This window comes from Chlorocebus sabaeus, chromosome 2, assembly GCF_047675955.1.
Source record: "Chlorocebus sabaeus isolate Y175 chromosome 2, mChlSab1.0.hap1, whole genome shotgun sequence".
NCBI lineage: Eukaryota > Metazoa > Chordata > Mammalia > Primates > Cercopithecidae > Chlorocebus > Chlorocebus sabaeus.
Window position 1 is genome coordinate 6,881,751 of NC_132905.1, and position 142,702 is coordinate 7,024,452.

The window sequence follows — 142,702 nt, forward strand, 5'->3', positions numbered from 1 at the left end:
CCCCACGCAGTCACCGAGTATCTCGGAGATGTCGGCATGGGGCTAAGTTGGTCCGTAGTGTGGACCTGCTTAATCCCTGTAGCAACCCCAAAAATGGATGTGGCTGTTTCCGCATGTTGTAGATGAGGCAGCTGAGGCTCAAACAGCCCAAATCTCATGCCTCAGGACGTTCTACTAGAATGTGAAGCAGCTGGGATTTGAACCCAGGTAGTCTGGCTTCAGAGTCTGGGCTCTTCACTATTAATTAGTCAACCATCAATTAATTAAATCAATACAGTCATTTGTTCGGGAAATATTTATGGAGTTTTCTTTTAATGAACCATGCACTGTTCTAGGCATTAGAAATGCAATGATGAGGAAGAAAGAGACTCTTCCATGGAGAAAGGTAACATGCGGCAGACAAATAAAAGGTATTAAAGACAATGCTTGCCCCCAGGGGGAGAGATTTTGCTAGGGTGGTCTGGGTGGTGATATAGAAGGAAGAGGCATGGTAGCTGGAACATCTGGAATGGGACAAAGTGATACTGGCAGGCAGCAAGGTGGGGGGCCATTGTGGGCTGTGGCGTGTACTTCCAGGGCCACAGTCCAGGAAGACGTAGCCTGGATCCAAGGCAGGAGAAGTGGGTAGGGTCAGACTCTACCTTGAAGGTAGAAGCAGCAGGACCTGCTGATGACTTAGATGCACAGGAGAGAAGAAGGCTATTGTTTTTGTTACCCCAGGTCCACAGCTAGTAAGTTGCAGAGCAAGGACTTGAAGCCAGGTTCTTCACATGGGGCAAATATTCACTTTGCCATTCATTTCACAAGCATTTATTGAGTTTTGTGCCAGGTGCTAAGACAGCCCTGTTGTGCCCTCCCAGAGCTTCTATTCTCCAGGGGAAGGCAGACTCCAAGCCACAAAAGTCACTGGGACCCATATAATTATGTAGGTGCAAAGAACCGGGGTGCCCAACACGTTGCAAGGGGATGGACCCCATCACTCCAGGCTTCCTGGAGTCTGCAGAGGGGCAAGGTTGGACTATAAAGATAGCTGGTTGGGCGTGGTGGCTCATGCCTGTAATCCCAGCACCTTGGGAGGCCAAGGCGGGTGGATGACAAGGTCAGGAGTTCGAGACCAGCCTGGCCAACATAGTGAAACACTGTCTCTACTGAAAATACAAAAATTAGCCGGTGTGGTGGCATGCGCCTGTAGTCCCAGCTGCCAGGGAGGGTGAGGCAGGAGAAGCGCTTGAGCCCGGGAAGCGGAGGTTGCAGTGAGCCAAGACCGCGCCATTGCACTCCAGCCTGGGCCACAGAGTGAAACTCTGTCTCAAAAAAAAAAAAAAAAGCCAACACCTTCTGATGCTTCCCAGAGGCCAGGGAGTATGCTGAGAAATTTACAGCCATTATCTTATGTCAATCTTTATAAGAACCCTGGGAGGCTGGGTGCGGTGGCTCACACTTGTAATCCCAGCACTTTGGGAAGCTGAGGAAGGTGGATCACTTGAGTGCAGGAGCTCGAGAACAGCCTGGGCAACATGGTGAAACTCCATCTCTACAAAAAATTAGCTGGGCATGGTGGCACACACCTGTAGTCCCAGCTACTTGTGGGGCCGAGGCACAAGTATTGCTTGAGCCCAGGAGGTCAAAGCTGCAGTGAACCGTGATTGCACCACTGCACTCTAGCCTGGGTAACAGAACAAGACCCTGTCTCAAAACAACAGCAGCAAGAAAAACAACCCCCAAAACAAAAAAGGCCTAGGAGGAGGAAACTATTTTTACTCCCTCTTTACAGATAAGAAAATTCAGGTTTTGGGGGGGTGGGGGCAGGTTGCCCAAGGTCACACCACTGGCAGAGCTGGGACTCAAACCTTGGGACTCAGATGCTAAACTTCACCCCTTCCCTCTCTGCTCAAAGTTCTCTGATATCAGCCCCTTCTCATCACTTCTTAGAGACAAAGAGATGTGATTAACAAATCAATATGTCAAATACTAAGCATGTTCTACCTCCAGACAGTCTCTGGTGATGGGAGCAGGGGTGTTTGGGGCAGGGTAGGAGGTTTGAGCTGAGCAAAATTTCATGGAAGTCCAGAAATTTGCATGGTTTTTAATTACTTTCAGATTTAATAGAATATCATTCGGTGTGATTTATTCTACTCAAAGATTGGTTAGTAATACAACTTGAATTGTATTCCATTTCCCCACACAATTTAAGATGATTTAGTGCCAAATAAAGACTAACCCTAAAAGCTGTTTCTTTAAAGAGCCCTAGTCACCCTTGTTCTAATGCACTTGGAAAGGAGAAATTGTGCCTCCACCAGTCAAACAGCAATTTGATCCTTCCTGAACCTCAAACAAATGAGGGTCCTTCCCATCTCCGTGGCAGTAGGTGCTCTAATGGGGTCTGAGTCACCTCTTCCTAGCCCAGGGTTTGTCAGCCTCTGCACTGTTCTCTTCTGGGCTGGATCCTCCACTGTTGGGGGGCCCGTCCTGTACATCGGAGGGTGTTAAGCAACATCCTTGACCTTCACCCACTAAATGCTAGTAGCATCCCCTTTCCCCAGTTGTGACAGCAAAAATGTCCCTAGACATTGCTCCATGTTCTCTGTGGGGGCAAAATTGCCCCCTGCCGAGAACCACTGATTGCTTTTGTGGGGAACCAGAGCATGTTCTTCAGAGGCAAACTTAAAATCTCACTCAAAAGTGGGGAAACTCCCTCTGAGGGGTAAATCACAGCTTTTGTTTCATTTTTCTTTTTTTAGAGACAGGGTCTCGCTCTGTTGCCCAGGCTGGAATGCAATGGCCTGATCATAGCTCTCTGCAGCCTCAAACTCCTGGGCTCAAGGGATCCTCCCACCTCAGCCCAAGTAGCTGGGACTACAAACATGTGCCTCCATGCCCGGTTTTTTTGTTTTTTCTAATTTGCTTTGTAGAGAGAGGAGGTTTCACTACATTGCCCAGGCTGACCTCAAACTGCTGGGATCAAGCTATCCTCCCACCTCGGCCTCCCAAACTGTTGGAATTACAGGCATGAGCCACCGTGCCCGGCTTGTTTCCTTGTTTCTTTTGTCCCGCTTGCTACGTGGACAGCATCCTTCAGGTGCCACTGGGGGACCCTCGGAGGACTGACACCTGCAGATGTCGGGGCTTAAGAGGGGTGCGGAGCAGGCAGCTACTTGTGCCCTGGCAGTGGTTGGTATGTTCCCATCTGTTTCTTCCCTTCTGTATCCTGGATTCTGCATGAACCAAAGGGCCCCCTGAGGCCTCAAGATGAAAAGTAAAGTGGTCAGAAACGTGCCTCCCTTAATGCAGTTGGAGTTCTTGGGCCGGGGAACACATGTTGTTCCATTTAGTGGATTTGCTCTACCAGCTTCTGGGTGTTCAGCTTTTGGGAACCCCTGTCCCTCCAGGGGATGATGTTACTGTGTGTGTGTCCCTAACACTCTGCAGGCAGTAATTATAGAAATTTGCGGGACGGTCCTCGTCTCGCCGCCCCCCTCCCCCTTTTCCATCTCAGACAACAAATAAAACAACCCAGCTCTCCTTTGCGGCAGGACCACCAGGGCTGAGCAAAGGGCCGCCAGCCCCTCCCCAGGGTCCCTCGCACTCCCCACTTGGCTCTTTCAAGGGCGTTTCAATGAGCAGCCTTGTTGAGACTTCCACTAGGGCCCGGCCTAGAAGGGACCATTAAAAACAGTTTCATCAGAACAAAAGAGGTTCTGTTCTTATTGTCCCCCTGGCTGCAGTTTGGATGCAGCAGTTGAAAATCTATCTGGACCGAGCAACAAATCTGGACCCAACCAGGCTGTGGAGTTCACCCTCAGTAGGGATTTCTGGATGGATCCTTGGAGCAGATAATTTACAGCTAAAGCAAAACACAAGGAGAAGCTTTTTATTTGGCACAAATGTTTTCTATTAAAAGCCTTCGGAAGCCCCAGTAACTGGAGCTCTCTTCTTACACGAGCTCGAGGTGATTGTATTCCTGCACACAGAGCCCCTTAAAAGAATTCCTGGTTTGAATGCCAGTGTTGTCTGCAAGGAAGAGTGTGGAGCTGCACTAGGAAAGATCGCACGGAGCCCAAAGGATGTGGAAGGGGAGTGTCTTTGGGTTGATTTTAAATGCCTGCCCTGGAAGCTTTGTGGTTGGTGATTTTCTGCTGCTGAGACGCACCAAACAGGCAGGGGCATTTGTGGTGTGGACACTGGGAGAATTGCCCCAGAGAGGAACTGTTCGTCTGTCATGGGGGATGGAAACTTTTGTGGCTAACTTTCTGGGACATCAGATGAGGTCAGTGCCACCAATTCCACGGAATGGACTGCCTAAAAGAAGTTATTTTAAAATTTTTGTTTGTTTTAAAAAAGTTATTTTTAGGCAGGGTGTGGTGGCTCACACTTGTAATCCCAGCACTTGGGGAGACCGAGGCCGATGGATCACCTGAGGTCAGGAATTCGAAACCAGCTTGGCCAATGTGGCAAAACCCCGTTTCTACTAAAAATACAAAAAAATTAGCCGGGTGTGGTGGTGGGCGCCTGTAATCCCAGCTACTTGGAAGGCTGAGGCAGGAGAATCGCTTGAACTCAGGAGATAGAGGTTGCAGTGAGCCGAGATCACGCCACTGCACTCCAGTCTGGGTGACTTAGGGAGGCTCTGTCTCAAAAAAAAAAAAAAAAAAGTTATTGAAAACATGTTTTTCTGTACTGCCAAAGATGAAATTTCGAGAGATGACTAGTTTCAGCAGCTTATTTAGTTTGAACTCTGGAATCCTCATGCAGATTTCCAGAATGGTCATTTTCAAAACTGCCAGTTAGTGTCTATGTGCAGGGCCTAGCGCAGCTCAGAGCCACTTTCATTCAGGTCATGAATTTGTCGAAATAGAAGAGTCGCAGGAGCCAGTTTTGCTGTTTTGGATTCTCAACTCCAGAAAAAAATGTCCCTGCAAGGCCCTGATGACGACCCCCAAGTGCAAACAAGAACCAACCAGAAAGCTACAGGCCAACAGGTGTATCACAGCATTTCTGAGAATTCTGTATCAGATGGACATCAGCAATGTTGCTTTCCCTGTGCCCAAGAACCGGGACATTCCTGGAGACGGCTTTTCTTTCTCCCTTGAGGAATTCAGAAGTGCCCTCCTGAGGAAATGTCAACTGTGAGGCCGACATGAAGAGTGGTACTGGCTGCCAGTCTCTCTCTCTCTCTCTTTCTTTCTCTCTTCTCTTTCACATAGTCTCACTCTGTTGCCCAGGCCGGAGTGCAGTGGGAGTGATCTCAGCTCATTACAACCTCTGCCTCCTGGGTTCAAGCGATTCTTCTGCCTCAGCCTCCCGAGTGGCTGGGATTACAGCTGCCCACTACCACACCTGGCTGATTTTTGTATTTTTAGTAGAGACAGGATTTCACCATGTTGACCAGGCTGGTCTTGAACTCCCTACTTTAAGTGATCCACCCGTCTTGGCCTCCCCAAGTGTTGGGATTATAGGCGTGAGCCACCGTGCCTGGCCAGTTGACATTTCTTTTCTCTTTTTTTTTGAGACAGAGTCTCACTCTGTCGCCTGGAGTGCAGTGGCAGCAATCTCGGCTCACTGCAAGTTCTGCCTCCCGGGTTCACGCCATTCTCCTGCCTCAGCCTCCCGAGTAGCTGGGACTACAGGTGCCCGCCACCATGCCTGGCTAATTTTTTTTTGTACTTTTAGTAGAGATGGGATTTCACCATGTTAGCCAGGATGGTCTCAATCTCCTGACCTCGTGATCTGCCCGCCTCGGCCTCCCAAAGTGCTGGGATTACAGGCGTGAGCCACCGCACCTGGCTGACATTTCTTAAGTTGATTTTGTGTTAGACACTTTCCATGGATTATCTCATTGGTTCTTCCCAGCAATCTGAGGGAGACAGATGAGAGAAATAATTTTGCCCATTTTACAGATGAGAAAACAGAGACCCAGAAAGGTTTGGCAAATTGTCCAGGGTCACATGGTGAGCGAGTGGCAGATTCTGATTCAGGAGTCCTGGGTGGGCTGAGGTCCTGCTCCTGGTGGTGCTGAAACCCTGTCTCTACTAAATAGACAAAAATTAGCCAGGCGTGGTGGTGGGCGCCTGTAGTCCCAGCTACTTGGGAGGCTGAGGCAGGAGAATTGCTTGAACTGGGAGGTGGAGGTGGCAGTGAGCCAGGATCACACCACTGCACTCCAGCCTTTTTTTTTCTAAAAAAAAAAAACTAGAATGCTCCTCCCCAGTGATGTGAGCAGCTCCTTCGCCCTCTGTCCTCAGGGGTCCCTGCTCAGATCCGGGGCTTTTCCTGATCACTATAGCTAAAGTGGCATCCTTGTCCCTCTCTGCACCCCTGCCCTGTGTTACTGGGCCCTGTCTAACAGCCCTATTAGGGTGAAAGCCTCGTGTGGAGAAGTTTGGTCCGTGTTGTTCACTGCTGTATGCACCACGCTCAGAACAAGGTCTGGCACCTGGTAATACTCATTAAATAATTAATGCAAGAGGTTAGAATGAACCCCTAGAAGAATCTATTCCAAAAGCAGACAAAAGGAGTTTAAAATTCAAAGTAGGAACAAAGACAGGGGCACAAAAACCAACATACAAGCAAAACCCAGCGGCAAGCGACAGCCGCTCCCTGATTGAGCAGCTGTGTCTTGAGTCCCTGCTACCTGCCAAGTGCTGAACCAGGAGGCAGGAGCCTGCGGCAGATGGTCTCATGATGGAGGTGGATAAGAAGTCAGGAACCACACTGGACTGAGTTAGGGCCGCAGCTGAAAGGGGCAGGGGCTCTGTGAACTCCTCTATCGATCAAGTGTTCATTGAGCACTGACTGTATGCAGAGTCCCATGTTAGATACAGAAAATATAAAACAGTGTATGTGGCATGTCCTCTGGGAGCTCACAAACCAACGGGCACATGGCACCCAGTGCTAACGACCTGCAAACCCATGCCAGTGCAGAAATTCAGAGCTGGAAAGGCCATTGTCAGGGGTAAGTGCCTGCTCCCCAGGGCCTCATCTGTCTGCAGAGCCCCTGTTCAGCTGGGTGCTTGGCCATCAAGGGGGTTTTTTAATCAAATTTTCTTTTCTTTTCTCTTCCTCTTTCTTTTCTTTCCTTTCCTTCCTTTCCTTTTCTTTCATCTTTTCGTTCTTTCTTTTTTTGAGATTGTGTTTTGCTCTTGTTGTCCAGGCTGGAGTGCAATGGCATGATTTCAGCTCACTGCAATCACTGCCTCCAGAGTTCAAGTGATTCTCCTGCTTCAGCCTCCTGAGTAGCTGGGACTACAGGCACCCACCATCATGCCCAGCTAATTTTTCTATTTTCAGTGGAGATGGGGTTTCACCATGTTGGGCAGGCTGGTCTCAAACTCCTGACCTCAGGTGATTCGCCCATCTCTGCCTCCCAAAGTGCTGGGATTCCAGGCGTGAGCCACCGCGCCTAGGCAAATTTGGTTTTCTTTTTACTGACCCAGTGTCCCTTCCTGGATTCAGATGACAGCATCCTCTTGCTTTGGGGAAATGGTGCCTGCCCTACGATATGGTCTCTGGTGGGGCTGACCCAGTGCCCTGGCCTCCACCCTGACTCATAGGTGAGCAGGTGAGGCTGGGAAATCCAGGTGCTCCCTTCCCCGTTTGCCATTACTGGTGTGCGAGGTGAGCCAAGACCTGGATATCCTCTCCTGGGAGCAAGAGGCTCTCTCTCTCTCTTCCCAGGGTCACTTGCTGGCCTTGACATGTGGCAATGCAGAGGAAAACCTCTCTGTGGTAGGAAATAATGAAGCCAGCATTCAGATAGATGCCAAATTGAAAGATGGAGACAGAGAGAAACAGAGCCACGGAGACAGAGGTCACTCCATGAGCTCTTGGGCACACTGTTGATAGGACTTCCCTGTTAGGGACTCCACTCTGAGTTGGGCATTGAGCCATTTTGAGGTAGGTTTCTGACACTTGCACATGATAGATCTCTGACTTAATATAACAGCTTGCGAAACACTCTACCCTCTCCTCCCTAATTAAAGACTGAGAATGTAATCCCAGCACTTTGGGAGGCTGAGGTGGGTGGATCACAAGGTCAAGAAATCGAGACCATCCTGGCCAACATGGTGAAAACCCATCTCTACTAAAAATACAAAAATCAGCTGGGCGTAGTGGCACACGCCTGTAGTCCCAGCTACTTGGGAGGCTGAGGCAGGAGAATCTCTTGAACTCAGGAGGAGGAGGTTGCAGTGAACCGAGATCACGCCACTGCACTCCAGCCTGGCGACAGAGCAAGACTCCGTCTCAAAAAAAGAAAAAAAAAAAAAAAAATTTGAGAAGTCCCGCAGTGAAGAAACATGTTTCCCTGTCTGGAGCCCATCGTTTCTTAAACTTACTTGACAGAAAGCCATTTTCCCTCACAACACGTGCAAACATTCTGATGAACAGGAGAAAGAGAGAGGGTCCTCCATGCAGTGAGACATTGAAGGGGTAGAGGTGATATTTGCAACACAAAACTCCTCTGGAAAACGGGGCTTCAAAGTGGCTCCTTGAAGCCAGACATAGAGAATTATCTAGATCAAATGTTCCTGTGCTGTTGGAGAACTTAGCTCCTGAGTAAGGAATTTTGGATCTACACGGGGCCATTTTCACAACATGACTCTTTTGAGTCACATTCTGTTGTTTTATCTATAAAATTTCTGCCTCAGAGACAGGCCTGCTTTTTAAACACAGGGTGGTTTTATCTGCTCAGCCTGTTTATTGCTTCATGCCAAGAAGGCTTTCTGAAGTCACAGATGCCTTGAACCTCTAAGCAAGGGACTCAAAATGTCCACACTAGATTGATTTCTTTTCTCTCCTTAAAAAAATGGAAATAAAAGAACCAAATGTCTGTAAATTGAATTTTCTGGTTATAATGAGGTGGTTCCCACCCCCAACCCCCAGCAAATTCCTACATGGCATTTGGGGATGAAAGAATATTACCCCATAAAAACAAAATCAGGGCTCCAGTGCCAGAGATGTGGAGGGTTGTAAGGAGCCATGGTTTATGGTGGGGTCCAGGGAAGGGAGGTGGTGGTGGCTTGAGGTGTAGGGTAGCTTCTACCCTTCACTGGAGCCCTAAAGAAAAAACCCTGGACTTGGTATCTAAACAGCAGCCTTAGGAAATGGTCTGGGTCTCAGGTGACCACGATCTTTTGCAAACTCTTTGATGTCTGGGAACATCATGTTTCCTGGTTTTGCAGATGCAGGCAGCTCACTGGGAGTTTGTTGGGAGCAGAGATGGGTGGAGCAGAAGTCTGGCTGAGGAGGGACACTGAGCCTTGGAAGAGGAGAACAGACCAGGGCCAGCAATGCCCATGTGTGGAGACTCTGTTCAGGGACAGGGGCCCCACCTGGAAGTTGGGTTGCAGTTCTTTGGGCTGTGAGAATTGGGCACCAACTCGAGTCACCCCAAGGAATGTGGTGGGATCATAAAGACCCCTGTGGGGAACCATCAGCTCCAGGAAAAGCCGGAGTTAGGAGGGTCTTCTGGAGCCAAGCATCCCAGATGCTCTTGTGGTCACTGCAGGGCCTTTGTACCCACCGTTGCCTCTGCCCACAGTCCCCTCCCCCTACTCCTCCTAGGCCTGGCTTTGGAGACCTCCCCTCCTCAGAGAGGCCTTCCCACCCTCTGCTCTCAGCCTCTCACTGGGCTTTCTTTTTCTCCATGGCACTTGTCAGTCACTCCTGCTTCTCGTCCATCTCCCCTAACTAAAATACCTGTGTGAGACGTCTTGAATATCTTTCCACTGCTACTGTCTCATGGTCTGAAAGAGACTATCACATGGTGGGGATAAATTAATATATATGTGAATGAATCAATGAATGAATAAAATTTCAGGGCTGCCAGGTGCAGTTGCTGAGAGTGTGTACTGAGAGTGTCAAAGGCAAGAATAGGAATGTTGATCCCAGAGTGCACAGTGTACAACCTACACTACTGGACCCCAGTGGCCTGAGCTCCTTTGTAAGGCAAGCTTGCTCACCACCCATCATGGCCACACTTTCTACCTCTTGACCTGGCCTTACTCCTGTAACCTCATTTTCTCTGGATTTCCTATTTCAAATACCCAAGGAAGTGAATCTGATAACTCTGGATAGTTGTCTTGCCTCAAGCCATGTCATCGGTCACTCTGGGCAGCTTGGAATAATGGCCTTCACATGACATCCTCTATCCTGATTATTTCAGGCTGGGGAGGGGGCAAGGTTGCCTGTGGTGGTCACCTGTGTGTGCTGCCTGCCTGGACCCATGCAAATATTTCACACACAATGTCTCATTTTATCCCCACAACATCCCCACAATGAGGCAGCATGTTTATTTATTTATTTATTTGTATCTGAGATGGAGCTTTGCTCTTGTTGCCTAGGCTAGACTGCAATGGCACGCTCTCAGCTCACTGCAACCTCCTCCTCCAGGATTCAAGTGATTCTTCTGCCTCAGCCTCCCAAGTAGCTGGGATTACAGGCATGCACCACCGCACCCAGCTAATTTTGTATTTTTTATTAGTGAGTTTCACCATGTTGGTCAGGGTGGTCTTGAACTTCTGACCTCAGGTGATCCACCCACCTTGGCCTCCCAAAGTGCTGGGATTATAGGCGTGAGCCATTGTGACCGGCCAGGCAGCACTATAATTATACCTACTTTACAGGTAAGGAAATGGGCTCAGAGACCACTATCAGGCTGGCTGAATTAAAACATGGTTCCATTGCTTTCTGGCAGTGGAATTGATTAATCTGAGCCTCAGTTTCCTCATCTGTAAATTGGGCACAAAAATATCTATTTCAAAAGAGTTGTGAGGATGAAATGAGGTGATGCAGATAACTGGACCGGGCGTCTAGACTATTAGCCGTCATTGGTACTGATGTCTGTTGGTGTGCTGTCCTCTCCGACTCGGAAGTACTTGATGCCACTGTCTGCAGTGATGCTGCGGGTGGGAGGAGCTTGCATGTGCTCTGAACACTTGACGAAAATGAAAAAATTTGTTTTTTAGGGTTTGTGTTCTGAGGCTCAGTTGTCTAGGGCATGAGTGCTTGAAGAAGAGAAAAGCTCCCCGGGACGCTTGCACATGTGCTCCGGCAAGTCTGCATCTGACTCTCAAGGCTGTTTTGTCACCTGATCTCCCAGTGACTCTGAGATGGTTGATGAGTCCGGCTCAAGGAGTGGAGAGCTCAGGGGCATGCCCACTGCCACTCAGCAGGTGAGTGACAATCCCGAGTTACGCAGTATTCCAGACAGAAACCAAGACGTGCTCACAGAGAGGTCATTCACTCATTCAGCAAATATTCACCGAGTATCAACTACATATGGGACACTGTTGTGGGCTCTACTCATGGTAGTGAACAAATCAGACCAAAACACATGCCCACATTTCCATGGCAGGAGAGAGACAATGAACAAATGAACATGTAACTGTTGTATTTCAGGTGGCGATGTTAAGAGAAAAAGAAAACATGGGTTGCTTCTGATAGACGGGCAAGGGAAAACGTGAATGGTGAAATATTTGAGCAGAGACCCAGAGGAGGTGAAGGAGGTGAATATCAGCATGAGCCTTCCAGGCAAATGGCCCAGCAAGTGCAAAGGCCCTGAGGCTTTTGCAGAATCAAGGACACAGCTGATGCTTCTTGCTTTATGCATAAAAGCCCTTAGTGTAGAATTGCCAGATAGAATACACGGTGAGAAGTTAAGTTTGCATTTCAGATAAACAAAGGCTCATTGTTAGTATAAGTATGTCCTGTGCAACTTGGGACATATTTATTCAAAAAAAATGAGTCATTGTTTATCTGAAATTCAAATTTAACTGGATCTCCTATATTTTTTATTTGCCAAATCTGGCAACTCAACTCAGTGGTTTGTTATCATGTGAGCTATAGAAATAAAAATCTCAGGCTGGCTTTCCAGGGGCAACTGGCTGGGTGAAATAGGGGATCAGAATTGGGTCATCCAGTTTGAATGCTGGCTTTGTCATTTGTTAGTCATGTTTCTTGGCCAAGTCCTTTGACCCCTGGGCCTCCATATCTTCATCTGTGAAATGGGAGATACTGCATCCAATTTCAGGGTGATTAGAAGACAAGAGCTAATCAGCAAAACTTGGACATCAGATAGCTGTGTCATTCACGCTCACTCTTATTAGTTGTTGCATCATATGTAAGATGAGCTCAAATCTGTTCATCTTCCCAAAAGATCTTTTCACATGAGTTGGGACTAACCTGTTATATTTAGAGTAATGGTTTACCAACAGGGAGGCAATAAAGATAAAACTCGAAGTAAAAGAAAGAACACAATTTTTTTAAATGAGCAGAAACACAGTGAAGGAGGTGAGAGAAGGAAGAAAACAACAGAGATGGAGAGAAGCACGACGTGGGGTGGTGAGGAGTTCCCAGGACTCTGGGAGCCAGGAGCCCAGCCTAATCCTAGCTCTGCCCTGATTCACTGTAAGACTTTGGGTTCAACAGTTTCTCTTTGGGTGTCAATTTCTCTGTCTTCAAGATGAAGGAATTGAACTACATGTCTGCAGGACTTTTGTTGTAATGGACTGGAAACTCAGTACACAATGGCTTAAGCTGAACAGTCCTGGGTGGGGCTGGCTTCAGGGACAGTGGGCTCCAGGGACTCATTGATGCGGTCAGTCTCCTGCCTCCTCTTGTTTTACTGTCCTGTGGCTTCTCTCACAGGGCAGGCTCTCCCTGAAGGGAGGGAAGATGACTGCCAGCAGCAGCCCCTGACCTAGCAACCCCAGTGGGAAGAAAGATTCCTTTTCCTGGTAGTTCCAGCAAAAGTTCTAAAGTTGAATCTCACTGACTTAGATTAGGTCACATGACTTACTGAACCTATCGCATGTGCGTCTCTGATGGACCAGGCTGGGTCACGTACCCACCTGAATTTTAGAGAAGAGGATAGTTCAACCTGAAATACAGGGACTGACAGTGAAGAAGGGACATTTCCACTGAAGAAAGCAGAGGAAATCTTGGCCAGGCACAGTGGCTTATGCCTGTAATCCCAGCACTTTGAGAGGCCAAGACAGATGGATTGTTTGAGGCCAGGAGTTCAAGATCAGTCTGGCCAATGTAGTGTAACCCTGTCTCTACTAAAAATATAAAAATTAGCCAGGTGTGGTAGTGCATGTTGTAGCTGTAATTCCAGCTACTCAGGGGGCTGAGGAGGGAGAATTGCTTGAACCCAGGAGGCAGAGGTTATAGTGAGCTGAGATTGTGCCACTGCACTCCAGCCTGGGGACAGAGGGAGAGTCTGTCTCAAAAAAAAAAAAAAAAAAAAAAAAAGAAAACAGAAGAAATCTTCGCAGAAGAAGGAGAAAAGGCAGGGGTCTCAAATTAGGTGGGCTTCCAAAGTGTTTTCTATGAAACCGTGGGAACAGAGAAAATGGTAGTGAAAAGAAACCAAGCCTGGGGGCTCTGGGCCCCTGCTGGAATCACCTGACAAAAGGCAGGGTGTCCAGTCCGATTTGAACTTCAGATAAACGACGAGTGAATTTCAGTATGAGTATATTTAATACATATACTCCAATATCATGGGATATACGCATACTAAAATTCATTCACTGTTTATCTGAAATTCAAATTGAACTGCACACCCCATATTTTTTTGCTGAATGTGGCAACCCTAGTCCCTCCCCTGCTCTATTTAACCAAAGAAGCTCTGTTTCTATTTTCTGTGCCGAGCCTGTGTGAAAAACTTCCTTGACCAAAAGTTTTAGCTGCTGAACAAAAGAGAAGGCCTGTATCCTTTTAACTGACATGGTTGCCATGCTGTCTCCAGCTCCCCAGTGCTGTATCCAGCAGGGCTCCTGGCTGCAGGCAACAGAAACCAGCTTGGGCGGGCTGGTGCAGAAAAGGAGTCCACTAGAGGATCTTGGAGGCTCACAGAACCCCTGGGAAGGCCAGAGAACCAGGCTTGGGGGCTCCGTAGTTGGGACACGGCCCCACATCACTCTGCAGAATGGTCTGGGCCTGCGCTGATAGCTTCTGGGGTCGGTGACTCTGACTGACTGAAACTTGGTCACCTGTCAGGGCTCTGGCTGCAAAGGAGGCGAGACAGTGCTTTTCTGGATATTCACCAGATGGGGCATCCTCAACCATAAGAGATGGCTCAGATCTAGCTGGGAGGAGGGAGATGCTGAAAAGCAGGAGCAGTGAACCCTCACTCCTGCTCTTGCAGATGGAATTCTGGTTTTTGATGTTTCTGGGGAGACGGGGAGTTTATCAGATCAGTCACCAGGGGCCAAACAGCAGAGTTTTGCTGGGAAGGGACTCTGGGGAAGGTTAGGGTCAGAGTTTGCCTAAAGGGGCTGACAGTTCCAGCTTTTTCAGCCACTGGCTCAGTAGCCCTCAAATCATGAATTCAATGGAGCTGTTTTGAAATGCATCATCCTTAGTGGTCCTTTGGTTTGGGTGATGGGTTGGGGGAGTCTGGGCACATCCTCCAGACACAGCAGAGCCCTTTATGAGGCCAGGGGCAAACCAGATTCATCGAATCTGACTGGTAGATGTGTCTTCTTTGGTCTAATGACCAAAACGAGTTCAATTAGTTGCCAATAGATAAACATTGAGAGATGTCACCATTCAAACTCAAGTTTCTAGCTTCTCTGGAAAATTAGAACTATCTGGTGATGTTGGAATCAAATTTCTGGATGGCATCACCCATGGGCATGTGGTTTCCAGTTCACCCCAGTCTGCACCCCTCCTTACTTATCCAGGCCAGTGTCTCCTGCCACCTGTCACTGTGTCTGTGCTCATGATTGCCTTTCATTAAATTAAGAGGAAGGGAAATATTCCTTGGGCCTCACATTGCATCTCTGTATTTATGTTACCTGGCAGGTGCCCACTGGCTTTTGAGTGCATGACTTCTGCAATAAAGGAGGAATTGAAGAGGGGCTCAGAGGTATGTTCCTCAAATACTGATAGGGCATCTACTGTGTGCAAGGCCTCCATGGGCACTGGGAGATCCATCCAGGACTAAGACAAACCCTGTGTTTTGGTGTACCTCAATGTTTAAGGACTTAGGTCCTGGAACAAGATAGCCGGTGTCAGAATTCTGATTTTACCATTCATTCACCATTGGTGTGGCTTTGGGCGGGTTCTCTCAAGTATTTGAGCCTCAATTTCCTCATCTGTAAAATGGGGATAATACTAATAAAAATAATACAAGGTAGTTGGGAGAAGTAATGAGTTAATTTAAAAAGACAGCCAGAATCACAGATAATGAAGTTTTAATTTGAAGCACCAGTTGGTCAGCTGTAACTTCAGAAATGTGGAGCCTCGATCATCAACATACAGTCTGAAGACCACAGCCTCTGAGGCCCCAGGAGCTGATGAGGAGTGCAGAATCTCAGCCCACTCACACTGGCTGGGTGGGAATCTGTGTTCTAGCAGACTCCCAGGGCATTCATATGCACAATTGGGTTGGAGAAGTGTTGCTTTACGTTAAAACAAGGAAGGAAGGGGCTGCTCCCAGGTCACTGAACATTCACTGATGCTTAAAGGCCTGTGCTGAGTAGACAGATGTGGCTTTGGATCCTGGCTTCATTACAGATTGGCTGTCTGACTTTGGACAAGGTGCTCTCTGGACGTTGGTCCTCCTTCTCTGCCATCTGAGGAGCAGAACTAGCCTCTCCATGCAGTGAGGGGTTGCAGGTGACGTGGGCTTGGGCAGTGCAGGCTTAGCAGGTGTCCAGCAGAAGCAAGTGCTCCCAACAGGTGACAGGTCGGCCGCTCCCTGTCACGTTTTGGAAGGAGGAAAAGGCTACCTCTAATGCTGAACCAAGGATAGTGCTCAAAACCATACCAGACTTCCTCCAATCAAGGAAGAAATACAGCCCTGATAATAATAAACACTGCTTCCCCCTAGCTGGCTTCCAGATCCTAGAAATCCTGCATGGTATCAGCTTTCTCTAGAGTGTGTGCATCGTCTGTGTTTTCCATTTGGAACTGTAGCCACTGCCATGTGTACTTAAGACTGATGGAAGACGTTTAGTCTCTCATTCTGCTGCTTTTAAAGTTGTGCAAAGAAAATCTCAGAGTGGGCAAACGTGAGGAGTCCAAGCCTCCCGTGCAATGAGAGATCTCATGGGAGAGGGAGACAAAATTTCACCACAGGTGTGCTCTAATAACTTCCTCTGCAGGGTCCACCTCTCTGCACACAAGGATTTTCAAGCCTGTGCACGAGGCGGCTCTTGGCCTTCTATTCCTTGTTGGGGTTGGAGGTCCAGGTCATCTGGCCTTAGCCAGGTGGTGTGGACAGAGAGAGCGGCCCACTGGCTTCCTTGACTGTGCTCCCCAGGTAGCCCCAGGGCCAGCCGAACCTCCTCTAGGGCAGATGGATGAAGATGAGGTCCCCACCTCTCTGAACAGTGTGTGTGTCAGCAGAATTCTTTTCTTCTTTTTACTGCCTTAGAGAGACATGCTGACTTGGTCAAAATCGCTTCGGCAAGATGTGACTGATGATGGAGGAAATGAAAACTCCTGGCCCAGCACTGGGAGGCCAGCAGGCGAGGGGCACGGACCCTGGGCCGGGGCCGCCTGACACAATAACACCCCTCACAATTCCAGGCCATCTTTCATCCAGGCAAAGGCGGCCCCAGGTGTGGAGCAGACTGGGGCAGATCGGATTACGGTCCTGGAGCCTAGTGCTGGGTGCCCTGGCCAGGGGAGCCACAACTGGGAGTGTGTGGGTGGGGGACTAGCTGCTGGGGAAATGAGATAGGCCCCAGGGAAGTCCCTGGGCCCGGCTGGCCTGCGGTGGGCCTGGGCACAATGTGAGGATTGGAATGCAGTGATGACCCTTTCATCTCTAATGTTCCCTTCCACTTCGCTCTCTCTTTTGCTCTGGTACTTTTGCTCTTGCTCTCAGAGTCAGGATACATTTGCTTTTCTCTGCTTGGCCAAAAAGCAGATCATCATGAAAAGTTTTGTTGTTGTTTTGTAACTCAGGAGGCTTTTCTGTTACCATATTTTCCTTTTTATCCAGATGGTAACATAATAACATTTATCAAGGGTTTTCTCTGTGTCCCAGGCACTGTGCAAAGCCCTTTCCACGAATTAACTTCTGAAACATCACAGCGATCCCAGAAGACAGGCGCTATCAGTCCCCCATTTTACAGATGGGGGAACTGAGGTGTAGAGAGGTTAAGTCCCTTGCCCATGGTGCACAGCTGGAAGAGACAGAGCTGGAGTGTGAATGTGGGTGGGCAAGCTCCAGTGCCCAGACTACCTCCTCCACACAAGATTTGCCCTTGGCAATCTCAAAGCCTTTTCTGGTGGTGGCCTCAGCTCCCAAACTGGCATCGGATGCACTCCCAGATGGATATTTCTTGCTTGCTGGTTTTCATTCATTCATTCATTCATTCATTCATTCATTCATTCGGCATTCACTGAGGGGCTGGTGCAGTCTTGGGGATGCCTCTGGGGGAGGAAACAGGGAAAAGAAAGACCCCCTCCCCCAGCATGGATCACAGGAAAGATAAGGCTAAATGGGGGTTTGTGGGAGTTCAGAGGAAACCTTATCTCTTGAGGTCTTGGATATGAAGGGCATGTTGTCTCTCCCTCTTGCATGAGAAAAGGTGGCATCTCGGAGGAAGGGTTTCTGGGGTGAGGGATCTGGGAGATGCCTTAGCTTGGCGCCTGCACTGGCGCCTGCATGGCCAGGCCTCAGTCAACCGGTCTCTTTAGGTGTTGGCTGTGCTTATTACTATTCATTCAACAGGTACTAATTGAGCACCTGCTGTGTGCCAGGCTCAGAATAGGCTCAGGTGAGATGCACAAAGAAGGGTAAACTAGAATCCTTGCTTAGACACTGACAGATCAGTTGTTTCATATGTAAATTGTAGCACCGAGACCTGCTGCCCCTGCCCCCAGCCTCACCTGCTTGTGAAGATCCCTCCAAAAGATTTGAGAGTAGATAAAAAGCAGAGACTACCACTGAAGGGCAGGGCTGCTGTGGCTCCTTGTTGTTTCAGACTTTGGAAGAAAGTGACCTCCTTTCTCTCTGCTGGCACTGGAGGTGGCATAGCCTGCGCCTGGCAAGCCAGCGCTGGAGGGTGTGTGCAGGGCTGGGGACTGAGCCTGGTTTCTGTTCCCTTCTCTTTAGGGCTCAAGCACTTGCTATTCCTCCACCTGGGATGCCTTTCCCTGGAAAAGCCTGTCTCTTTCTTGTCTTTCAGAACTCAGGTCAGTGGCATCTCCTCGAAAAGCTGCCCTCCCCACCCTCCATCACCTCACCTTGTTTATCTGCCCCTCCCCCCCCCCCCCCCCCCACTGCCTGTCAGTTATCACAGGCTGAAGTGACCCAGGTTCTCCAGTTGCACACTCTCAGATGGATCCTGGATGACTGTGGCACTACTGCAATTTCCCCAGTGGCCCTGGGGTAGGATTCCTGCACACCACGATGCCCACCTTTCCTTCTGCCTCCTGCATGTCCTCCTCTGCCTGGCTTCTGAATTGTTTCCAGAGAGAGTAATGGACAAGACCTGCCTCTCCTCCAGTCCCTGACTCTTATTTGAGGCTCTTGCTTTGCTTCCCTGGCCTGGAGGCCGCGGCTCCTTGATGGAGTCCGCCATGTGGGTTCGCTTATGGCCGTGTCTTCCTGCCCAGCATTGTGCTTGGCCCCAGGACTGGCCACATAATATCTGGGTCAGGTGCAAAATTAATACGGCGCAGGGGGGACTTTGTTCATAGGTGATTTAGAACTGCATATGGTGACCCCAGAGTAGGAAACCAAGTGTGGGGCCCTTGAGAGCTGGGGGGCCCTGTATGACTGTCCAGGTTGCAGGCCCCACAGCTCCCCACCTGATATCCTGTGCTCCATGCTTGTTGGTTGAAGGAAGGAGTGAATGGATGAAGACCAGGTGGTGGGGGTGGTTTGAGGGCCTTGCCTGGTGGGTGGGCAGAGGCCCCTCCCTGGCATGGGGCTCAGGACCTGTTACATCTCACAGCCTGGGGCCTATGTATAAATGGCCAGGACCTGCAGGCTGGCATGGGGGCTCAGAACCTGTTCCACCTCACTCTTGGGGCCTATGTATAAATGACCAGGACCTGCAGGCTGGCATGGGGGCTTGGAACCTGTTCCACCTCACAGCCTGGGGCCTGGGTGTAAATGGCCAGGACCTGCAGGCTGGTATCTTTCTGCTCCTTGCCTGGCCTCTGGCCTCCCCTTTCTCTACCCATGTGGCTCCTCAGGCTGCCATCTAGTCCAAAAGTCCCCAAGGGAGACCCAGAGGACCACTTGGCCAAACTACTTCTGCTCCAGAAAACTGTCGAAGACCATAATTCTCTTCTCCAGCTCTCCTGCTCCAGGAAGGACAGCCCCAAAGTGAGGCTTAGCCAGAGCCCCTCCCAGACAACCCCCCTGCCCCCCGCCGCTTCCCTAACCTCAGCCCTTCCCAGTTCATCCCAAAGCCCCTCTGGGGATCCTCTCTCACCCAGCCCCAGCAGGGGAAGGAGACAGGATGAACTTTTACCCCGCTGCCCTCACTGCCACTCTGGGTGCAGTAATTCCCTTGAGATCCCACACTGGCAGAGGGACCAGTAGGTTCTGAGTGATCTGGGGACTCCCTGTGACAGCGTGCATGTCTCAGTATTGATTGAGGGATGAATAGATGAGGAGGCAGGAGAGGAGGCTGATGGGGAGGTCTCAGGCACAGACCCTTGGAGGGGAAGAGGATGCGAAGACCAGCGGCTGGCTCCCCAGGCACTGCCACGGGGAGGGCTGATGGGAAGCCCTAGTGGTGGGGCTGGGGTGTCTGGTCTCAGGCTGAGGGGTGGCTGGAAAGATACAGAGCCCCTTAGAGGAGAAAGTGGGAAGAACCCCCCAGCTCAAACGAAGTTCACTTATTCACTCAACAAATCGTGATTGCGCAGCCACAGTGGCTACCAGGCGCTGGGTTCAAGGCACTGCGGGCACCAGAGCTGCGGAGAAGATCGCTGGTCCTGGCCTCAGTGCGCTGGGCGTCTAGCGGGGATAAGAAGGCAATAAAGAAGCCACGGAGTAACTCAAACAACAATTCCAGACAGCAAGAGAAATTACAGGAAAGAAAACAAATGTACGTGGGAGTGAGGTGAGGAAACAACCTCAGCCTGGCAGGTCTTGGAGGTCTCTGGGAGAAAGCAGGGTCTGATGGGGGGCGGGAGGTGGTGAGCCGGGAGCCGTCCAGGCGGAGGGAATGGCGAGCGCAGAGACAAGCTGGCAACCGGTTCAGAGAGGCGCAGAGGGGTCAGCGTGGCTGGCTTAAAAGGAGACGGGGACTGAGGGGCAAGACCGCCTCAAGGGTCACCGCTTCCAGGAAGCCTTCTATTTCCGCGCCACCTCTGCGCTTCCCCAACTTTTCCCACCGCGGCCCGCAGCCCACCGGTCCCGCTCGGGCCGCCTTCGTGGTCCGGACCGCGAGTGCCAAGAGGGCAGAGCCGGCTCGGATTCCTCCAGCCGCATCCCCGCGACGTCCCGCCAGGCTCTAGGCACCCCGTGGGCACTCGGTAAACATTTGTCAAGCGCTCTAGAGGGAATGAATGAACCCATTGGGCACAGCTGGGGGGAGGGCGGGGCCGAGGGCAGGTGGGAGGCCGCCGGCGCGGGAGGGGCCCCTTGAAGCCCGTCCTCCTCCTCCTCCTCCTCCTCCTCCTCCGCCCAGGCCCCAGCGTGTACCACTCTGGCGCTCCAGAGGCGGCCTCTTGTGCGATCCAGGGCGCGCAGGGCTGGGAGAGCGCCCCGGGGCCCCTGCTCTCCACGCCAGAGGTTGGAAGAGGGTGGGTCGCCGCCGCCTGAGGGCGAGAGCGCCAGAGGAGCGGGAAGAAGGAGCGCTAGCCCGCCCGCCTGCCTCCTCGCTGCCTCCCCGGCACTGGCTCTCTGGACTCCTAGGCTTGCTGGCTGCTCCTCCCACCCGCGCCCGCCTCCTCACTCGCCTCTTCGTTCGCCGGGGCTGCTTTCCAAGCCCGGCGGTGCGCCCGGGCGAGTGCGGGGCGAGGGGCCCGGGGCCAGCACCCAGCAGGGGGCGGGGGTCCGGGCAGAGCGCGGCAGGCCGGGGAGGGGCCATGTCTGGCGCGGGCGCAGCGGGGCCCGTCTGCAGCAAGTGACCGAGCGGCGCGAACGGCCGCCTGCCCCTTCTGCCACCTGGGGCGGTGCGGGCCCGGAGCCCGAAGCCCGGAGCCCGGGTCGCGCGTAGAGCCGGCGCGATGCACGTGCGCTCGCTGCGCGCTGCGGCGCCGCACAGCTTCGTGGCGCTCTGGGCACCCCTGTTCCTGCTGCGCTCCGCCTTGGCCGACTTCAGCCTGGACAACGAGGTGCACTCGAGCTTCATCCATCGGCGCCTCCGCAGCCAGGAGCGGCGGGAGATGCAGCGCGAGATCCTCTCCATTTTGGGCTTGCCCCACCGCCCGCGCCCGCACCTCCAGGGCAAGCACAACTCGGCGCCCATGTTCATGCTGGACCTGTACAACGCCATGGCGGTGGAGGAGGGCGGCGGGCCCGGCGGCCAGGGCTTCTCCTACCCCTACAAGGCCGTCTTCAGCACCCAGGGCCCCCCTCTGGCCAGCTTGCAAGATAGCCATTTCCTCACCGACGCCGACATGGTCATGAGCTTCGTCAACCTCGGTAAGGGCAGGCGGGGGTACGCGTCTCTGTTCGGGGGCACTTTGAAACCGGGAGGGAGGGAGCCGCTTCTTCTATACAGCCCGCCCAGCTTTCTGCTCCTGGTTGAAATCGCAGTGCCTGCCCGAGGGTCTCCCACCCACGGCCCTATGGCTCCCAAGCTGTGTGCGCCTCCAGGTCTGGCGCGCTGGGCTCGGTGGGCCTGTGGGGGTTACTGGGAAGGAGGGATCCTCCGAAGTCCCCTCCATGTTACGCCGCCGGCCGCATCTCTAGGACTGGAGGCGCCGGCCGTTCAAAGCGCGGGGCTTGGTCATGTGAGCTGTCCTGGGCTGGCGCGGCTCGCGCTACCTGGATGTAAAGGGCCCTTCCCGGCGAGGCTGCCTTCCCGCCCTTCCTGGGCCCCTCTCAGCCCTGCCTGGCCCTGGCATCGCGGCCGTCGCACTCCCTTACCCGCCCTGACAAGCCCTACCTGTCCCCTAGTGGTGCGCCCGCCTTAGCGTACCGCGCGCTCCGAACGCCTTGGGGCCCCTCTCCGGGCCGCCGGATGCCCCATTCTCTCTTGGCTGGAGTTGGGGAGCTTGCTAGTTTGCGTACTTTTATTTTTTCTTTCTTTTATTTTCTTTATTTTCTTTTTTTCTTTTTTCTTTTATTTTTGAGACGGAGTTTCACTCTTCTTGTCCAGGCTGCAGTGCAATGGCGCAATCCCTGCTCACCGCAACCTCTGCCTCCCGGGTTCAAGCGATTCTCGTGCCTCAGCCTCCCGAGTAGCTGGGATTACAGGCATGCACCACCACGCCTGGCTAATTTTGTATTTTTAGTAGAGACTGTGTTTCTCCATGTTGGTCAGGCTGGTCTCGAACTCCCGATCTCAGGTGATCCTCCTGCCTCAACCTCCCAAAGTGCTGGGAATTACAGGCGTGAGCCACTGTGCCCTGCCGCTAGTTTTCTATTTTAAATATTTAGTGGTAGGTCTCGGGCCGGCAGAATCCATTTTCAGCGTGTATCACGTGTGGCGCGCAAACCACAGGTTTTGGCGATTGGGTTGCGCGGGATCTCCGAGCTGACGCCGCGGGGGCGACTGGGGGTCCCAGTTTACGACTGGAGCCGCGACGACCCCGGGGACGCGAGCCTCGGGGCTGCGGCGAGGGCCGGGGAGCTCCCCCTCCGTCTGCGCGCACTCATTCTCCAGACTTGTTCAAACTAACCCCCGGCAGCGCTCTGCGGGACTGATGATCAAATATTTGGTTTCCGAGATAACACGCCCGGATAGCGCTGTTTCCTGAGCGCTTTCATTCTACTTGTGTAACTTGCTGCGAAAACCCGAACCAAGTCAAGACAGCAAACTCACGCCCACGGGCGCTGTGTCAACATGGAAATAATGATACTGAAGCCCCACGCTGGGCACCTGGGGCGTGGACTGGGGGTGCGGGGAAGCGCAGATCCGCCTTCATGCTTCCCCCTCCTGATAAGGTCCCTGGAGTTCCCTGGGAGGCCATTGTCTGTACTTAATAACCAAATCCAGCTAGTGAGCCAAGCTTCAGCGAGCAAGGGGTGGGAGGTTTAGATGCTAAAATACCTTCAAGAAAGTTTAAATTATACTAAGCAGCCAGTTAAGAAGGAAGCGGCAACATATGACCTGATTTAGAACCATCTCCAAGATGCATGAGGTGGAAAGAAGCAAGGTGCAGGTGAGTGGCCTGCATGTATGCTTTTGTGTATCATCGTGTCCTCCTGGAGGAAGACACCAGGAACTGGAGAGAGATTTTACTAGAGGGCTAGAGAGGTGGGGGCACAGCTGGGGCTTAGGGAGTGGGAGCTGGGGTCTAATTTTTCATTGTCTGCACTTCTGTATTGGTGATTTTTTTAAAAAAACAATGTGTATTTATTAACTATACCAAAAACTAAAGGAAAATTCCAAATACATACACACAAATAATGAACGCAGAGCTCTGTCGCCCTCCTGAAGCCTGGGGTTAGCCACGGCCCTTTCTCTGGTGGGGGATTTATGGCATCTTCCGTTCTGTTGGGTACCCCGGACTCCCACTGAATGTGCAGATCCCAGCGGCTGCCTTCAGAGCCTGACTGGGGTCATTAAAAAGGTATTTGTAATCTCCGGCTTCTGTAGAAGGGCCTGCAAACCAAGAGCAAAAAAGCCGCCACTGCGCGGTGTGGGCTAGGCCCCAGGGGCTCCCTGTCCCCCAGAGAAAGACCAGGTTGCTCGGAGGGTGCCTTGGGAACTTTGGTGCTGGCTATTTGCTTCCCCCATGGCGGCAGGAGCAAGCTGGGACTTGTTTGGGAAGGCCACAGCTGGGTGATTTTCCTCCTCTGGCTGTATACACACCTTTCAATCCATTTCTTTCATCTTGAAAGGACAAAGACTGGCTTGTCTGAGCCTCTTAATCAGTCAGGCTGGCTTTGGGCTTTGTGGGACCCTGACTTTCTCAGGTCTAGCTTTCTGGGACATCACTCCAAATTAGATGGCAGAGTGGCTTTTAACAGAGCGCACTGACCTTGTTTTCTTTCTCTCTCTGTCCCTAAACTCGAGGTCATTAGTTAGGTGAAGACCTGGGCTGCAGTTTGGCGAGACGCTTCCTGTAGATGCTTCTAATGTTGGCCTTTAATTTCTGCTAAGCAGCAGCACAGGAATAAATTGCCTGTCCCTTCTGTTCTGTTGTAGCCTGGAATTTCTCCATAGGAGGGACTTGGGGGTGGCAGTAGGGTGGAAGAGGGTTGGGGGGAGGTGTAGCAGACTTGTCTGGCCACTGAGTTTGCTGAGAAAGAACACTGCTATACTGTTTTTCCTTGGATTGCAAATCATGTTGATCTGTAGTATTCAGTTTTCTAAAGGTAAGTTTATTCTCACAATTTACAGAAGAGTGAGAAAATATCACTAGCACATATCAAACTATTCCTTATTATTATGGTGGGACTTTGTCGGGGGGGTGGGGCATGGGTGAGGATCTTGGCAGCCTCTGCTGCCCCTTCCCTCTGCACTGCATAGCTCTGCTGTCTTGCAGGCAGGCGGCCTGCGTACGCTGGGGGACCCCTGCTTGAATTCTGAAGGCTTTTGCAGACCTGGTGCGTTTATTCTTCCTTCTGTCTGCCGCCAAACTGGTTTTTGTTCCTGTAAGTTGTTCTTGGAATTCAACTTTTTTGCCAGGCTGAGCGGGATCTAAACTAGAGGGAAAACTAGAGGGGAATTTACGACAAAACCAGGTGGTGGGAATGAGGACTAAAGGCTGCACCTTATGACAAAGCCCAGCCTGTACCATAAAGCTGGGCAATGTGAGCTGAGCTGCCTGAGTGAGACTCCCATCTTCCCAGCCTGGGCCCCTTAAGTTCAATGGCAAGATTTGTAAACTGGTTTGGATTAACAACCCCGACTCCTCTGTGTAGACTTAATTTTGGAATTCAAAACAGCTACCCTCTCTTAAATAATCCCCAGGCAATGGCGATTCTGCCCACTGAATCGAGCCGTAGCCCGTTGCCATTCCTTCTTTGGGAAGACCCAGCAGCTCTGTCAGGGATCTGCTAAAGTAGCTGGCTGGCACTAGGGCAGTGGAAGTCAGCGTGTTTATCTCTGGTCCAGGTAATGAAGGCATGAAATTTGTGTAATCTTTGAAGCTACATTGAAAAGAAGAGAAAGTTGGAAACCTATCATTACTGGAGTCAGCCTATGAAAGTGGCTTTTGTTCCTGTAGCTGAAGAGCAGGGAGCAGGCCGTGCAGTTTGATTTTTGCTTTTATGCCATCTGGCTGTCCTTTTTGTTGACAAGTGTTTGGCATTAAGACCTCTCCCATTGCCCCTCAAGAGCGGTCCCTACCACTGTAGAGTATTAGAAAAAGATTCTGTTACAGTTTAAAAATTTCCTTCAGGGAGTGCTTCGCAAAGGGGAGCGTGGACTGCAGGCATTTGCAGCTGTAACCTGGCTTGTGTTAAAATTTGGAAGGGGCTGTTCCACATTCCAGCACTCGGAGCGCCGGCCCTCACTGGTGAGCAGCCAAAGGTTAATATAGATGTCACACAGCTCCCCCCTCTTTCTTTCTTTCTGCAGAGCGCCTTTGCTATAGGAGTGCACCAACAGCTGTGTTTTTCGTAACCCTTTCAAAATCACTTCTTTTAAACCTCATTTTCCTGCTTATATAAATCAAAGATTTTCCTCCACTTTTCCCAAGCATGTATGTGACCCAGCTTTGAACTTTTTTCATCTTCGATGTATTTTCCTTCTGGAATCAAGGCAGGGTAAGGCTGAAACCTGGATGCCAGCCTGGGTGGCTGTTTTTGGTTTTGGTTCCAGGGTTGTCATTCGGTAGTGGAACGGTCCCCATGGAAGGGGTAACAGAGATGGCCTATTTGCAAATCAGTTTCAGGGCAACAAGGGGGATGACTCTCTGAATGCACAGAGAGAAGAAACTGCTTTTGAGATGCAGCCCCCTCAAGCTACAGTTTGGGGCTTTACCATGGCGTAGTAGGCTATCAAGCCTTGGCCGAGATAAACACAGCTGGTGCACGATCCTCTGACCACCGGAATGCCTGTGATGTGAGCGAATATCACATGTCCGCTGAACTCAGAGACAAGTGATGACTTCATTCCAGGGAGAGTCCCATCTAGGTTGATTGATCACTCCTATCACTTTAATATCTCCCCCTCATTTAGTAAGGTCATATTTGGCCCATTGCAAGAATCAGCGTGTCCTAAGTCTCCCCCGTCTCCACCCTTCCCCGTCTGCCCATCCGTGTAACCGGCTGAATATTTTGAATGGGGAGCCCTTTGCACCATGCTTCTGGCCACATGAATTCTTTCACGCTCACTCTTCAGGCTTAGCTGGGGGGCTGTCGGCACACTGTTTTCTTGGCAAGCCACTGCAAGGCTTCACCTTAATGCACTCTGACACTGTCACCGGGGTTAGGGCACAGGCGGGGATGTGTGGGACCTGTCATGTTATCGTCAGAAGGAATGTGCGGATTAGCCTTTACAGCATAGTGGTGGGAGAGCACTGCAGCTGTGTACACTTATTATAAAAGATTTAAGTCCCACTGGTAAAATCAATATATTGAATTGCACAACCCTCTGCTTTTAATTAGTTTAAATCAAATGCGCCGGTGCCATTTTGCCTCCTCTCGCCTTCATGGGGTGAGGAAATACCAATATTTACATAGAAACTGTTAATTTGTGGTGAAAATGATAACACATTTAGCTTTACACACTCAAATTGCTCCAGCCTGATGGATCCCAGATCAACGTGGAGTTGAGCTGAGGAGATGACGTCACCAGGAGCAGGGAGGAGACAACCGTGATGTCTGTTGCCTGGATCCTGGATTCCAGATGCAGGTGGATGTGTGTGTAGAGGCAGTGCCTGGGGATGCTGGTCCTTCAGAGAAGTGAGCCAGTTCTTTCTATTGCAGATCAGAAACAGTGAGATTGACCCACATCAGCTAAAATCCTTTCTTGGAAGCATTCTTACAAAATTGCGAAGGGGGCACTTGCTCTCGGGTCATTTTGAGCCTGTTCTCCCCGTATGCAAGGGTCATTTGCACTGGGCAGCTCAAGGCACGGTGCTTTATTTATTCCAGAGCTTCACATGCTTCTCTTTCCAATCCCTGAAACAGTTTATAGACGAAGGGGGGTTTGTTCACTGCAAATGATCCCATGTACGACCGCGGCTATTATGTGAGCCATTTGGTGTTAGCTGTGTGTTCAAGCTGGGATTGAATTTTCGCAGCAAATGGCATCTGACAAATAATATTTGACAAAAAAATGTGACTTGGTATTTCTTAATACGGAACAGATAGGTCATTTAAGCTTCCCGGGCAAAAAAATTTGCTCAAACCCGAACTGAAACGGCAATGCCAGGGAATACCAGGGCGGCTGCTGCGTATTTTTCCCTCTCCAAAGTGGAGTGTTTATGATTTGGGGGGATATTAGAGTGCATGAAGTTTGACACTTACTTATGCGAAACTCAGGCTAGCATGTGCAGTACTGCCTTTTCAACATTTGTGTCGGAAGGCATGGTGGGGAGCCGCGCAAAGCCTGTGCTGATCCGCGTGGAGTGGATTGAATTAATGACAACTCCGAGAGCACCAGCTTTAGGGTAATTGCTTTATTGTTTTGGAGCCAGGGTGCTTATAATCCGGTTCCTGTGCAAACATGTTGAACGTGTGTTAATGCATTTCCAAACCAGAGCCTCTCACACAACCCTGCTTTTCATTAATTGATGTCGGTAGCATGGTACAGTATTTCAAAGGGCTGGCCAAGTATAAACTGTGTTTCCAATTTCCTTCCTTTCCTGTGTTTGGAATGCCAATGTTAATTTGTTCCCATGCAGGAGCGGGGGCTGCCAACCGCGGCTTTCTATAAAGGGCTTCACAGTGAAGGCTTCCAGCCCTCGCTGATGCTTGGGGCTGCCTGGCCAAGTCTCCTGACACTTTGCAGCTAATTCTGGGTGATATATGGAGTGAGGGGTTGGGGGCTTCACTGCCGTGTAACGGAAGTTCTTGGTGACAGCAGTGGGTGTGACTTGGCAAGGGAGGTTGGAACGGCATCCACAGTGATTCTCTTTAGACACAGCCTAAACCCATGTGTCTGTTTCCACGATGACTGCATATTAGCTGTGTGACCTTGGGCAACTTACTTAACATCTCTGCATTTGTGTCCTCATTTTATAAAGGCTGCAATAGAATCTCTTCCTCAACAGATTCTGAAGAAACAGAAATCATATCACTCACGTGCAGAGGCCGTCACCACTAGGTGTACAACAAATGGTAGCTCTTGTTTTTACTGCTTTGGCCAAATGAAGATTTTCGTTGGTATATTAGTCCAAATTTCAGTTTTTAAGTACTTACTCTTAAAATGCTGAGATTAAACTGCCCATGTTGTTTTAAATGTCAAAAAAATGATCTCCAGAGTGTGAATATGCATGCGCCTCCCTCTTTCAGAGATCACTGGAATTTGAATGAACGCACCAAACTTATTTGAGGATGAACAGAGTCTAAGGCTGAATCTTTCCCCCAATTTTAGCGTCTATGGTTATTTAATGATTTTACTACTTGGGAAACTGGAACTCAGTGAGAGGGTGTACTGGAACTCTCTGTAGTGCCTTTGCAACTTTGAATTAAAAATTAATTTCAAAATAAAATGTTTAATTTAAAAAAATCACATTACTGAACTATTTCTTCCCACTCCTTTCTGGAAGACGGTCAAAGTACAAATTGTCTTTCCCTTCAAGGGAGTGACAAGCCCAAAGCATTCATTAACAGAACTGCACAACTTCCCCACTTTTTATTGGAGCAGGTGCAAGGCTGCCCAAGGCTCCCGCAGCTGGGGTTAGGCTGCAACAACAAAGCCCTGTGTGAATTCAGCGTGTTTAGAAGCCTCTGGAGACCAGAGGACGAAAGAGAATGTCTCCAGGGCCAGATACTGAGGGGTGGCATTTCTCGCTCAAGACTTTCCGTAAATTCCCTTCAACTCTTTCTATACTGTTTGGAAAATCCGACTTACCAAGTATTAGGTTTCCCTGCGTCTCTGAAGTCACGTGTTCTATCACATCTTTATCTCCCTGGAGTAACTTTCAAGTTTCAGTCTTTCGTTGCCTGGCTTAATTAAATGTGGTCATGAATAAAAACTTGCACCATTTCCAAAATCGAGAACTTACATGTTTCTAAGCATTGGGTTTAGGCCTGCCCTGTCTTGTGCTTCCAGCCTCTCTTCTGCTTTCATGTAGTTTGGACTACATGAAAAGAAGAAAAAAGAAAAAAGCTAAGCTCTTAGCATGACAGTTGGCATATAATGGTCCAAATACTCATCCCCCTGGCAACTTACACACACAAAGGCAGGCAAGTGTTTTTTTGGTTGTTTGTTTTTGTTTTTGTGGCTTGTGTTTTGGCCTTCAATAAAGGACACTTTTCCATTTTTTTTTTTTTTTTCCAGACAGCCTTATTCTCCCGCCCATGCACAGCCTTGCAGAATTCTCATGGTATAGAAGGTGCTCAGATACTGGTTGTTTCTGTGCACATATGGCATGAAGACAGTCTAAGCAGTCTCTTCTGAATGCTTTTGATCTCCAATTCCCACTACTACCTTTTCGGGTACATACCCTAAATAGTAGTAAGTTGTCTAACTACTGCAGGATAGCTAGGATAGCTTGTACTTCATAAAACATAGACAAAAATAGAAATTTAAGTAGGAGACACTAAAGCTAAAGCAATACAAAATTTTGGTGTTAATATAAATTTTAGCTGATGAATCATTTTAATTGTTAACACAATTTTAATTAATATACTTTTAATTAAAACTTAATTATGTTAAAATTTAATTAAGTTTGCAGTCACGAAAATTTGCAATGCAAGGGACTGTTCTTTGATGTTTTCAAAATCATGATTTAACAGTTTAGGATTACTGATCTAAAGGCCTGGTCCCAAATTTCGATGACCCTTCATCGGGTCAGTATACGTGAAGTTATTGCGTGTGAAGAAACTCACAATCTGGGTGGGTTAAAAATCCCAGAAGTTTGTTTTTCGTTTGTATCAGGTTATAGCTCTATCGTGGGTTCATGGTTGGGGTGTGGAGTTCTGCATGTTGGTGGCAGCAGGGTCCCTGGGAGAGGCTTAGGTCCTCAGAATGTCACGAATAAGGTGCCAGAAGGAAAGACAATGTGAGCTGTGCCTTGGCTTTTAATATTTCTGTCTGGAAGTGACTTTCTAACTTAAAAATTTTCTATTTTTGTGTATGTTTTATGAAGTACAAACTATCCTAACTAGTAGTTGTACAACTTATTTCTTTTCTTCTTTTCTTTCTTTCTTTCTTTCTTTTTTTTTTTTTTTGAGATGGAGTTTCACTCTTGTTGCCCGGGCTGGAGTGCAGTGGCGCAATCTTGGCTCACTACAACCTCTGCCTCCTGGGTTCAAGTGATTCTCCTGCCTCAGCCTCCCAAGTCACTAGGATTACAGGCGCCTGCCACCATGCCCGGCTAATTTTTGTTATTTTTAATTTGTTTAGTAGAGATGGAGTTTCACCATGTTGGCCAGGCTGGTTTCGAACTCCTGACCTCAGGTTTTATCCACCCGTCTCGGCCTCCCAAAGTGCTAGGATTACAGGTGTGAGCCACCTCATCCAGCCACAACTTATTTCTATTTAGGGTATGTACCCCAGAATTTCCTCTTCCCCCTGAAAGAGCTTCTGTTCACATTTCATGGGTAAAAGTGGGCCATGTGGCCAAACCTGACCCAAGGTGGGCAAGGAGATGATGATGCCACCACTTGCTCAGAAAGGCAAAGCACCAGAGAGTGTCCAGGAAATGGCACAGATGACATCGCACTATCATGGCTGAAGCATCTCTCACAAGATTCGAGGACAGAAATGTGAGAAGTAGGTTGTGGGGTGCGTTACTGAAACCAGACCTTCATTTTTCAACCCTACCTGTCATATATTTTTGTTGAAGCTAGTGAACTCCCATGATTGTCAGTTGGAATTTGCTTAACAATTATAATTGTAATGTATCTTTCCCTGCCTCCCAATGGGTTCCTCTTGCCTCCTCCCTCCTTGTGCTCCATTTTGGAGACTGATATTCTGGAAGCTTCCATCTCACTGAAGTACTCAATTGGTTTGACAAGAATAACATCTCTTTCCATTCCCACTTGTAAAATGACTTCCCTGTTTATGATTTGTCTTTCAGCAAGGGCAAGCTTCAGCTTTTGTGCAGTTCAGAACCTAGAGAATTAAGGAGCATTACTCTGCTCCTGGCTAATGAGGTGACTGCTGGTGTTTCCTTGGAAGGTGCAGGTTATCACTTTGCCACGAAATCTTGTCCACAATGGAAGAGCTGCTTGCTTTCTCTCCTGGGCCTTAGAGACTTTCTGTCTTCCTTCTTTTCTTTTCTTTTCTTTTCTTTTCTTTTCTTTTCTTTTCTTTTCTTTTCTTTTCTTTCCTTTCCTTTCCTTTCCTTTTCTTTTCTTTTCTTTTCCTTCTTTTCTTTTCTTTTCTTTTCTTTTCTTTTCTTTTTGAGATGGAGCCTCTCATTCCCCAGGCTGGAGTGTAGTGGCATGATCTCCACTCACTGCAACCTCCGCCTCCCAGGTTCAAGCGATTCTCCTGCCTCAGCCTCCTGAGTAGCAGGGATTACAGGCTTCTGCCACCATGCCCAGCTAATTTTTGTATTTTTAGTAGAGATGGGGTTTCATCATGTTGGCCAGGCTGGTCTTGAACTCCTGACCTCAAGTGATCCACCTGCCTCAGCCTCCCAAGGTGTTAAGATTACAGGCATGAGCCACCACACCTGGCCCCCTAGAGACATTTCTTAGTCCAGGCAGGATCTTGCATGGCTGAATCTAGACATTAAATTCAGAGACCCTTTATCATCTAAATGTATCACTGAAATGGATTGTAGACCTCAGAGGGCTAAGATCTTTCTGTGTAGCAGCAATAGATTCAGAGTAGCCATCTTTCTGGGGCCCTCATGCATTCTCTCAGCATTCTGCAAGGGAAGCAGTGTCATTTCTATTTTAGAGAGGAGGACGCCGAGGAGGCCCAAACATGCACACTAGGAAGTATGGGGCCGATGTGTCTGTCCAGCTCCTGCTGGGTGTGGAGCTGCCCATTCTTTCCTCCTGAACCTGTGGGGTATCAAATAAGGAGTGGGGAGCGTGGAGGAGATTATGTTGAGACCCTTAAAACAGAAGCCAAGCCCCTGGCCTTGGCTCTGTGGTCCCGTGTTCTGATGAGTGACATAGAGATAAGCAGGCACACACCTTTCCCTTCTGTTATCCACCCTGCTTGTGATACCTTCCCTCTCCTCGGTCTTTATGGTTTAAAAATAATTGTCAGGGCAGAGGGCCCTGAGTGCCTGTGGGGGGCACCTACATGTGCCCCCTACCCCCTCCATGGGGAAATTCCAGAGCCAGCCAGAGATTGGTGTTTTAATAGCAATTCCTCAAGATGCCATATAAAAAAGACCACAGAAACAGTCTTTTCCGTATGTGCCAGCATGCCTTTGTGTATGGTCTGTAATACTGTAAAGTCCCCAGAATCCAAATGCGCATGAACAGGGGATTCGAGAGAGAAGCAGGTGTAGCTCTGGGAGGGGATATGGAATGGAGTTACCCCAGGAGGGACTTCTTTTTTTATTTTTTTATTTTTTTACTGTATCAATGTAGACTGGAAACAGTGTCAGAAGGAGAAAGCAAGTAGCAGAAGGATGTTTAGGAGGTAACTGTTTGTTAATTACGCACACAGGCACCCCCAACCTCCCACACCAGGGCACCAACTCATATTATAAATTTATTATTTGTGGGTTCATACACATTGCAGTAATACTGTGGACACATGTGCAGGAAGGACTCCCTACCTTCAGGGTGAGAGCTGCCCCTGGGGAGGAGGGAAAGGATAGTTTTGATGAGAGTTTCAAGTAAATTTCATCTATTTCTGTCAAGTTTTCTGTCTTTTAATAAGAAGAAACCAAAAGAGGCCGGGTGTGGTGGCTCACACCTGTAATCCTAGCACTTTGGGAGGCCAAGGTGGGTGGATCACCTGAGGGCAGGAGTTCGAGACCAGCCTGGCCGACATGGCGAAACCTTGTTTCTACTAAAAAATACAAAAATTAGTGGGGTGTGGTGGTACATACCTGTAGTCCCAGCTACTTGGGAGACTGAGGCAGGAGAGTCACTTGAACACGGGAGGCAGAGGTTGCAGTGAGCCGAGATCATGTCACTGCATTCCAGCCTGGATGACAAAGCGACTCTGTCTTAAAAAAAAAAAAAAAAAAAAAAAAGGAACCGAAAGAAAGTACAATGTGATGTCCTGGACTGGATCTTAGACCAGAACAAGGACATCTGTGGAAACACTGGTATAGTCTGAAACAAATCTGGAGTCGAGTTGACAGTTACACAGCAATGTGAACGTCTCAGTTTTGTCAAATGTCCTGTGGTTGTGGAAGATGTTCACCCTGGGAAGACTGGGTGAAGGGTACTCAAGAATTCTCTGTACTAGCTTTGCAATGTTCTTATAAAGTTATTCTAAAATAAGAAGTTTATTTATTTTTTAAAGGAAGCAACTATGATGCAAGCTCTCATCATTTCTCTGTTGTTGGTGGATGGATGTCCACGAGCTCAGCCACCAGCTGCTGTTTGTGGTGGTCCTGCCATTTCCAAGGCTGGGGGCAGGAGAGCCAGTCCCAGAGCCTGTTCAGTACGATGCCCCGAAGGCCAATAACGAATCAATCTACAGACCCATTAACACGACAGGGACTCAGCGAGTAAAAGAAAAACCCACAGGACAGTGCCCTGAGAACTTTAAAACTCTCTTTTCCTCATTCATAAGGTGCCCAATATAAACCAGCTGTTTGTTTATGGTCAGGAAAGTGGGGGTAGGGTGGGAGCAGATCTGAAAGATCTTTCTATTTTCTTCTTGGTCCTGAATTTTGTAAAATGCCCCCTACTTCAGTCCCCAATCTTCCCCCTTCTCAAGTTTCAGTTTTTGACTGACTTGACCTAACATTTCTTGAGAGAGAAGCCCTTAAAAATGGCAGCAGGGCCTCAGAACCTTCCAGGCTAGTAAATGTTTATGGGATGGAGGCACTGGTTGGTCATTTCCTTTAGGAGGAAACGATAAATGAAGCTACTTGCCTTATGCCTACTCAGACCCTGAGCTCCTAATTATCTTAATATACTGGCGTTCAAGCAGGGATGGAAGGGGGGATCCAGAAATCTCTGCGCCTCTGGAACTTGGAAGCGCCCCTTTTTAGTACGTTTAGTGTACAGTTTCTCAGCCTGGGCACTATTGGTGTGTTTAACCAGATAGTTCTCTGCTGGGAGCTGTCTTGTGTATTATAGGATGTTTAGCAGCATCCCTGGCCCTTCCCCCAGGATCTGACAACCAAGTGTAGCTCCAGACATTGCTAACTGTACCCTGGGGGGGAAAGTTGCCCCCATTTGAGAACCACTGGTTTAGGATAACTTGCCTCAACCCTGGGAATTCCTCTGGGAGCCTTAGCCTCAAACCCATTGGCCCACAGTGGTGAGTGGGGAAAACAGCATTTCTAGATGGGCGGGTTATTTTCTAGCTGAAAGGAGCACAGATTGCAATCAAAACTCAAGCCTTCTCCTGGGAACACAGCTCTACCTGGCTTTAAAACACCCTGGAGACTGAAATGGAGCTCAGGTCTCTAAAGAGCAAGCATCATCTCCTGGGAACCAAAATACTTTACTGCACCTTTTGCTTGATGATGCTAAAAATTTATTAAACACACATTGAGGACTGGGCCCTCTTTTATTTTTCTCTTTGGACATTCCTCGGGAGGAATAGGGCAGATCTCTCTCTCACCTTGTTCCCCTCTCTTGGCAAGTAACTTACTCGGGGTTGGGAGAGGGAGGGTAAGCACAGAAGCTGTATTTTCTCGTGTCTCCCTGTAACTTAAGTGCTGCTTGGAGCAGGAGACCTGCTTGCTTCAGACCCCAGCCCACAGGCCAACTCTAGCCCCATCACCTGTTTTTGTGCAGCCTGTGGGCTAAGAATGGCTGGTACATTTTTTAAAAATGTGATAAATAAGAAGAATCATATTTCATGACACTAAAATGACATGAAATTCTAATTTCAAGGTCTATGAATAAAGTTTTATTGGAACACATCCATCCACTTACTTGTTCTCTCTTCTTTACTGCTGCTGCGACAGGGTTGAGAGTTTCCACAAACACGATGGTGACCGAAGCCTGCAGTAGTTTCTGTCTGGCTCTTCGTGGAGTTTGTTGAGCCCTGCTTTCCACAGGCTGTGTCCCCTACCTGGGAAAGTACAAAAAGTAAAAAAGCCTGACTTTTGTTTTGTTTTGCTTTGTTTTTTTGAGACAGAGCCTCGCTCTGTCACACAGGCTGGAGTACGGTGATGCGATCTCGGTTCACTGCAACCTCTGCCTCCTGGGTTCAAGCAATTCTCCTGCCTCAGCCTCCCGAGTAGCTGGGATTACAGGCGTGCTGGTCATCATGCCCAGATAATTTTTGTATTTTTAGTAGAGACAGGGTTTCAACGTGTTGGCCAGGCTGGACTCAAAAGTCCTGACCTCAAGCGATCTGCCTGCCTCGGCCTCCCAAAGTGCTGGGATTACAGGCGTGAGCCACCGTGCTCGGCCAAAAGCCTGAGTTTTTTATCAGTCCCTTTTGTCCTTCTGCAGACAGTGAGTCAGTCACACTTCCTGCTCCCCTCCATGTTCGATGGAGCTCCTCTGAGTGCGAAAGCTCTGGGTTAGAGGATGTCCCCTCTGAAGACTCCTCTGCGTCTTTAACATGAGGTGTGTGCTCCAAGTCCGCACAAGGGTGGTGTGAACACAGTGAGGCTTTTCCTGCATTTACCTGGTCCCAGCCCCCTGTTCTCCTGTGTTCTGTTTTTGAAAAGGTTCTAAAATGTCTCAGATGGTAGTTAAGAGTTTGGGTCTGAGTCAGACTATCCGACTGCAGAGCCCCCACCGCTCTGCCCCCACCTCCCCGACTCACTCAGGCAGGTTGTTAAACCCTGGGTCTCCTGTTTTCCTACTCTGGGGTTGATGTGGGTGCCTGTCTCCTGGGCTGCTGTGAAGATCCCACGTGGGGAGACAGCAGGAGGGCTGACCTCGGGCCGCCTGCCGCTTGTGGCTGGGGATGCCAGTGATAGGCAGCGATGCTGTCATTTGCCACACCATAGCTGATCAGGATCCACCGGGCACGGGACCTGCCTGTGCCCTCTGCTCAGCTGCTCTGTTACCCACCGTGGTGGGATGTGCTGCTGGCTTGTGCTGGGATCCAGAGCACGCTGTGGGCACGGTGGCCTCCAAGCCGTGTCTCCACAGGACTTGGATCAGGGCAGCTGGCCTTCTCTTTGTGATGATACCCCAGCTGAAATTGGAGGCTTGTTGGTGTCGACTGGGCACAGGCAAAACAGGAAACTGGCTGTATTATGACGAATCCAGTTATACTAGAAAATTGCCTTCTGCTGATTAAGATCTGTGTTTATTGGTGCAGAGTTTTAAGGAGACACCCAGATCTGCCCCCCTCCTTGCCAGCTGGGGGCACAGGCAACCTGTTGGGTTTAGACAGTTGACTGTGGGCTGGCCTACTCTAAAAAAAGCACATAAATAAAACTTTAACAGTAAAGTTGTTTTTCTTTTATTTATCTGAATACCATTCATGTCAGACTTAGTGGGTGGCATTTCTGTGTTACCCCCACTTGTTGATATGGATAAATGAATTTCTCCTTTTGGTTTTTGAGTCAGAGTCAGGGTGACAGGTTCAGTCATCCAGGCTGGAGTGCGGTGGTACGATCTTGGCTCACTGCAGCCTCTACCACTTGGGCTCACGTGACCCTCCCACCTCAGCCTCCTGAGCAGCTGCAACTACAGGTGTGCATCACCATGCCTGGCGAATTTTTTTTGTATATATGTGTGTATATATATGTATATATATATTTAATATAGATATGTATTTATATTTATAAAAATATATTATATATATATGGAGAGAGAGAGAGAGAGAAGAAATTGGGTTTTACCATGTTGCCTAGGCTGGTCTCGAACTCCTGGGCTCAAGCAGTCCTCCTGCCTCGGCCTCCCAAAGCCCTGTTATTATAGGTGTGAGTTACTGCACCTGGCCCATTTCTTCATTTTAAGTGAGGACCTGCCCATGCCAGTTGTTCATTAAATAGCATGATTTCAACATTTATTTTTATGTATGTGAAAATGGGATCAGGAATGACAAACCACTCGCCAGCTTTGGGGACGGCAAGTCTGTCTGTGTTTGGGTCCAGATCACTGGTGTGTGTCCTCAGGCAAGTTACTGAAAGGGTCGGAGTGCTCTGGGCCTCAGATTCCCTCTATGGTGAGTCGCTCAAGGCTCAGGACACTGGGATTAAATGAGATCGTGGCAGGAAGGGGCTCAGTCCTCACCTACAGGGAACTCTCAGTAAACAGGGCTGCTCCTGGCTGCCTTGGGGGTCCAGTCTCACTGCAGAGCCTCTTCTAGGCTCATCTGTGAACATGACAGTAGACTGATGTCATTAGGGAACATGACAATGGCCTGATGATGTTTTTGTTCACCTGCTGCAATTCATTGGAGATGCCTGAAAGTTCGTGACCAAATCCAGCCCTCTTATCCAAGACTATACACTTCCCTAAGTACCTTCACATTTCAAACATTATATGTATGTTATTTACTCAACTCCTATTATAGATTTTGAAAAGAATCTCGGGAATTTGAAAAAGTGTGATGCAGTCACCCCTGCATCAGGCGTAGGCTAAAGACAGCAGGTAGGACAGACGTTGGGCAGAGTGGGAATTACCCTTGAATTCCCACGGGAAGCTGTTTCGTTATGCGGTGTCTGTGTATGGCTGAGTCCCTTCTCCCAGTTTCTCTTCCAGTATGGCAGCAGATCGTTGCTTCTTCCATTGCACATGGGATGAAATAACCTGCTTGAGTGTAGGACCTGTATTGTACCAAAATACTTACCTTCAAACACTAGAAGGTAAGAAGTTTGGTACAATACAGGTCCTATACTTAAGGACCCTCCTGGTGTTATGCTTAACACTTAAGGACCTATAACACCCTCTGGGACAGCAGATACTATAAGAGATACACATCCTAATGGTCACTACCTACTTCTGTGGAGAGGAATGGTGTTTCACTTAGAACTTGTTCAGCTGCAGTTCACAGAACACCTGCCTAGCATGGCTTCAGCACAAAAACATGTCATTATCTCCGCTAACAGCAAGTCTTCAGGGAGGCGAGTTCACGTTTGCGGGGGCAGCTCAGTGATACCATCCAAGCATCCATGAGCTTCTCACCTCCCCCCAACACCATCCTCAAATTCCTCATGGCTCTTACCTCATGCTTACAAAATGGCTGCTCCCACCCCAGCCAGTTCATCCTCATATAAGCTCACATTCAAGGCAGGAGGATGGGGAATGGTACAAAGAGCTCTCCTTGCCTGCCTACCTCTTGGTTTCCTAGAAGTTCGTTGGAAGACTTCTCCTTAAGTCTCTTGGGCTAAACTGTGTGTAAGTCCCCGTCTTGTTGCTTTGAGGGAAGGTATGAAGGTATGCAGCTGGCGTCCAGCCAGCACAGTGAGAGGCAGGGAGGGAAAAGTGGGTTGGAAGTGGTTGTTGGGTGGCCACGTTCAAATGATTGAAATGGTTTCTCTCTCCCTCTTTGTTGTTATTTCCTGTGTTGTATACAGTTAGATTTACAAAAGGTGTTTGTACACGTGATGTGGCTCCACTGTATGCACAGATAAATAGAGGCCCTAAGCAAGCTTCCAAAGCCTCCAGAAGATAGTGTTCCACTGTGAATATATCCAAAAGTTGGTTGCACATTGGCATTAATTTAGCCAGATCCTCTGTAGCCCATAGAGAGATTTTAGTTATTCTTTAAACTCATACCTACCTACAAGTAGGTACAACATTAGCTCTAACTTTGAAGACTATATAGAACTCTAGCCAACAGCCAGTTATTTGCTGAAAACAAGCTTTGTTTTATTAACATAACCCTCCTGATCTCCTGAGACAAAGGCAAAATTTCTTTTTTTTTTTTTTTTTGAAACAGAGTCTCGCTCTGTCACCCAGGCTGGAGTACAGTGACCGGATCTCAGCTCACTGCAAGCTCCGCCTCCCGGGTTCACGCCATTCTCCTGCCTCAGCCTCCCGAGTCACTGGGACTACAGGCGCCCGCCACCTCGCCCGGCTAGTTTTTTGTATTTTTTAGTAGAGACGGGGTTTCACTGTGTTAGCCAGGATGGTCTTGATCTCCTGACCTCGTGATCCGCCCATCTTGGCCTCCCAAAGTGCTGGGATTACAGGCTTGAGCCACCGCACCTGGCCCAAAATTTCTTGAAAATGACCCGAGGAGGGCAGGAATTACTGTCCCCTGGGAGGAAGCAGAGCCTGGGGTGGAGCTTGGTTTGAGTTCTGCTTGTGAGACAGGCGGCTCCTGTTTCCCCTGAGTGGAGGATGAACAGATCAAGAGACTCAAAGCATTTTAAGAATCTGTGTCAGTGTTTGTTAGCCAAGGGTGGAGAGCTGCTTGAAAGAAACGCCTGCCTGCCCTGGTGAAATGGTGGAACTTCATGCTTACACTGAGAGCCTGATCAAATGTTTTCTAGTAAAGGGTTCTGGGCACCTATATTCCTTCTGCTTGTTCCCATGGGAGACTGAGGTGATAGGTCTGGGTGCCTCCTTAAGCCTATTGGTTGAAGAGATGATTAGGGGAGAAGCTGAGAGGTGGTTCTGAAAAATCTTCTGCTTTCCAATAAGTGGCCGCTGAGCAAACGGAAGTCTCTGTTCTCTTCCCCATTTTCTTGCCTCGAATGTGGTTTTGTGAAGACATGTTGCTTGGAGCCACAGCAGCCATCTTGTGACCGTGAGACAAGTCAACATGCAGACAATGACAGAGCAAAAAAGACAGAAGAAATTGGGGTTCTTAGTCATATGGTTGAACTACTACATTCAGCTACAATTTTTGGGGAGAGGCTCTTAAGCAGTTTGAATCACATGTTCACTCGTGAATCAGTTGGGTCTAGAGGGTAGACCAGGCTACATCAACACAGTTGCTGGAGTCAGCCTCTGGCCCTTTGTGCTTGGGCTGGGGTGTGGAGGTGTGGCTGCTGTCTGATTGCAGCTATGTTAGCCGTTGTAATAATCATCCCAGTAGCGAATATTTGTCAAAGGCTTACTATGTGCCAAGCACCCTTTTGTCCTCTTTTGGTTTTTTTTTTTGAGATGGAGTCTAGCTCTCTCACCCAGGCTGGAATGCAGTGGTACAATCTTGGCTCACTGCAACTTCTGCCTCCTGCGTTCAAGTGATTCTCCTGCCTCAGCCTCCCGAGTAGCTGGGACTACAGGCATGTGCCACCATGCCCGGCTTAATTTTTATATTTTAGTAGAGACAGAGTTTCACCATGTTGACCAGGCTGGTCTCAAATTCCCAACCTCAGGTGATCTGCCCACCTCAGCCTCCCAAAATGCTGGGATTACAGGCATGAGCCACTGCACCCAGCCTGTCCTCTTTAGTTAATATTAACTTATTTAATTTTCATGACAGCCATTTCAGGTGGGGGCTATTATTAGCAGATAAATGAGCAGAGAGCAGTAGTTGGCCCAAGAACACATACCCAGTTAAGCGTCATTGGAGTTGGAGATCCAGTTCCTGAGCCTTCCCTCTTACACTTGATCCTGAACTGCTTCTCAGGCCTGAAGGATAGGTTTGGAGCAGACCAGTCAACAGCAGTGCTAATTGGAGAGTCTCACATGAGGGCAGGAGAAAGCCACATAGGGGGTTTTACAGTTATGTGTGTCAGGCCTAATGCTCCATATATTTGCTTATCAAAGTCTCTGAAAACCAGGATGTCTTTAAATTGATTAAGATATTGGTGTCTTTTCCCAAAGAGCTGCTGTTGAATTGATTGTGCCTCTTAGTATGGTGACGTGTATGTTGAGTAGAGCTGGCAGTGAGTAAAGCTAACGACACTTATGAATAAAACTGCTAATTGAGTTTTAATAAAACTGCTTATTGAGGTGTAACATGTGCGGAATAGCATAGAAATCAAGAATACTTGTGAGTGTTTGCAAAGCAATCACACAGGGTAACCAGTGTGTAGATTAAGAAACAGAATCGACCAGAACCCCCTTGTACTTGTACCCAGGGGTAACTATTGTCCTGTTTTCTAGTAGCATAAATTCATCTTGCCTGTTTCTAAGCTTTATGTAAATTTAATTGTACAATAATACTTTTAAATCACGAATCACAGGAGCAATTATTTGGAAAGAAGACCCCAAGTAGAAATTTTGGGAGTCTCTTTGCAACTCTTCCAATTACATTTCATATAGAATACAAAATGTCATTTAAAAACCATTCTCTGGGCCCCATGGGGTGCCTCATGCCTGTAATTCCAGCACTTTGGGAGGCTGAGGCGGGAGGATCACTTGAGCTCAGGAGTCCAAGGCTTCAGTGAGCTGTAATTACATCACTGCACTCCAGTTGAGGGTGACAGAGTGAGACCCTATCTCTATTTAAAAAAAACAAAACAAAACAAAACACCAGTTTTTTGATTTGATCTCATATTCTTCTGCTTCCCACACCAGAAATAGGTTGAAAGGACAACCATGCAATTTTAAGGGTGTTTTGATAGTTTAGCTTAGGAATTTAAGTTCGAGTTCTTACAGTGTGGGCTTGAAATGAGTGAGGCTCTCCAAGATTTCCAGTTCCCACCAAATCTCCCCCATCAGCCCCTGGGGTGGCTTTTGTACGTCTCTGCACCATCCTGTTTTCAGAAATGAAGCTGATTACTCTGGTCCAGGGACAGAGTGTGGCTTTAAAGAAGACTCTTATTTTGAAAGGGAGACAAGGGCTGGGCATGAAGGAAAGGCAGAACTGTCTTTTCCTTCACTGCACCTGCATCTCCTGGGCCTAATGAGTTTAGGTTGATGGAACCCAGGCCTCAGGAAGGATTATAAATTCTCATTTGATTTGATTTGCCTCTAAAATACCTTAAACCAGCTGTGTCTGCCCAGCTGACCCAAGCGTCTCTGGCTGCTCTTCGGGGAAGGTCTGAGCAGGCCCCTCCTGTCCTGGGGAAAGGAGGGAGGACAGCAGCTTCACTTCCCCCACCTGGCTGCTCCTGGGGCCTGCTCTGGCCTGGCTGGGAGCAGGCAAGGCACAGGTCTCTGCTGCCCTCCCTGGTGGCCAGCCTCCATGTCCTTGAATTCTCCCGACAGCCCCAGAACTGGGGGCCTCTGTCTGTCCCCATTTTATAGGGAGAAAAAGTTGAGCCTTCCAGAGGTGGGTTAGCTTGTCCTGGGTCACTGCTGGTGATTGGCAGAGCCTGCGTGTGAACCAGACCTCCAGGCCCCACGGCCCATGCTCAACCCCAGTTCTCTCCTGCATCCGGGGTTGAGTGAGGCTGAGGAGCGGGTGTCTTCCTCCTGATTTGCTCATGGAGAGAGTTTCAAAACCCACTTCACTAAGTCTCCGGAGAAGCTGCTGAGTGCCCAGCAAGTGAGCATGGGAGGTGGTGTGTGAACAGTGCTAAGCAACAGAGCAATCAGAGCGAATAGCTTCCAAGACTATTACATGTGCCAGGCACTCCACAGACACTCTCCTTTCCTCTGGTTCTCAAAGTGGGGTTTCTAGACCTGCGTTATCACCATCACCTGGGCATGTGTTAGACATTCATGCTCTTGGGCCCACCCTAGACCACCCACCTTAGACATGCTGGGAGTGGGGCCGAGTGGCCTGTGCTTTAATAAGCTCGCGTGTGACTCTGGGCATCCTGAAGGCGGAGCGTGCCTGGTCTACTGTACTCCCGGGCTTTAACTGGCAGCCCAGTGGAGTCAGTGCTATTACTAGCTCCACCTGCATTTTACAGAAGAGGAGTGACACGCCCCAGCAAGTGGCAGAGCCGAGACTCGCCCTGTTGCCCAGCTCTGCTCTGGAAACCTGAGTCCTGCTCCTTTGCTCAGTTCTTACTCTCCTGGAGTTAAAATCTAGAAGAGAGGACAGCGGAGAAACAGGTCAGCAGGCCTCTCACCAAAATAATCCCAGTATTTAGGCGATGGGAGGGAAATGAAAGAGGCTGAGAGGGAAGGAGGCCCAGGGAGAGTGTCGGTGGGGGTGAGACCAACTCAGCTGTGGGGAGGGGCCATGGTGCCTGGGCAGGCCTGGAGCAAAGCCTCTGCCGTCTTGCACTTGGCATGTCTGACAGTTATCAGCAGGATACCACTCGCCAGGTGCTTGATGGGGAATGTTTGCTCCCCAGGTGACCCCATGAGCAGAGTGGGGATCCTCATACCTGAACAGTCCGCATGCCAGGCCTCAAACCCACAAGTCAGGAGTTGAATTCCTGCTGCTTCCACAGAATTTCTCACACTGGGAACGCCATTTCATTATTTTTAAAATTAATTATATATTTTTTAGGTAGAATCTTGCTGTGTTACCCAGGCTGAAGTACAGTGGTACGATCTCAGCTTACTGCAACCTCCGCCTCCCAGGTTCAAGCAATTCTTGTGCCTCAGGCTCCCGAGTATCTGGGACAACAGGAATGCGCCACCACGCCTAGCTAATTTTTGTAGTTTTAGTAGAGACAGCTTTTCGGCATGTTGGCCAGACTGGTCTTGAACTCCTGGACTCAAGTGATACACCTGCCTCGACCTCCTAAAGTGCTGGGATTACAGATGTGAGCCACCAATCCCAAGGTTTTAAAGAAGAACTTTCTCCTGCATCTCTGAGAACATAGGCAAGGACCCCCATTTGCAATGGCCCCCTGCAAGCCCTTGGTGCAACAAAGCAGTGTGGGCAACAGCACCTCTGCAGTGATGGGGACACCTGAGATCTGGCTGTCCACTAGGAAGGCCATGAGCCACATGCAGCTGTTTAGATTTTATTTTATTTTATTTTTTTGAGATGGAATTTTTGCTCTGTTGCCCAGGCTGGAGTGCAGTGGTGCAATCTTGGCTCACTGCAACCTCCGCCTCCCAGATTCAAGTGATTCTTGTGCCTCAGCCTCCCAAGTATCTGGGATTACAGGCGTGTGCCACCATGCCTGGCTAATTTTTGTATTTTTAGTAGAGACGATGTTTCACCATGTTGGCCAGGCCAGGCTGGTCTCAAACTCCTGACCTCAAGTGATCCACCCACCTTGCTCTCCCAAAGTGCTAGGATTACAGGTGTGAACCACTGTGCCTAGCAGCTATTTTGATTTAAATTAATTACAATGAAATACAATTAAGCATTCAGATCTCAGTCACGGGGGCCACATTTCCAGCGCTTAGTAGCCCCACATGTCTCAGTGTGCCTCACCAGACAGCACAGATAGAGCCTCCAAGCTGCCCCGAGGTGTTAGGGTGAACGCATACAGGTCAAAACTGGTAGAGTATCAGCAGCTTTACATGGTACAGTCTAATAGGTGAGAAAAGGGACTTCAGAGAAATTCAGTCCTTTCCTTTGTTATGGGAGGAAACTGAGGCCCAGTGAGCTTGGGGTTATACCAGCCAGCTCACAGTTCAGATGAGACCTAACCCCAGGTTTCTTGACCCTCTTGAACTCTGCCTGTCTGTTCAGGTCAAGGACTCTCAACTCAGCACTAGTCACATTTGGGGTTGGATGGGGGGCCATCCTGAGCATTGCGAGATGTTTAGCAGTGTCCCTGGTCTGTACCCACTACATGCCAGGAGCACGCCCTCCTAAGTTATGACAACCAAAAATGACTCCAGACATTGCCCAAGGTGCCTTCGTGGGAGTGAGGGGAGGACAAAGTCAGCTCTGGCTGAGAACCACTGGTTTAGGTGAAGATAGTAACTACTTTTCATTCTTTTCCCTCAATTTCAATGAGCTGAGGATGGGATTGGAACTCAGAAATCCCTGGGGACTGCGTTCCTCCCTCTGGGAGGTGGGAAGCCATAGGCCAGGGGGCTGCCTGGGTCTGTAGTAGAAGGAGTGGCATGTGCTTGCAGCCCATTTTTCTTTTCAGCTCTATGGGCGTCTGGGTTTTTTTAGGCAAAGAACTGGCCTCAGCTCTAAAGATAATTAAACCCATCTTTTCTCCCTCTCCCTGCCCCATCCCCTAAACTCTTTGGTTCATTCAATTCACAATGATAACATTGTTCAAGCAACACTGCACACATGTTGACATTGAAGTGTTTAATCTTGTGGTACAATCATTCCCTCTGGCCCCTACCCCAACATCTGTGCAGGCTGCAGACTCAGGGCTCATGACTAGAGGATGGCCTGGGAGATGCCTGGCCCGCCTGTGGTCTCGCCTCCGGGTCTCATGTCTCTGGACGCAGCCCCTCGGCACCTAACAAGGCGGCAGTGTCTCCAAAGACCCTCTCGGAGGGCCGGGCGGGTAGGACTCCAGGTGGTATTGCTGGCAGCTGAAGCATTTGGTGGAAAGTTCGAGAGGTGAAGCAGCTCAAGGACAGGGGAGACAATGCTGCCTGTGTGCCCTCTGCCAGGCAGGGCCCTGCCCCCCAGTCTGGGGGCCTGGGGAGGGGTGACGAGGAGATGGGTGAATGCTACAAAACCTTCAGGCCGTCAGCCTCTCTCCCTCAAGGATTGGCATTAGGCAGGAGCAAAATTTACAAGCCTGGGAGGGAGCTGAGTCGGATGCAGAGCCTTCACTTTGAGTTTAGCTTTGGAGATTTATGTGGCGAGCACATTAAGTGTGCCAAGAGCGTGGTTCAGCTCAGAGGTGTCCTTGTCGAATCATCACCACAGCTAAGAGGTCACTGGTAGCTCCCGTGTGAGGAAGAGAGTTGGTATGGCTGAGTGGGGAAGAGTACGGACCTTTGAGGATTTAGATCAGCTGTGTGACCCTGGACAAGAGTCGGTCTGAGCCTCAGTGTCCTCATCTGGAAAGTGGGCATGATGTGTGCCCCTGCTTCTGAGTGGGGTTTTCATAAAGATTCAATGAGATGATCTACAGGACATGTGAAGTGGCAGCCAGGCCAGTGGGAGGGCTTCTAAAATGCTGGCTGCCCACCTCACAGCCATCAGAATGGCCTCTGATATGATTTGGCTGTGTCCCCACCAAATCTCAACTTGAATTTTATCTCCCAGAATTCCCACGTGTTATGGGAGAGACCCAGGGGGAGGTAATTGAATCTTGGGGGCTGGTCTTTCCCATGCTGTTTTTGTGATATTGAATAAGTCTCACAAGATATGATGGTTTTATCAGGGGTTTCCACTTTTGCTTCTTTCTCATTTTCTCTTGCCACTATCATGTAAGAAGTGCCTTTCACCTCCCGCCATGATTCTGAGGCCTCCCCAGCCATGTGGAACTGTAAGTCCAATTAAACCTCTTTTTCTTCCCAGTCTCGGGTATATCTTTATCAGCAGCATGAAAATGGACTAATACAGTAAATTGGTACCAGTAGAGTGGGGCGTTACTGAGAAGATACCCGAAAATGTGGAAGTGACTTTGGAACTGGCTAACAGGCAGAGATTGGAACAGTTTGGAGGGCTCAGAAGAAGACAGGAAAATGTGGAAAAGTTTGGAATTGCCTAGAGACTTGTTGAATGGCTTTGTCTAAAATACTGATAGTGATATGGACAATAAAATCCAGGCTGAGGTGGTCTCAGGTGGTGATGGGGAACTTGTTGGGAACTGGAGCAAAGGTGACTCTTGTTATGTTTTAGCAAAGAGACTGGTGGCATTTTGCCCCCACCCTAGAGATTTGTGGAACTTTGAACTTGAGACAGCTGATTTAGGGTATCTGGTGGAAGAAATTTCTAAGCAGCAAAGCATTCAAGAGGTGACTTGGATGCTGTTAAAGGCATTCAGTTTTAAAAGGGAAACAGAGCACAAAAGTTCAGAAAATTTGCACCTTGACTATGTGATAGAAAAGAAAACCCAATTTTCTGGGGAGAAATTCAAGCCTGCTGCAGAAATTTGCATAAGTAGCAGGAGCCTAATGTTAATCCTCAAGACCATGGGGAGAATGTCTCCAGGCCATGTCAGAGACCTTCATGGCAGCCCCTCCCATCACAGGCCTGGAGGCCTAGGAGGAAAAAGTGGTTTCATGGGCCAGGCCCTGTGTCCCCCTGCTGTGTGCACCCTAGGGACTTGGTGCCCTGTGTCCCAGCCACTTAAGCCATGGCTGAAAGGGGTCAATGTACAGCTTGGGCTGTGGCTTCAAAGGGTAAAGCTTGGCAGCTTCCACATGGTATTGAGCCTGTGGGTGCCCAGAAGTCAAGAACTGAGGTTTGGGAATCTGCACCTAGAGTTTCAGAAACTGTATGGGAATGCCTGGATGCCCAGGCAAAAGTTTGCTGCAGGAGTGGGGCCCTCATGGAGAACCTCTGCTAGGGCAGTGGGGAAAGGAAATGTGGAGTCAGAACCCCCACACAGAGTCCCTAGTGGGGTGCAGCCTAATGGAGCTGTGAGAAGAGGGCCACTATCCTCCATACCCCAGAATGGTAGATCCACCAACAACTTGAACTGTGTGCCTGGAAAAGCCACAGTCACTCAACGTTCGACACCAGCCCACGAAAGCAGCAGCTGGGAGGGAGGCTATACCCTGCAAAGCCACAGGGACAGAGCTGCCTATGACCATGAGAAGCCACCTCTTGCATCAGCGTGACCTGGATGTGAGACCTGGAGTCCAAGGAGATCATTTTGGAGCTTTAAAGTTTGACTGCCCTTCTGGATTTCAGACTTGCATGGGCCCTGTAACCCCATTGTTTTGGCCAATTTCTCCCATTTGGAATGGCCGTATTTACCTGATACCTGTACCTCCATTGTATCTAGGAAGTAACTAGCTTGCTTTTGGTTTTATAGGCTCATAGGCAGAAGGGACTTGCCTTGTCGCAGATGAGACTTTGGACTGTGGACTTTCGAGTTAATACTGAAATGAGTTAAGACTTTGGGGAACTATTGGGAAGGCATAGGTGGCTTTGAAATGTGAGGATATGAGAGTTGGAGGGGCCAGGGGTGAAATGGGTTTGGCTGTGTCCCCACCAAATCTCAACTTGAATAGTATCTCCCAGAATTCTCATGTGTTGTGGGAGGGACCGGGGGAGGTAATTGAATCATGGGGGTTGGTCTTTCCCATGCTATTCTCACGATAGTGAATAAATCTCACAAGATCTGATAGGTTTATCAGGGGTTTCAGCTTTGCTTCTTCCCCCATTTTCTCTTGCTGCTGCCATGTAAGAAGTGCTTTTTGCCTCCCACCATGATTCTGAGACCTCCCCAGCCATGTGGAACTGTAAGTCTAATAAAACCTCTTTTTTTTTCCTGGTCTCGGGTATGTCTTTGTCAGCAGCATGAAAATGGACTAATACAGTCACCATCAAACGAAACAAAACAGAACAGAAAATCACAAGTGGTGGTGGACATCTGGAGAAATTGGAACCCTTCCCGACTGCTGGCGGGAAGGTAAAATGCTGTACCCACTATGGAAAACAGTATGGTGCTTCCTCCAAAATATTGAAAATAGAACTACGACGTGGCCCGGCGATTTCACTTCTGGGTATATCCCCAAAAGATTTGAAAGCAGAGTCTCCAAGAGATATCTGCACACCCATAGTCACAGCAGCGTTCCTCACAATTGCAAAAACATGGAAGCCCACCATTCAGGGATGAATAAACAAAACGTGGCCCATCCATACAGTGGAATATTATTCAGTCTTACAAAGGAAGGACATTCTGACAGGCTACAGCACAGATGAAACTTGAAGACATTTTGTTAAGTGAAATAAGCCTGTCTCAAAAGGACACATACTGTGTGATTCCATTTATAGGTGTTGCCCAAAGCAGTCAGATTCATAGAGACAGAAAGTGGAAGGGTGGGTGCCTGGGGCTGGAGGAGGGAGGAAGAAAGGGGAGTTAGTGTTTAATGGGGACGGAGTTTCGGCATTGCAAGATGAAAAGAGTCCTGGAGACTGGATGTGCAAGAATGGCATCCCTTGTGTTTAAAATGACTGAACTGTACACATAAAAGTGGTTAGAATATTAAATTGCATATTCTGTGTATTTTGCCACAATTAAAAATAAAATTTTAAAAAATGGTGACTGTTTACCTGGCTTAGGGGTTCCATAGGTTGTCAGAGCTGCAATCTAAGTGAGCTTCTATGAACTGCTCTGCTACAGTACAGCTGAGGGCTCTCAGGTCCTTGCTGGGGTGGCCAGACAGTCCTTGTTGAATGAGTACAGTGGAGGTGTTATCTGGACAATGCGTATCATTGTCGACTTCTAGGCGATGTTCTGTTTCTCTGGGCATAGGGCATTCTCCTCCCTTCTCCCAAAAGCTGCGTATGTCAGTGTGGCCTCCCCAGGCTGTTCATGTTATTAAGAGAACATTTTCCTGTTAGAGTAGTGGAGTTATTGCATGCCTCTGGCAGCTTTTTCAAGCTCCTGAATCTTGCCATGGAAATCTTTGAATGAATGAATGAAGAGTCATCATCAAATTTCACATCCCTGAAATTGTGGGCCGTACACTGCCTTCTAACAGCAGCCGGGATAAGTTAGCTCCAGTGAGTTCTGGTGTGTGCCAGAACCTTCCAGATGAGCTATAGCCCTCCAGGAAAAGAGCGAGCCAGGGTTGGTAGTTTCAGAGTTAAATGGGCACCCGGGATATGGGGCCCTAAGCAGTCCTCGGGGCCATGAAAACCCAGTTCTAACTTCTGGTTATAATGTAGACTTTGATAAGTTCTTTTAGCTCCTTGAGCCTCATCCTCATTAAAGCGGGGTGCAGGTGTCTGTCCCCAGCCCCTAACTGGAGCTGAAGAACACTTAGGACTAGTCTGTGCTCACAGAAACCAGACTCTGAGTGAGGAACTCTAATGCTGGACTTGTGGTTTTTGCCTGGAAAGCATCCCTTCGCTCATAAAATATTTGTTCCTGCCTCATAGTTTAGCAGCATCTTTGGGGGCAGTGAGAAGACCGCATAGTCTGGAAGGTTAACCGATTTTTTTCTGAAGACCATAAAGTTTTGGAAGGAGCTGCTGGGTGATTATTTACTATCCATTTATCAACTCTTTCCAGCCCTGGCTGGGAGAGTGGCTTCAGGAGGAAATGAAGGCGGCTTTGCCTGGGCTGATGGTTTCCCTTTTCATGGATACAAATATCTTTCATATGCAAGTGGCCACAGTCTTGCTCGTCAGGTGTTTTTTTTCTGCATGGCTGTCCCCATGAGTGCTGCTTCCTGAGGTCTCTGAGCAGCCAGTGACCAAATCCAGTGAATGGTCACTGGAAGAGGAATCTCCCTGCCCCCTTTCTCTGAATCTGGCCACTGTTGGGCCGTCTTGCCCTGCCTGTCCTCTGGTCCTGCCCTTCCTTTGGACCAAGTCCTTCTGGTGGCATCGTTCTCCCTCTCCCAGGCAGTCCCAAAATATTGCTTCAAGGCCATGCTGGTCTTTCTCATCATAAATGCATTTTTCCTGCATAACTTTATCCATAAACCCAATTCAACAGCTCCGAGCTTGAGCATTCTTTCCAGGGTTATCTAAACCTCTTTTTTCAACTGTCCAGTTGAATTTTCTGCAGGTCATCTCAAGTTTCACCTGTCTGCAGCCACACGTGTTTTCTTCCCTACCACTTCACCTGAGCAGTCTCTCCTGCACTGACATCTGCTGATGGTGTTATCACCCTCCTGGCATTCCAGGCCAGCAGTGGGCAGCATCCTCTAGTTCCCCCTCTTCATATGCTTGCTTTTGATCCATTGTCTTGCCCCTTCCCCTAGAGAAGCACTTCTGGTCCATTACACTTCTGGGGTCCTGACAAGGGATGGAAAATGCTAATGTCTTTTCTCTTGAGCCAGTCAGGATTGATAGTGGCTGCCTGGGTGCCAGAATTAAGAAAAGAGTGTTGCGATTGTTTAGTGATGCCTGCCTCGGGTGCCAGGAGGGAGGAGCAGGGCGCATGTACCTGGGTATGCATCATCTCTGATCCAGAGCCTCCTCTGAGCTCCCTGCCTCTGTCCTTACTCCCTATAACCAATCCACTTTCCACAGGGTCACCAGTCCTCTATCTAAAATAGATCTGGTCAGGACACTGCTTTGTGTCTAACAAGGGAGGAAGCCATCATGGTTGATGACATCAAAGATCAACCCCTTAGCTTGACATTCAGGCATTTTCCCAATGAGGAATTTGTTGCTTTTTTCTTGTTATTCTCAGCAAACTTCTCACCTAAACTCTCCAGCATGCCCTGTTTCTTGTCTCTTGGGCCCTCAGTCACGCTGTTCCCTCCGCCTGCAGTGCCCTTCCTTGTCCTCTGGGGCTAGTGGGCCTCCGTTCTCCCTTAAGAGTCCATTCAGCACCTCTCTTGGGAAGAACCACCACCTGCAGAGCTGCTTCCCACCTTCCTCATACCTAAACACAGGCACTGGGATTTGCCAACATCAGCGAAAATGAACGATCTCTTTAGGGACTATGTCTCCTTTGGCCTCATACCGTTTCCCCAAAATTGTTGCCATGGAAACAGTCAGATGTGGAACTAAAGCTGAACGTGCCCACCCTCTGACCCAGAAATCCTGCTTCGAGATATTTACCCAGTGGACACGTGTTCACCAGAAACCATGCACAGGAGTATGTATTGCAGCACAGTTTGTCTCCAACTGGAAACTCCCCCAATGACTATAAAAAAAATGAGTTGTGTCCTATTCATCCGACAGGGTTCTAGACAGCAGTGGGAATGCAAGGACCACTGGTACACAGAACCACATGAGTGAGGCTGTCGAAAGCTGCAGACGCAGAAGAGAACACATTTGTGATTCCATAGTCAGGTGTCATGGAGACAGAGCCAGTCTGCGGTTTTGGGTATTAGGAAGGCAGTCAGCCTTAGGGGAGCAGGGACTGGTGTTTGGGAGGGGCCCCTATCTTCAGAGCTGGTAATAAATGTTTTGTGTCCTGCTCTACGTGTATTCACGTTGTGGAAATTCATCACATTTCCTGAACGCTTGTCTGTGTGCCTTACTGTGTGTACGTTATCAACAAAGTAGTTTACTTAAACTAGAAAGGAATTGCGTGAAGAGGAATGTGTTCAGTGTGGAAGATTTATGAGACCCTGCTAAGCATCAGGCTGTGCAGGGCATGGGATCCAGAGCTGAGACAGTCATGGGTCCTGTTCTTACACAGCTCAGTCAAGGGAGATGCCTTACATTTGGGAATGATCCAAGTCTGAAGAAAGCAGTTTTCGTGGTGAATGGTCATCTGGAGAGAACACAGCTACCTGGGAGTGTTTCCTGCCCATCCATTTCCACTTCTGGGTGTATATACAATTGGGCTTGTGTGTGTTTTGCTCAGAACTGCCTTGGTTGCAGTCAGGGAGCAGCCTGACTAGAGTTAGCTTAAAGGGGACTTCTTTGAAGGATTTCAACATAACTCGTAGATTGGAAGAGCTGAAACCCAAACTTCAGGAAGGGCAGAGACTACCAGACCAGGGGATCAACCCAGCAGGTCTCTCTCCTCAATTCCAACCTCAGACCTCTGTACTTGGAAGCTTCTTTCTCACAGACCAGCCTTCCCTGCAGGGTGCTGGCAAGGGGCTTCCCAGCACACTGGATTACATCCTTAGAAATCAAGGCAGGGAGAGTGAACAGGGGCTCTTTCATACCAGGTTCCAATAAAAATAAAAGAAGGCCTATGTGTGGCTAAGGTTAAGACTGGCTTCCTCCCATGCCTCAGCTGGGGAGAAGAGGGTCATGGAACAAGATGGTGGCTCCCTTGGAGTCCCATGGCTCAACCGGGACAGTGATGATGGATTCTCCAAGAGAGACAGACACACGAGGGACGGGGAGTGGGGGTGGGGGGACATAGGCAAGGCTCCTTATCACCTGTGCATCGCAGTGAGCCATGCCCCAACTTTGCTTATCCTGATGAGCTATGCCCAGCACAAAGTGACCCCCCAGGCAACAGGAGAAATTTATCTTCTGTACTGTTTTCTTGTGTTGGTAACAATTTATTGTGTTCATTTTAGTTTTGTGTATTATGATGTACAGTTGTACATATGCATATATTTGGGTTCATACCCCTAATTTTTAGGATGTTAAATACTGTCCCATAAAGCACGACTCTGAATACTGCAGGTTCTGTTTAAGCATGAGCTGCCCTTTGCAAGTCTACACAGTGGGTTGCCAGTTTCTTTGGTTGTGGCCCTCCCTTTGTGTCAGACAACTATAACTTAGGGGTTTGCCTGAATATTTCTCATAACTGTAGGTGGGAGGAAGAACCCCAGATGTTAGGGAGAGGCAAGGTACTCCTGAGTGATGCTGGGGGCAGGTGTGACTCCTATCTGGGACATAAGTCTTTCCTGACATGGCAAAGGATCATGTGGCGGTGGGGGGGCGCCCGAGTGGGCAGCTTCTTGTTCCTACCCGCCTCTAACCCATTATTGACACCCTCCAGCCCAGAATTTCCCCTCTTAGGGTCAGTTTTGGGGCTATTTCGGGTTTTTGTAAAAGAAAGACACTGGTCTTGTCTTTGGGACAGTGATGGGGCTGCTTTCTGTCAGGATGGTGTTTTCTGGAACCCATTTTCTTTGGACTTATCTTTTGGTCTTGGGGATTTAGGTCCTTTTAATTTTTTGAAGCTGAAAGTCCTTTGTTAATGCCTGTGAGCTCTCTCAGCCCTTGGGGTGCTGGGATGTAACAAGGTAGAGGGAGGAAAAGCTGGAATCCTAGGCTCTTGGCTTCCTAAGGAAGCTTTTCCCTGTGGGCATGGGGAGATGTCAACTCTAGACATTTAGTTTAAAACTCAAGTCCTGGGTAATCAACTATATACAGTAACTTTAGAATAAAGTATAAAGACATATTTTCACCTGAAAAACACATGCAAGCTTCTACCTATTTTAGTGGTAACAATTCAATCGTCGAGACTTGAGTTGAAATGGTGCAGATTCCATGCTGTAGAGTGAAAACCTTGGAAAGATGAGATTTGGAATTTGGTTTGGACTTTGAGTTATCCACTGCTTATTTGTGTGTGTGTGTGTGTGTGTGTGTGTGTGTGTGTGTGTGTACTTCATGACTGTTCTTTCTTTGATAATGGATACAAAATTATTTTCAGAACATGTGACAATGTGGGTTTCAGGGAGAATAGAGTAATATTGTGGCTCCTACTTCTCATAGTCTCCAATTAATTAATGAAGGAAATCCTCTCAGAAAGCCATACCAAGGAGCCCACAAATGTTTGCAAGAAATTTAGTTCCTCACTTTATCCCTGAGTTGCTTTTTAGAAGAGAAACCTTGTAACCCCGATACCTTAACAGTTAAGATACAGTTTATCTTACATATAAAAACAGTTGTACCTGCAGCTGTTGCAACAAACCTTGTGTTTGTGATTATGTATCAGTGTTTTCTTTCTTCGTTGGGCATGACTCTTATGATGGTACCTGTGTTTATGTCATGCTTGTTCAAACATATCTTTATTGTTCGGTCTATTGCACTTTTTATTTTCAAATGTAATCATAAGTGCACTGTGTAAATGCCCACAGCACACGTTGCTTCTTCTGCATTGATTGTCATTCTTCTGGCTCATTGTTTTGGAGGACCTGTAACAATGGCAGACTCAAATGGGTCGCCTGTGGCTTTCTCCTGTGAGCAAATGGCTTCTGTGATCTTCCCAACAACTCCATGAGAAAGGGTCATTGTTACTATCTCTAGGGAGAGGGGAACACACAGGGATTAAGTAGCTTGGAAAGGTCACACAGCTGGTAAGTGGCACAGCCAAGATCAAACTCAGGCCACCTGGCACTAGAGAGTGAAGGTCAAGAGGGTGAGCTTTGGAGTTCAGCCGCTCACCTGGCTTGTGACCTTTGAAAGTTACCTAGCCTCCCTGAGCCTCAGTTTCTTCATCTGTAAAATGGGGATCAATCCTGCCTCGTGGGTTCCATCAGATGCTGGCAAAGGGTGCTCAGTGTGGGGCTCACAGAATAAGCACTCAGTAAACATGCACTTTGCACTTCTGGGCTCTTCAGCCGTCCTCAGTTGTGAAGCAGATGTTCCCCAGCCCCTTTCTCTGCTCAGTCTGATTGTGTATCTCCCAGTGGGGCTGTTCTGAAGCTGGGTTCATCCAGCGCTGGGAGCAGGGAACTGAGATTTGCTGGGGACCCACTGTGTTCAAGGCATTGCACTTTGCTCCTGTGCATGATTGCAGGAGCAACCCTCTCTGCTGAAAGTTGAATCACGGCTCCTCCTGGCCTTTGGAGGCCTGGCCGTGCTCCGGTGGAGAACAGAGATGGTTGGAACAAGACTTCATCTGTGCTTCACCTCTCCTGGTCCCCTGGAGAAAAGCACTTGAGAAGCCATGAGTTGTGCCAAGACTGTGCCACCTCCTTCATGGGCAGACCTGGCCTCTTCCACCTCTTTCCTAGCACACTCTTCAAAACCTCTTAGATGCAATGCTTTGGGAGAACAGCTTCCAGGGTAACTAAAGCTGTACATACACAATTCCACTTCTAGACATGAAACACATGCCCTATGATGTTCATAGCAGCACTGCTTTCAGAGCCCCAATTTGGAAACTCCCTGAATGCCTATGAACCGTCGAATGGATACATGAATTGTGGTCTAATACAACGATGGCCTGTCATACGACAGTGAGGATGAACGAGCATGCGCTGTGACGTGGATGAATTACACCAGCACTGCTAAATGAAAGGAGCCAGATACCAAAGAGGGTATAGTGTATGAGGCCCTGCAGGGACTGTTCAAAACCAGGTGAAACGAACCTGTAGTTTGAGAAGTCCAGGGAGGGAAATGGGGTGTTCTGTCTCTTAACCCAGAGGAATCTCCATGACTGGGTTTACTTTGGTTTACACACATGCTACATGTATGCAGCAGTGCAGTTAAAAAGTTCTAGCAAGCAAGCAAAGGAACGTCCCTTGCTGAGCTGTTCATGCAGCCACAGAGATGCATGGTGGTTCAGGCCTCTGGTTTGGGCAGGACCTGGGCTTGAATCCCAGGTCTTTGACCCTGGGGAGGTCACTGGACACCTCCTGGGTCTCAGGTGCATGCTCCACCTGCCTATGTGGGATTGTACTCACCTCCTCGGGCTGCTTATCTTTTAGGGCTGGCATGAGGGTCGACTGAACTGGAAAGGTGACAGAGGACTGGCCCCGGGCAGTCCCACGGTACATAGTCAGACCCTTTGCCCTGCCTTCCCACCTGGGGTCACCTCCAGAGGCTCACTTGGTTCCCAAGTGGCTGCCCTTTACAGAGACTCCTGCCTTCTCTGTAAATAAAAGGGGGGGATTGGTGACATCCCCATGGCCTTCTTCTCTCTTTCAACCCCCACCCCCACTCTGCCATTCACTTCTTTTACTGCTGTTAGTCTGCTGCTGTGGCTGTAAACCTTGGCACCTCATTAGAAATATCTGGGGGTGCTTTAAAAAGATGTTGATTCCCTTGGTTCAGGAAGGGGTAGGAGTAGCTGTGGGCTGGAGCCCGCTGTGTGCTTCTCTTGCCATCCATGTCCAGCGACCTCACGTTGGTAGCTTGAAATCTGCCAGGACGGCAGTGTTTACACTGTGGAGTCATGGCCTGTCCCATAGATTAGTCAGGAGAGAAGGGTTCCTTGTGGGCATGAGGGGCATGTTGTGACAAGGAGAGCTGTCATCTGGAGGAACCCTGGAACAGTTTCTGCAGAGTCCTTCCCTCCTGCCAGCTCTCCATATATGGCCCAGGATTCTAGCACCTGTGGTTCAGAGGTCGTCTTCCTGAGGTGTCTCCAAAGACAGGGATGCTCCTGTGCCCAGCCAGAGCCCCCAGCCTCAGGGACTTCATCTGCCCCTTCTTCCTGATAGGGAACAACCTGAGCGGATAATTCCCCCACGCTCCCTGCTCTCACCCTGCTCTCTTTTTGGACTATTGTTAAGGTTTAAACCAGATTATTTTTAATGGAGCAGTGCAGCCGGGGTCTTGGGACTGCCAGTGCTGTGAACTTCTTCCTCATTGGTGTTCCCATCCTGCTGTCCCACTGGGAACCAGGCAGCCATAACCCAGCCTGAGAGCTGGAACTTGCTGATCGTATTTCTCCTTTCTTCTGACCAATCTGGTGGCCAAACTGGTTCTGCTCTTTCTCCTTCTCTCTCCAGTTCCCCACCCCCTGACAGGAAGTGGAGATGGGCTTGTATTTTCCAGCAGATGAAAGGTGTCTGGAGGTTCTGCCCACTGGCCCGAGTGTGGTCATCCTGTCCCTTCCAGCACTCTGTGGCTCCCAGTGTCATTCCTGCTCTGTGTTGGTCCAGAGGGGGCATGACCCACAGGAGCCACAGCTCTCAACCCAGAAACACCATTCCTGGGCGTTCATCCTGGTGCGTGCCACTCATGAAATGGAAATGGCATCTTAGTCTAATATTGCTGCCAGAAGACGGCACAGGGGTGGAGGCCTTTTGCCTTATTTTGTCTTGAAGTCATTTTCAACCCCCACCCCCACTCTGCCATTCACTTCTTTTACTGCTGTTAGTCTGCTGCTGTGACTGTAAACCTTGGTACCTCGTTAGAAATATCTGGGGGTGCTTTAAAAAGGTGTTGATTCCCTTGGTTCAGGAGGGGGTAGGAGTAGCTGTGGGCTGGAGCCCGCTGTGTGCTTCTCTTGCCATCCATGTCCAGCGACCTCACGTTGGTATCTTGGAATCTGCCAAGACGGTGGTATTTACACTGTGGAGTCAGCAGGCGCTTCAGATCAGGCCCCAGAGAGCCGGTTGTTAAATGTTTACCAGCCCACACCTGGGCCAGGACATCGATATTTTCTAGAAGTTTCCACAATGATTTTCATGTGCATTCAGGGCTGAGAACCCTTGGTCCTAGAGACGTCCCATAGTAGGCATGGTAAGGTTTCTGCCTTACCAACAATAGCTAACAGTTACCCAGCCCTAGCAGATGTTAAACTATTTGTGTGAATGAGATCATTCAACCCAGACCACAACCCATGAAGGAGGATTATGATCCCCATTTTTTAGATGATGAAATTGGGTTCCATAGAGGTTTTTTGTTACCTTATCTAGGGCCACTCTATTGGTTATCGGCTAAGGCCACATTCCAACCCAGGCCTGAGCCCCTGGGAGCTGAGTCTGGCCAGGACTTCTTGGATGGCTGTGGTTAGTGCTCTACTTTTCCCAGCAGGTTGGACGCAAAATCATGCTCTTGTCGTTCAGGATGACCATGGGGACCGTGGGGTCTGAGCCCGTGACCCTCCAGTCTGCAGTGTGTCAGTCTGGAAGGAGCAGTTGTCACTGGGGTCACTGGCAACAGGAATGCCTCCATCTAGCTTAGGCAAGATGCTTGAACTTAGAGCCTGAGAGTGAAACCCAGACACTAATAAGCTGTCGGTATTGATGTGCGTTCTCTTCCTCTTCCAGTGGAACATGACAAGGAATTCTTCCACCCACGCTACCACCATCGAGAGTTCCGGTTTGATCTTTCCAAGATCCCAGAAGGGGAAGCTGTTACGGCAGCCGAATTCCGGATCTACAAGGACTACATCCGGGAACGCTTTGACAATGAGACGTTCCGGATCAGCGTTTATCAGGTGCTCCAGGAGCACTTGGGCAGGTGGGTGCCATACGAGTATCTGGGAGAGGTGCTGAGTTTCCTCTGGGGGCAGAGGAAAAAGGGGATGATGGCCAGAGGATGGGACAGATTGGTGCAGCCACATGCCAGGCCCTGTACCAGATTATCCCTTCTAAAGAAGGTGTATGGTGTATGTCACTTTCTTAAAACCATGACCGACAACAAATTCAGGAATAGTAGAAGGCCAGGGAGCCCGAGGATGCATGGTGCCATATGGGTATATATAGGAAGTCTGGATCTGGCTGGGTGCTAAGGGACATAGAAGAAAAGGGGAAGGGGAAGAAACATTTTTGAAGGGCTACCTCTCTCCCATTCCTTACTCTGAAACCCAGTGCATGATGTCAGGCAACCAATTAAGGTGGCCATCTAAAATAAAATGTTAGGGGAAGAAAAAAACCCAAACCAAAAATAAACAGAGAACTCTCAGCTTCCAAGAATCACTAGGTCAGAAACCAAACGTGTGTGTTGAAAGTCTTTAATTTATCGAGATGCATTAATTTCAAGGTCTTGTGAGAGATAAGGAGGCTAAGAAAAAGGGCTGGGACATTTAGCAGGTGCATTCTATTCAGACAGTCCGGAGGCGGAAATGACCAAGGTCCTATTACTTAGTGGCTGGGTTACTGGACCCCTCAGGCTGTCAGACGTCTACTGTCCCCACTGGGCAGGGAAATTAATGGAAGAAAGGTGGTGTGGGCACCTCCTTGTGATGTGCAGGCCTAGCATCTTCAGCTAGAAAGGGGACTTGCTACCACAGACAGGGACAGAAGAACCATCACTACCACGTTTGCCAAGCACTGCTATTTGGCGGGGGCGGGGAGGGGTGGTCATCTAAGTACCAAGAAAACAAAACTGTCTTGAGCGTTTCCAGTGTGTTGCACTTGAGATATCTTGTTTCACATTCACAGTAGCCTTCAGAAGTGGTGGCTCATCTGTAAAACGGGGAGAACTAAAGTGGCCCGAAGCCAAAGAATGAGGCCACCCAGAGAGAACGTGGCCACGTTAGGACATGAGCCCAGGTTTGCAAAGCTGGAGCCCACGCTTATGGACGATATTTCTTTCAAAAATTTGTTTTTAGGCTGGGTGTGGTAGCTCACGCCTGTAATCCCAGCACTTTGGAAGGCCAAAGTGGGTGGATCATTTGAGGTCAGGAGTTCAAGACCAGCCTGGCCAACCCCAGTAGAGATGGTGAAACCCCGTCTCTACTAAAAATATAAAAATTAGCCAGGTATAGTGGCACGTGCCTGTAATCCCAGCTACTTGGGAGGCTGAGGTAGGAGAATTGCTTGAACCCAGGAGGAGAAGGTTGCAGTGAGCCGAGATGATGCCACTGCACTCCAGCCTGGGTGACAGAACGAGACTCTGTCTCAAAAAAAAAAAAAAAAAAAAAAAAAAAAGAGTTTTTGAGTAGGCAAGACATGCTCATGGTATAAAATCAAAAGGAAAGAGAAGGAACCACAGTGAAAATGAAGGCTCTCAGCTCCTGCTGAGGCAGCCCCTGCTGCCAGTTACTTGAGTCTACTGAAATCAGCGAAGGGATCTGTGTTGCTGTTTTCACCTGTGGCACCCCACAGTGCATTCACTCCTGCCCCTGGCTTTCATCGTTGGATGATGAACCTTGGCAGCCCTTTCCAGTGGTTCACGCGGGGTGCCCTCGTTCTCTGAGTCACCTCACTGTTCCACAGCGTGGGGTGTGCTGTCTTTCATGTGTGCACGCTGGCCCCTCTGTTCTATGATGGACGGTGCCGCAGGGCAGGTACCCTCGCTGACACACCTGTTCATGTCTATCAGTCCGATAAAGTTCTAGAGGTAGAATTGTGGGGTCAGAGAGCCCACACGTGGGTGGCTTTGGTAGACACTGCTGAGCAGCTCTCCTGGGAGGTGACATCGGCATCTACTCCCAGCAGCCTGGGAGCTTCTTTCTTAGGATGAAACCACAGCCTCTCTGTCCAGGCTGTTATCTGGATTCTCCACTCAGCTCTGGCAGCTCTTGGTCCTTCCTGCTGGCTTCATGGGTACCTGGTCCCATCATGGTCTGAGGTGTCTCTGCTGTCTTGCCTGAGATCCACGGGGTGGATCCTGAGGGCTGCAGGGTTGGGCAGCAGGCCTGAGCACTGTGTTTGGAGCAGGGACGGGCGTTCCAGGCGTCCTCCCTGCCAGGCTGCTGGCAGCAAGCAACTTGGGCTGGGGATGCCCATTCTGGTGCTGGGGTCCTACTCCTGGGGGCTTCTAGGCTGCTGGGTGGCTGAGTCCCCCCTCAGCACAGGTACCTGCTGCATGCCATGCCTGAGGGCATCGACCAGAATGAACTAGACATGAGTCCCTGCCCTCTGGGAGCTCACGTTCCAGCAGAGGAGAGGACATGGCAGGTGGGAGCATTGAGCAGGGAAGGGAGCAGGGTGAGAAGCAGTGGAGGGAAAGACCCAGCCGCTTTCTTTAGGTTTCTACACGTTCTTCCTGTGCCTCCTGCAGCAGAGCCTCCATTCCTCGGAAGTTAAATGGTTAAATTTAAAAAATATTATTTATTCAGTTTTTTGGACAGGTTGTTTTGTTTTTGAATCTAGAACCAAGATACCCCTATTATGTAGTTCCCCAGCTATTAAAAGCATGGATTCAAATCCTGCCACCAGGTACCCGTGTGACCTTGGGAAAGAGTCATCTCTCAGAGCCTCAGTTTTTTCCTTTGTAAAATGGGGATAATAACTGGATCTCCCTTCCAGAGTTGTGCTGTGGATGGAAGGGGTGACATACTTACAACAGTGTCTCACACACAGGAAGTGCTCAATAAATGGTCACCTGCGTTAGTATCATCGTCATCACGGCAGGAAGTGGAGCAAGACCTCCCTGGGAAGATAAGAGCCCTGGGTGGTGGCTGTGGCACTGCCTTCCTGTGTATGTCCACTGAGCCAGTTCCCCTAATTCTGCAGTCTCCCAGTGGGAACAAAGCCCTGAGCTTGAAAATGCTCTTCGAATCCCCCACGCTTCTGCCAGCTCGCCTGTTCAGAGATGGGGCTATTCTTTGCGTGTCCCCAACCTGGGCCCTCGTGGCTTCTTCCAGCTGAAGGCCTCCTGCAGATCTCAGCCCAGGGGAGCCCAGACCCTGCCTTGCTGCCCCCGCCGTGTGGCTGCCTCGGTCTCTGTGCCGCCAGCCGTCCAGCTGTGCAGGGCTGGGACATCTGACAAGTTGTGCCTGAGCTCCAGGAAAGCCCCGGGGGTGCCAGGGATTAGCTGGCTTTGGGTCGGCCTCAGCGTCTCTCCCCTTGTGGGAGTCACTTTCCACTGAGTCCTCTTGATCTCTGGGAATCCAGATTAAATTCCGATAATGAGCTGAGCTGGAGGCCTTCCACAGCCCTGTGGCTCTGTTTAAAGCGCGGCCCCAGACAGCTGGAAAGACAAGTTGGATCCGCCCTTGGCGGGCTGTGGAGCGAGTGAGGGCTAAGAGGCAGGTCTGGGGACAGTGGCCTTGGCTCCAGAGGCCTCGCTGGGGCGAGAGGGGGCTGCTAAAGGATCGGAGTCTTATCCTCATTTTCTGAACCCCGGGCCTGAGGCCAGGCCAGCTGGGGCCTGAATTCCAGGAGCTGGACTTGCTATTCTCCCCGTTGGTGCAGACTTTGGTTCCAGGTGAAAGTGAGGATGTTTGGGGTAGGAGTCATGCTGTTTGCCCTATTTCTACTGTGGAACTGGGACCTGGCATCTTCCATCCCAGCCTTCCCCGTCTCTCCCTGAGCATGTCCCAGGCTTGCCCTGCTCCGCAGCACTGCCCCACATGTAGGCGACACACTCTGCTTTGGGAGCTGGCCTATGAGAACCTCCCTGGGAGGCCAAGGCCAGTCAGGGCAGCAGAATCTGCTCCAAGGGAGTCAGCTGCCACCAAGGTCGAGATGATGTCGGCAGCTAGATGGAAATGTCCCCTGGTTCATCTCAGCAACTTCGGCTGCCAGGAGGGTGACCTCAGTGTGGTCTCCAGGGCCAAGATTTGGATCAGCTGCAGTCTGAGTCACTCTGAGGAAGAGGGAGCTACCCCCTGCCTGTCCCCACCGCACAGGATGGATTGGCAGAGGAGGCCTGGGCTCAGCTTCCTGGGTACGTTCAGCCTAGGCAGAGGCTCTTGCCCTCAACCAGACCTGGGATGGGGACCCTGAGTTTCTGCCTTTCTGACAAGCTCCCTGGGGATGCCCTGATGATTTTGGTCCATGAACCTGAGAAGGTAGATGGGGCTGGATGTGGTAGGAGGAACGCTGCAGCCCCCTCACAGGACAGCCCTTGGGCAGTGGGCCAGGGCTCCTTGCCCAGTCCTCTCCGGGGGATGCTGGGGTGGCGGCAACTTGTGATGTGCAGATTCATGACTTGGTAGCAAGACTCTGGGTGGGTTTTGCCCTGCCGTTAGCCCCCATGAGCGTGTTTGGGCAGAGAGCCATGGTCACGTTCCAGAGCACGTCTCCACCCTGTGGTTGAGGCTTCTCTTTGCGTGGTGCTTACGGTTTATGACTGTGCTGGACATTTCAGCTTTGTTTCACGCCTTGCAAAGTTTCCTATGAAGACGTATCATCCCGATTTTACAGGTGCAGAGCCTGTATCAGAGGTGGGAAGTAGCTTGCCTGAGAGCACACAGCTACAAAGTGGCAGAGGTGGGACTCGAACCCAGGCTCTTAGATTCCAGCACTCACCGTCTTAGCCATGGCCGTGCCTCAGTGATTCCCATAGTGCTGATTTCCTCACCTGGGGCTCACATGGGTCCATTGATGAGTCCTGAGTTGGTTTTCAGCCTTGGCTGTGCATTAGAATTACAGAGCCTTTTAAAAGTCCTGATCTGTAGGGGTTGAACTGTCATTGGTGTGCTTTAAAAGCTCCCTGTGTGCTAGGGTAAGAACAGGTGGGTAAGATCTCTCTGATTTCTCACCCATAAGCTGTCTTACATGCCCAAGAGGAAGGAAATAGTTTTGTTTTTTTTTTTTTAAGAGAGAGAGATGGAGTTGCACTCTGTCGCCCAGGCTGGAGTGCAATGGCACCATCTCAGCTCACTGGAACCTCCACCTCCCAGGTTCAAGTGATTCTCCTGCCTCAGCCTCCCACGTAGCTGGGATTGCAGGTGTGTACCACCACACCTGGCTAAATTTTTATTTTTAGTAGAGATGGGGTTTCACCATGTTGGCCTTCTCTGAAACATTCTATGTTCCCTTCAGCTTGGTGTCTCAGAGAAGACTGTTTCTTGCTATAAGACTGAGCCCAAAGTATAGTCCAGAACACAATTGTCAGTCTCAATGGCACAGGAAAGGGACTGGCTAAGGGTGAAGATCCCTTTGGACTCTGGCTCCAGAGGCTTCTGGAAGCTTCTGGGAGCCTCTGGAGCTTCTTGCTGCTCCTGAAGGCTATGTGCCTGTTTCCTCATCTCCTGACTTCAACCTCTTGCCACTACACCTCAGCCCCAGGGCATGAGCTCTGGTTTTGAGCTGCCTTCTCAGGATGTGCCAGTTCAGCTTCCTGAGTAGCCTTTTCAGAAGGCAAGGAGGATTCCTTCTGGCTACTGGGAACTTCCAGCATATCCTAGAAGGTCAGAGGAAAGCAGTCCTCACCAAGGGGCCTTGGCATTTTTCCTCGCAGCCCCTTTCTCTGGGCCCCACTCCAGAACCCAGGCTGAAGCTGCCTGAGCGGGAGTGGCAGGCCTTAATGTTTTTGGTTCCACTTGGGGTCCTCTCATGGATCTGCAGGGATCCCTCTGGAAAAAACCACCCAGCTGGGCAGAGACGGCAAACCACTGTGTTCAATCCAGTTAATGCTGGAGACACGGCCAGCATCCCCTATTCAGCATCTGGGGGCCAAATGCCCATTGGCTTCCTGTCCTGTGGTCTGAGGCCATCTGGTGGGCCTTGGTGGCTCTTTTTGATCTCTGTCCCTGTTATTTCTTCCCATAATTCATCCCAAGCCTGGCTTCACAGGGAGCATACAGGTGGTGGCTGGGAATCAACGGCAACAGATTCTGTTCGCTGAGTGTTTATGGCGGGCGGGGGCTCAGCAGGTTGCCTGCATTTTCCCTGATTCCCTATAGGTGTTATATCATGTGCGGTGAAGCTGAGCAGGTGTCCCCACAAGGTGGTCAGTCCCGCCCTCTTGTAGACCGTCTGTGGGAAAGGTCTGCTCCCTTTACGTTTCCATCGATTTAGCTGGCTCCGCAATGCGATCCTGGAGCCTCCTCTCTCCCATGACGCTTGTCTATACTGGGAGAAGGGATGTCTGCCTTTGGGAACAGTCATGATGACAAAAGCTAATTGTATGCAACAGGGACTCTTTACTGCTTCCCACAGCAACCCTCCATGGAGGCACCCTTATCCCTGCCCAGCCCTTTTTTTTTTTTTTTTTTTTTTTTTTAGAGATAGACAGGGTCTTGCTCTGTTGCTCTGCTGGAGTGCAGTGGAGTGATCACAGCTCGCTGCAGCCTCGACCTCCTGGGTTGGAGCGATTCTCCTACCTGAGCTTCTCAAGTAGCTAGGACCACAGGCACACACCACTGTCTGGCTAGTTTTTTACTTTTGTAGAGATGAGGTCTCACTATGTCGTCCAGGCTGATCTCGAACTCGGCCTCAAGTTATTCTCCTGCCTTGGCCTCGCAGAGTGTTGTGATTACGGGCATAAGCCACCGTGCCTGCTCCCACACCCTTTTTCACAGACAAGGAAATGTAGGCACAATTCTGGGTTGGGGATTAAGGATGAGAAGCTTACATCTTTCCCCAGTCACATATGTTTTTCTTCCTTGGCTAGTGGATACACTTTTTTCTTTCTCCTCATGGCAGTCCAGTCCTGTAAATTGGGAAATGGTGGAGCAATTCGTATTTTCCACACAAGGAAATTGAGGCAGAGACCAGTGACCTGCCCAGCCTGTCCCAGCAGTGTGTAGTGAGGCTTTGCAGATGCACCTGGAGCCGCCTCTTATTCCACCCCTTGGAAGTTGCATGGACTTGGACAGCATGTGGACCCTTGCTGAGCCAGCGTGGGCTGCACAGTGAAGATCTGAACGGGATCTGAGTGGGGCCCAGCAGAGACAGTGACGGAGGCTCCACAAGGGCAGGAGTTTCGTTCGTTTTGCTCACTGTGGTATCTGTTTTTCCTAGAGTCTGGCGCATAATAGGTGCTCAGTAAGACACTGAATGCATGAAAGGATGAAAGCATGACCCGGCCTCTCCTTTGAGGATGTGGGCTTCCTGAATTCACACGCCGCATGGTCTGGTCCGTGTGCCCGAGCGCACGCACAGCAGATGCCTGCTGGATGAGCGGGTGCTGGCCACAGTATCTTTGCCCTGGGGCTAGTCCGTCCTAGCAAACACTCCAACATGCTTTCTCTTCCAGAACTGAAACTCGAGAATGCCTTTTTTCTTCAGCATCTGAGCCCAATTTCCAAAAAGTGAAAATTGCTTGTAATTATGATACTTTTTGATCCTATGGATGTTTCCCTGTGATGATTATAATTACGTTATTTAGAGCTGTGTGCCAGTGGGTACCCAAGGGTAGGTCAGTTCTTGTTTGCAAATAGGGGAGACATCAGCATGTGTGCGGCAGCCTGAGGTTCTTTACACTGGAATGCATTTGGGGAGAATAGGCTTTCGTGGAGGCAGCTCTCTGGATAACTTGATTTGGCACTTTGATTCCAAAAGCACTTCATGCTTGGCCCTGGGCCTCTGCTTGCCTATAGAAGCTCATTTTTCCAAATGTATTAACATCTGTGTTTCGAATCAGGATCTGTAATCGCTTTAGCCTTTTTGGCAGGAGACAAAGAGAATTAATATTTTTCAATTTGGTCATAAGCAGTCATCTGTAGCTGGGAAGAAAAGTGTCTGCTCAAATATTAACTCTAAGGATGAGGAATACAGGCTTACCAGGAAAATGATGTTTTAAAGGAGACAACCACAATTAATGAAGCTAGTTCAAGTTCAGATTGGAAGTAGGCATGTGGCTAAATACTCAAGGTTCTTCCAAACCCTGCTTCTTCCTTTGTCTTCCTATTGCCACCTCTGTCAGTGCAATATTCTTCTTTTTCCTCAATAATGCCCATGGCTTTCCATTTTGCCACCCCAAGAAAGGAAGAAGGAAAGCTGACACCTGGCTTTGCATTCCAGCACACAAGCCACCCTTCTCCTCCCGGGACCAAGGCAGGCATTGCTAATGGATCCCAGCCCTCCCTTTCCCTGGATCCTTGGTACAGATCTCTAAATGAGGCAGCCACTGCCAATTGAGTGAAGCTGCCATCAAGTGAAACTGGTTTCAGGTCAGGTTTCTCAGAAGCTGACCCTTAGCTGAGGATTGTGTGGCTGTGAGAGTGAAGGATTAGAAAATGTTTCCCAGAAAGGCCTTTAGAGCATCGGACGGTGGGGAGGTGGGGAGGCCAGGTGAGGGAGCGGCGCTGCTGCAGAGCACCCCGTAGGGTGACTTCGGCTCACTCTTCCTGCTAGAGGTTCTGGAGACAAAGGTGCACCCTCACCCTAGTCCCATCAAGAGAGCTGAAGTGTTTATGCCCTGTCATTTGAGGCAGGGTTTCTATTTTCCATCCTCCACAGTAGTGACCTTTGGGGGAGGCTCATTCTCTGGGGTAGGGGCCATCCTGGGCATTGTAGGGCATTCAGTAGCAGCCCTGGCTTCTGCCCACCAGATGCCAGTGACACATCCTCACACTCAGTTGTGAAACCAAAAATGTCAGCAGACATTGTCAGGGTCCCATCTTTAAAGGGTCTCTAACTAGGCCCAGGGGAAGAGTTAGGAGACAGTGCAGAATGGCCCTGACTGAGAAGCACAGGGTGGAGGGAGGGATGTCAAGTGCCTCTGGGTGACACAGCCGAACATACTTAAGTGGGAAGTCCCTCGACCACCCTGTCTTCTTCCCACCTTCCCATTCACCTTGCTCACTGCTGCCTACCACCAAACACTAGCTGTGCAGCTCCCCACACACATCTGTCCGGGGTGGTGCTCAAACCCGGCTGTTGTCAGAACCTCCTGGAAATACATCGGAAGAGAAAAATACAGGTTCCCATGTTTAACCCCAACTAGTTAGGTGTAGGGCATGAAGTTTTCATCATTAACATTTGAAAACAAGCTCCCAGGACTGGCTGTGTCCCTTTTGGGGCCCAGTGCAAAATGAAAAACGTCAAATGTATTGTCAAACATGTATAAAGGATTTCAAGAGAGCAACAGCACAGCATGAAACCAAGCTCAGAGTACTTCTGTGTGTTGGGCCCCGTGTGACTGCATGGGTCATATGCCCATGAAGTCAGCCCTGGCCTTGCCATCTCCCTGGATATAGATGTCTGTTGATATCTGTGTTGATAGATATCTTTATACAGATACCTTTCAGCCCCAGCCTCGTTTCCGGCTGTCTCCTGTACACGTAAACATGTGGAAACACAGACAGATCCTCGGAAACACAGACACAGCCCACGGACGCACAGACACGCCTGGTTTCCCCTGTTTTAACACCTTACATCAAATAGGGTACAGTTTTCATAATTAAGGACCCAGCATCTACATTTTTATTAATGAAAGTCAATCATTTATTCTGGACCCCTTTGCTTTTACTTTTTGTCCTTCTGTCCTGTCCAGGACGCCACCTACCCTTCAATGGCCACATCTCCTGGGGCTCCTCCTGCCTGTGTGTTTCTCTGGCTTTGCTTGTTTCTGAAGGTGACAGTCACCCAGCATTTGCTAGGGAGTTGATGCAGAATCCTCTCCCACTAGTGTTCGGTCTATCTCAGCCCCACCTATTTTAAAATTCAACCCGAATCCTTACGCTCTGGCTGTGGCTTGCTGTCTTCTGAGCTTGGGTGACCTGGGTCACAGCCACATGGGGTCCCCAGATGGGAGTCCTTGTAACCCCTGGGCTTTTAGCTATGGTGACCCCAGTGCCTGGCACAGAGCACTGCACGTGGCTGTGCTTCTTGAGTGGAAACTAGATTATAAGAGCCTTTTTGGGGTAAGGGTTCTTTGTCTCCTAACTTCCCCAGGGCCTAGGTAGGGGTGCTTTAAAGGTGGCACTTGAGGTATCCTCAAAAGCAGCCTCTTTCCCCTCCGCGCTGTGGGCTTAGGGAGTGGGCTCAGCCTCCTGCTCTGGGGTTGAGCCCATAGGTTCCAGAAGTGGGAGAGGGTGGGTAGGGTGGTTTGGGAGTCAGGTTTGCAAGCGGGATTGAGGGCTGGAACCAGGAGCCTCCCAAGAAACCTGTCATGGTCATTCTCCTTGGAAAGCTTTCTCCAGCTGAGCCCTGCCTCCCTCCCTTTCCCCTTGGGGGGTTCCACGTGCGGGGGCCCACGGTGCAGTAGGAAAAGCATCTCTGAAGCCCTCGTCTCGCTCCTTGACATAAGAGGGATCCTCCAGCTTCCCCTGCATCACTGGTGTTTGAGCCTTTTCTCTGCAGATGCCACCACAGGTTGTCCTGGCAGGGGTCCTTGCCATGTGTGTAAACAGCATTTCTCCTCCAGCCCATGTCTGGCTCCTCAGGCGGTGACTCCTGCCACGTCAGCCTCACCAGCTGCGACCTTGGACAGGGTCTCCACCTCTCCTCGGAGAGATGGACCGGCTGAGCCGCAGACCTCTAGGTTTCCCCTCCCTACACACCTTTCCCTATGCGGGAGCTCTGCTGGAAGCTTTCTCTGACCCACTGAGGAGTTGGAGTCAAGGCCCATGGAGAATTCCCCAGCCCCCTCAAACTCAGGAGACAGCCCCTCACCCTCAGGAGACAGCCCCTCACCCTCAGGAGATGCCCTCTCGCCCTGAGGAGACAGCCCCTCACCCTCAGGAGATGCCCCCTCGCCCTCAGGAGACGGCCCCTCACCCTCAGGAGACGGCCCCTCACCCTCAGGAGACGCCCCCTCGCCCTCAGGAGACAGCCCCCTCGCCCTCAGGTGCACCCCTCGGGAGCATAGTCTCCAGGAGGTTCTGACCGGCTTGAGTCCCAGGCCCACAGTGTTCTGTTTTGACGATCTGTAAGCCTGTCTTACTTCCCCACCCCCTCCAGGTGGTTCCTGGGGTCACCTCTCTGACAAACTACTTGCATTCAAGTCCTTGACTCAGGATCTGCCTCTGGGGTCACTGAAGCATGAGAGGCCAAGTGTCAACCACACAGGGCAGCTGGGAGGGCTCCTTGGCAAGGGGCAGCTTTGGCACCGGCACAGCTCCTGGGACCCGGTGAGGGTCTACTAAGTGCAAGCCGACATCCTCAGCCTGCCCCGTTCCTGGACCCCCCTGGCTTAAGGATGCTACCCTGAGAATAAGTCTTAGACACCCCGCTCTGGCCTTTTCTGGAGGTTCCAACCCAGCCTCTGTTTTTGAGACTCTTGAATTTGGAAGTTGCGTCACTTGTTTGTGTCTGCAAAGCACTGTCAAGTTTCTTTCCCCTTGTCTCCCCGCTTTGCTGCACTTTTTCTGTCTCTGGCTTTGGAATCTTAAAACAGCCTGTGGTTCTCTTAAAAAAAAAAAAAAAAAAAAAGAGGTTGGAAAGATGACCCAGCTCGGAGACTGTATTTGTGGTGCTTGTTTATTCCTTGAGTGTGCTGCGTGAAAGGGGCTGAATTTACCTCATTCTATTTTGGTCTGGACCTGGAGGCTGGAGGAAATGCGGCCCCCAGGGGAAGTCTAGAAAGATGAGTCTCCCCATCCTCCATGGCTGCCCGCCCACCTCCACAGTGCCAGACGCAGGGAGCTGCCCATCCGTGTGGGATTTCCCCCACAGCCGCGTCAGAAGCTCTGCAGTGCCCCCCAGGTTTTTCTGGGGGGACCCCCCAGAGTTCTTGACGTTTCACCAGAGTTCTTGATGTGTTCTGTGGGCCGGAAGCCAGCTCGCAGCTCAGTTCCACTGGGTTTCCGGATGGATCACGCCTGGGTTGAATGGAATGGTAGAGCCTCCAGTTTTCCAGAAACTCTGGGGCTCAAACCCTGGTATCTTAAGCAAAGAGTGACAAGAATCGGGTCCAAAAGGAAATGTGAGGCATGCTTTCTTCCCAGCTGTTACTCTCTGCCTGCCTGAGTCCTCTTGATTTTTTCCTAATGTGGGGAAAGAAGGTGGCTCTGAAGAGGTGACGGGGACAGGAAATGGGGGCACTGAACCGGAAGCCCATGCAACCTGGCAGTTTCCAGCGAGGGGTCAGTTTGAGGTAATTTGACCGCCCCCTGGTTCCACAGCCAGGCCTGTGAAGGTGGAGGGTATGGAGGTGCCCAGGGGCTGACTAGCATGTGCGGCTGGGTGCCCATGGCCTGGGAGTGGGCGCCTAGTGGGGCATAGGGTGGGCTAAGGCCCCAGTGAACTGTGAGTCAGAGCCATTTCTGGAGCTACTGGAATAATCTGAAAAAGTATTTACCATTTCTCTTTTAATAATATAAACGATTGGAAGTGAAACCGGAAAACCTCACTGGCTGTAAGGATGCAGAGGATATCAGCACGTTTGTCCAGTGTGCATCCAACGCCTGCTTTGTGCTGAGCTGTGTGCTTGGTGCAGAGCACCAGTGCAGAGGCTGCTCCAGGGCTGAACAAAATAGGGCTGGTTCTTGCTGACAAAAAGCTTCAAACCTGGCAAGGAAAGAGGAAAACCCAAAAAACTATACAAACAAACGGAAACTCCAGCCCAGATGGTGCGGGGGAGAGGACTTGGCCTTGGAGGGTGTCCGACGTGGATGCGCCAGTAGGAGGGCATCAGTGGACGCTTCCCTGGGGAGCTCAAGAACGGGCAGGTGTGAGGGAGGTGAAAAGGCAGGGAACAGTGTTGCAGGCAGTGGGAACAGCATGTGTGAAGGGTTGTGGTGGGCTGGAGACTGGCACAGATGAGGACGGCTGGGTGGGAGGTGACTGTGGAGATAGGGGCCAGACCATCTAGGGCCTTACAGGTTGGGTGACCTGGAGTTGATGATAATGCCTCCTCTCTCTCCTCAGTTTCTCGGTTTGGACTGTCAGTACCATAGTCTTCTTTGTCACAGAACACATTCGAGAGCTTTGGCTTTTTATCCTAAGAGCTGCTAAAGGGTTTGAAGCAGGGAAGTGAATTGCTCAGCCCCTGCAGGCTGCTGGAGCAGGGGGAGTGCGGGTGAGAAGCGTGGAAGTGGAACCCCCGGGGTTCGCTGCGCGGCAGCTCTCCCTCCGCCATCAAGCCATCACCATGTAGGGCTGGCGTTTTGCTGGAACGGGCCTCTGGGCTGGCTCCATTCACTACCTGCATTTCCCTGAGCCTCAGTCTCCCACCTGTGAGAGGGGACAACAGTGCCTGCCTCTCAGGTGCCATAGGGTTCAGTGGGCTCGCTCGGGGCCTTGTTCTGAGATGGTTCCATCTTGAGTCGGGGTCAGCTTGCTGCAGTTGTGATCTTGCTTTAAAAGCCGAGGCAGCTTGAATCCCATGGTGGAAGATTCACACTGACATTGAGGTTTGCTTCAACCAGCTGAGAGCCTTGAGTATCTGGCTCTGAGCTGGCGTCTTGAGCATATCTTTCCATTTAACTCATTCTCAGAACAATCCTCATGGCTACCTCCATTTTATAAACAGGAGAACCTGATGGGCAGAGGCTGACTTGCTCAGGGTTACTCCACTGAGATTTAATTCCAATTTTCCTCAACCCGGAGCCTGGAGCCCTACAGCCTACATCCCTGAGCCCCCACTGTGGGACCAGAGGACCCCTCTGGGGATTTCATCACAGAGAGGACTTCGGGCCCCTGACCTCCTGATTGTCTGCTGGTGGCTGTGTCTCAAATGAGGGAGAGCCTTCCATTTGTCGCCATGATTCTCGTCCCTCCTTACCCCCTGCCTCTGTGATCCGCACCTAGACACAAGTTTGAACGACTCATTACTGTGCTCCATTGCCAGAGCAGACATTTCTTTGCAGCAGGACTTCTCAGAGCCTTTAAAGAGCTAAGGTGCATGACGATATCTCTAAGGAGCAATGTGTCGTGCGGCGCTTCCCAACCTTATTTCACCACAGCGCATTTTGGATTTTTGACCCTCCTATTTTCCTCTCTTAGCTATCCTATTAATAAGTTGCAGTTTTTGAGATCTTGAAAAACTCCAAACCCTTTGTCTTGTGGGTGGAGAAACCGAGGGCTAGAACATAAGGGCCACTGACTCGCTTTCTGACTGTGACAACGCTGGCCTCCGGGCGCTGGACCGGCGTCTTCCTGACCTTCTCATGAGTGGCTGGGCGGGTGCTGTCCGCAGTCAGCTGGCCCTGCCCAGAGGGAGACAGACAGCCGTGGGGTGGATGAGAGGGCCGTGGGTGGCCACCTGAGCTCTGTCTGAGGCAGGAGGATATTGTGCCTCTTTGTGTATTTTTCCACCTTACTCCCCAGAGCTTTAATTTTAGTCTTCCTGGATAGGCACCGTCTTCAAGGAAGTGTGTTTTAAAAAAGCCTTGGACCTCCCTGACTTCATCTTCCCGTCTGGGGGATGCCAGGGACTGTTCTATGATTTGGCAGGAAAGTAGGGCATTCCCTGAAGCTGAGGTGGGGGAGCCTGGGGCCCGGGCTGGGTCCTCCCCAGCCTACAACTCAGGAGGGGCACCCCTTGGACCCGGGAGCTGGCTGCCAGGGTGGGGCCGGCTTCCTCTTGGGCTCCTTTGATCTCCTTCCCGGGCTTCCCTGCAGGCCGGGGTTGCTGCTGGGCTGACTCCAGGTGCGCGGCGGGCTGCAGTTTCCCGGCCTGACACCACAGCCACAAGCCTGTGCTCCCTCCATGACATCATGCTAGCCTGGGAATGCTCTGGCTGTGCTCGCTGGCTCGCTCTCTTGCTCCTTTTCTTCTGAGGAATATCCTTGCAGCCCAGCAACCATTCACAACACACAGGCCTTCAGAATGTCCGGCCTGCAGTTTTCCAAAGAGCAGCAGGGTGAGGCGAGGGTGACAGTCAGACTAGGGGTCGGGGAGAGTCAGCTGGGTCTTCAAGTGGTAAAGCCTGTGATCTCCACCCCTGCTTAGAACTCCTCCCGGCGGCCGGGTGCGGTGGCTCAAGCCTGTAATCCCAGCACTTTGGGAGGCCGAGACGGGCGGATCACGAGGTCAGGAGATCGAGACCATCCTGGCTAACACGGTGAAACCCCGTCTCTACTAAAAATACAAAAAACTAGCCGGGCGAGGTGGCGGGCGCCTGTAGTCACAGCTACTCCGGAGGCTGAGGCAGGAGAATGGCGTAAACCCGGGAGGCGGAGCTTGCAGTGAGCTGAGATCCGGCCACTGCAGTCCAGCCCGGGCTACAGAGCAAGACTCCGTCTCAAAAAAAAAAAAAAAAAAAAAAAAAAAGAACTCCTCCCGGCTTCCCAGCGCTCAGCAAGACCTGACCTCCCCCGGCCAGAGGCCCTGCAGGGGACATCATGTACCTGTGCCCTCTCCTCGCTACTCTCTCATCGTGACTTCCATATTCAGTTCTCTCTGCCAGGAACGCTTTTCCCTGCCCTTTTAGCTGTGCTAGCTCTGCTCATCCTCTGACTCCCAACAGGAGATGTTTCTGTGGAACGTCCTTCCTGCACACCCTCACACCTCACATCTAGTCCTTTTCTTCTGTCTTGCTCACCCAGAGGACTCTTCCCTCCTTCACACCACTTAATTAGGGTTTGAATGACCCTCCTTTGTGCTACGCACGCCCAGCCTCTGGACCCGGAGCTCCATCTCTGGCTGCCGTTGTGTCTCTGGCTACTAGCAGAGCACCTGTAGAGAGGAGGCGTTTCAGCGTGGATCTCCGGAGAGAAACTGTTCGCTCCTCTAGCTGCTGTAGCAAGTGACCGCCAACTTAGTGGCTTAAGACAACACACATTTATTATCTTAGAGTTTGGGAGGTCTAAAGTCTGAAATGGGTTTTACTAGGCCCAAATCAGGGGGTCCATAGGGCTGCATCTTTTCTGGAGGGCCTAGGGGAGGTACCCTTTTCCCTGCCCTTTTAGCTGTGTTAGCTCTGCTCATCCTCTGACCCCCGACAGGAGATGTTTCTGTGGAACGTCCTTCCCGCACACCCTCACACCTCACATCTAGTCCTTTTCTTTTGTCTTGCTCACCCAGAGGACTCTTCCCTCCCGCGTTTCTGTGGATGTTCCACAGAAACATCTCCTGTCGGGGGTCAGAGGATGAGCAGAGCTAACACAGCTAAAAGGGCAGGGAAAAGTGTACCTCCCCTAGGCCCTCCAGAGGACTAGATCTGTTTCCTTGCCTTTTCTGGCTTCTAGGAGACAGAGCCCCCTTTCTTGGCTCAAGGTCCCCAGCCGCAGTCACACCATACTGTTCCCTGCTTTTGCTGTCACATCTTATTCTCTGGCCTCCTGCCTTCCTCGTTATCAGGACCCTTATGATTCTTTTGGGCCCATGAGGATAATCCAGGATAATCTCCCAACTCAAAAATCTTCCATTGCATCCGCACAGTCCCTGCTGTCATGGAAGGTGGCATACCCACAGCTTCCGGGATCAGGACCTGGAAGGTGGCATATCCACAGCTTCCGGGATCAGGACCTGGACGTGTCTGAGGGGGTGTTATTCTGCCTACTGTATCATCTGAAGTGTGTTTTCCTTTTTTTGATGGTGGGCCTGGGCCAGCCCTGTGCTCTCCTGCTCTGCGTCCTCTAACTTGGGTGGGGGCCCTGGAGACAGCTTTCTGTGCTTCGAGTAACCTCTGGCCTGGGACCTGCTGCTCCCAGTGGAGGCCTGTCCTGAGCCTCCCTGCCCCTCAGTTTTTGGTACAGTCCCCATCCCCATGTAATAGGTGGTATTAAGGTGATACTAAGTGGAGTTGCAGATTGTACTGACCTCGTTGGAGGAGGAAGGAGGAGGTGGGAGAGTGTCCCTTAAGAGACTAGTGTGCAGTAGGTGCCCAGGACAAGGTATCAGGGTGCTGAGGGCCCCCATCCACCAGCCAGGTGATTCCAAATGCGGCCCTTCCATCCCTGGCTTGCGCCAGCTCCCTGAAGGTGGTAGGGGGCTGTGTCTGAAGGTAGCAGAGGGGGAGATCAGGCTGGCTCTCAGGCTGTGATGGTGAGAAGATTTTTCATTACACTGCCCTAAATTATGGCCCAGAACTGGTGTCTAATCCTTGTTCAGCCACCAGCTGCCCATGCGTAAGACAGAAACTCTCTGATCTTCCAAGCTGAAAATTAAAATGACCAGAATGGATTTCCAAGGGCCTGTTCTGCTCCTAAGACCCTGGATGGCTGGGCCCAGGGGCAGGAGGCTGAAGGAGCCCTGACGGTGGGCACAGACAGGACACCGACTGTTCCAGGCAACAAGGCAGTGTGCACTGCGTGGCCATGTTGGAATTTGTGTTTCCTGTGGCTCCAACGCCTGCCTGGGTGCCTCAGGGCCAGAGAGATCCTCAGACTCCCAACTCCGCTGTGTTTTGCCCTGGGGGAGTTTCAGGGCCAGCTTCCCTGGATCTGTTTTTGTGCTGAGGCCCTGGTCCTGCATCCCACATGGGAGTCTTACTCCCCTGGGAGTGGGGTGGTGGGTGAAGGCCCATAAGGATCAGTCTCTAAATAGCCTCTAGGAAGGTAACCAGAGGCCAAAAAAAGGACTTCCTGCCTTCCCACGTTTGAGATTTTAAAATATCCCCTTTTCCATTGTGGTAGGACTTTCCAGGGGAAGGTGGGCTGAGAGACACTGGAAATGAGCCTGGGGACGTGCGGTTCCTCCTCCTGCTCCCTCTAGAATTAGATTTCAGCCGGTTCACCTGGGTGTCCCTGGGAGGAGACACCCGAAAGCCCAGCAACGCGCTGTCCCCAGGCTGGTGGTTAAATATTAACGTGTCTCAGTGCTGCGGCATTGGGGTCACCAGCGGCTCATGTCTTGCAGAGCAGGGCCATGGGAGAACTCAATTTCAGAAGAGAAGATGACTTTTGGGGTCTTGCTATTTCTTTAATCAGAAACAGCCTGAGAAAGTGGAAGGATCATCAAGTTTATAGACAAAAGATGTGTGGCCTGTCCCCTGGCTCTGCTGCCTTTCTGTGAGATTAGAGGAGGGGGAAAATCCGTCTGAACCCAGGAAAGAAGGTGAGAGCCAGGCTTGCCACCTTACCTAGGTTTGTTCTGCTGATCAAGTATAACATGGAAATATGTTGCCCCATACAGATCTAGCTTTTTCCAGAAATAGGACGTGCTTACTAAACTGAGACAATATTGATGTACATGTGTTAGCTTGTAAAGGGAAGCAAAATATTTCACAGTGAATTGCTGCTGCCACTCTGGTCTGCGTATAAATGTTTCAGGCCGATGTGTGTATACTTTAAAACAATTATTAGCATAATGGCACCTATATTTGGGGCGCTATATTTGGGGCTTAGATTGGTCTTATCCATTTTCAAAAAATAGCTTTATTAAGATATAAAGTGTATAATTCAGTGGTTTTTGGTACATTCTGAGTTGTGCAACCAATACCACTATCTAATGTTAGAATGTTTTCATCACCCCGAAAGGAAACGCCATATCCACTAAGAGTTACCCCCATTTTCCCTACCTCTCTAGCTGTTGGCAACCACTCATCTTTCTTTTTTTCTCTTTTTTTTTGAGATGGGGTCTCACTCCGTCACTCAGGCTGGAGTGCAGTAGCGTGATCACAGCTCACTGCAGCCTCCACCTCCTGGGCTCAAGCGATTCTCCTGCCTCAGCCTCTCGAGTAGCTGGGACTATAGGCATGTACCACCATGCCTGGTTAATTTATATATATATAATTTATTTATTTATTTATGAGATGGAGTTTTGCTCTTGTTTCCCAGGCTGGAGTACAATGGCGCAATTTAGTAGAGATGGAGTTTCTCCATGTTGGTCAGGCTGGTCTTGAACTCCTGACCTCAGGTGATCCGCCCGCCTTGGCCTCCCAAAGTGCTGGGATTATAGGCGTGAGTCACTGTGCCTGGCCAATTTTTATATTTTTTGTAGAGACGGGGTTTTGCCATCTTGCCCAGTCTGGTCTTGAACTCCTGGGCTCAAGCAATCTGCCCACCTCTACCTCCCAAAGTGCTGGGATTACAGGTGTGAGCCACCATACCTGGCCCTACTTTCTGTCTTTATGGATTTGCCTATTTGGGACATTTCATAGAAATGGACTCATACACTATGCAATCTTTTGAGTCTGACTCCTTTTTCTTAGCATAATGATTTCAAGATTCATCTGTGTTGTAGCCTTTATCAGAACTTCAGTTTTTAATGCCAAATAATATTCTGTTGTATCAATTTACTGTATTTTGTTTATCTGTTCGTGAGTTGATGGACACTTCACTGTTTCTACCTTTTTGGCTGTGAATAATCCTGCTATGAACATTGGTGTGTAAGATTTTGGGTGCACATATATTTTAATTGCTTCTGTGGGTAGTTGAATTGCTGGGTCACATGGTAATTCTACATCTGACATTTTGAGACAGCACCATACTGTTTTCCAGAGTGGTTGCCCCATTTTCCAATCCTACCATTAGTGTGTGAGAGTTCTTCTTTCTCCACGTCCTTGCCAGTAACACTAGTTATCATCTGTGGTTTTGGCTCTGGTCATCCTAGTGGGTGTGAAGTGCTGTCTCACTGTGGTTTCAATTTGTGTTTCCCTAATGGTTGATGATGTTTAGCATCTTTTCATGGCTCACTGGCCATTTGCACGTCTTCTTCAGGAAAACATCTGTTCAAATTAGCCTTCTCTATTTTGGGAGTCAGTGGCATGCTAGCTTTACAATATGGGTTTCAAACTCTCCCTCTTCCATGTTCTTGATCAAATTACATAAGAAAGAATTATCTGTTGATAATTTGCAAAATTTGTGGTTATAAAACCAACTGGGGTATGGGGGTGGGAAAGACCTTCCTATTTCAATTTCTTTTGGGCAAATCAAAATTTTCATTTCTTTTTGCACCAATTTTTGCATTTTGCATTTTCCCAGAAGTTTACATCCTACAAATTCTGTTTCTTAAATACTTTCCTATCATATTTCCACCTTGTCAACAAGTGTAGCTTTATATGGTCCTTTGAAGTGACTGTGCAGGGCTCTGTTGCCTTGGACGTGCCATAATGTTTTTACCAGTCTCTCTCACTGGATGGTTAGTTTTCAGTTTTTCTGTTATAAACAATGTGACTGTTGTTTGGGTTATGTATCTCTGAAACTAACCACTCACATATAGTGGCTTAAAACAACATTGTTTTATTGCTCAGGAATTTAGGCAGGGCTTAGCTGGGTGGTTCTTCTACTCTTTCTGGTGTCTTCTGTGGTCACTGATGGAGCTAGGAGCTTGACTAGGTCTGGAAGGCCTGAGATGGTGCCTCACTGGGGACTGACTTGGTTTCTCTCTCTCTCTCTGGTTTATAGATCCTTATCCTCCATGGCCTGTGCCTCCTTCCCCTCCATGTGGTCTCTTCTTTAGCAGTGTAGTCAGATTTCTTGATTCAGTGGCTTGCTTCCCAGAGGGCAAACACAGAAATGATAGGCTTCTTAAATCCTAGTCCTGAGCCTGGCAGGGCCTCAGTTCCACTGGGTCCTACTGGTCACAGCAGATTACATGGTCAGTCCAGACTTCAGAGGTGGGGAACAGACTCCACAAGTTTATGGGACAGCAGCATCTGCATACAGAGACAAGGAATTATTGGTGGCCGTATTTGCAGAAAATCTAACACTACTGTGAACACAGAACACTTTTCTGACAAATTTTGGAGTCCAAGGTAAACATGCTTGGAATGGACATGTAGTGTGTTGACTGGAGAACTGTGGGCAAGTCACGTAACTTCTGGGGCCAAGACATGTAAAGTCCCCATCCTAGGATTTCCTGAAGTTTAGCAGAGAATAGACACCAACACTGACACACCTTGTAATAACTATATTCCAGGAGCATCTGGGAGTTTGCTGCCAGGCTGGTCTTAACTTGGCTCTTCCTAATCATTGAAAAAGATGGCATTATTCTCATTTTACATAAGTGGAAACCAAGACACAGGAATTATCTGGCGTAACCTTGCCTTATCCCTTCTCCATCACCCAGGTTTCATCCCTCTCTAGTATTTTCTCTCTCTGTGATGACATCATGTATCATACAGGATTCAACATATTCCTATGTGTCTCTTGTCCCCAGGTGAGTGAAGGAGGTGGCAGGGTTTAAGCACTCAGGTTCTTGAGTCAGGTTTCCTGCGCTGTCACCTGGTTCTGCCACTTATCAGATGTGTCACTGCAAACAATTGGCTTCATTTCACTGACCCCGACTTTTCTCATCTGTAAAATGGTAACAGGACTTTGACCATTTCATAGGGCTGGTGGGGAGATTCAGAGAACCGAAGTGTGGAAAGCACCGAGATTCTCAACAGTGGCGAAGGTGAAAGAACACGTTTAGGTTCCTCAAGGCCTTTCACCCTGAGCCTTCCCTACCTCTTCTCTCACCTGGGCTGGGCCAGGGAGGCCAATGTGTTCAAGGTAAATAAAACGTCACAAAGGGCTCCTTCAGTGCTCTCCTGGTTGTAAGAACCAGTGTTCTTTTATGATGCTCGAGGTGGCAGCTAGAAATTTCCCCTCTCCCAGCTGTCAGACTGGACCTGGCTGCTGAGTAATTCCTTCCTTGTCCTTTCCATGAGGTCCAACCTCACACCTGGGCTCTCAGTCTGAAAGCAAAGCCCGTGTTAGCATCTCACACTTGACCCATCTCAGCAAGGCTCCTGTCTCCCGGTGCCTTCCGATGAAGATTTGGCTCTCCTAAACGTGCCTGGGACACATTGCAAACTATGACTTGAAGGAGGGGAGTCAACGCGTTCACGTTGATTCATGGATGAGTCAGCGCTGGCCTGTAGCATCTGGCCTCAGTGTCATAGCCTGCAATAAGAGAATGCTCAGTATCGTTTGGCGAGGTGTTCTCTGTTTAAAGATCTCACTCTGTTCCCCTGGTTACCATTCATTGTTTCACTGTCTTCGAGGGCCTGTCCAGATTATCTGGTCACATTTTCCTGCTAATAACAATTTTCCAGCAAAATCACCACCTGGGTTTGTGACTTCTGTGCTGGGGTGTGGATATTTCCTACAGGGGCCTTGGGAGCCTGATTCAGTAGGAGAAGTTGTTTCAACTTGGAGTGGTGCTTCTTGTCTCATCTGTTAATTGTTGAGAATAGCTAATGGTTCATTGACAACCTTGGTAGCTTTTCAAAGCCAGGAAAGTCATCCAGGCAAACTGGAGATAAGACAGCAGGAAATTCTTGTTTATAAGTTTAAAATCTGTGTAGACATCCCCAAAGCCAGCCTGAAACTACCTCTAAGAGAGCATGGGGAAGAAGAAGTTAATGAGTCATGAAAAATCATCTCATTATTTTAATTCAGTTTGGATGTGAAAGGCAAATTTAGGGTCTTCAAAGTCCTGTGTGGCTCTAAAAAGACTTCCTTGCTTCTGTCATCTCTCTGTGCTTGAGCGAGGAATGAGTCCTTTACAATCTTTAAAAAAACAAAAACAAAAACAAAAACAAAAACAAAAAAAACAACCAAAAACCTCATTCCTCATAGTCCTGGAGACTGGGAAGTCCAAGATCTAGGTGCCGGCAGGGTCAGTGTCTGGTGAAGGCTGCCCTCTGCTTCAAGATGACACTTTGTTGCCGTGTCCTCACGTGGTCAAAGGTGGAAAAACAAAAAGGGACCAGACTTTTCCAAACTCATTCATAAATACATCAATCCATCCCCAATGGCCTAATCACCTCCTAAAGGGCCCACCTCTTAATAATGATGCATTGGGGATTTTCAACATGAGTCTTGGGAAGGACAAAACATTGAAACCATAGCAATAACAGAATTAAGCATTTTTTGAATCAGGTTCTGGGGGTTATTAAAAAGGAGAGTTTCGGGGGGCATGGGGTGAGGTGACTCCTGCCCCCATCTTTGGTCCTGGTGATGCTGTCCATTGCTGTGGAGTGCCCACCCTCCCATGGCTAGGAGTGGGCACATGACTTGACTGGGCCAACTGGATTCTCTCCCCCAGAGTTTTGGATGGAGAGAGGCCCAGAGGGAAAAGCAGCTCCGATTTGTTCCTTCTGTGCTTTTGCCTGAGAAAATTGCCCTGTGCCCTCGCACCTGCCTTGGTTCCTGTCGGTTTCTGACTCTGGTTCTTCTTCCCTGTGTATGCTTCTCTGGGTCTGTTAATCTCCCAGCACTCACTAACATTACAGATCTGTTTCCCGTATGCTTTCTCTGAGCCTTGTTCACATTGATGTGCCTGATGGATGTCTGACAGATTATGGCATGCAGCAGAAGGGTGATCTAGCAGACCTCACAAACCTAGAGTTGTCTAGGTCAGACAGGAAGATAAATAAGGGTGGTTTTCCACAGTGTTAGTAGGGAGAGCTGGGGGCTGGAGCCAACTGGAGATGTGTGCCTCATCAAAGGGACATCGGTGGCTGGGCTCCTGCCCGTGGTTTAGTGGGTTACATTCCAATGAGGTTGACTGGTGAAAGGCTCTGAAAAGGCAGTGTCCAGAAGAACTGTCTTTGTGTATGGTTGCAAGCTTGGGCTTGCAGGTAGCCTGGTTGGTTTCCAGTCCTGCCTGGACTGTCCCAGTGGCATAACCCTGGGCAAATAACTCGACCTTTCAGAGCCTCAGTTTTGAGTTCTGCACAATGGCATGGGGAGTATTATCTACCCCACATAGTATTGTAAGAACTAAGTGACATGAGACTGGTCAGGCGTTTCAACCCAGAGCCTGGCACATGGTGAGTGCTCCATAAAGGGTATGTCTGACATCTTTATGTGTGAGCAGAGAAGATTCACTGTAATCCCCAGGAAGATTAGATAACTCTGGGTATGATAGAGACTGTTGTTGTCCTGGGGCAGGGACCAGTGTCACGTTGTTCATCATTATGCCTTGGTTTCTGGTACAACACAGCGGTATAAACATTCTAGTTGACTATTAAAGGACTTAAAGTATTGAAACTTTGAATCCTTATTAAAGGTGTGCAAGAAATGTTATGAAGATTTTTCATACTAAATTTTTACTATCCAGAAACATAACAATCCACTTATCTACCCACCTATTCATCTACTCATCTACCCATTCATCCATCCATCCACCCATCTACCCATCCACTCATTCACCTACCTGCCCACCCATCTACTCATCCATCCATCCACCCACCCACCCAGCCACCCACTCATCTACCCATGCATTCACTTATCCATCCATCCATCCATCCATCCATCCATCCATCCATCCATCCATCCATCCATCCACTCATTCGCCCATGTACCCATCCATCCAACCACCTATCCATCCATTCACTCATTCACCCATGTACCCATCCATCCACCCACCTATCCATCTACCCATCCATCCACCCTCCATCCCCTATCAAGTTAATTATGATTTTACCCATTTTGCTACTGTAAAAAGTGAGGAAGAGAGAATGAAAGGATTTTCACTATTAATACCGTCAGTCCAGAGATTCACCTCCTGCCTCTTGGTGGGCTCAGGAAGATGGTGCACGTCCTGGAAATGAACTTAGGGTTGTGGGAATTGAATGAGACAGTATAGTGTTGAGCCTGTGGGACAGTATCTGGCACATGGTAAATAGTTCAGTCACTATCAACTTCTGCTCTCTGAGACTCTTCCAGCAACACGGAGGCTGCATAATCCCTGTCTTCCTGTACTCTGTCCCGCTGGGATGCCCCTAACAATTTGTGGGGTGATATTGCCTTGTAACAGCTGCCTGTTCCCTGCATGTGTCTCTTTGTAGCTCTTCTGCACTCTCTTTCCTCACCACAACTACTGAGGGGTCTTTGTGCCTGGATCTTGGTCTGATGTTCCCACTTGTGGGGGACCAGTGGACTCTTTCCCTCCCCTCCCACCCCATGAGGCTCTGCTTCCCATCTGTTGGGGAAGCTGAGCTGTGACCTGGCTGACGCAAAGCCTGTGTCTCTCCTCCTCTCTCGCAGGGAATCGGATCTCTTCCTGCTCGACAGCCGCACCCTCTGGGCCTCAGAGGAGGGCTGGCTGGTGTTCGACATCACAGCCACCAGCAACCACTGGGTGGTCAATCCGCGGCACAACCTGGGCCTGCAGCTCTCGGTGGAGACGCTGGATGGTGAGTCCCCCGGCCACTGCCACCACCAGTCCTAATGCAGCCTGTGCTCCTGGACTTCAGGAGGGTCTCAGTAGTGCTCATGCTTGCCTCACTACAAACAGGCTTCCCCACCCCTCCAAACGGGTACTCCATGTTCAGCCTTTTGATCCAAACCGGAAGCAGCCCCTTCCCCTCTTTCCATGAGAAGATTACATGTTTGGCCATAGCAGAATTGGGTAAGGCTTCATTACACAAAGGGTGGTCCCACATCAGCAGGGGTGAGGGCAGCCCTCTTATGAGAAATGCAGAATCCCGGGCCCTCCCCAGACCTGCTGCATCAGAACCTGCACTTTAACTAGAGCTCCAAGGTGACACCACAGGACACAGGACATTCTGGACTGTCCGTGAACTGCAGGGTGTTTAGCAGCATCCCTGGCCTCTTAGTAGATGCTAGTAGCATCTCCCAGTTGTGACACCCAAAAATGTCTCCAGACATCGCCAGATTGTCCCCTGTGGGACAAAGTTGCCCTCATGCAAGGCATTAGTCCCTTCCACATTAAAACCTGAATGTGGGTCTGAGTCCCCAGTTCCTGGAGAATCCACTGTGAGTCTGCCCTCCCCCACACCTCTCATTCCCACCACAGTTCTGCCTCCTTTGAGAAGGGAAGAAGGAAGGATGGTGAGTGGGGAAGTGGGAATGGGCTTCTCTGTGCTAATTTTCCCCCACCCCAAACAGATAACAAGTGGTATCTTGTAGCTTGACTTTGCTAAAAATTCAGTGGTGATGGTTTCCAGCTGTGTAACTTCTTCCTTCCACCAGTTTTATGAACACAAATTTTTTTTCATTTATTTTTGAATAAACACCTTCGCAATGTTTGCCTTTGGAGCTATGAACGATACATGTGTAACACGAAATAGTTTCCCTCCCACTTTCTTCTCCAGCTGCTGAGTTCCACTTCCCAGGGACAATTGCTGTTTCCTTCTTTTCAGAGATGCTCTCTGGGTATTTCAGAAATTACATGGAGATTCAGCTTTCAGTTTTTCCCCCTCCCATAAATGGTGGCCTGGCATATACAGTGTTCTCCAACTGATGACTTATCTCAGAGATTTGTCCTGTCAGCCATTAAAGAGCTTCCTTGTTCCATGTGTTTTGTGTCCATGTAGCTCTGCCACCCACACACACTGTGGCGTTGGACCATTTCCCTAACCTGTCAGAGCCTGGGCTTTCTCATCTCCAGCATGCAGGTGATGAGAGGGTTTGGGCTATTGGGTTGTTACAAGATGTAATGGGTTATTATGGGAAGAGTTTTTTAAAATGGTGCCTTAATGTGCATGGGATTTTCCCAGGCATCTTGGTAAAATGCAGATTCTGATTCAGCTGGCCTGGAGCAGAGGAGTCTGTGTTTTCAGACAGCCACCAGGTAACAGAAGCTGCTGGTCCCTGGACCATGCTTTGAGTAATGAGGCTTAGAACAGGACCGAATTGTCATACACATGTAAAGGAGAGCAGTCATCATCATCATCACCATCATCATAACTGACTTACCCAGCTCTCCTGGGATGGATGCTTAGGTGTTTTCTAGTCTTTTGGTCTCACAAACAGGGCTTCAGTGGGAAACCTCGGTGTGTAGGTCATTTTTCATTTGAGTGTAACTCTAGGACCAGTTCCTGGAGGTGGTGTTGTCTATTTGTAGTTTTTGTTTGTTTGTTTTGTTTTGTTTTTGTTTTTGTTTTTGAGGTGGAGTCTCACTGTGTCACCCAGGTTGGAGTGCAATGGCACGATCTCGGCTCACTATAACCTCTGCCTCGTAGGTTCAAGCGATTCTCCTGCTTCAGCTGCTTGAGTAGCTGGGACTACAGTCGCCTGCCGCCACACCTGGCTACTTTTTGTATTTTTAGTAGAGACAGTGTTTTACCGTGTTGGTCAGGCTGGTCTCGAACTCCTGACCTCAGGTGATCTACCCACCTTGGCTTCCTGAAGTGCTAGGATTACAGGCATGAGCCGCCGTGCCTGGCCTATTTGTAGTTTTGATAGATAATGTCAGTTTGGCCTCTTTAGAGGCCATTCCACTTGCGTTTCCACCAGCAATGCGTGAGGATGCCTGTTTTCCCATTGTTGCCAGTTCAAGTTCTCAAACGTAGATTTTTGTTAATCCAACAGATAACAAATGGTATCTTGTAGCCTGACTTTGCTTTTTTTCTTATTCTGTGTGAGGTGGGGCATTTTGTTCATGTGTGCCATTTGCAGCTTCTCCCTACACATGGTTTGTTCATATCCTCTGCCCATTGTTCTGGTAGGTTTTGGTCTTTTTCTATATGATTTTGGTTCTTTGCAGTTTGAACAGCAACCATTTCCCCAGTTTTTTAGTTTGATTTTTACTTTGCGTATGCTGGATTTTGCCACGTGGATTAAGACAGTGGAGCTTGGCCAGGCACAGTGGCTCACACCTGTAATCCCAGCACTTTGGGAGGCCGAGGCAGGTGGATCACTTGAGGTCAGGAGTTTGAAACCAGGCTGGCCAACATGGTGAAACCCTGTCTCTACTAAAAATGCAAAAAAACCACAAAAAACAACAAAAAAATAGCCAGGCATGGTGGTGCGTACCCGTAATCCCAGCTATTCGGGAGGCTGAGGCAGAAGAACCGCTTGAACCCAGGAGGCGGGGGTTGCAGTGAGCCCAGATGGCACCATTGCACTCCAGCCTGGGTAACAGAGAGAGAATCCATCTCAAAAAAGAAAAGAAAAAAAAAGACAATAGAGCTGAATGTAATAACCTTTTCCTTGACTGATCCTGGACTTTCCCTCTTTTTCTTCCTATCAAAGGCCACTGCCTTAGGCTGGAGCTGGGGTCACATCCTGGCCAGCATCTTGGGGACAATTTATCAAAGTGTAGTTTAGGGGCCCTTATCTCTTTCTCCAACTTAGGTGCCTGGCAGTAGGATGTGGGTAGCAGGAACAATTCCAGCATTTGATAGGCCTGCGGGAGGTCTGAGTGAGAAAATAGAGACCCTCCTCACCCCAGACCATCCAGAACATGCGCTCTGCCTGAGTTGTAGAATTACTCACGTAAAGTCACAGGCCATGTGAGCGGACTGAAGAGTTTAGCACACACTCTTGTCCCCAGCATCCCAGATCAGTCTTTTTTCTACTGCTTGTCCCCCCACTTCCCCCCTACCCTGCAACTTGTTCTTCTTCCCCTTTCCATGCCCCTGAGAGTTAAAAGTGGTCCTAGAGGCCGGGCGCGGTGGCTCACGCCTGTAATCCCAGCACTTCGGGAGGCCGAGACGGGTGGATCACGAGGTCAGGAGATCGAGACCATCCTGGCTAACACGGTGAAACACCATCTCTACTAAAAAATACAAAAAACTAGCCAGGTGAGTTGGCGGGCACCTGTAATCCCAGCTACTCGGGAGGCTGAGGCAGGAGAATGGCGTAAACCCGGGAGGCGGAGCTTGCAGTGAGCTGAGATCCGGCCACTGCACTCCAGCCCGGGTGACAAAGGTGGTCCTAGAAGACACTGGAGCTTTCCATTGCCGTCTTAGGGGTTGGCGAACTCTAGCCCGCTGACCAAAGTCAGCCTGTAGCCTGATTTTTGTGTGTGTGTGTGTGGCCTGTGATCTAAGAATAGTTTCACATTTTTAAATGATTGAGGAAAATTGAAAGAAGAAGAATATTTAATATCATATAAAATTACATGAAATGTACATTTTGGTGTCGATACCTAATGTTTTATTGACACAGCCATACTCATTTGTTTACATTGTGTCTAGGGCTGCTTTTATGCTTTCACAGCAAAGTCGAGTAATTGTAACAGAGACCCTGTGGCCCACTAAGTTGAAAATATGTATTATTTTCAGAAATACTAACAGAAAAAGTTTGTGATGCCTGCTGTATACCAGCAATCCTCAGACTGTTCCGTGAAGTGCCAATAGGTGCCTCAGGGAAAAAGGAAGAGTTTCACAGTCGTTTAAGTATGAGGAATGCTAGGCTGAATAAATGAAACAGATTTCTCTGCAGGACTTATCAGAGCATTTATTTTGCCAGTGTCCATTATGAGTCTGTGGATAGGAAATATTGCCTCAAGGAATTCCAAACTCATCTAGCAAGAGAATCATTTGACTCTTCTTTTTCCCTAAAAGCCCCTGTGGAACATTCTAGGGATAAGATAAAAATGAAGTAATATGGCTAAGGTGGACTTAATTCCCTTCTTCACAGTAACGACTTCTGTGGACTTGTAGATGTCGGGGAGACCTTCCAACTGGGCCCCAGTGGGTTCTGTGCTTCTCTGTCTTGCCTGCCCAGCTGGTTTAGGTGATTTTTCTCTTATTTGATGCCAGCTGTGTGGCCAGCTCCTCCTAGTGCCGCTCCTGCCGTCACCATTCCCCCCAGACACATTCAGAGTCCTTTTGCCCTTTTTGCCTCCAGCACCTACTCCCCCCATTGTCCAGGTTATGGGGAAAGGCTCAGCATTGGCGGAGGCAGTGCTGCCCGATGGTTAGAGCTCGGGCTCCCGAGCCAGGCTCCCCGGTTCAAATCCCAGCCCTGCTGTTTCCGGCCTCGTGACCCAGGGTGAGTCACATAACGTGTCTCATCTGGAAAATGGGGTTAATAATAGTTTCCATCCCCAAGGGTGGTTGTGAGGGATTAGATGAGCTCATGTGAGTGAAGAGTGTAATTGCTCAGTGTGTGGTTGCTACGGAGCACCACTGTGTCTTGTGATCGTCACAATTACCCAGCAAGGTAGATGCTATGGTTCACATCCCCGTGGTGCAGGCAGGAAATGGAGGCTCCTGAGAACCTGCCGGGGCTCCGTATTTCAGCAGCCCACCCGAGACCCTCTCCGTAGGCTGCAAGTTGCTATCTAGAGTCAGATCGAGGATTAGATGCTGCATCCATGACCCCTCTGACTCCGTGACACCCTCTTTGCCCCTCCTGGGCAGGGCGCTGAGGGCTGGGTGTGGTGCCACCGCCCAGGGACTTGGCTTGTCCAGGTGCTGTGCGCGCCCAGGCAGTGAGTTTGGTGTGGTTGCCCAAGTCAGGGGAGGATCACCCACTCATTGTCAGGGAGGGGCAAAGTGTATAATGGCCAGTTGGCTGTGTGGAGTTTTGGACCTTTTGGGGATGAGCTAAGGAGCAAGTGAGTCCAGGATTTTCGAGACATCATGGCTGTGAAAATGCTTTGTTTTCCCTACTGTGGAGGATCTCAAGCCTGGCGTCCATCAGGGTCACCCTGCAGGGCAGACTGCACGTGCGGGTGCCTGGGCTCCATTTCAGACCCACCGTGGGGGATCTCTGATGATGTGCCCAGGAATATGCCCTTTTTGCCTAGTAGCTTTAGGGGTACACATGGTTTTGTTTCCCTGGTCACATCATATAGTGGTGAAGTCTGAGATTCTAGTGCTCCTGTCAGTCAAATAGTATACACGGCACCCAATATGTAGCTTTTTATTCCTTAGTCACCTTTTAAAATAAGACTTGGTTAACTTGAGGCCTGGCCCAGTGACAACACTCTGGCAAAGTCGTGCACAGTGCCTGGGGCAGCCTGTCTACAAGATGGTGCCTGGGCTGACAGGTGCCCCTTGGGTTCTGGGTCTCAACCCTCCCCTGCCGGATCCTGCACAGGGAAGGGCAGCAGGGCCTGTGGGAGGTGGTGTGCATCCGACAGATCAGTGCACACCTGCTTTGTGCCTGGCCCCGAGCTGACTGCAGAGGCCCTGGTCCCTACCCTGGGAACTTTTTACTGACCTTAACTCAGAGAATAATCTGCCTGCACCAGCATCCAGAGAAGACAGGGGCCCAGGCAGCAGTGCCCATGCCCATGTCACCATCCAGAAGGGGGAGAGACAGGGTCACCTGAACCTTGCAACCCCTAGGCAGTTACACTGTGCCTGGATGCAGAGGGGGCCCTGGCAGCTGCTGGAATTTGGAGTCTGTACGCCTCCTGGGGCCGTACTTTTCCCATGCACACAATGGGCATGTGGAGGAGAGGAATTTGGGCCAGTGTGCTTCCATTCTAGTGGGGCGCAGCCATTAAAGACCTTATTGCGGAAGCCTGGTGTTTGACCCCACGTGAGCCCCTGCCTGCCAGTGGTCTCCAAAACTCCGAAGCCCAGATGGCGCCCTCCTTCCCTCCCAGCTGGCCACGGGTGGGGGGTCTTGAGGTCAAAGTGCGGAGGTGCCCTTCTGAGACCACCCAGGAAGCGTGCGTCTGTTCCCTCTTCCTCCCAGCTGGGCCCTCCTGTGAGTCACCACGCGGAGCAGCCGCAGCTGGGGCTCCGCTCCGGGCCAGCGTGCCCTCGTGGGGAGAAGCCTGTAACTCCCAGGCACCTGCAGCTCGTCAGGAGGGGCCGAGCGGGGAGCCCGGTCTCATCTCCCTGGGGATGGGCTGGCGCTGCAGGAATGAGGGCTGGAGTCTGTGTGTCTTTCCCTTAGTACCGAAGAGAGGAGAGGCAGCCTCTCCACTTGTTGCAGCCCCCAGGCTGTGCTTCCCACCCATGGACTGGCTGTGTCCTACACCCCACGCTGGATGCTGGTGTCAGCGACCCGGGGTGAATCTAGCACTGCCCAGAGCCCTGTGAGAAAGGAGAGGATAGAGAGGAGAGTGAGAGGAGAGGAGAGGAGAGGATAGAGAGGAGAGGGAGAGGAGAGGAGAGGAGAGGAGAGGAGAGGAGAGGAGAGGAGAGGAGAGGAGAGGAGAGGAGAGGAGAGGAGAGGAGAGGAGAGGAGAGGAGAGGAGAGGAGAGGAGAGGAGAGGAGAGGAGAGGAGAGGAGAGGAGAGGAGAGGAGAGGAGAGGATGGGAGGGGAGGGGAGAGGGAAGAGCGAGAGGAGAGGATAGAGAGGAGAGGAGAGGAGAGGAGAGGAGAGGAGAGGAGAGGAGAGGATGGGAGGGGAGGGGAGAAGGAAGAGCAAGAGGAGAGGATAGAGAGGAGAGCGAGAGGAGAGGAGAGGGAGAGGAGAGGAGAGGCCAGGCACCCTTGAGTGGAGGAGCTCGGGGCTCCTCCCACCTTGTGGCCTTAAAGCAGAGGAGCCCTCCCTGCAGGCCAGGCCCTGAGCTGCCAGCTTCGGAGCAGCTTTTAGAAGCAGGATGGACGAGCAGCCCCTGCACATACATACTCTGGCACCCATAGCCCTGTCATAGCACAGCTCCTCAGTCACCTCTGGGTAGTCTCAGCAGCTGCTCCAACCTTTTGGGGTCTTGTTCCTTTGTCTGCTCCATGAACATCGTAACATCACGGATTCTGTAGGCGGCTGGAAGAAGGAAGTGAGTTCACAGAACATGCTGAATCCTGGGCCCTGCTCCCTGTCTGTGCTCACGAATGTTAGATGTTCTAATTGTTGATTTATTTAGTTCTCACAATAATCCTGCCCGGGTAGCACAATTGATATCACCAACATTTTATAGATGAGGAAATAGAAACTGAGAAGGCGGGGAAACTTTCTCGTGACTCCCAGGTGTAGACCTGGGCTCTGACCAGAGGATTGTGACTCCAACCCCCTTCCTCTTTGCTGGAAAATCTTCCAACAAATGTGTTCACCAGGCTGCAGCCTCAGGATGGGGTTTGGAGGGTAGATGAACCCCTGCAGGGGACCCAGCCTGGCCGTCCAGAGGTAGAGATGCCAGGACCCTCTACCATGTTAGGTCTTACCTGGCTTCTCACCCGGGAAGGAAAGTGTTTCTAGAAAGAACTCAGAAGACAGTAGTCTTCTTGTAGGACTCACTGTAGGAGCCCCCTTTGCAGAAGTGGCCAGGGCTGCACTTGACTTCCATGGGCTCCTCCCTCCATTACAAAAAAAAAAATTAGGGCCGGGCATAGTGGCTCATGCCTGTAATCCCAACACTTTGGGAGACTGAGGTGGGCAGATCACGAGGTCAGGAGTGTGAGACCAGCCTGGGCAACATGGTGAAACCCCGTCTTTACTAAAAACACAACAATTAGCCAGGTGTGGTGGTACGCACCTGTAGTCCCGGCTGAGGCAGGAGAATCACTTGAACCCAGGAGGTGGTGGAGGTTGCAGTGGACCGAGATCATACTACGGCACTCCAGCCTGGGCAACAGAGTGAGACTCTGTCTCAAAAAAAAAAAAAAAAAAAAAATTAAATTAAAGTATGTTTTATGGTCATGTTGGTATCAAGATGAATATTATAATTCTCGGTGAATTAAAAAGTAAAGATTATTTTTGAGATGGGGTCTTGTTATGTTGCCCAGGCTGGCCAGGCTCAAGCGATCCTCTGGCCTCAGCCTCCTGCGATTGCAGGTGCCCAGCTTTGAATTAAAACCCAAAACATTCTCAGATACTAAAAGTTCATGTTTTATCTTCCGATTTTAAGAGACATTATTGCATTTTCATGGGCCCTGCATCCCAGCATGGGGAGTGAATGATGAATGATGGTCTTCCCCCGCCCCCACTGTTAGAACAAGTTTCCTACAGCAAACAGCCTCTCCACTTATGTTGGAAGTACAGTTATTCACTCAACAAACATTTGCATGCCCCTATAGCGAGCCAAGGACTGTTCTAGGCACCAGGGGTACAGCCTGAACAAAAGGAAGATTTGGCTGTTGTGTTGCTCACATTCTTCTAGGAGGAGGCCCGCCAGTAACGAGAGACCATGTACTGAAGGGCAGGGGTGAAGCCGTGCAGATGAGGTCTGAGGCTCTGAGTATGGTTCAGAAGGGCTTCCTGCTGCTCTACAAACCAACACGCCCATTTTCCTTGTGCTGTCTTCCATCGGCAAAGCCTGCTGCAGAGAGATGAAGACTGATCTGAGCTGGGGAGACTCTCATCTTTGCAGACATGGAAGCAGCAGGTCATTTGTCCCAAGAAAGGGACTGCACCCTTTTGTCCTGATTCATGGTGTACCCCTTCTCTTCCTTGTTTGCAGAAGAAATCACTTGAGACTCAGGAGGGCCACGTCAATCAGCCCTGCCTCTCAGCTCCAAGAAGATGACCAGGGAGGCCTTGTCTGCCTCATATCATACTCCCTCGTTGGGGACCCATTTCTCCAGCTCCTGTGAGCGCTGGCTCTCCATCCCCTAAGCTCCAAGGCCATAGGGCACCTTCTGTCCCTCCTGCACCCCATCTTTGCTTCCTGCAGTCGCCTGGGGGTCAGGAGCATGTGCATTTTGGCTATCTGCATGCACAGAACCCCGAGCGTCTCTCCTGTGACACACAAGAGCACGTGTCTCGCTTCATGCTCATTCCAGATTGAATTGGATGGGATTGCAGAGCATTTAAAGGATTGAAGGGCATGTGCTGTCCAAGTGTGACGCTCCGCTGTGGCAGCTGAGGAAGGAGCCAGGAGGTGAGCCACTCGCCTGCGGCGGCTGCAGAAACTAAGCCCCACAAAGCCAAGGCTGGTGAGCGATGCCGCCCACAGTGCAGCTGGCTCCAAGGTGCCTTCGCTCCGTGCGATTGCTTCACATCCTGTTTGTCCAGAAGCCGGAGAGGGAGAGGAAAGAAAAGGCCTGATGACCCAGTGGCTGGGATCGGTCCTTCCAGGGCTGGGACGGCAGGGATGGGGAGGGCGGAATTGGGTAACTGGGGCCAGGCAGATGTCACAAGTGTTAAACTAAGTTCTCACTTGTCACTTGGGCCTTGGTCCATCGAGAGAAGTGACTGGAGTGAATGTGTTTTTCACAATTAATGAGAAACATTCTTGTGGTGTGGGCCTTGGAGGGGTAGCCTATAGCCCTGGGCCTGGAAAACAAAGAAGCCACAAGGAAACCCAGATGCCACCCCTGTGCAGTGTGGGCGGGCTGCATCCTCTCCTTTACCAAGGGGCCCCACTGTGCTGCCTGCCTGCTCTCCAGGGTCTTTCTGCAGAGCTTGCTGGGTTCCTCGGGCTGGCCACGCCGATTTTGCTCAGGTCGCCTGGGGTTTGCCAGTGGTGCTGGGATGCACTGGCTGGGCCCTGTCCTCAGCTCACTCTGAGTCCTGGCTCCTCTTGGAAGGCCTTTCCCTCTATTCCTCAGTGAATCCCTCCTACCTTTGGAGTCCCCGTAGGTCACCTATGTCCATGCCTGGGCAGGCTCTCTTGAGTTTTGGGGGATCCTTTTCCTTGCCATCGCCTGGACTGATTGGCAGATGGTGCAGGGGTCAAGCTCGCAGGCTCCAGTTGGCTGGGCCAGGGTGTGGACTCCATCTCTGCACTCCCTAGCATTGGGTCCCTGGTGGGTGACTTTGCGCCTGTGACCTTGCTTTCCTCCTTTGTAAATGTGGGGTTACGATTCTACCTTGAGAGGTTCCAGCGAGTAGCGATGCATGGAACGGGCTCAGCACGGTGCTTGGCACACACTGGTGGGCTTTCATGTTTGTTGAGAAGCAACGATGGAATCAGCTGTACCCAGAATACTTATACTAGCGAATAATTGAAGATAATGATGTCTTATCTCATGAGGATATTGATGGTTTTCCCTACAAGTCTGGAAGTAATTGGATCTAGGGTTGGTTAGAGTCATGGTCAGCCAAGGTTTTCAGTAAAGTACCAGAGAGTAGATATTTTAGGCTTTGAGGGTCAGATGTTTGTTTTTGCCTGCTGTTTAGTGTGACAGTAGCCACAGGTCATGTGTTCCTGACTGTGCATCGACTGTGTTCCAATAAAACTTTATTTGCAAGAACAGGCAGTGGGCTGGATATGGCCTGCAGGCTGTAGTTTGTTGACCCCTGGGCTAGAGTATCAATAGGCTCAAGGCTTTTTCCCTTCCGGCCCCCTCACCTTGACAGCGTTGACATTTTGTCCTGAGGCTCTCTCATCATGGTTGGCAAAGTGGCTGCCTCCATGTCCCCAAGCATGGAAGGAAAATGCAGTGGGCAAGAAGGAAGAATGTTTATCTCATCATGTGCCTGCCTTTTTGGGGAAGAAGACACTTCTGAGAAGCCTGCAGTATCCATCCCCAGCAGGAGCTGCAGGGGAGGCTGGAAAAGGTCTAATGTGCAACCTTCATGGATGGAGGAAGGCCAGGCACGAGGGGGCCACGCATGACTGTGGGGTCCACACCAGCCACTTCTGCCTCACCTCCCTGGTGAGGGTTGGGTGAGAATGGTTTGGGCCTCCTCCATTCTGCTCTGGACCATTGGAGCAAAGGTGTGGTCAGACAGCTTTCCTGGCCTCTTCAGACAATAGTAGCTGTGATGCTTTGTGAACAGATGGCGCCTACGGTGTGCAAAGGGCTGAAGTTTTGGCAATGTGAAGGACTCAGTTTCTGCTTTATGTTGGAAAAATGCCAAGGTAAGTTCACCCCAAAAACTGTGTCTCTCATTATATGCATAATCACCAAAGCTGGAACCACCAGATGGATGGATAAAAATGGTGCTACTTACATACAGCAAAAAAAAAAGAATGAACTGTTGAAACACGCAGCTACGTGGATAATCTCAAAGGCATTGTACAGGTTGGAATGAGCCAGTGCCAAAGAGTGGCATTGGTATGAAATATCTAGAAAATGCAGTCATGGGGATGTGAGTGGGTCCGTGTTTGCCAGAGGCTGGCGGTGGGGGCCACGTGACTACAAAGCGGAATTTCTCAGCCTTGGCACTACTGGGTAATTCTCAGTTGTGGGGCCGTCCTGTGCATCTTGGGATGTTAACAGCTTCCCTGGCCTCCACGCACTCAATGCCAGTAGCAACTACTCAATTACGACTACCAAAAATGTCTCAAACATTGCCACATGTCCCTTGGGGAGTAGCATCACCCCAGTTGGGAGCCACTGAGCTAAAAGGCAGCTTGGAGAGTTCTTTGTGGCGTGGAGCTGTTCTGTATCCCCATTGAAGCTGGGTACCGGCATCTATACACGCGCTAGCACTTACAGATGGGCATACCAAAAGGGGTCAATTTTACTGTACGGTAACTTAAAAACTAAGACTTCAAAAAGCAACAAAACACACCACAGAGAGACAAGCACTGAGTCCCAGTGAAGAAACCAGCCAAGCCATGGCCTCTGGGCCCCTCTACCTGCCTCTCAGGTAGGCCAGGCCTCTTTCCCATCCGGCTGCTGCAGCCTGCAGAGGGCTCAGATGCCATTACCCCGCAGGAAAGCCTTTCTGTCCCAGCCTTAAGGAGAATATCTTGGCAGATAGAATACAAGATGCCCAGTTAAACTTGAATTTCAGATGAACAACAAAGAATCACTTAGTTCAGCATGTCCCCCATGTTGCAAACATTACGTGTTTATCTGAAATTCAAATTCAATCAGGCACCCTGTGTGGTTTTCTTTTTTGTTTTTTGTTTTTTTTTTTGTTTTTTTGCAATATCTGCTATTCTTGGGCAAATCTGCAGGCTTTAAAAAAAACCTCTCAAACCTCTGCTAAAATATGTTTTCCAACTTTCTCAAACATACAGATTTTATGGTTAAAATATGATGCACGTCCTGCCTCCCTGCCTACATCAGTTTGTTCGCCCACCTCACCCCTATGCCTTACAGATGCGGGCTGGCTCCCCAGCCAGTGTGACTTGTCCAGGACATTTAAATACAAATAATCAAAGTAAATAGTTACACGCACTGACTAAATCTGATATTTTATAATATAAAATGAAAAGGAATTGTTCTCCTGCAAAATAACCTTTCTCAGCCCTTCCTAGGGTGTTAGAACAAAATACATGTTACATATGCAAACACCTACGTTAGTATGTGCTTTATATATATATATAATATATTAATATGTCTTCTATAATATATTATGTATAATAGTATATATTATATATATTAGTATATATATTATATATATTAGTATGTATTATATATAATATATAATACATATCATGGCATATATAATATATATTACTATAACTATAATATAAATAATATATAATAAATATATAAAAATTTATATAAATAATATATAAATTTATAAATATTATAAATATATATTATATATAATATACCATATGTACCATATTATATATGGTATATACTATGTTATATACTATGATATATATACTATATATAATATACATTTTTATACCATAGTATATTTTATATGTATATATTTTTTAGGTGGAGTCTCGCTGTGTCACCCAGGCTGGAGCGCAGTGGCATGATCTCCAGCTCACTGCAACCTCTGCCTCCCAGGTTCAAGCGATTCTTGTGCCTCAGCCTGCTAAGTAGCTGGGATTACAGGCATGCACCATGACGCCTGGCTAATTTTTTTTTGTATTTTTAGCAGAGATGGGATTTCTCCATGTTGGTAGGCTGGTCTCAAACTCCTGACCTCAAGTGATCCACCTGCCTCAGCCTCCCAAAGTGCTGGGATTACAGGCGTGAGCCACCACACCCGGCCTACATTTCTTTCTTCCTAGGTGTAATCAGGCTAATTTGCGTGCAGCTCCCCATGGGAGGGAACGTTCCTTCTTTTGGCCCCACCAGAGCCTGGGCCTGTCTTGCCGCTGGAGCACCCCAGAGCACAGAGTAGTGCTGGGCTCAGTACCCGAGGCATGAACACGTGTTCGGTAAATGAATCTTCAGGCACTGGTTGATGCTTCATGATGCACCTTCTACGTTCATTAATCTCATCTTGATAAAGCACTGCATTCTCTCTCGGGTTTTACAGGTCAGACTCCGCTGCGATGACTCACCTTTACACATCTTCCTTTCTTGGCTTGTTTAGGGAGTGTGTTTGTATAGCCACGGCTCTTGAGCAGGGACGGTTTTCCTCCCGGGGGACATGTAGCAATGTCTGGAGACATTTTTGGTTGTCATGAAATGGAAAGGTGCCGATGGCATTAGTGAGAAGAGGCCAAGGGTGCTGCTAAACATCCCACCATGCATGAGGCAGCCCCGATACCCACCGCGCCCGAGTGGGCAGGCCCACCATGCTGGCTGTGGCCTGTCTGGTGAGCAAGCTTTGGAGCCAGCATTAAAGCTGGCTTCTGTGTAGGAGCAGTGGGTGAAGGAGACCATCCTTTCCCTGAGGTGTTGAGCTTGGAGGAGGAGGAGGGAAGTATGTGTGAGGGTCCCAGGGAGGCCGGCCCTAAGCATGGTGGGGCCTGGAGGAGGGGCGGGCAGGAAGGGACATGCTTCTGGACCACCACTCTCTCTACCAGCCCTGTTGGTTCCCCACATGGCATTCAGAATGGGTCTCCTACCACAGAACCCTGGCCACATCGCCCCCTGCCCAAATCCCTCGCTGGGTTGGGAGACCCTGCATGACCCAGCCCCTACCCACCTCGGCCTCACCCCCTCGGGCTGCTTGCTCCTTCTCTCTGGCCTCACCCCTTCGGCCTCCTTAGTCACTCTCTCTGGCCTTACCCCTCAGGCTCCTCATTCACTCTCTCCAGCCTCTCCCCTTCTAGTTCCTTGCTCACTCTCTCCAGCCTCACCCCCTCGGGCTCCTCACTCACTCTCTCCAGCCTCGCTGGCCTCCTCACTGTGCTGAAACACACTGTATTTCTCATGAACCTGGCATGTGCCATTCCCTCTGCCAGGAATATTCCCTCCCCAGGCCTCCCACGGCTCACTCCGCTCTGTGCTCCAGGTGCCTCCCAGACACCTTCCCCACTGTGCCCCACTGTCGTGTCCCTGCTACCCTGTCCTGGGTCCTTCCTAGTGCTTGCCACTATCAGACACAGCACTCTACACCCCTGAGCCGATCTCCCTCTCCAGTCAGCTCCCTGGGTGGTCGCGTTCTCGTTCACCGATGTGCCCCAGCCTCTGGCACATAGTAGGTGCTCAAGAAATAGTTGCTGAATGAATCAATGAAAAAACAAGTTAGTCATTCAAGCCTGGGACACAGAACCTACATTAGGAGAAGAGGATGAGGCAAAGGATGCTTCTATCTCAGCGTTTCCAGATGCGAAGCTCCTCTGTGGCCTCCAGGGAGGAGGCCAGTGCGTGTTTCACTGATGTAGAAATATGTCTGCAATATATTACGTAAAGGGCAGAGTTATATGAAACAGGATTGATGGTGCAATCCCAATCACGTGGAATCGCACCCTGTGTCTGCGTCACGCATGTGTGACGGGGCAAGCCTCACGGGTGCGGGTGAACTTAGAAGGGCCCTGTGCTGGGTTTGCTTCTGCTGTCCCTACCTTGAAATGATGAATCACTTTTGAGCAAGAGGTCCTGTGTTTTCATTTTGCACTGGGCCTGGCAAATTGTATAGCTGGTGCTGGCGCCTGGAGATGGATGGGAGGTCGCTGCCCGCAAATGGGCTCTGAGCAAGACGTTCCAGGGCCTACGTTCTTCTCTGTGATTTCCTGTGTTTGCAGTCATCAGGTATTGTTTTCGGAGCCCCCTGTACCCCAAGAAAAAGTCAGATAACTGAGTTTAGAGTATTTCAGTCCAAATTCTTCCAAATGACTATAGTCAGGCATTTGACATTTCAAGGAATACCAGGGACAAAAAGACCTAGCTGTTGGGAGAAGTTGTCCCCTCCCAACCCCTGGGGTGCTGACCTCCAAGCTCATGTGTAGGCCCCACGCCCTTCTGGGGAGCCTTGATCCTAGTTGAGTACCAACTGTATACCCAGACAGAAGGGAGGCCTTGGGTGTGTTTGCAGCACGAAGGCTTGTGGCCGTCATGGCAGAGAATGCAGGCTTTGGTTTTGACAGACCAGGGTTCGAATCTTGGCCTTGCCATGGACCAGCTCAAAGGCCTTCCTCACTCAGTCTTGCTCCTCCTTTGCAAAGTGAGCTTGCGGCATCTCTTTCCCTGGGGCTGTGTTGAGGATGGGGTGGGCCGTGAGCTCCCAGTCTGCTGTTGGTGAGGCAGGCATTTATTCATTGAGTATATAGCCAGACCCTGTGGTAGGCATCCTTACAGTTATTCATAAAAACTGTCCCTCTAAGGCACAGTGAGTGGGTCATTCCCACCCCTGTTTTGCTTTTTAGTTTTTTAAAAATGTGAGATCTAATTTTCCTAACATAAAACTCACCATTTCAAAGTGTACAATTCAGTTATTTTTTTTTAGTATATTCTCATTGTTGTGCAGCCATCCCATTGTCTAATTCTAGTACATTTCCATCACTCCCCCCAGAATATCCCTTAACAGCCACTCCCTGCTACCCCAACCCCTAGCTCTAGGCAACCAGTCAACTACTTTCTATTTCTATGGATTTACCCGTTCCAGAAATATCACAGAAATGCGATCATTCAATGTGTGGCTTTTGCATCTGGCTTCTTCCGTTTGGTGTAACGAGTTTAAAGTTTGTCCGTGTTGTAGCATGGATCAGAAAATGACTCCTTTTTATGGCAAACAATATTCCACTGTATGGATACACCGTATTTTGTTTATCCCTTCATTAGTTAATGGACATCGAGTTGTTTCCACTTTTTGGCCACCATAAATCATGCTGCCGCCAACTCTCGTGTACAAGTTTTTCGTGTGAACCTGTGTTTTCAGTTCTCGTGGGTACACACCTAGGAGTGGAATTGTTGGGTCACGTGAAGACTACATATTAAACCCTTTTTAGGAATTGCCAGTGTATTTTCTGTATCCCTCTGTTATTGTTGAAGGTGAATAAGTGTCTGCCGTGGTGTTGTTCAGCCTTTAGGTTAAAATCCTGAACCTTTTCCCAAACTCGGTGACAGAGGGGAAGATTCCATACCTGCCCTCAGAGCACCTGTTCCATGTCAGGTGCCAGATGGCTGGCACCATGCTCCCTGTCCCCAAGTCTCTAGGAAAGGGACAAGAACAACCCAAAATACCAGTTCAGACTAAGCAGTCAAAGGTTTTTCATCTTAGTGGCTGGGGTGAGAATGCGGGCTTCAGGGCTGACTTGATCCAGTGACTTAGCAATGTCGGGAGAGACCCGGTCTCTCTGCTCTGCCTTCTACCAGTGTGGCCTCTTTGGAAACGTGGTCACCTGTGATTGCCAGATGGTGGCCGTTTCTGTGGCTGCATCCATCCCTCCTCCCTCAATCCTGTTGAGAGAGAGAGAGAGGGCGGGGGGAGGGGATGGGGGGCAGGCTTCCTTCTGGACACCAGAGTGGGAGGCTTCTTTTCCAGAAACCTCCAGGATACCTCCCCTTCATTTATTGGCCAAAATGGGTCATGTGCTCATCCCTGAACTAATCACCATAGCCAGAGGATTAGTTGCCTTTTATTAAACCACAGGCCCCTCCTCTAAGGCCAGCGTGGAGGCTGTGTAAGGCACAACTGCCTCAATGAAAATCCGGTTGGCTACCAAGGAAAGGGGGGACAGATGTGTCTCATGGCATCATCCCCATTTTACAGATGAGGAAATTCAGGCCCCAGCATACAACTGGCCTCTCTCAGCCCACATAGGCTGGTTAGCGGCACATGTGGCTTTAAACACCCTTGAGACCCACTCTTTGCCCCTCTGTCCTGACACTTCTCAGCTGAGGCTGTGGCTCCCTGGATGTGGCTGTCCTTGTCCTGACAGCTGCCCAAAGCAAGCCAGACGCCTCTGCTCAGAGGCGCAGAGAGTTTTTGCAGCGCGTGGATTTGAGGTATCTGGAACAGCATCAGCTTTTCAGGCCAGGCATTTTTATTTTGCCCTAAAAGCCTTCTAGGGGGGAAACACAATTCCTAGGGGCTCAGCTTTAATGGTTTCTTTTATAGAACCATTCAAATTATAGATGGGTGAACTCGGGGAAACCCCGCTCAAGAATGCAGGGAAGCTGAACGTTAAAGGGGGTTAAGGTAAAATAGTGGCGGGTGGGGGGAAAGTTGTTCTTTTAAACATTAGTTGTTAAAAAACCAAAGTGAAACCACTGGTGCCGATCTGGTCCTGGGAGGCTGGGTTTCTTGACTTCTGGCCCTTCTGGGGGACTCCAGGTGAAGTTAATTCCAGATGTGAGCGGGCCCCTCACTTGCTGGCCTCTGACCCCTCCCACCCAACTTGGGGGCACCGTATCTGCAGAGGCTCAGCCTCCCAACTCCCTGTTGTCCTCATCTGGGTTCAGATTCTGATTTGTGGCTTCCAAGCTGGGTATCCCTGGGTGGGTTATTCAGCCTCTCTGAGCTTGTGCTGTCATGTGTGTGAAATAGGCTTTGTTTCCACTGGATGCTTTTTTTGTTTTTTGGCTTTGAAATACTCATCACCCCCAGGCATGGCATTACATATATATTGCCAATGACCTCACCATCGTCAAAGCCAATGGAGAGAGAGTGTGTTCTTGGGTCCATCTGCAGAGCACAGGACATGGAGTTTGCTCCCTCCACTTTCCTCCCCTGTTTTCCGGGACCCCATACCCTGCTGGTGTCCCCATTCTTCCTGCCCAAGCTTCTTTCAGATCCTTCCTTACTGGGTACTCCTGCACAGTCTCCACTGCATTCTCCTGACCTCTCAGTGGAAGACAGAGGCCACCTAGGCTCAGTCTTCACATTGCTTCTCAGGCTGCACACTTTCCCCAGGTGAGCTCATCCAGTCTTCTGACTTTAAATCCCATCTCTGTGCTGGGGATGCCCAAGCTTACATTACTATCTGGACCACTGCCCTGAGCTAGCATTTATTGAGTACTCAGGGTGTGCAAAGCTCTGCCCTGAGCTAGCATTTATTGAGCACTTAGGGTGCACAAAGCTCTGCCCTGAGCCCCAGCTGTGCATTAAGTGACAGAGGCAGGGCTTTGAACCCAGGCGGTCTGGCCTGGGCCTGGCTGCCTCCCTTACTAGCCCAGAGCTCATCTCTTCCAATTGATCAATTGATCAAGCCTAGGCCAGACACCTAGGCTTAGGTGTCTGCTGCCCACCTGACACCTTCCTTTTGGTGTCAAGTAGGGATTTCAGATAATATCTGCTAAACCAAACTGCATTTTGTCTTCTACCCTCTATTTCCCAGCTTATGCTCCATTGCCTCAGTTTCCCTACCTTGGTAAATAGCTCCTCCCTTCTTCCAGGGGCTTGGGCCAAGAGCATGGCAGTCTTATGAGACTCCCCTTTTTCTCACACCTTTTATAATCCCTCCCCAAATTCAGCCCTAAATCTGCCACTTTCCTGGTTTGGAGGCTGTGTTCTCGTTACGTGAGACGTCACCTTTGGGGGAAACTGGATGACGGGCACTTGGGAGCTCCCTGTACATTGTCTTTCAACTTCCTGTGAATCTGTAATCATTTCAGAGCAAAAAGTTAAAACCAAAATAAATTCTAAAGGTGGATTTTAAAAATGAACTCTTGAGGATCTGGCCGTTTCTCACCAGCCTCCCTCCCCACCACCCTGGGTCCAGTCTCACGTCACCTCCGACCTGAACCATTCAGTTGCCTCCACCTGGTCTCCCTGCTTCCAGGTTGACCCCTGCAGTCGGGTCTCCAGGGGCAGCCTGAGTGACCTTATAAAAACCATGGAAAGTCCCACCCTAGTGGTTCTCACTTCTTGCAGAGTGCCTTGGTGTCCTAACCAGGGCCCTGGATGTGAAGTTCCACTCACTGGGTGGCTTGAAACAACACGGCTTTATTCTCTCACGGTCTGGAGGCTAGAAGTCCAAAGTCAAGGTGCCACAGGGTTGTCCTCCTACAAAGGCTCTAGGCAGGAATCCCTCCTTACCTCTTCTGTCTTCAGAGGCTCCTGGTCATCTTTGGTGCTTCATGGCCTCTGTCTTCCCCGGGCTGTCTGCATCTGTGTCTTTATGTGGCCTTCTTATGGGGACACTAGTCACTGGATTAAGGCTCATCCTAATCCAGTATGAGCTTATTTTAACTGACGACAGCACATCTGCAAAGACCGTGCTTCCAAATGAGGTCACATCCTGAGGTTCTGTGTGGGTGTGAATTTTAGGGGACACCAGCCACGCAGGACACTGGGCTGAGGCAGGTGCTCGTGTTGCCCATAGGACCCAACCTGATTCGTGCCCGTTCTGCCCCTCCCAGTTGTCTCTGCTATTCGCCCCTGCCCCTTGAACACGCCCTCCTCGCTCCTGCCTCCATACGTTCACCTCTGCAGTTCCCTCTGCCTGGAATACACTCTTCCCAAACATCCACTGAGCCCCCTCACTCACTATTACCCAGATCTCTACTGAGATGGCCCCTGTAGTCATTAGGGTTGTTTGCAGTTGCTCCCACCTTTTTGCAGTTGCTCCCACCTTCCCTGGCACAGAGCAAGATTGCCCCCCAACTCCCTGAAATTAGGCAGGTACCACGACCTGCTTTGGCCAATGGAATGTGAGTGGCACTTATGGGGTTCGCTGGCTTGCCACCTTCCGCAGCCCTCAGCCTAGTTCCCCACCCCTTATATTTCCTGCCTGCCTTCCCCACTTGCATGGAAACCCAGAGAACAGGACATTTTCTTGGCTGCTCTCGCAGTTGTGTTCCAAGTTCCTTAAACAGTACCTGGCCTAGAGTGAGTACTCAATAAATACTTGCTGGATGGAGGAATAAAGAGTTCATGAATGAACCGGGAGGCGTAGCGTCTCTGCAGCCCTGTCCCGCTCGTGGCCCTCCTGTAACTACTCTTCTGTGCACTTGGCTGCTTCCTGTCCAGGGCAGAGCATCAACCCCAAGTTGGCGGGCCTGATTGGGCGGCACGGGCCCCAGAATAAGCAGCCCTTCATGGTGGCTTTCTTCAAGGCCACGGAGGTCCACTTCCGCAGCATCCGGTCCACGGGGAGCAAACAGCGCAGCCAGAACCGCTCCAAGACGCCCAAGAACCAGGAAGCCCTGCGGATGGCCAATGTGGCAGGTACGCCCAGGTAGGGGGGATCACAGACTCACCACAGGAACTCAGCAGGGCCCCAGCGGGACCCAGCAGGGGACTGACTCAAAATCCATTCAGGTGCTCGCCAGATGGCTCAGGAAGAAAACCCCCAAATCCTTCCCTACACAGAGCATCTTAATTCTGTAAAAGTAATAAACTAGCTTAGAAATGCAAGTTGCAAAACATTAGTATAGTACAATGCCAAGCGTGTAGATATTTAAATAGAACAATGGCAGTGCTTGCAGCTACACAGAGATGAAGGAAGACTCTGAAACATGGATGGGAAGACCCCCGGGGAGCTTACCCCATGGAAGGAGGGGGAGGAAGAAATGGGGAGGTAGATGAGTTTACTGTTTCTTTATTTTGTAAAATGAAACATATTTTAAATTCATGGCAAACTTTAATACTTGATAAATATATATGTATATATGTATATTTGTATCTATGTATATATGTGTGTGTGTATATATATATGGGTTTTTTGTTTGTTTTTTGAGACACAGTCTTACTCTGTCACCCAGGCTGGAGTGCAGTGGTGCGATCTCAGCTTACTGCAACTTCTGCCTCCCAGGTTCAAGTGATTCTCCAGTCTCAGCCTCCCGAGTAGCTGGGACTACGGGTGTGCGCCACTGTGTCCAGCTAATTTTTGTATTTTTTTAGTAGAGACAGGGTTTCACCATGTTGGCCAGGCTGGTCTCAAACTCTTGACCTCAAGTGATCCACCTGCCTTGGCCTCCCAAAATGCTGGGATTATAGGCGTGAGCCACTGCACCTGGCCAGGTGGTAGGTGTTTAAAGAATATATGATTTGTGCTACTCAGGAGTCTGAGGCAGGAGAATGGCATGAACCTGGGAGGCGGAGCGTGCAGTGAGCCAAGATCATGCTGCTGCACTCCAGCCTGGGCGACAGAGCGAGACTCTGTCTCAAAAAAAAAAAAAAAAAAAGAATATATGATTTGCAATACTTTTCAGTTTGTTTGAAATGTTTCTTTACAATAAATTTTTTAAAAATTAAAGCTAATATTTTCATTGCAAGCAAATCAAACATTAACAGTAAATATAAGTAAAGTTAACGCATTGTGCGAAGGAGACTTCCAGGGGGTCGCACTCTGCAGGTCCTCTAGAGCAGACAGCTTTTAGCCCATCATGTTGTGTGGTTCTTGAGGCTCTGAGGTAGATGGCCTCCCACTCACAGAGAGGAAAACTGAGGCTCGAAGAGGGTAAGTGGTTTGTCTAAGGGCATGGTGTAGGTAAGTGGCAGCCCTGGGATTGGGTCTCTGGGGTCTGGGTTGTCCCTTGCCCCAGGCCCTCTTTCCTGTCGGACGTTGCCAGGGTCATCTGCCTGGCCTGGATGAGCTTCAGTGTCCCCAGCAATCCCACTGAGTGCTTTCTGACAAGTCACCAGGCATTTGTGGGGCCCCCACAGGAGCCTGGCTTTGTCCCGGGCACTGGGGCTGTGGCTGGGGTGCAATCCCTTTCCCCATAGGCTGATTGGGGAACCGACATTGACAGCCTGTGGTGGCCTGCGGGTGCTGGGGTCCCAAGAAGGTGCATTCTGGTTTTGGGCTTTGGGGGTGGGCTGGCCTGGACCAGCGCTGCTGGCACTGTGGGCGTCTGTGGACAGCCCTCCCACACTCCTTGCCTGGCTCATGCCCCCTGCACATGCAGTGTCAAGTCTGCCAGAAGAAGCATCTGGACTCCTCCCAGACCAAAACCAAAGTTTCGAATCAGTGAACCTCACAACCAACCATTTTCCAGTGGACTGGAGGGGTGACACCGCCCCCAGATCCAAGGAACCCAGTTTGCTCCCTATCCCCAGTCCCATCCCGCCAGCCAGGGGAGCTGCTGCCTGGGGGTGCTGTTTCTCTGGGTCTTCAGGAAGCCATTTGCAATGAGCAGAGCAACAGCCTCTCCAAGATGCCAGTGTCTTAATCTCTGGAACCTGTGAACGTGTCACCCTCCAGGGCGAAGGGGAGTTAAGGCTGCCCTTGGAATCACAGGTGCTAATCAGCTGGCCTTCCAATGCGCGGGCTCTGTGTAGCAGGGTGGCCCTATCAGTCCTTAGAGGAGAGAGCCTTTGCGAGCTGTGGTTGGAGCCATGTGAGCACAGAGGACAGAGGGGTGGAGATGAGCGGGGCCACCAGCCCTGTGATGCAGGTGGCCTGGAGAAGCTGCACAAGGCAAGGGAGGGATCCTCCCCTAGAGCCCCCAGAAGGAACCCATCTTGCCCACACTTGCATTTATTTACCTGCTGAGACTAGTGTTGGACTTCAGAGCCACAGAGCTATCATCCGTTTGTATTGTTTTGATAATTTGTTTGGTAATTTGTTAAAGCAACGATAGGAAAGAATACAGCTTTGTTGGCAAAGTGATTTTCTTTCTCTTTCTTTCTTTTCTTTTTTTTTTTAGAGACAGGGTCTTGCACCATTGCCCAGGCTGGAGTGCAGTGGTGTGAGCATGGCTTACTGCAGTCTTGACCTTCTGGGCTCGAGCAATCCTCCCTCCTGAGCCTCCTGGGTAGTTGGGACTATAGATGGATGCCACCACAACTGGCTATTTTTGTAGAGACAGGGCCTCCCTCTATTGCCTAGGCTGATCTGGAGCTCTTAGGCTCAAGCTATCCTCCCACTTTTGCCTCCCAAAGTACTGAGATTACAGGCAAGTTACTGCTCCTGGCCTCCTCAGCGTGCTTCTCTCATCCAGCTAAGGAGCTGGGACACAGCCGTCTGGGGGCCGGCTCAGGAGGAGTTGCAGCCTTCTTGGATCCAGGTTGATCACAAGGCAGAAAAAGGTCTGAGGTGCAAACCTGCCCTGCCGCTATATGGGAAGCTATTATCTGCTTATCAGCTCTGGGGCCTGCGGTTGGTCCCAGGAAGCACCCAAGGGGAGCAGGGGGCTATCGAGAAAGGTCCTGGTGAGAGGACAGCAGCAGCTCCACCCCCAAACTAACCCTCTAGTGCCAATAGCTTCTTCCTCCTCACCTAGCCTAGCTTGAAATTTATGTTCATTTTACTTTTCAAGGGAGAAGGCAGGTCAGCAGTGTTGGTGGCCTTTTTCAGACAAGGCTTCCTGACCCCTGGCAGATGTCCTGGGGCCCCCAGATGGACCTCAGTGCGTCTGTGTGGCCCAGAGTGTGTGTAGGGATTCTGTGTATTTTCTTTTCTGGCAGGTGGATCCATTTTTCCAGGTGTCTCAAAGGGGTCTGTGGTCTCCCAAATCAAAAACCAACTGAATTTCTTCATTTGTATTTAAAGCCTCTTTTATGCTGGACTCTTGAAGGCTGGGGTTCAATGCTGAACACCCACACAAAGACTGCCCTTAGGGGTGTTAATTTAGGACAGGAAGGAGGGGGTTGCCATTTACATCCATACATAGTAACAGGCCCAGAGTCAGGGTGGTGCCCAGGGAACCCAGCCCATCCCGAGGGGTGCAGACAAGATTTTGTGGTGAGTGAGCTGAGAGCTCTGGGCCCAGTGGGTGCCCATGAGGCCAGGCTGGTCCGAAGAGGTTGCTCTGGGCTGTGGGACCTGCAGGGGCAGAGGCCTGTGCTGTGGGGTTTCCTGGAAGCTTTGGGGAGCGGGGAGGAGGCTGTGGGGGCTGAAGCAGGGGAGGGGAGTGAGGGTGGTGAGTCAGGCCTTCTCTTGAGAGCCTTGAATTTGAACTTCATGCCAAGCATGTTCAGAAGTCTTTGCAGAGATTCAAGCTGGGGTGTGCGGTGCAGGTGATAAGATCATTCTGGCTGCTCTAAGAAAGGTGAGGAACAGGGTGGGTGCCGAGGGGGTGCTCGGAGCCTGGAGACTCCCTAGAGGATTTTTACAGATCATCCAGGCAGGAAGTGCAGCAAACTCCATCCCGGCGAAGACTTCCATGTCTTGGAGCTCCATCGGGTGCACGCACCTGGGTAACGAGGGGGAGAGGAACTAGGCCTCGCAGGTTTAGAATTCAGTCTGATTTTCCCCACCACCTCCTCATCAAAGCCCCCCCAAGTCTCCATTTACACAGCTCCCAGGACGGGGCTCTCACTGTTTCCCGTGGCAGAAATTCATTGCTGGGAACCTGCCTCCTTCCCGCGGATCGCTCGTGGCCCTGTTTGAAGTTCTTCTAAAACCTGCCTGGAAGTTAAGAAAAAAGTAAACATAAAAAATACCGAGGCCCGGCTCCCACCCTAGGCTTAGGCCAGAGTCCCTGAGTGTGAGTGTGAGTATGTGTGCCTGTGTGCCTGCCCCTTTGAATCGCTCGTTCCCCTCCGCGCCCCCACCCCCGTGATGGGCTGGAGCCCTGCCGTGGGGCCACACAAGTTGAATCTCGGCATCCTTGTGTGTGCCGGGGCGGGGGCACATGCTCTGGCACGCTACCCCACGCGGAGCTCGCTTTCCTGCCCACCAGTCCCCTTCCCCGGGGCTTCACGTGCTCTTCAGATGGTGCGGTTTGGGGTTGAGAAACTGGGTCCCTGCACTTCCTTCTCCCCACCCACGTTTGGACCCAGCTCCCTGGTAAGCAGCCGCCTTTACCAGATGACCCGTGGGGGCGGGAGCTGAGCCTGAGCACCAGTCCTGACTTGTCTGCGGCCCAGGCAGGGGGTTGAGGAGGTGGATGAATCCACGGTGCTGGCATCTGGGCTGTCTCCTGCTCAGGTTCTGTTGCTTTGGGGCGGGTGGGGCAGGCTTGGAGGAACAGGAGAGCTGGGAGTCTCTCTTTTGTTTCCTTTCCTTGCTTTCCTGCTAATAAGTCCTAAGGATACACCGGAGCTCCGGCCACTTTCTGCTGGGACAGCCATCATCAAAGAGCCTTGGAAGTACAGAGCAGGGTCTGGGATTCTTGGTGGCAGGGCCAGTGCCCACGCCTCACTCGCACACCACAACTAGCTTCATGAGCTGTGCTCAGCCTTGGTCTGTTTGGCCTTGGGTTTGAACTAAGTTATGCCAAATGTTGTGGCTTTGCTTTAAGACAGGGTTGGGGAAAGTAGCACTCAGGCCACTCCTTGCCCCTCTTGTGCTCATGACAGACATTGCTAATAGATCATGGCCCCTCCTGTGCTCATGACAGACATTGCTAATAGATCATGAGACTTCCTTCTGACGGAGCCTGCATGCAGCTTCAGAATCCTCCTTGACTCAGGACACCAAGGAGTCAGCAATGTCTCTGGCTCCAGCTAGCAGCTTCACCCGACACTTCCTTGAGCTGAGGGGATGTTCCTTCTCCTCTGCCCTGCCTTCTGCCTCTCCATAGGGAAGAGGGAGGAGAGTTGTGGAGGGGCGTGGCTACCTGTGGCCCTGGGCATTGCTGCAGCCACAAAGGCCATCTTAGGTTTCTGCTTGGCGTCTGTGTGTTCTCGAGGGCAGGCTGTAGAGTCCAGCTGTTTGGGCTCTTCCCTGATGGTTCCTTGACCTTGACCTTCTCATGTTGAGGACACCCTGGCCCTGGGGAGGTCCCTGCTGCCCCAGAGCTGATTCTCTCTCTCCCAGCCCTGCTACTCCCCCACTGAGGGTGGGGATCAGGGGCCTCCGGGCTCCCCCTGGCTACCTCCATCCACTCTGAGCACCCCCTTGCAGCATTGAGCCTTGGGGGCTGGTTCCAGCCACGCTGATCTTCCCTCCGCCCATGCAGTCTGCTGACCCAGGCCCCAGCTTTCTCATTCCTTGTGGGGCTCAGTGCCTGCTTCCGATCCTCTGTCCGATGCTGCTCCAGCGGCCTCAGGCATGGAGGGCGCCTCGTCCCCGCTGCTCGGCATCCTCATCCAGGAATGCCTCGCCCTCGGATGCCTCCCCACCCTCCTATCTCACTTCCTTTTGGTTCTTATCCACACGTCACCTCCTCAGAAGAGCGCCTGCCGGCACCCCTGCAGCATGCCCGCTCGATGCAGCTCTCCTGCCTTGTCTTCCTCTGTAGCCCTCATCTCCGTGTAAGTCATGTGCACTCACTTACCTATGACCCGCCTCTCGTTCTGGAAAAGCCCCTGAGTGGCAGGCCTTTGCTGTCTTACACCCGGGACTCATCTCATGCCTGTACACTAGGAAGCAGCCCCTAGCAACGGCTGAATGAATGACTCCACCAGGCATGCAGGCCGTGAGGGCAGGGCACCCAGGGCAAGCGCTCCCACCCCACAGCCTGGAGGCCACCTGCCCCGCCCCAGCCTTCACAGAGGTCACTTCGCAGAGAGTCTCGAGTGTCTCCTCAGGACCAGGTCTAAACACACGTGATTCGGTTATAATCAATTAAATGTCATTTCCTCATTGGTGTGCATATCTTTCCACATTGCTTTTCTGAACTATAGATACATTTTATATCTATATAAATAGATACATTCAAAAATGGCATTTTGGAGGCCTAGGCGGGCGGATCACCTGAGGTCAGGAGTTTGTGACCAGCCTGGCCAACATGGTGAAACCCCATCTCTACTAAATATACAAAAATTAGACGGGCATGGTGATGAGTGCCTATAGTCCCAGCTACTTGGGAGGCTGAGGCAGGAGAATCGCTTGAACCCAGGAGGCAGAGGTTGCAGTGAGCCAAGATTGCACCACTGTGCTCCAGCCTGGTCAACAGAGCAAGACTCTTGTCTCAAAAAAAAAAAAAAAAAAAAAAAAATTGCTGATGAAAACAAAAGCAGCCTGCTTTTCAGTCCCCAGCAGGCAGCATGGTGCCCCTGTCTCAGCCTGAGCCTTGGGGGCCAGTTCCTGACTCCTGTACTTTCCATGCTGTTCTCCCCTCTCCTGCCTCCTTCCTCCTCAACACTTCTTTCTCCTTCTTTCTGCTTTCCACTCTCGCTTGCTGTCTCTAGCCCATTTCATTCCAGAATTGTTCTCAGTCATGGGGTCGCTAAGGCGGCTGCACACTGAAGGTTTCCAGGACCAACAGAATGTCCAGTCTGTGTCTGAGGAGGTGTCCTAATTTGCAGTGTGTGGTCCATGGGAGGCTAGCTTACTGCACCACTCCTGTCCCACTCATTTTACAGATGAGGAAAGTGAAGCTCAGGGAAGGGAGTTCAGCGATGCCCTTCTTATCTTACCATTTCTCATTATCCTAGAAATCATGCAGATAGAATTCTTGTGAATCAGAGAAAAGTCAAAAATTGAGTGATGTTCCACTCTTTGATATATACCCTAATGGCATGTAGTGGGTGTGGAGGAAACAGCCATGCATTCAGATAGTTAACAGGTGTGTGTGTGTGAATGGAGAATGTGTGTAGTTTTAAATTTCCCTAACAAGTGGGCTACAAGAAGAATAAAATATGAAACTGACATGAACACTCAAGGTTACCCCAGGAGGTATAGGAGCTCTCTTCATTTTGCAAACCAGGAGTCCAAGATCTAGGAGAGCTGGGGTTGGACTCCATAGCTGGAGCAGTCCCCAGGACCTGGTCTTGACTCACAGGTTAGACTCCACTCAGAGGCTGACTGTGCTCCAGGGTCTGCACCTCTAAGGGCGACACCTGAGCTCAAGCTGACCACCATTTTCTATGTGGGATGAACCTTCACAGGGCGGCCAGTTGGGATGGGTTGAGGGTTGGCTGCAGATATCAGAAACCCAAGTCAAATGCGCTTCAACCAGTACAAAATTCATCAGCCCACAGAGCCGAGATTGGGTGGACATTAGGGTTGGTGGATTCAGGAGCTCAATAGTGTCCTCCGAGCCCCAGCTCCTTCTGCCCCCACCCCACCATCTTCAGTGCTGCTTCCTCTCAAGGCCACAGCTGCAGTTGGCCATGGGGACAGCCAGGGGAGCTTCATTATTTTTTTGCTCCCTGGCAGTAGGAGGAAGAGAATGAATGTCTCCCCATGGGTCTTTCTTAGGAACGGAGGAACTGTTTTCCCGATCTCTTTTAGTTTGTGCTGGGTCACTTGCCCTTCCCTGAACCACTTCCTGACTCCTGGACAGGATGTGCACTGATGAGCTTAGCTTTGGGGATCCAATAGTGACTTTACAAAACCTCTTTGAGGAGGTGACATTGGAACCAAGGCTTGAGCCAGACACAACAAAGAATGCAGGAAGGGGCATGGCAGGTCGAGGAAACGGCACACGCAAAGGCCCTGCGGTGGGAGTGAGCTTGGTGTTTGATCAATCAGTTTTTAGAGCACACTGGGCCCTGCTCTGAGTATGACAGAGAGCCCCTGGGAAGTTGTAGGTGGAAGAAAGACAGGTCATGACTAAGAAAAAAGCAATCCCTCTGCCGTGGGGTGGAAGGAAGGTTGCAGTGTGTGTGAGAGAGAGAGACAGACAGAAACTTCTGCAGTGTTTACAAGTGCTCAGGCCCTGACCCAAATGCTTACAAACTTACATAGTTCTGGAAAATCCCAGTGTGTAATTTTTACTGTTCAAAGAAACCTCAGGAGTGTTTTTTTCTGAAAGGTCATCAGGTTTTGACTCTTTGCTGTCTCATTGCTTATTGCTGGTGGTGGTGATGGGGGCTTGTCCCAGGCCTTGTCCCCGCATCCTCTTGCCCCTGCAGAGGGATGAGTGTGTTGGGGCCTCACACGTCGAGGTCGTTCATAAGCAGATCTCTTTGAGCAGGGCCCCTGCAGTGGCACTGTGGGAGGTGGATGGGGTTTGAGTCCCTTATGGAATCCAGGCAGATGTCAGCATTTAAACAACACACGTGTATAAAAGAAACCAGTGTCCGCAGAAGGATCCAGAAAGTATTATGGGATAAGACTGCGTGAGAGAGGAATGGGGGCATTGGCACCTCCCTTAGTAGGGCATTTGCTGGGGGTAGAAATGAGTTTTAAGGCAGTTAGACCCTTGAACTGGCTTTTGAATCAGGAAATTTACCCCTCAGCCATCTGTGCTTGGTTGCTGTTCACATCACCGCCTAAGATGGAGGGAACTTTTGATGTGTGTGTGTTTCTTTCTCCTCACTGGGCTCTGCTTCTTCACTTCCTTGTCAACGCAGAGAACAGCAGCAGTGACCAGAGGCAGGCCTGTAAGAAGCACGAGCTGTACGTCAGCTTCCGAGACCTGGGCTGGCAGGTAAGGGGCTGGCTGGGTCTGTCTTGGGCATGGGGCCTCTGGCGTGGGCTCCCACGAGGCAGCGGGTCTGTGCTCGGTCCTATTTCTCATCTCTGCCAGTTAAGACTCCAGTATCAAGTGGCCTCGCTGCAGAAGGGGACTTGGGCTAAGGATACAGGGAGGCCTCATGAAGTCCAAGAGCAGAAATGTGTTTGAGACTTGAACTCGAACCAGGAACCCAAACACTTTGAACTCTGAACCCCATTCTCTGCATGCACATCATTCCCATCTGTGGGCTGGCTGCTTCTCAAGATGATGCCGGCCTGTGTATTTGAATCCAGATACCTGGGGAGCCATCTCCCCCTCTGCCCTCATCCCATTCCCATTCCCATTCCCACGGGAGGGATGGATCTGCCCAACTTGGTTCAGGCCATTGTTCCTGGACCAGTCAACTGTCTTAGGGATGTGGTCATGTTACTGGCACATGGCTGCCCCCTCTGGAGCCATCTGCATGGAGTGAGGCAAAAGGCAGGGGAGGAGTGAAGGTCATCTGATCCACCATGTGTCGGCTGTGAGCGCTGGTGTGATTCTCATTCAGCAATCGTGCAGCATCGCAGCATTCTGGGCCCTGTTCTGGTACCGGATTGGAGATGCAGCATTGCACATTGCAATGTATCTGCCCCGTGGGGCTCAAATATCCCTGGAGAGGGTATTGTCATGAGGTCATCAGGGCAACTGGTGGTATTCTACCCTCAGGGAGCTTGTAGTTCAGTGGGAGAGTCCAGAATCTTCCCTGGGGATTATGCCCCGACACACTCAGGGCGTGCACACACACAGCCAGCTCTGAGCCCTCCTGTGAGCCTGCCCTCGGGACTGATGACCACATCCACCCGCTGCTGGGACAGAACCCAAACTCCAGGGGCCTCTGCTGGAAGGTTCCATGCGCTTAAGCCTCACCGAGGAGTGTATTGATTATTGGGCAACGTTTCTGTGCCACGCAGACCCTAGAGGCAGGTATGGCACATGGATCCCTTCCTGACCAGTGTACAGACCTGTCTACACTGTCACTGAATTCTCATCCCGAGCCAGCATAGATGACGCCATTAGGAGTTATTAGCCTCTCTGGCAGGTGGGCACACCAAGGCATGGAGGTTGGTTTAAGGTGAACTGCCAGTGTATGACCACCTAGTGGCGGGTAGAGCTGATGATTGCCTCACACCAGAGGCTCCTTGCTGTGCCACCTTCTGTCCAGAAGACACAGCCATGGATGTCTGTTTTATGATCAGCCAAGCTCTGTGGGGCTTTCCTTCATGTTTATTTTATGTTTTTTTTTTTGTTGTTGTTGTTGTTTTTAGAAATGGGATTTTGCTCTGTCACCAGGCTGGGGTGCAGTGGTGTGATCATAGCTCACTGCAGCTTTGAGCTGTCTTCCCACTAGTCTCCCAAGTAGCTTGGACTGTAGGCCAAGACTGTAGAATGGTCCTCCTTTCCATTCTTGTGGGACCATGAGAGGCCACCCATTTTTCCTGCCGCTGCTGGGCCCCCTGCTGCTCAGAAGGCATGGCCTGAGCCTTCGTCCTCAGGTCGTGAGCCTGGCATGGTGGCTTCTGGCCAGCATGGGGGTTGGGATGACGTGGCTCAGGCCTTCCGCATGGTTTCCCACACTCTCTTCTCCTCTTCAGGACTGGATCATCGCGCCTGAAGGCTACGCCGCCTACTACTGTGAGGGGGAGTGTGCCTTCCCTCTGAACTCCTACATGAACGCCACCAACCACGCCATCGTGCAGACACTGGTGGGTGTCACGCTGTCTTGGGGTGTGGTTACCTGGGCCGGGCAGGCTGTGGGGCCCCCAGATCCTGCTGCCTCCAAGCTGGGGCCTGAGTAGATGTCAGCCCATTGCCATGTCATGACCTTCAGGGGCTCCTTGCCCCATTAAAAAACAAAAAGCAAAAGTTGTATTTTCTGACTGGTTTGGTATAAAGAGGAGTATAATCTTTGACCCTGAAGTACATTTATTTCTCCTAATTTTAAAAGTAACTGAAAGTTTTATGGGCTCCTTTGAGGATGCTTGTAGTATTGTGGGTGCAGGTTACTGTGCCTAACAGGGCCCTGCTTCATTTTCCTGTAGAGGAAACAGGTAAACAGATGAGAAATCTCAGCGAGGGGCAGACTGATCAGAAGCTGGCCAGCAGAATAATGGGATGGAGAGATGAGTGGGGACCCACGGGGCCATTTCGAGTAAAATTTCAGTGGGGTCACTGGGAAGATTCTGTGTGATAATGAGATGAACGTGCCCAGCACATGGCGACACCCAGTAGATGTTATTCCTGCTCTGCCAACAGCAACCATAGTGATAAGAGCTATAGGGATTGTGTTCTTTTGCTTAGAATCCAAGGTTCAAGGACGTTGGTTATGTAGCTCCCTGCCATGAACATCATCTGAACCTTTCCCGCCAACTGATCATCCACCCTGCCTTGAATGCTTCTACTGACAGAGAGCTCACTACTGGGACTACTCCCTCCTTTCATTTAGTAATCTGCCTCCTTTTCTTGCCCCTGTCCTGTGTGTTAAATCCTGGAGAAAAATCTCATCTATCCCTTTCATTTGGTTCTGCTCTTTGAGGGTAAGGGTTTTTGTTTCTTTGTTTGCTTTTTTAAGCATTGATTTTCCAAAGCCCTCTCTCCCCTCCTCAATTGTAAACTCCAAAGCCCTACTTGGGATTGAAGGTCCTTAGGCTGGAAAGGGAAGAGTCCTCCCCAACGTATTCCTTGGTCTGGATGTGCTATGCTGTGCCAGTATGCCCTGGAAGGTGCCAGGCATGTCTCCCCAGCCGCCAGGGGACACATCTCTATCCTTCTCCAACCGCTGCCTTTATGGCCCATGGAACAGGAGTGCCATCGTCCTGTGTGCACCTACTTCCATCAGTATTTCACCAGAGATCTGCAGGATCAAAGTGAATTCTCCAGGGACTGTGAAATGATGCGATTGTGGTCATTTTTCAAAGGAGACAACTGTCTTCTAGAGAGTTCTGATGAAATGCTTCCAGAGGAAATGAGCTGATGGCTGGAATTTACTTTAAAATCATTCAAGGTGGAGCAGGTAGGGAAGGGTATGGATGTGTAAGAGTTTGAAATTGTCCATCATAAAATGTGTAAAAAGCATGCTAGCCTGTGTCAGCGGTCACAGCCTGGACCCTGGGAACAGAGTGCCAGTCATTGATGCTCTTGCCTGGCACCTGCAGTTGCTGGAAACCCAGAAGTTTCACATTAAAAACAACAGGACAGTGGAATCTCTGGCCTATCTTGGACACGTGGCAGATCTGCTAATTTACTGAGCTCGGTTGGCTGCCATCAGCTTAGGTTGAGTGGCGGCCTCTTCCCTTAGTTTGCCTTAGTCCCCACTATTCCCTATTGTCTTACCATTGGTCTACTTTGCTCATCAGTGGCACTCATGTGGCACCCATAGGCATTTGAGTTTGTGTGTCCCTGGCCCACATCCTCTGTAAGGTACAGAGAAGCCCATGAGCAAGATGGAGCACTTCTGGTGGCTCCAAGTCAGGGACACTGTTCAGCATTCTGCAGTGCACAGGGCAGTTCCCCAGCAGAGAATTACCTGGTCCTGAATGTCGGATCTGGCCCCTTCCTTCTCAACTGCATAGTGTGAAAACCTCTATGCTTTGGTTCGCTTGTCTGCAAAACAGGGATAATCCCAGAACTGAGTTGTCCAGGTAAAGTGCTTAGAACAGGGAGTGCTTGGCTTGGGGAGTGTCACCTGCAGTCATTTATTATGCCCAGACAGGATGTTTCTTTATAGAAACGTGGAGGCCAGTTAGAAGGACTCACCGCTTCTCACCACTGCCCATGTTTTGGTGTGTGTTTCAGGTCCACTTCATCAACCCGGAAACGGTGCCCAAGCCCTGCTGTGCGCCCACACAGCTCAATGCCATCTCCGTCCTCTACTTCGATGACAGCTCCAACGTCATCCTGAAGAAATACAGAAACATGGTGGTTCGGGCCTGTGGCTGCCACTAGCCCCTCCGGGAATTCAGACCCTTTGGGGCCAAGTTTTTCTGGATCCTCCATTGCTCGCCTTGGCCAGGAACCAGCAGATCAACTGCCTTTTGTGAGACCTTTCCTTCCCTATCCTCAACTTTAAAGGTGCAAGAGTATTAGGAAACGTGAGCAGCATATGGCTTTTGATCAATTTTTCATCCAATGAACAAGATCCTACAAGCTGTACAGGCAAAACCTAGCAGGGGAAAAAAAAACACACATAAAGAAAAATGGCTGGGCCAGGTCATTGGCTGGGAAGTCTCAGCCATGCACGGACTCGTTTCCAGAGGTAATTATGAGGGCCCGCCAGCCAGGCCACCCAGCCGTGGGAGGAAGGGGGCGTGGCAAGGGGTGGGCACATTGGTGTCTGTGCGAAAGGAAAATTGACCCGGAAGTTCCTGTAATAAATGTCACAATAAAACGAATGAATGAAAATGGTTAGGATGTTACAGATATATTTTCCTAAACAATTTATCCCCATTTCTCGGTTTATCCTGATGCATAAACAGAAGCTGTGTCATGTGGAGGGCGGGGAGGTCCCTCTCCATTCCCTACAGGTTTCATTCTGAGGCTTGCAGAGGTCCAGTGTTTACCGAGGTTTGCCCAAATCCAAGATCTAGTGGGAGGGGAAAGAGCAAATGTCTGCTCGGAGGAGGGTTGTGTGTTGACCTTTGGAGGAAAAATATGTTCTGTTGTTCAGCTGGATTTGCAGTGGCAGAAATGAAACTAGGTGTGTGAAACACCTGCAGACATTTGGAATTGGCTTTTCAGCTCGCCCCAGTGGTAGTAAATCCATGTGAAATTGCAGAGGGTACAAGGACAGCAAGTAGGATGGAACTTGCAACTCGACCCTGTTGTTAAGAAGCACCAATGGGCCAGGCGTGGTGGCTCATGCCTGTAATCCCAGCACTTTGGGAGGCTGAGATGGGCGGATCATTTGAGGTCAGGAGTTTGAGACCAGCCTGGCCAACATGGTGAAACCCCATCTCTACTAAAAATACAAAAATTAGCTGGGCATGGTGGCATGCGCCTGTAATCCCAGCTACTCTGGAGGCTGAGGCAGGAGAATCGCTTGAACCCAGGAGGTGGAGGTTGCAGTGAGCCGAGATCACCCCACTGCACTCCAGCTTGGGTGACAAAGCGAGACTCCATCTCAAAAGAAAAAAAAAAAAAAGGAAGCACCAATGAAGCCTAGTTCTCCATGGGAGTGGGGTGAGCAGGGGTACTGCACATCCTCCCAGTGGACCCTCTGGTCTTTGTCTGCAGCGGCATTCCAAGGCTGGCCCTGGCAGGGGTACCCGTGGCTGTCTCTTCATTTGCAGACCCTGATCAGAAGTCTCTGCAAACAAATTTGCTCCTTGAAGTAAGGGGGAGATGGCATAATAGGAGGTCTGATGGGTGCAGGATGTGCTGGACTCACATTGCAAACAGAAGCCTTGTTGAGGGTAACATCCTAACCAAGTGTCCCGATTTGGAGGTGGCATTTCTGACATGGCTCTTGGTGTAAGCCCACCTTGCCTTGGCTGGTGAGTCCCATAAATAGTACGCAGTCAGCCTACGGCCACAAACACAAGGCCTGGGGGAGGGCTACACTGTCTACAAACGTTTTCCGCATCTGTAAAGGAAGCAAGGTGATCCGAGACTGTGGCCATGTGGAACCCGGTCTTGTGGGGGACTGTTTCTCCATCTTGACTCAGACAGTTCCTGGAAACACCGGGGCTCTGTTTTTCTTTTCCTTGATGTTTTTCTTCTTTAGTAGCTTGGGCTGCAGCCTCCACTCTCTAGTCACTGGGGAGGAGTATTTTTTGTTATGTTTGGTTTCATTTGCTGGCAGAGCTGGGGCTTTTTGTGTGATCCCTCTTGGTGCAGGTTTTCTCACCACTTACTGACCCAACCAGCCTCTGGTTAGCATCATTTGTACATTTAAGCCTGTAAATAGTTGTTACAAAGCAAAGAGATTATTTATTTCCATCCAAAGCTCTTTTGAATCCCCCACCCCTTAATCCCTCGTTCAGGATGGCGAGCTTGCTTTCCTTCAACCTGTTTGTTTTCTTATTTAAGACTATTTATTAATGGTTGGACCAATGTACTCATGGCTGTTGCGTCGAACAGTCTTTAGTGAAAATTCTGTATAAATAGACAAAATAAAAAGGGTTTGACTTTGCAATAAAAGGAGACGTTTGGTTCTGGTTCTTTGGCCTGTGTCTGTGTGTGTTGTGTTTTTCTCTCAGTTCCTGGACACTGAAGTTCTCTCACACTGCTGAGAGCTCCCTGCCTTCGCCTCCACCGTGAACACACTGTTTAGCATTCAGGCCTTGGGGGCAAGTGGGCGCTCGTCAATATTTGGTGCAGCTGTGTGGGGCTCTGGGCAGGAGAGATGGAACCAAACAACACATGTGAATTTGGTAGAGGCTCCACTACAAAGGTCCTTGATTGAATTACAGTGCAGCTGTCAGCAGCTGTTTCAAAGAGGCAGGGGGTAAATTAGCTGTGTTTACTGCTAACATAGTTGAAAGATTTAGTCATCCCAATAAAATAGAGGCAGCACAGAGAGAAAAAGGGCAGGAGGTGCACACCCAAAACTTTAAACCAGTGCCGGCCCCGGAGCTGACACTGTCCAGTGCCAATGATTGGGGCGGTTGGGAGCAGCTGCTGGAGCACGGCTGTGGATGTGGACGGCCCCCAGCAGGCCTGGCGGAGGTGCCTCGCCGAGCATGGAGCAGCACTCGGCCGTGTAGTGTGGAGCAGCATTTTGGACGCCTTTCCACTTTGAAGTGCACACTCAGGTCACCTGATGTCTGTTGTTGGAATCCCAGCCTGATACTTGGACAGGCTGTCCATTCTTCCCCTATTGCCCGAAATAAAACGGCTGCTCCTCACAAGTCCAACCCTTGTGATTTCCAGACCCTCCTGCCATTGTCCAGATGAGCAGTTTAGCGTTTGTTCTATTTTCCAGGCTGAAGACCAGAGCCACACACCGGAGGTCCAGATGTGGCCTCCACATGGGTCTGACTCCCTGGCATGGTGTTTATCCGTGTATTAAAACGTGCATCCATCGCCAACATGTTTTTGAGTATCAGAAGATGCGGGTGAAGAAAAACCCCCCAAATCTGGCTTCTCTTGAGAATCGGCAGGCCTGGCCACTCTGGGCCCCACACACATGTGGCCGCTCTGGGTGGCTGCAGAGGGACAGCTGGTGCTCAGTCTCTACTGCTCCCTATCGCCTCTCTTACAAAAGGGTGAATGTCAGTTGCTGTTTTTAAAATTGTAGATGCCGATTTATGTGCATCCATGTCCCTAATGTCCCTATTAAGAGCAGGAAACTAGAGGGTAGCCTGGGAGAGCCGGGCACTTTGGAAAGGACAAACATTATTTTGTCACCGCTGTCCCACTTTCCTGTTTGGCCCCCTGGGCAGGCCCTGCAGGCATGTGCGTCTGTGGCTGTAGCACCACAAATGGCCTCACCTTTCCTCTTTACCTTCCATCCTCCTGGTTTCCACCTCTCTTGCTCATTTCCCCCCTGGAGCATTTTCTTGTTGCCTCTCTTCTCAGTCCCGCTCACTGTCAGGCACAGAGAGGTGAAGGAATTTACTCAAAGTCCCCCAGCTAATAGTTACTGGAAGTGAAATTTGAACCTCAAAACCTGGGCTCAACCCCAGGCTTTCCTGAGCTGGAATCTCCCGGGGCTGCTGGAGAAACGTGGGCATTCCTGGCTGGCAGTTCTGAGCCTCCCAATGTGCGTCCCCAGTCCTGTGTGTCGGGCCCTGACGACTGAGTCGCTGGACCATTGCTCAGGGCTCGGCCTCCCTCCTGTTTCCAAACTGCCTGAGGGCCTTCCTCAGTGTGCACTGATGCTGAGCTTTAGCTTCCCTGGTGGGTGGGGCTGATGGCCAGCCTGCTGTACCGTGGATGCTGCACATGAGTAGTCCTTTCCCTCTGTCTTCTCCTCCATCGCCTGGTGACAACAGTGTATGGACCATGCTGGGTGGCTGGGAGGGTTAGCAGTGCTCACCGGGGCCATCTATAGAGTGGATTCTCACTGGCATGTTTTGAGTCCTGCCCTCTATTCAGATCTTTTGGAGACACTGAGCATGTGAGTTTTCTGGGGCTGCCATAAGCAATCGCTACCAACTGCTGGCTTAAAACAGCACCGATTCGTTCCTGTGGCTCTGGAGGGCAGCCATCCAAAACCCAGGTGTCAGCAGGGCTGTGCTCCCTCTGGAGCCTCTCAGGGAGGACCCTTCCCAGCCTCTTCCAGCCTCTAGTGGCTCCAGGTGTTCCTGGGCTGGTGACTGCATCATCCCAATTTCTGCCTCTGTCTACACATGGCACATGGCCTTCTCCGTCGCTCCTCTGTATGCCTTTTTTTTTCTTTCTTTTTTATTTTTATTTTTTTTTTTGAGACAGAGTCAGTCTCTGTCACCCAGGCTGGAGAGAAGTGGCACAGTCTCGGCTCACTGCAAGCTCTGCCTCCCGGGTTCACGCCATTCTTCTGCCTCAGCCTCCTGAGTAGCTGGGACTACAGGCGCCCGCCACCATGCCTGGCTAATTTTTGTGTGTGTGTATTTTTAGTAGAGACGGGGTTTCACCGTGATAGCCAGGATGGTCTTGAACTCCTGACCTTATGATCTGCCCACCTCGGTGTCCCAAAGTGCTGGGATTACAGGCTTGAGCCACAGCGCCTGGCCCTCTGTGTGCCTTTGATAAGAACACCTGTCATTGGATTTAAGGTCCACCCAGATAACCCAGGATGACCTCCTCCTGTAGATCCTTAATAATATCTGTGAAGAACCTCTCTCCAAGTAAGGGCACATTCACAGGTTGGGGGATTCAGACATGGGCATATCTTTTTTGAGGCCACCATTCAATCCATCACGAGACCCTCTCCTTTTCCCACCACAGGGTTCTTGGGCCTCTCAGAGCTTCTCCATCCAGCCTCAGTTGGTCCTCACTGTTCCTGGTTGGTGCCACCACTGCTGCCCATGCTGGGCAGAGTGAACTCTGAAGCACCCACAGCTAGAGGAGGAGCTGCGGGAGCCCAACCTCAGCTTCCCACCAGCTCCAACCCTTCTCATGTGCGCTACTGGAGGCGCTCTCCGCGAGGGGAGATGCGGATGGACGGGCGCTCCAGGCCAGGGTCCTCTATCCAGGAGCAGGTGGCCATAAATAAGGATGACCACGGTGGCTTGGGGCAGCCAAACTGTGATGCGATGCCCTTTCTAGGAGCAGAGTGGGCTCTGGGGACAGCACGAGCTTCCTCTTTGGCTGGAAGTGTTCATTCTTCATCTGCTCATTCACTAATTCATTGTGTGTCCACCGTGCACCAGGCACCATGGCGGGCAGTAGGTACAGGTAACAGGTGTCTGCACTCGGGGAAGTGGGTCCCAATCAGAGGACATAGCAAGCAAACAGGACCCAGCCCCATGCCAGGATGACTGCGGCCCCTCGTCCATCTGGAAATAAGACAAATTGTTATTTTTTACTGTGTTGGCATAAAGATGAATATCAACCAGGCAGAGTTATATTCATTTGCTCTGATTTTAAAGGACATTAAAATGTGTTTGTGGGTCCCTGAAAGTCCCATGGGCCCAAGCACTGTGTCTACCGTGTTTAGTGGAGAAGCCAGACCTGACTGAGCCATTTAATGCCAAGGAATGACGTGTGTCGGGAAGCCACAGCGTGTGGGGTGACAGGGAGGATAGGGTGGTCAGAGACGGACCCTGAGGAAGGCCGTTTCAGCTAAGACCTGAATGCAGGCCACAGTGGGCTGTGACAGGGGTGGGGGCACTGCAGGGAAGAGCTCTTCCACCTGGGGGAGGAGTGTGTGCAAAGGCCCTGGGGTGGCAGGCGGGAGGAACAGCGGGAAGGCCACGAGGCTGCGGCACAGGGAGGCAGGCAGGACGTCAGCAGGGAGAGAGCAGGCTGGTTGTGCATGGCGTTGAGGGCCACAGAGGGACCCTGGGTTTCATCCAAAGTGCACCGGGGGCCATTGGAAATGTGGAGATCAGGGGAAGCCACGGTGGGGAGGGTTAAGGGTACCAGGAGGCAGCAGCGTTCCAATCCCACTTTCCACCAATCAAGCTGCTCCCTCTTCCTTCTCCTCGTCCTGGGAGGTTGCTCTGCAGAGACTGGCCATGGGACGGGCGCACAAGCCCACTCTGTACGGTGTTTAGAGTGGGAAGTGGTACCCAGTCAAGGTTGCATGTGGAGGCAGCTGAGAGGACACGCACTTCCTCTGGGGAAGACATCTGCCACCTTCTTATTTATCTGGGACAAAGGAGAATTCTCATGCCACTAGGCAAGAGGCAGCACGTGCTGGGCAGAGGGGCCAGGGTTGGTTCCAGCTCAGAGCCCGACCCGGTTACTTAGTCAGCTGTGGGACCTCCATCTTGGGCAACTTATCACTTTCTCTGTGCCTCAGTTTCCTCATCTGTGACATGGGTGTGGTGCCTACCCATACTTAGGATATTTAACAGCAGTTGCATATAACAGAAAAAACCCAAATAATAGTGGCTTAAAGAAGATAAAAGTTTTTGTCTCATCTAAAAGAAGTCTGGAGGTCAGCCATCCAAAGATAGGACAGTAGTTGTCTTACTCTGACCCTAAGGATCTAGGCTCCTACTTTTCTGCTCTACTGTCTTAATTCACGGCTTCATCCTCACAACCCACCTCATGGTCCAAGATGGCTGTTGGAACGCCAGTCATATCTGTTGTATTAGTCTCTTCTCATGCTCCTGATAAAGACATACCTAACCTGGGAAATTTACAAAAGAAAGAGGCTTAATGAACTTTCAGCTCCACGTGGCTGGGAAGGCCTCAAAATCATGGCAGGAGGAAAGGAGGAGCAAGTCATGTCTTACATGACTGGCAGCAGAGAGAGCTTGTGCAGGGAAGCTACCATTTTTAAAACCATCGGATCTCATGAGACTCATTCACTACCAAAAAAACAGTGCGCGAAAGACCCAACCCCATAATTCAATCACCTTCTAACCAAGTTCCTCCCACGACACGTGCGAATTGTGGCAGTTACAATTGAAGATGAGATTTGGGTGGGGACACAGCCAGACCATATCATCTGTGTTCTAGGTTTGTGCGCTTTCTTTAAGCAGCCAACCCAAAGACGAGACACAAAAAGTCCATTTACCTCTCATTTAGCACAAACGCAGTCACACATAGCTACAAGGGAGACTGGGAACTATAGGTTTTTATTCTGAGTGACACTAAGCACAGCCAAAAATCAGAAGTCCAAGTCCTATTACCAGCAGAATTTTAAAGACTCTGGCAATTGGCAATTACCTATCTGTATTAGTTTCCTATGATTATAACAGTTACGATGGACTTAGTGGTTTAAAGCAACACCCATTTATTCTCACAATTTCCACGGATCAGGAGTGCAGGTATGGCCTCGCTGGGTTCTCTGCTCAGGATCCTACAAAAGCTAAATATGAGATGTCAGCACTGTGTTCTTATCTGCAGCTCAGGGTCTTTGTCCAAGCTCATTCATGTTTTGGCCAAACTCAGTCTCTTGGAATTGTAGGACTGAGGCCCCATCTTCATGCTGGCTGTCAACCAAGTCCCTTCCAGCTTCTGAGGCTTCTCTCAGTTCCCTTCCATGTGGCCTTCTTGCAACTTGGTAGCGAATCCTTCAAAGCCAGTGGGAGAATATCTCTTACTTCTTGTAAGGACTCGCCTGATGAGGTCAGACCCACCCAGGATCATCTCCCATTGCTTAACTCCAAGTGAGTTGATTAGGGACCTAAGTTACATACGCAGAATCCCTTTACTTTGGAGAGCAATACCACTGTATTCACTCACGGGGTGGAGATTATATGGAGGGCAGAAATCTTTGAGGCCCTCTTAGAATTCTGCTTCCCACAGTACCTAAGCTACACTACACACCGCAGGTTGCACTAAGAATAAAGTACCTGGTACAGACGAGGTGCAAAATAAAACAACAGGGACTGCAGTGGAATCCAGGGGCCTCCCACTAAGAATCCCCCCACCCCATCTGAGCAATTTGAGGCCTGAGTTTTATGTGCTTGGCATTGTTATCTGTAGGCCCCCAGTTCTTCATAGAGTCACTTGTCACCCCAGTTATCCTACGTGTGGCTGGGAAGGAGGATGGATGACCGGTCTGAATCTTTGCAAAACACAGTACAAGCTTCTGAGCCCTCCCTCTGGGCCAAGGACCCTGCTCAAGGCATAACAAGTGCTTCACACTTGATCTCATTCACTGAACGCTCACAAACCTGAGAGCTGCGCCACTAACTGCCCTTGCCTCTATAGACCAAACAGGACCTTTAACCTTTTGCTGGGCTGGGTCCTCACAACCCCAGGGGGCGCTGTTCACACAAGCGTCAGTGGAAACAACTCCTCCAGGTTGGGGCAGTGTAGAGGGGGCCCTGGCCAGCCCCAGGCCGGGGTATCTGATGGCAGGACGGACCCTCTCTCACAGGACCCAGCTCTTGTCGGGGCCTAGCCCACACTGGAGTTGGCACCCATCTATCCCTGACAAGGACACTCACATTGCTTGTGGATCAATTCCTCCTGGCTTAGACCCCTCCAGGACTCTGGAGCTGATCTCTCTTGGTCTCAGATTTGAGGAAATAAAAATAGAAGAGGAGAAACACCGAACTCTGCAAAGCTTTGGAGTGGATGCAGCCGTCTGGACAGAAGCAGCGTGCACCTGGGCTGGAAGAGCCACGGTCCCTTGACTGAATCTCGATGCTTCTCCCAGCCCCTCTCAGACATGGCTCTCATGGTGGACAAGACGGGGCCGGGTCTCAGGCCTGTGACTCTGCAGAATGCAATGCCCAGAGCTTTCCCAGCTCTGAGTGGCTTGGAGGCTGGTGTGAGGACTGAGGGTGTCCACAGATCACCAGCCCACACTGGCAGCCCGAGTTGGAAGACAGGTGCAAACTACTGGCCGGCCAAGAGGCCCTCAGGTTCTGCGCTCAGGAGGGCCTGGAGTCTGGTTTCACGCTTTTTTTGTTGCTGTCTTGAATTTATTCATACCTTTTGAACAAGGGTCCCACATTTTCATTTTGCCCTGGGCCCTGCAGATTCTCTAGCTGGTCCTGTGCCCGATGGACAGAGCAAGGACTCAGAATCCAATGTGGTGTCTGTCACGGTCATCGTTCAACAAGTCAGTCTTGAGCACCTGCGAGCTGCAGGCAGTGTTCTGGGCAGAAGGATGCGCTGGGGTCAGGAGGGAGGGGGCCCGGGCTCCACGGTGAGGAGGGAGGGGCTCTGGGCTCTGGGATGATGTGGCCCCTGCCTGGACAGGCTCGTGAGTACATCATCAAGGAAGCCCTCAGGCAATGGCGGGTGTCAGGTAGAATATTAACAAAGTAGGCTGGGCGAGGTGGCTTACGCCTGTAATCCCAGCACTTTGGGAGGCTGAGGCGGGTGGATCACCTGAGGTCAGGAGTTCAAAACCAGCCTGGCCAACATGGTGAAACCCCGTCTCTACTAAAAATATAAAAATTAGCTGAGCATGGTGGTGCACGCCTGTAATCCCAGCTACTTGGGAGGCTGAGGTAGGAGAATCACTTGAATCCCGGAGGCGGAGGTTGCAGTGAGCTGAGATGGCTCCATTGCACTCCAGCCTGGGCAACAAGAGAAAAACTCTCAAAAAACAAAAACAAAAACAAAAACAAAGTAGCCTGGGCAACCTAGTGAGTCTCCATTCTACAAAAAATACAAAGATTAGCTGAGTGTGGTGGTATGTATCTGTAATCCCAGTCACTTGGGAGGCTGAGAGGTAAGGATCATTGGTCCTCAAGGCTGCAGTGAACCATGATTGTAGCACTGCACTCCAGCCTGGGCGACAGGGTAAGACAAAAACAAAAACAAAACAAAACAAAAAGATTAACAAAGAATCCCTGTAGGAAACAAAATTGGCTCAAATTAGGACCAACTGGGAAGGTGGAAGAGAAGGGGCTGGGAATGTACAAAGCCGTGTAAGGCGGAGTGCACGGAATCCATGTAAAATGTCCCCAAGGCTAAAGGGATGAGGGAGACCCCAAGGGAAAGCCAGAGGGGACCCTTTCTGGGGAAAGGCAGTGAAGCTGGAGAGGTTCCGGAAGTCACCGTTTGCACTAGTGACGTTAGGGTTTGAAGCATTGTTTGTGTGGGGACATCCTGTGCATTGTAAAGTGTTTACCAGCAGCCCTGGCTTCTACCAACCAGATACCAGTAACATCCCCCAGACATTGCCACATGTCCCCTGGGGGACACAATTACCCCCATTTGAGAACCACTGCATCAGAGAAGTTGGAGTCAACAATGAGGCTGGAGGCTGGGGTCTGGGGCGAAGCAGGGGGTTTCGAGGGGTGGGGTCCACTTACTCAAGGATCCTCAGGTGGACAAGTGAAGGAGTTGGGGTTGAGCCCTGTGCTGCCTCCTGGAGACCCCAGTGACATCCAGCCTGCCGGGCTGGCCATCATGAGCCTGTGGTCTGCCAGCATCTGCCTCCTTATGAAAGCTGCAGGGATCTGCAGGAGGCTGGGAAGGGGCATGGAGAGCTGTGAATTTATTGAAGGGAAACGTCTATGACAAACAGGGCCACCAGACAAAGGACCTTGTGTGTCCTTTTAAAAGAAGAATTTAGAGCCTCTTGTGAGCTGAGTGACCGTGGGCATGTCACGTAGCTCCTTGAAGCCTTAGTTTCCTCTTCTGTAAAATGGGCACAGCCATAATAACCTCCTAAGGTTGCTGGGGTCATTCATTAAGGTGATGTCAGCAGAACCTTTATCACAGAGCTGGCTTATTGAAGCTGCTACCGTGATCCAATGACACTTAGGGTCCTCTGCTCAAAGCCTTCCAAGGGCTCCCACCTCATTCGGGTAAAATCACCAGAAGGGCCGTACACGACACCCCCCACTCCCCACTGGCATTATGTCTGCCCCCTCCACCCCAGTCTTCATTTCCTATGACTGCTGTAATACATGATCACAGACTTAGTACCTTAGAATGACACATATTTATTCTTTTAAGGTCAGACGTCTCAGAAGAGCTGGCTTCTTCCAGAAGCTCCGAGAAACCTTCCCTTGTCCAGGCTTTCGGGCCCCTGTACTCTGGCTCACAGCCTCTCCCTCCATCTTCACAGCCAGCACTGAAGCATTCCCCACTCGCTCTCATTCAGACCTCTGCTCCCCACAGTCTTGTCATGTCTCTCTCTGACTGTCTTACGGGAACCCTGTGATGACATGGGGCTCACCCACATATTTCAGGATAGTCTCCTCATCTCAAGATCCTGAACTCCATCACACCTGCAAAGTCTTTTGTGCAAGGTGTGATATCATAAAAAACAAATATTTGGTCCTGGCAGAGAGTTTCTAAAACCCTTGGAATTCCCCCAGAGTGGGTGATGGGAGCGTCGATGGTCATTCAGACCAATCTCCTCCTGACCATACCTGAGTTTATGCTAATCAGGTAACCCTTGAATGGCCAATGGAATCAACCCTGTGATTAGAGGGTTGGAACTTTCAGTCCCAACTCCTGGCCCTGGGGAGGGGAGAGAGGCTGAAGGTTGATCTAATCACCAATGGCTAAAGATTCAATCAGTCACGCGGATCCCTCCCTGAACAAAGGGGTTCAGAGAGCTTCCAGGTTGGTGAATGAGGGTTGGTTCTGGGACTGGGAATACAGTTTCTACAGACAGCTGCAGGGCTACTCCCTCGGCTCCTTGAGGCCTTTGTCCAAAGTCACGCCGCCCAGAGTCTTCTGGCCCCTGTTGACCCCTGAGTCTCCTCCTGGCGGTCTCTTTTCCTGTGTCACTTGCTTTCTTTCCTTAATGCTGATTGCCATCCAATGATGGAATGCCTCACGGAAGACAGCTTGTCTGTCTCCACTGCTGGAGAGGAGCAACTTTCCTTTGGTCACTGTGTGTCCCCAGTTCCCAGCACAGGATTTGGCACACAGCAGAGCTTATCTGACGTGTTTTGATGAAGAAATGTCATTATTGTTACCAGCTGGAAATCAGGACACGTGGGCTCTGCCCCTCACAGTTGAGTGACCCTGGGGAGGGCTTAACCCTGGTCTTCTGGGCCTCCCACTTTCAGGTCAAGGTTACAGTCGGGGGCTTGTGGGTAGGCTTCATCTGATTGGCCCCTTTGGTAGTGCTGGGCGGCATCTTCGGGTCATCAGTGAAAAGCGTTCTCAGGTGTGCCCAGGAGCACGTTTCCCCCCCACAGAGCAGTGGCCTTACCTGCTGACCCTCATCCCAAACCCTGTAGCTGTTTCCTCTGCTCTTTTTTTGTTCTAGAAAAGGAAGTGGCTTTAGGAAAGAAATTACGTGTGATGAATCTGACCTTAGATGCATGTTTGCTCAAACTCACATCATTGTTTAATGCCACAAGCAAGTCACTGAGTAACAGACTAAATAATTCCCAAGAAACGTTTATGTGTGTGTGTGTGCACGCATGCGTGTGTGTTGGCAGGGGGTATCTGTGGGGGTGAAGGTGGAGATGGATGGAAACGTTTGTGTGTGTGTGTGCACGCATGCGTGTGTGTTGGCAGGGGGTATCTGTGGGGGTGAAGGTGGAGATGGATGGAAACGTTTATGTGTGTGTGTGCGCGCATGCGTGTGTGTTGGCAGGGGATATCTGTGGGGGTGAAGGTGGAGATGGATGGTGGGTGGTGACTTTGGACACAATTTGCTCCAAGGTCCACACCCTCGTACTTGACCCTCAGTGGTGTATATCTAACACAATTAAATTATAGAAATGCTGGGCTGGGCGTGGTGGCTCACGCCTGTAATCCCAGCACTTTGGGAGGCCAAGATGGGCAGATCACCCAAGGTCGGGAGTTCGAGACCAGCCTGACCAACATGGAGAACCCTATCTCTACTAAAATACAAAATTAGCCAGGCGTGGTGGCATATGCCTGTAATCCCAGCTACTCAGGTGGCTGAGGCAGGAGAATCGCTTGAACCCAAGAGGCGGAAGGGTTGTAGTGAGCCAAGATTGTGCTATTGAACTTCAGCCTGGGCAACAAGAGCAAAACTCCATCTCGAAAAAAAAGAAAAATAAATGCTGAATAAAAATGGTTTCGAATGCTAAAGCCAGCAGAGAAATTACATATTTGAGCTCTGACCCTTCCTAACAGAATCCAGATCTGTGGTCTCTATTTTGGGAGATCTTAGCATAAGCCATCGTATACATTCCCTCTTGCCAAGAGTTAGGCAGTAATGTCTTTGTCCTTCCACCTTGCAAGGTCACCCCGACCTGTGGGTGGGTCACCGAGAGGTGCTGTGAGTGGTACAGAAATAGCTGCTCTGAGCAAATGCCTTTCCCAGCAGTCTCTGGGGAGGATGATATCCCGGCTTGGCAGAGCCCCTCCAGCCCTGTAAACAAGTGCTGGTCTCTGTTTGACCCTTATTTAGTGTGTCGGTGAAGGAAGGAATGACAGATGACCCAGGCCCCAATCCTGGCCTGTCCTTTGAGTGGTCCCTAAAATAATACCATTAGTGGGGCCAGGCACGGCTTCTTATCTGTGGAGTGGGTGCGCTGATAACACTTAGCAGGTCCTCACGGAAGCCCTGGGCAAGGAGGGGTAGCAGCTGTGGGCCTTGGACGTGTTGTGAAGGTCTTTGCTCCCTGGTTGGCCTGCTGATGTTCCAAGGGGTATAAATAGTCCAAGAGGCTCCACGTCTGATTGTGCAGGCATGGCAGCAGTGGTGGAGCCTGGCACACCTGGTATGTGACACCCAACCAAAGCCACGGTGCACAGACACCTGCTGCTGCCTCTGCCGCCATGTCCTCAGCCAGAGTGGGCCCTGTGAACTCCTCCTCCCAGCCTTGCCCAGCTGTGACCTCCTTGTCCCTGCTTCAGGGACAGGGATATTGAAGGGTGCTCACCTTCAATATCGTGGCTTAAGCATTTCTCTGGCTGCCCACAGCTCATCATCAGAATGCTTCTTTTGTTCACATTTATCATTCTTTGTCCTAGATTTGGAAATAAAGAAAAGCACACAGGAAAAGGTAAAAAAAAAAAAAAAAAAAAAAAAAAAAAAAAAAAAAAAAAAAAAAAAAAAAAATTGTCCTTAAATCCGACCTTCTGCTTCCACTGGATTTTAGCTATACTTATTTCTAGACTTTTTGTTCTGTCCATACTTACATCGTTTTGTTGTTGTTTTAATACAAAAGGGATTATACTCAATTTTTGTAGCCTTCTCTCTTCACTTACTGAATCACAAATGTTGTCCTGGGCCCCCATGCCCCCCTGCAGCCCCGTCTTTGATGGCCGCCTGCCTGCCATCTGGACTGAGTACGCACACATGCTGCCTGGGCTTATGTCCTGATTCTAACTAGCTGTATGACCTTGAGCAAGTGACAACCTCTCTATTGTGGTCCTCTCACATGTAAAATCGGGCTTATAATCATTTTTAACCTCATAGGAGTATGGTGAGAATTAAGTAAGTTAATATGTGGAGTGCTTAGAAGAGTATTTGGTTCATAAGATGACAGCAAGAGTGAGTGGAAAGAATTAGTAACCTAAAAAAATTTTAAAGAAAGAGTACCTGGTTCACAGTGAGTATGGGTACTGTTAAATCATCCTCACCATTAGTACTGCCAGCAATACCACCAGCACCACTGTCCCCATCATCACTGTTAAGTTCATCATCACCACCACCACCACACCACCATCAATATCACCACCACCACCACCATCAATATCACCACCACCACCACCATCAATATCACCACCACCACCACCATCAATATCACCACCACCACCACCATCGCCACTGCTATTACCATCATTATCACCACCACCACCACCATCACCATTATCACCACCACCACCACCACTACCACCACTACCACCATCATTATCACCACCACCACCATCCTCACCACCACTATCACCATCATTATCACCACCACTATCACCATCATTATCACCACCACCACCACCACTACCACCACTATCACCATTATCACCACCACCACCACCACTACCACCACTATCACCATCATTATCACCACTACCACCATCCTCACCACCAATATCACCATCATTATCACCACCACCACCACCATCACCAACACCACCATCACTACCACTATCACCATCATTATCAACACCACCATCATCACCATCACTATCACCATCATTATCACCACCACCACCATCCTCACCACCACTATCACCATCATTATCACCACCACTATCACCATCATTATCACCACCACCACCATCACCAACACCACCATCACTACCACTATCACCATCATTATCAACACCAGCATCATCACCACCACTATCACCACCATTATCACTATCATTATCACCACCACCACCATCACCATCGTTATCGCCGCCACCACCACCACTATCACCATCATCATCACCACCACCACCACCATTACCATCATCATCACCACCACCACCACCACTATTACCATCATCATCACCACCACTATCACCATCATTATCAACACCACCATCATCACCACCACTATCACCATCATTATCACCACCACCATCATCACCAGAACTATCAACATCATTATCACCACCACCACCATCACCACCACTATCATCATCACCATCATCACCACCACCATCACCACCACTATGACCATCATTATCACCACCACCATCATCACCACCACTGCCACCATCATTATCACCACCACCATCATCACCACCACTATCACCATCATTATCACCACCATCATCACCACCACTATCACCATCATTATCACCACCATCATCACCACCACTGTCAACATCATTATCACCACCACCATCATCACCACCACTGTCATCATCACCATCATTACCACCACCACTATCACCATCATTATCACCACCACCATCATCATCACTACCACCATTATTATCACCACCACCATCATCACCACCACTATCAACATCATTATCACCACCACCATCATCACCAGAACTATCAACATCATTATCACCACCACCACCATCACCACCACTATCATCATCACCATCATCACCACCACCATCACCACCACTATGACCATCATTATCACCACCACCATCATCACCACCACTGCCACCACCACCATCACCACCACTATCACCATCATTATCACCACCATCATCACCACCACTGTCAACATCATTATCACCACCACCATCATCACCACCACTGTCATCATCACCATCATTACCACCACCACTATCACCATCATTATCACCACCACCATCACCACCACTACCACCATTATTATCACCACCACCATCATCACCACCACTATCAACATCATTATCACCACCACCACCACCATCACTACCACCACTACCACCATCAACATCACCACCATCATCAACACCACCACTATCGCCATCACATCACCATGACTTATCAGCACCACCACCGCTATCATCATCACCATCATCATCACCACCACCACCACCATCACCATCACCACTATCACCATCATCACCACTACCACCAGCATCACCACCACCACCATCACTACCACTATCACCATCATCATCACCACCACCACCACCATCATCATCATAACCACCAACATCACCAACACCACCATTATCACCATTACTTATCACCACCATCACCACCACTACTATCATCACGACCATCACTATCACCATCATCACTACCACCACACCATCTTCCCTGTGCCTCCTGTTCTTTACACATGTGCAACTGTTAAGTGGCTTTTGGGCAGGGAGACAAAAGCATGCTGGGCTGACACAGTTAAGGGACTGCATCTGAGAGCGGCAGGCAGCCAGTATGACCACACTCTGGAGGGTGGCCTGGCCACATCCCACTGAGACTGTTCTGGCTGCTGGATAGAGAGCTGGAAACTTGGGGCAGCCCAGCTGAGCTGCGCAGGGTCCTGGGAGAGCATCCAGTTCAGCACTCACATACCCCTCACTCCACAGATGGGAAAACTGAGGCTGAGAGAGGGGCAGGAAGTGCCCCATGGTCAAGCAGCAAGTGGGAGGAAGCTTGGTCAGAACTGGACTCTCACTCATGGACCTTGGGCTGGTGCTGTGTTCTCTGAGCCTCAGTATTCTCACCTGGAAAATGAGTGCATCACATAGGGTTGTAGCTGTGTTTATTATTTAGCAACACTTTATAGTAATCGGAAACAAATGTGAAAATGTGAACCTGTGCTGCTTTTGGTGGTGGGCATGTGGGTGTGTTTGTTAAACTCACTTCTCTGTCCGTTTGAAATTTTCCATCTACACAGAAAGCTGACAGTGTGCTTCTCCTCATCCCCATCACCCCTGCCCATGACAACAATTAATGCTTATTCTTCTTGAGCCCTGCTGACAATCTACACGCTGTGTGGCAATGGACTTTTCCCTTCCTGATGTTTGTGGTTCCCTGGGGCAGGCTGCGTGTGGGGCCACATCTACCCAGAAAGGTAGGACCCTTCCTCCTCCCACACAAAGGCACTGGATGGCTTATCAACAGCCCAGGAGAAAAGTGGATTGGCCCAGAGACAGCAACTTGCCAGGGACTCACAGCTCAGAGCAGGGGTCTGAGGCCAGATTTGTCCCACCCCAGTTCCTGCTGCTAGCTCCTGCACTATTGTGCCTGCTGGAATGGTTCCGCTGCCCGGGTAAGGGAGAACCTAGATACTACTCCCACAGATCAGCAATTTGTTTTTCTCCTCTTGGCTTCTGCTCCAGGCCTTGAACATCAAAAACATGGGGCCTCATGATCAGAGAACTTGAAATGGAACCCGGGAAAGAGCCTCGTGCCCAAACCTGAATGTGGATGAATTAAAATAAAAACAGGTGACTTTACTGGTAATCCACTGAGTGCAGCATAAGGAGGAAATCTGGCCGTTTTCCTGCTCTCTGGCCACTCTAGATGAGCAAACCTGATCATTTAGGCTAAAAACTTCACTGTGCTCTGGTGGTCCCCACTGATCAGGGAGGCTGCCAGCTCGCCCTGAGCTCTGCTCTCACCATGACAGCTGTGGGAAGGAGAGTGAGGCATTTATTTATTTAGGATTTATAGATGGCCTGTTTCCAAAAAATGGTTTTGAGGAAGACTTACTAAAAAACTTAAACGTGAAAAGCGGGAGGTTGAAAATAAAATTGGAGTAAGATGCTCTTCAAAGGGAGCAGAGAAGTCGGTGGTGGTCAGCATCTGGGACAGGAGAGTCACGCCATGTTACTGAAGGGCCACTTTGCGGGGGATCTGAGCACGATGCTGCTGATGCTGAGAAAGCAGATCAGAGGAAGAGGAAAACGGGGCCCTGACGAGGAGACTGACACTGTGGTTTGCCTGGGACTGGTTCATAGACAGCACCTTTTAGGTGTTTCTTCACATGGTAGATGGGGTGAGGGGACTCGCTTGAGTCTTTTTAAAATAACAGCACTAATCACATTCATGGGGACTCTGTCCTCATGCCCTAATCACTCCCCAAATTCCCCCCACCTTTTAATACCATCACCTTCGTGGTTAACATTTCAACCTACGAATTTGCAGGGGGTGAGGGGACATGAATATTCAGACCATAACGATAGATATGCTATGGGTTTTCACAAGCTGCAGAAATTTAAGTGTTAAAACTGTGAAAGTCCCAGACAAATGAGGTTGAGTTGGCCACCCTAGGTCTTGGTGACATCATTTGAGCTGCTGAATCCAGCTGTACCCAAAAGCAGGCCACTCTAGGGTTTTGGGGTGTGTATTCCAATGAATGCCTTTTGATGCTTTTTTTCCCTGTAGGAAACTGTCCTTTTGTTACTTTTTAAATTGAATTTACATGTGTACAACAGTAAATAAAAAGTTAAACTTTAATACAAGGTTGATAATAAAAAGATACTGTGTCCTACCCTGCTTTCTACCACTGGCTCCTGCTCCCAGTGGGGATACAAACTGGTATCTATCATTTTGCAATTTATTGTACTAGGCACTTGATGGAATCTTTGAATCTGGACTCATATTCTCCGGAGGAAACTTCTTTTTATTTTTACTCCTTTATCTCTTTATGTTTTTGTTTTTCTCTTTCTCTTTCTCTCTTCTTTCTTCCTTCTTTCCTTCCTTTCTTCCTTCCTTTCCTTTCCCTCTTTCTCTCTTTCTTTCTTTCTTTCTCTCTTTCTCTCTTTCTTTCTCTCTTTCTCTCTTTCCCTTTCTTTCTTTCTTTCTTCCTTCCTTCCTTCCTTCCTTCCTTCCTTCCTTCCTTCCTTCCTTCCTTCCTTCCCTCCCTCCCTCCCTCCCTCCCTCCCTCCCTCCCTCCCTCTCTCTCTCTCTCTCTCTCTCTCTCTCTCTCTTTCTCTTTCTTTCTTTCTTTCTTTCTTTCTTTCTTTCTTTCTTTCTTTCTTTCTTTCTTTCTTTCTTTCTTTCTTCTTTTTTTTCCTTCCTTCCTTCCTTCCTTCCTCTTTTTTTCTCTGAGACAGGGTCTCACTCTGTCACGCAGACTAGAGTGCAATGGCGCGATCTCGGCTCACCACAACCTCCGCCTTCCAGGCTCAAGTGATTCTACTGCCTCAGCCTCTCGAGTAGCTGCGATTACAGGCTAGTGCCACCACCTCTGGCTAATTTTTGTATTTTTAGTAGAGATTGCATTTCACCATGTTGGCCAGGCTGATCTTGAACCCCTGACCTCAAATGATCCACCCGCCTCAGCACCCCAAAGTGCTGGGATTACAGGCATGTGCCACTGCGCCCAGCCAGTCCCTCTACCTTTTAATATCATCACCTTGGGGTACTAGTCGCCTACTAAATATACAAAAATTAGCCAGGCGTGGTGGCACGTGCCTGTAGTCCCAGCTACTTGGGAGGCTGAGGCAGGAGAATTGCTTGAACCTGGGAGGCGGAGGTTGCAGTGAGCCGAGATTGCACTACTGGATTCCAGCCTGGGCAACAGAGCGAGACTCTATCTCAAAAAAAATAAATAAATAAAAAATTAAAAGGTGGGGGGACTTTGGGGAGTGATTAAGGCATGAGGGCATGAATAAGATTAGTGCTCTTACTAAAAAAGGCTTGAGTGAGACCCCTCATCCCATCTACCATGTGAGGACACATCAAAAAGGCCCTATGTATGAACCAGAAAGTAGACTTTCACTACACATCAAATCTGCTGGAGATTTGATCTTGGAATTCCCAGACTCCAGAACTATGAGCAATACACCACCTCCATACATAGACTTCTCCCACATGCTCTTGATATACTGATCATAATTTTTGATAAAGTGGTTTTTTAGTATTTATGTAATTATGGTCACATAAATATTGTTTATCTCTATACCATATAGTATTTTATGGCATCATTTACTTTTTTGCACAACCTTTTGTTTTTCCTGGAGTTTATAATTGCCTTTAGGAAACAATCTGCTTAGTTTTCTTTGTATCCATCATTATGTCTTCCCCCAACTATCCAAAAGTACCCTAAAACTTTTGTCTGCACAAACACATCAGGTAACCTATTGAGTAACTTTCTCTTTGTTTCAGTTTTTAGGTTTTTTCTTGTGGTTCTCTCTCCATGGCCCCTGGACTGGCTGTACCATTGGGACTGTCAGAGGCATGTGAACCAGAGCAATTCTATCTTAAATGGGAGCTGGGTAAAATGAGGCTGAAGCCTACTGGTCTGCACTCCCAGATGGTTAAGGCATTCGAGGTCACAGGATGAGCGAGGAGGTCAGCACAAAATACAGGTCATAAAGACCTTGCTGATAAAACAGGTGGCAGTAAAGGAGGCAGCCAAAACCCACCAAAACCAAGATGGCCACGAGAGTGACCTCTGGTTGTCTTCACTACTATACTCTCATCAACCCCATGACAGTTTACAAATAGCATGGCAATGTCAGGAAGTTACCCTGTATGGTCTAAAAAGGGGAGGCACGAACAATCCACCCCTTGTTTAGCATATCATCAAGAAATAACCACAAAAATGGGCAACCAGCAGCCCTTGGGGCTGCTTTGTCTATAGAGTAGCGATTCTTTTATTCCTTTACTTTCTTAATAAACTTGCTTTCGCTTTGCCCTGTGGAATCGCCCTGAATTCTTTCTTGTATGAGATCCAAGAACCCTCTCTTGGGGTCTGGATCAGGACCCCATCCTGTAACAAGACTTCCCTTCAAATTCTCAAGGAACTTGCTGTCGCTTCCCTCCTGTGACAGGCCCCCGTTCCCGGACCCTGTGCCTTCCTCTTTCATGGCTCACACTGCTGTGTGCCTGCAGCAAGTTCTCCTGGTGATGTCTGCGAAGAGATACAAGGGAGGCAAACTTGTGAAGCATTTAAAATCTGAAAACTGTTATTTTATCTCATACTTTGTCAACCCAATTCTAGTTTGAGAGTAATTTTCCTTTAGAAGGCTAACAAGGTTTGGCTCTACACTGTTCACAGCTGCAATATTTCTAGCATTGCTGTTAAGAAATTCAGGACTATTCTGATTTCTGTTCATTTGCATATAAACGTTCTCCTTTATTTCCCTTTAAAAACCTGTAGTATCTTCTTTGTTTTCAGTTTTCTGAAGAATTTTAATATTAGGACAATTTCTCCCTCCATTCAATCTGTTTTCTTTGTCTGCAACTCCTACACGTTGGAAGTTGGGTTCCAGGATGGATCCTTTAATTTTCTTACCTCTTCTTGTTTTATATTTCCAGGTTCTTATGCAAAATTTTGGAATATTCCTTCACCTTTACCTTCTGACTGTCCTATCGACTAATAATTTTATGACAGCGAACACTTGCTTCTTGGAAGGATCTTCTTTTTAAAAAATAGCATTTCCTTCTTGTTTCATAAATTCAATCTTTTGTCTCTGTGAGGGTATTAACAATGTGAGGCCTAAACTCTGACCTGTTTCTTCTCTTGTCCAAATTCATATCAAAGAGGTCTAGGGAGTCCCCCCAGCAAACCATAAAGTCTCATCAGAGCTGTCTTGTTTAACCCTGTGTAACGTGGCTCACTTTCCAACCTGACGCTGGCATAACCTCACATGACAGATAAAAAAGGAAATCTAAATATTATAACACCAAGTACATTTATTTGCCATATCTTGAAATGGCCTTGCAAGGCTGTCTCTTGTGGGGAAAATCTGCCTTCTGTAGAGAATCCCTTTCCCTTTCCAGGCCTTTTTCCTTATGCAGGAGAGAATCAACCAAGAGTCTGGCACATTTTCTTTTTAAGTCTGATAAGAAACATTTACAATCGATTCTGAATCTTGCTACCTGGAGGCTCCATCTGCATAATGGGAACCTTGGTCTCCACAACCCCTTATTTTAACCCAGAGCCTCCCTTCTATTGATTCTAGGTCTTTAGGCAATAACTCAACTCTTTCAACCAATTGCCAACTAAAAAATTCTTGAATCTACCTCTGATCTGGAAGGCCCTCTCCCCCACTTGGAGTTGTCCTGTCTTTCCAGACGGAACCAATGTACAGCTTACATATATTGATTGATGTCTTATGTCTCCCTAAATTGGATAAATCCAAGCTGTAGCCCCACCACCTAAGACATGTTCTCGGCACCTCTTGAGACTGTGCCTTGGGCTGTTGGTCACTCATGTTTGACTCAGAATAAATCTCTTCAAATATCGTACAGAGTTTGACTCTCTTCGTTGACAGATGTTTCTAGCTTTTCCTTTCCCTGCATCATTATTGCTTCCTGCGCCTTCCATCATTTTCTGCTTGTGGGTTTCAGCTTCTGGTTCCTTGTCATGGGAGACTGGAGTCCTCCCCACACCCCAGGTCCTGTTTTCACCGCAGGGTCGCCCCCACCCTTCACTGTGCCGGCATCTCAGGCTTTGGAGTCTCAGGTTCAATGCCTCTGAGGGGCAGTCCTCCCAGCTCCTTCTGGGAAGGCAGTAGTACCGGGGGCCTGATTATCCGGGCCTCCTGCTGTTGTCCCAGAGCCCAGGCTTCTTAACAGTCAGCTTTTCTGTGGGGCTATGGGGGGTCCCCTCCCACCTGCCTTCCACCTTCCCGCATTTGGCAGGGCCCTTCAACTGCTGTTGTCGCCTCCTCTTTTTCTGTTTATTGCTCGTCAGGTTTATACCTTTGTTCAACAGTTTGTTACCTTTATAGAAAGGTCTCTGGATGGAGCAAAGAAAAATGCCTGTGTTCCATTCCCTGTGTTTACCGCGAACAGGGTGACCCATTGTTCGGGTTTGCCCAGGACTCGCCGGTTTTAAAACCGGAAGTTTTACCTCCCAGGAAACCCCTCAGTCCAGGGGAGACCCTTTCTCCAGCCATGACGTCTGAGGTTCCTGGATTTCTGAACCTGTTCGTGTTCAGTGTTCCCCAAACAGCCCCTGCCAGCATCCCAGCTCATCCAGGAAGCACGCCCTCGCGGCCTCAGAGAACGATGCAGATGAAATCACTCATGTCAGACACCCGTGAGTGTCTGGAAAAGTCCCTGTATTTCTGGAAACCCCAAAGATAAACGGTGTGCATGACTGTCATTACTGAAATTGCTGGCTGCAGCAGAGACGTGCAAGTCCAACGGCCGCCTGAGAGCACAGCCCCCGCCCGCGCAACCTCTGTAATTATAAGACAGCATTTCAAACGGTTCCAGTCCAAACAAGACCTGGAAGTGCAGAGAGCAGGCTGGTCGTTAGGGCTGAAGATTAACAATCACCATGGAAAAACCTGGGAGGACTTACTCACAGCCAAGGGCAGGGCTGGAGGTGGTGCTCTCACCGTCTCTGCTGCCGTGGGGTTTGTAGCTGGAAGACAGAGGCAGCTGACCTTTCTCAGCACCTCTGTCCACCCCATGCCATGAGGATGGCATCAGGAGATGCCCTTTTGTTCGGTTGGTGCTTTTCCACATTCTACGAATGAAGTACACGTTTGGATTAGGACTTAAAAAGGCAAATATCTTTAGGATGACTTGAGCTTAGTAGTCATCGCACGATAGAATAAATTAATTTACACAGAGATGAAGGAAAGCCCAGCGCAAGGCAGCTGCTGGAGGGCAGGCAGGAGGGTGACCTGGCAGAGGAGGGGCTGGTGGGAAAGAGGACCATCTGGTGTGTGTGTGCCTTGATGGTTAGCTCCCACATCCACCCACTCATTGCCTGTCTTATTTGGCCTCCCTGAGCCTCAGTTTCCTCATCTACAAAATGGATGTAATTATAGCACCTACCTCATAGGGCTGTTGTGAAGATTTAAAAGAAAAATAAATATCATGTGCTGAGCATATTGTGAAAATATGCACATAATTAAAGTACACAGTGACTGGTATTACTATTGCTCTTATTATTATTACCATGTTCGTTTTGTTATTCTTCAAGAAACGCAATAGATTCTGTGTCAGTGGAACTTATCCTTGCTCTGCTGTAGGTGGCCACTGTCTGATCTGGGAGGTGCAGGAAAGAGCAGACTGTGAGTCAACCTTCAGCTAAGCAAGACTATCTTAGTCCATATATGTTGCTTTTACAGCATACAAGAGGCTGGGTCATTTCTAAAGAAAAGAGGTTTATTTGGCTCAAGATTCTAGTGGCTGGAGGGTTCAAGACTAGGCAGCTGCATCTAGTGAGGGCCTCATGCCACTTCCATTCATGGCAGAATGAGGAAGAGAGCAGGTGTGTGCAAAGAGACCACATGATGAGAGAGGAAGCAAGAGAATGAGACTGAGAAAGCCAGGCTCTTCTTAACCATCTGCTGTCATGGGAGTGAATCCATTCCTGGAGATTGAGAACGTACTCACCTCTGAGGGAGGGCATTATTTTATTCACAAGGGATCCATCCCCATGCCCTAAACACCTCCCACTAGGCCCCATCTCCCAACACGGCCAAATTTCAACCTGATTTTTGGCAGGGACAAACCATGTTCAAACCATAGCAGAGACCACAATTAATTGGCATTCAATTCATCAGCCTACCCATTGGACAGATTCTGCTCTGCCCCCACTCTGCACTGACACTTCTACTCTTCACAACACGTGGAGAACAAGCTAAGGGCCAGCAGGTCCTGGGAGAGGGCAGAGTCCAGCCAGTCTCCTAGAAGCCTCTCCATCTGCCTCCACTCTCAAGGTGATGTGGTAAGCTTTCTAAGAGCCACAGGTGCTAAAGAGAGATCCAATCAAGTCAATCAAGTTCATGGATCTTGACCTTGACCAGAGAGACAGGTTAAGGTATCTCAGCAAGATATCCACCATCGAGGGATCATGGAGAGAGGTGGCTGGAATGTTCACTATCCCCATTTCCTCTGATTCAGAGATTTCTGGTTAGTTGCGCTTTGTTCAGCCAGGGTCCTTCCTGGGGAAGCATCGTGACATGGTCCCTGCATCGTTCCTTTGTCTAATAAACATGCAGCGCACCAGATGCCTGGTCCTTGAGAGACTCAAGGAGCTCAAGTCTCATGGAGGACACTGACAAGTATAAGACAATCACACTGCAGCTGATGAGGTAAAGCCCCTTGGTTTTTTTTTAACATCAGAAAGGGAATAAATAAATGAGCATGTATGTGAGTGAATGAATGTATGAATGAATGCCTGAATAAATGTATGTATGAATGCATGAATGAATATATAAATGTATGAATGAATGAACGAATGTATGAATGTATAAATGAATGTAGAATGAATGTATAAATGAATTAATATATGAATGAATGAATGAATGAATGAATGTATGAATGAATGAAGGAAGGAATGTTTGAATGAAGGAATG

At 49.8% G+C, this 142,702-nt stretch overlaps 1 protein-coding gene and 2 long non-coding RNA genes across 3 annotated transcripts; 2 read left to right on the forward strand and 1 right to left on the reverse strand.

Annotated features, from left to right (window-relative positions):
* Positions 1 to 10,865: 10,865 nt before the first annotated feature.
* On the forward strand, positions 10,866 to 18,145 carry LOC140710238 (uncharacterized). Its single transcript, XR_012091183.1, has 4 exons — positions 10,866 to 11,171; positions 14,806 to 14,869; positions 16,382 to 16,568; positions 18,074 to 18,145. It is a non-coding gene; the product is annotated as an uncharacterized lncRNA (long non-coding RNA).
* Positions 18,146 to 20,607: 2,462 nt separating this feature from the next.
* Positions 20,608 to 119,301, forward strand: BMP7 (bone morphogenetic protein 7). The gene is made up of 7 exons (XM_008013385.3): positions 20,608 to 21,568; positions 58,358 to 58,550; positions 83,405 to 83,553; positions 103,905 to 104,102; positions 113,007 to 113,083; positions 114,745 to 114,855; positions 116,945 to 119,301. The coding sequence occupies exons 1-7, from the start codon at positions 21,151 to 21,153 to the stop codon at positions 117,092 to 117,094; spliced, it is 1,296 nt and encodes a 431-aa protein (XP_008011576.1). The 5' UTR covers positions 20,608 to 21,150; the 3' UTR covers positions 117,095 to 119,301.
* Positions 70,058 to 72,589, reverse strand: LOC140710239 (uncharacterized). Its single transcript, XR_012091184.1, has 4 exons — positions 71,836 to 72,589; positions 71,417 to 71,544; positions 70,948 to 71,104; positions 70,058 to 70,416 (listed from the first exon to the last, which is right to left on the reverse strand). It is a non-coding gene; the product is annotated as an uncharacterized lncRNA (long non-coding RNA).
* Positions 119,302 to 142,702: the final 23,401 nt, after the last annotated feature.

Coding starts and splice junctions, on each gene's coding strand:
- BMP7 (XM_008013385.3), top strand. CDS start 21,151: ATGCACGTGCGCTCGCTGCGCGCTGCGGCGCCGCACAGCTTCGTGGCG. Junction 58,551..83,404: donor CTCCAGGAGCACTTGGGCAG/GTGGGTGCCATA, acceptor CCTCTCTCGCAG/GGAATCGGATCTCTTCCTGC. Junction 104,103..113,006: donor GCGGATGGCCAATGTGGCAG/GTACGCCCAGGT, acceptor TTGTCAACGCAG/AGAACAGCAGCAGTGACCAG.